The sequence below is a fragment of the Lissotriton helveticus genome, chromosome 6 (assembly GCF_964261635.1).
Source record: "Lissotriton helveticus chromosome 6, aLisHel1.1, whole genome shotgun sequence".
NCBI classification, from domain to species: domain Eukaryota; kingdom Metazoa; phylum Chordata; class Amphibia; order Caudata; family Salamandridae; genus Lissotriton; species Lissotriton helveticus.
Window position 1 is genome coordinate 849,710,110 of NC_136067.1, and position 144,179 is coordinate 849,854,288.

At 43.0% G+C, this 144,179-nt stretch overlaps 1 protein-coding gene across 1 annotated transcript; it reads right to left on the reverse strand.

Annotated features, from left to right (window-relative positions):
- Nucleotides 1–522: 522 nt before the first annotated feature.
- On the reverse strand, nucleotides 523–86,916 carry PKIB (cAMP-dependent protein kinase inhibitor beta). The gene is made up of 3 exons (XM_078647753.1): nucleotides 86,870–86,916; nucleotides 71,855–72,015; nucleotides 523–1,244 (listed from the first exon to the last, which is right to left on the reverse strand). Exons 1-3 carry the CDS (start codon nucleotides 86,914–86,916, stop codon nucleotides 1,174–1,176), a joined length of 279 nt encoding a protein of 92 aa, XP_078503879.1. The 3' UTR covers nucleotides 523–1,173.
- Between the last annotated feature and the right edge of the window lie 57,263 nt (nucleotides 86,917–144,179).

Consider the following 144,179-nt stretch of genomic DNA (forward strand, 5'->3'; position numbering starts at 1 on the left):
CCGCTCCATTGGGTGCATCGGAAAAGTTAGGACATTTTGCTGTGCTGTTCTTTGCAGTTACTCACAGCCCTAAGAACTTGCCACATTGTACATCTGGCCCATTAGCGGATGCTATAAGAGCACTTCTTATAGTATGGGCAACTTATCAACTGGATAATGTGTGTGCTGGGAGATTCTGTGCTGCTGAACACTGTGTTGCAGTTGTATTTCCTGGCCCTATGAATATTTCAGGACATCACCAATAACCCTCTACATCTTAGCCAAAACTACATAATTGATGAAGCCTTCCACTTAGTATGATTCTTACACATTTACTATTTATTCCTTCTCTTTTTTTCTCCTGTTTTTAAGAAATACACTGTTTTTTTCCGCAACAAATAAATAGTGCAGCGCGTATATCGCTTTTGAAAAAGGAAAAAACTCTTAAGCGTACATAAAGAAATTAAAATGCACTCTTAATGCAGTCTCTGAATGGCAAGAGAAGCAGCAACATAAGGAAAAGTAGACACCAGAGGTCTGTTCTTTTTAATGTTCACGTTTATATCAAACAACCGAAATCACTTACAAATGTGGCTTCCTGTTTCCAGATACAACACACACAGACAAATGGAACAGCGGCTTCTGTGCAAAGAACAGAATAGGTGTTTTGATCCAGAAGACGAGCAAAAATCTTTTTTTAAACTGTAGCCCACTAAATTCGAGCAACTGTGGGAACAATCTCTTCACGATCATCCATCACCCTTAGCTATCACCAAATTTAAATTTAAAAAATATTCCCCCCATCCCTTATAAAGAATTTCCTTTTTCCACTATCCTGCTCACTGGGCTTTCTATTTAATTTCTTAAAATATGAATTAGAGCTTGTGTGATAGTAACATTTTGCCTCACAAAAAAATTACTTTTGTAAGAAATATGACGTACATTCATCTTGAGCTCTTTCGTGTATGAGCATGAGAGATCGTTTGTGGCCTATCCGTCGGTAAGGTAGAAAATTGGTCTTAAAGCGAAATTAAGAACAGTAGTTCGGTGAGTCATTTTAGCCAGATAGGAATGCGTTGCATAGTCCGGCATAGAGCACTACAGTGACTACTAGGTCTCAGGATTTGGAGCAAACGCAGCACAATTTCATGTCCATCCACGTAAATCCAGTCGCCCACGAGAGCTTAGGTCTTGTCACTTTTCCTCCTCTTGATTTTCCACGGGGGCTTCCGTTGACGACGCTTCCCCACCTTCGGCTCCTCCATCTAGGAAAAAACAAAGATTTACATGGTTAGGCAAACATCCAACCGGGATCATATTCAAATAACCACCGTCAGCCCTCCAACTGGCATACTATTTGGTATTCAAAGTCCGAACTACAGGTGCAACCAGCACGCGGGAGATGGTTCAGCCACCATTTCCCCACATGCAAATCCCGAACTTGAAAACTGGCCAAGGTGGAATGTACCAGGCTGTCCATGATGACACAGGAAAAATGACCTCATCCAGCAAGGACAGGTGACATTTACCAAGCCCTATTTGTGTATGGCTGTTGTTCCTGCGCATCTATATTTATTTATTTTTAAAGCATGGCCAAAATTGTGCTCTCGGGTGTCAGAAAATTTGACTAAGGGATTTGACCAAGGGATCATTTGTATATGGTTTAAAAGAAACATCACATTCTTCAAAAGTGGTGTTATCTTGGGGCATAGAGGAGAGAGCACTAGAGAGCACCCCACTTTAAAGTTCATAGCAGGTTCACAGAAAGATGGAGTCCATGAGGTAAACACAGTTGTAAGTTCATGACACATTACAAATGATTTACGAGATACACCTTAATTACAGGAAGTTGATGGGTTAGGAAGGACAAGACATGGCAGAGGACAGAGGGAGCTAGCACATTTACATAAAGAACAGGCTCTGGACCAGCCTCAAGTCGCAGGGTGATATATAAGTGGACGAACGCAATAATGTCACACTGGTGGTGGGTCTCAAATAGGAAGTGTAGGTTTCTGAGAATGGGTTGTCAAAGGTCCATCTTGAATAGAGAGATTGAGAAGACCCTTCGAATGTGAACAGAAGAAAGATTCCAAATCTTAAGTGAGTTACCCGAGAAGTAGCATAATGGACGTCTCTTTGGAACCACATATGCATATGTTGTGCATGGATGAAACCTATTCAATTTGCAGTTTAATGGTGTTTGGGGAACTTGGTTGCACTGGATCACAGATCATCACACTGCAAACTGTTGATGATTTCATAAATCTGCTTAATTTCTCAGGCAGCCATCTGGCTGCCTTTGGAGACCCATTAATGCAACAACACTGAATCATGAGTCGGTGGAGTACAACTATAGACAGATCATCAGGTGCACCCAAGTAGATGTCTTTATCATTCGTGTTTGTAATTTTCTTGGTGTTGTTTTATGTCAAATAAAACTACAGATAAATCGAGGGTCCCAGGGAAATGTTTAGAGACCTACGCAGACACAATCCCCGAATCAATATACTACAACCAACACTATCCGCTGGTCTGAACAAGCTGCATTAATACTAGGCAATAATGTGTCGATCTTTAGGGAAAAAGGAGAGTCCTATTTAAGAGGACGTAATCCCATCACCGACCGACGTGGCATGCTTCATCATTTGGGATCTCCTCTTGGTTGCCAGGCCTAGTGCAACCAAGGGCTGCAACTCCCTTTGCTAAAAGAGAGAAGCTCATGGATATTTTAAGTATGGTCAGTTGGATTGATCTCCTAAGATCTGAAGAGCATGAGTTTAGTTCTCAAAGGTGGTTGAGATGCAGTGCAAAAGAAAACATAGTATAAGTGGTGAGACTAAAATTGGCTACCAAACTACAAATGAAACTTTAATAATTAGAGTTTGGTGTCAAAGGTTAAAAACAGTGCAACCACGCCCTGAAAATATGGTCAAGTGTGTTGGTCTATATGGAGGCTTACGAGAAGGTACGCATTGTGAAAATTTTAAGAAAAAGTTTTTCTCTTCCGTGGAAAAACCTATTTATTGGATTTTAGATTCATACAAGTCACACAATAATCATACTTAAGTACTGCTATATTGCAATTGATGTCGACATTGCGCTGTATAGAGCAGCATGTCCAGCAGTGGGGGTGCCGTATCTCTACTGTCTCCAGCACATATGTTGAGAGATACCGTCGATGATGTTGTTGGGTCGGTTGTTGTGTTACCTTCACCCGTATGACAGTCAATAGTCCATTGTGCCCTGTTAGTGGTAATACTCAATGTCAATCCAGGTACCGAACTAAACGGGGGATGTATAACTCGGAAAGTGTGGGATCGGGGAGGGGCTTTTGGGGTGCATCAGGCGGGGGTAAGGGAATTGTGACTCTATGTCGACACACTAACTGCGAGCATTGCGGTCAGCTATTGGCAACCTTGTAATCCTTTGAGGGTGACCTGGAGGGACGAGCTGGAGCAAGGGAGCGTAGGGTGTGGGTGGGCTAATGTATGTTGGATCCCGATTCCATGTGGGTGTCATGTGGGGTTTCTACGCCTGCCGAGTGTATGCGTTTAAACTCATGAAGGAGCATTGCCCATTCTAGCGAGATAGGTTGTCGTCGCATGCCACGAGCTTCTTCCTGCCGGAGGAGATCTTCTTCGGATGCGGCCCATTTCAGTACCGCCCCCCATCATGCTGCTATTGGGGGACCCTCCCGTGCGCGCCAGTGCATTGCTATACTACGCTTGGCAAGAAGTATGGCCAAGAGAAAAAGTTTTTCTCTTACCCAGAGTTTCATATTGAAGACACGTTAAATAGCAAAATGTATATGCCATTCTAGCCCCACATACTTTTTTATCACATGGGCTGATTATTATTTTGAACCAATACCAAACTGTGGTACCATAGACACTTTTTAAAGGCATTAGCTACAACAAAGGCTGACCCATTAAGGGTGTGCACCCCAGAATCCATATAAGTATATTTCACTGCAACTGACTGAGTGGTTGATATGATTTTCCGTCAGTCTGGGTGGCTAGATTGGTGTCACTTTAGACTTTAGACCTATGCCGGTCATTTTATGTAAGAATGTTTTGAGCTTTTAGAACAAGCATGATATTCAAACTGTATTGATGGTTCATTGATACATATCCATGACTGCAGCTTCTTTATTCTAACCAGAGCGGTGCCTCACGCCCTGAGCTGTTGCCATGAGTGCTGAGGATTCTACCGATGAAAGTCTGGGTAAGAGAACAACTTTTTCTTAAATTTTCACAATGCGTACCTACTTGTAAGCTGGGAGAATTTACTCTGATCAAGCTCTTTTTTCACTATAACATTCAGTGTAATTTATCTTGCAATGTTGTTTATTCTTTAGGAGAAAGTCACTCTGTTTCTTCTTTCACAGGTGGTAAATTTGTTCCTGTAGAAATTGTCATATAGAAGACCCCAGGTGACCGTAGGCTGTATCAGTTCCACCTATTTAGCGGTAATTTCTTCTTTTTTCACATTGAATTGCAGTGGCATTATCATCTAGGTCCTGAGGAAGGCCAAGATCGGAGCTCGATCGCAGTGGCCGAAACATGTAGACCCTCCATTTAGACCAACACTCTCGACCATATTGTCAGGGCGTGGTTGCACTGTATTTAACCTTTGACACCAAACTCTAATTATTAAAGTTTCATTTGTAGTTTGGAAGCCAATTGTAGTCTCACCACTTATACTATGTTTTCTTTTGCACTGAATCTCACCCACCCTTGAGAACTAAACTCATGCTCTTCAGATCTTAGGAGATCAATCCAACTGACCCTATTTAAAACATCTTTGAACTCCTCTCTTTTAGCAAAGGGAGTTGCAGCCCTTGGTTGCACTAGGCCTGGCAACCAAGAGGAGATCCCAAATGATGAAGCATGCCACTTCAGTGGGTGACGGGATTACATCCGCCTAAATAGCACTCTTCTTTTTCCCTAAAGATCGACACATTATTGCCTAGTATTAATACAGCTTGTTCAGACCAGCGGATAGTGTTGTTTTTAGTTGTTTTATGTCACTCAAATCCCTTCAGTGTCCAACCATGATGTTCAGCACTATGATTTCCACATGGCTTGATTCCTAAAACTTATGGAAAGATCTTCATACCTTATTTCCCTTCTCCTTCCTCCTTCCTTTTCTGATTGCCTTGGGAGCTAGAATTTCAATCTGCAACACCTTGCTCTAGGGCCCTGCCTCTAGTTTCTCTTAAGTGGTGTACACCGTGTTAAAGTACTTTGAAATCATTTTGGAAGGAACCTCTGCAGCATCATTTCTGATAGCCATGTTACAGGAGCAGGGCATTCAGTTTTTCTTCCCTCAATACTGAGCCTTAGCTAAAGGCGAAGTACAAGGTTGAAGCTACTATCCTACTGTGGACGATGAGCTACTGGACTAGCAGATCTGGTGATGACCTGCCCAATCAAAGATGGCAGAGCCAAAACCCACCTGACTGAGGCCAGCAAGGTGGACCAACACCAACAGAAAGTCTGCCAAGACACCAAAACGATGTATAGCACAGCTGACCTAGTCTGAACCTAAGAGGCAAGTTCATCTGCATCACAAGAAGATCAAGCACGTGCTAGAGACATTGAATGGCTAAGCCTCCCTCTCCAGATCCTTTCAAGAGATGTGCCGTAAAGAAATAGCGATATGCCCCTTTAAATATACGTAGGACTTCTATTTATCATATTCAATCTGTAAAGCACCAGTATAAGCTTGACCTTTCGCAAAGGATCCGTCATAAGTGCTTTATTGTGAGGGCTGGTGGCACTTAACTGGAACCATCCTTTGGTGACTTGCAGTTTAAGAGATAAAATGGTTACAATATTTGCAGTCATCTTACCTGTGGTGGTGCCGGTAGATGTCACCATGTCCAGCTGATGCTCTAAGTCCCTGAACACTGTAAATCCTGACTATGCATAGCTATTTTCGAGAGAAACGTCCATAAATTCTTGGTCTGTCCTTGTGTGCCTAAAAGAAGCTCTTCTCTCATTACCAGGTCCCTCTTGGCACCTTGGACTAACTTAGAACCAGCTGTGTCCATAGCTGGTTTATCAAGTGTGTCTTGTAAGCTCCTGGTCCCGGTTACCATTTCCGGTACACTCCTGGTCCCCAATGCAATCCCCAGATAGCCCTTTGACTATATAGGCTAAATAAAGTAGATGTCCCATAATGGGCTCTATTTAAAACTAAAAAAGCAGAGCACTTAGAAGGTTTGCCATGTCACTCCACTCTATTTGCAGTCATCCATTTTTTGACATTTTCCTTTTGCTGAAAGAGTAAGTCAATAAAAATCAGTCAACGACCAGAACAACAGTGATGAGCTACGGTGGGAGGCCGAGACAGACTTCTTTGCCACGTAAGGCTTAATTGCTCTTGTGCATTTCTAAACCAGGTTGTGGAACCTAATTCTTCTACTGTAGATCCCATAGGCAACCCTTGTGTAACTAACACCATCTTTCTTCAATCACAAGATACTTGCTGTACCAAGCTGCTGTACCTCAGACCACTGGTTCTTAACCTGTGGTCGGGGGGACCCCTGGGGGTCCACAAAGCCTTCTCAGGGGGTCTGCGAATGCTTTGAGGGAGCAGTGTAAGGGCGTTAAACAGATTGTAGCATGGACAATGAATGACCTCAACTGAATTTAAAAAAGCTTCAACCTTCTCATTAAAATGTAAATTAAGATTTTTTTATTATATTTGTGAATTAAATAAAATATTTCAGCATTTGTGTATTTGTTTAACACATTTTTGTTTCTGTTTTGTTTGTGTATTGTTTTGCGTTTCTAATCATCAAAAATGCTTCTAGTAATGACTCAGAGGGGGGTCCCCGGGTTCCAGTGATGATTTAGTGGGTTTCCACAGAAGTCAAAATGTTAAGAACCACTGCCTTAGATCATTACTGGGCGTCATATGAGTCATTAGTTGTAATGAACACACCCACTCAATACTCAATCTCAGCATGATTGATCATTTATGATTTATTAATTTACAATGTATGAGAGGATCTCTTTTAAATAATTTAGTGGTCAGGTTTTGCAGGATGGGTTAATGATGATCCGTTACTGTTTTATTAATTAACTTGAACACCTTGTGTCACTATTTATTTGATTTCCTTTTCTCTCTAATCACACCCCTTTTGGCACTCTTTTGCTATGTTGCACGCTCCTTTGGGGCAACCACTATGGACTGTAATGCTTTGCAGTTATGAATTTTTGTTAACCTGTGTGACTGTGGAGCAATGAATTAAAAATATTGCCCGTTCATTGATACTGTTGTTTATTTTATGCCCAGACTATTATATTGTTTTATAAACATATGCATTTCTGGTTAGAGCTGATCAATGTATACATGCTCCTAATTTTGTTGAATTAATGATCACTTACTGATGAATTCAGTTTATAAATTATAGAGGTTTTGGACCATTGTATTCTAATAATGTGTTATACCCAGGTCCTGTACCTTTTTGGGTTACCCCATTATCCTAATGGGTATGAAGTGATAGTCATTATTACAGGTTAGACTGTATGGCCTGTGTAGAATGAAAGCATCAGGTGAAGACACCCCAATGAGTATGGGCATACCAACCATTCCCTGGTATTTAGAATGAATCGTTATTCTGTATATCAGACAGCTATGTTTCTAGAAGGTTTTTGTTCAATAAGGGCCCTTTCTTTTGAAGCTGAAAGCAGAAGCCAGCGAAAGCTGGCCTGCGATGTACATCAGGGATCGCCCCTGTCCCCCCAACATTTTAACTTTAACTTACCCTTTGGTACATTCTCTGAGGAAAATGAACGCGCACATTTTCAACTTTGCTGATGATATGCAACTTATTTTCACAATCAAGAAGAACCCGGACTCAGTCTTGATCTTCCTAAATACAATGCTACTCATCCGTGATTGGATGAATAGCAATCAACTTCAGCTTGTGTTTTCCAACTTTCCAACTTTCTACCTCGTGTGCTTCTCCCACATTCACTTTGCTGCTGTCTATCTTGTTTTGTGAGCAGTCTCTCGGGTGCTTCTTCCTCCCCACCAAACTTCCCACCTCCCCTGCGTTTCATGTTCCTTTCTCACTCCTGTGCTTCCCCACCACCACCGTGTGTTGCTCTCCCTGGAGTGATGCTTTTGCCCTCTACCACCCATTCCTGATCAGCCTTGCCGAATGCCACGCATCATGGGTTAGAGCAACACCATTTGTTAGTCTTTCTCGCGTTCCATACTGGCACCACATTGTGACACAATTCTGAGAGATCTTCCCAGCTCTATTATGTGATTAATAAACCAGTACAGAAAACCCAAGCAACGATATTTTAAAATGAAACCATATGTCGCGTAACTCAGCGCAACAGGCAAAAAAACAGACTTCATGGAGCAGGTAAATTGTCATATACAATTTCTAAAAGCCATAGATAACCTTTCTACACATCGATATCACGAAGTCAACAATTTAGTTCTGGCCAGTAGGTGGCAGCAGAGGTCCAGCTCATCGCCTGCTCCACGGTGATGAGTGCGACCAAAGGCTCAAGTTGGATGCGCGGGTGTGCACAGGTTGCATACAGGGGTAACGTATGAATGATATAGAATGTAGCTATTTGGGGAGAATCAATGGTAGTCATCTCGTGGTGCCTCTCACTTTGCATGTCCCCAGTGTGCAGTGTGCTCCATTCAGCAATCAAAGGCTGCTCTTGCATCGATAAGTCTGCTGAATGTCGATCGGATAAGAACAGCAACACAAGGGCATGAACCTCCACCACCCTATCGTACTTGTCTCTTTCTCGCTACCTACCCCCAGACTTCAGGGCATATTTACAAGCCCCTATCGCCACCAAATGTCGCATTTTCTGAAAACCTGGTTTTCTAGGGGAAAACCTGGTCTTAAACAGGCGCTGTTTCTATGTGTGCTGTGTTGTGCAGCACACATAGAAACAGCAAAAGGCCATTGATTGTTTATGTGCAGGAAGGTAACCCTTCCCTTCCTGCACATAAACAATTAATAAAAAAATAAAAAAAGTTTTGCAACTTCTATGTGTGCTGCATAGAAGTTTCAAAATGTCATTTCAGATTGTATATGTGCAGGAAGGGGCACCCTTGCGCCATAGTGCAATAGTATCTGCGTTTGAGCTAGGCAGCCAAAATTAGAGCCAGTGCAGGGGGAAATGCAGGGCTGCACCGTATCCTTATAAATAAGGGGCAGCACTGCGTTTTGAAAGTGGCAGAGCTCGGCGTTAAGCCAAGGTGGCTAATGCCGCCCTCTGCCACTTCCTCGTAAATATTCCCCTCCGTTTGCTACATATACGCACTGCCCAATTCATATCCCTATACTTATTTTCAAAATTGTCCTGATTGATTAGGTTTCTTTTTTTTCTTCTTTTTTTTTTACAGTTTTATAAAGCGCAAACTTGACCCGAAGGTATCAGAGCGCCTCACATGAGCACCAGTTGCTTCACAGATTGATACACATGCACAGGGAGATTAAGTGATTTGCCCAGAATCACAGGATGCTCGAGCCTCCTGCTGAGACTCAAACCTGGTTCCCCAGCTTCAAAGTCGGCCACTTTTGCAGCATTTGACCTTCTGCATCATCAAGGCAGTTCTGTAGTGCAAGGCAGACTGCAGATTGTATTTTTATTTATTTTATTTATTTAAACACTTATTAAGCGCAACGAAGGCCCGTGGGCATCTCGGCGCTAGAAGCACAGTTTAACCCACCTTGTGCCAGTTTGCCTTGTCCACTTATGCCGTTGCACAGCCTTGCCTGGCCCACAATACAATCGTGTTTTAAACAAGATGTGCTGATGTCCATCCATAAGCACCCAAGGGGTGGTGCAGTGCAAATTCCAGCACTTCTCTTTGAGCAAAAGATTGTGCGTTTTGATATTTCTTTTTTTCATTGATTTCACTGCTTGATTTTGCTAGCCATAAAGTGTCACTCAAAGAGTCACACTTAATTCAATCAAATGTCAAACCTAAGCAGACTAAGACCAATGAAATGCATATAGGCTCGGCAAACTTGGCAGCTTTGCTCATTGCTCCTCTCACCCATCTCTCCTCTGTTGCTTCACTTATTTTTTAAGAAAGGACCGGGCAGCAAATTGCTGCTGGCCCGTCTGCCTTAAAAAAGCCTTTTTGTGCTACTTCTGTTTTATTTTTTCTGATTTACCATCCAATTTCGGATGATGAATAACAAAATGGCACCCGTGTCATTTTGTAGGCGTGCACACATCACCATGTATGCGCCCACATACAAAATGACACAGTCACATTACTGCACCTTTTTTTGTGCTTTTGGCCATGCTGCACAGAATTGCTAAAGGCATTCGCAAAACCAATAGGTTCCTGCGGGGAGACTACTGACTTTTCCAGTGCTTCTTTAGATTGTTGCAGCAGTCCAGTGATTAGGTGCCATTTACTGGATGATTAGCGGTATACAAGGTCTCTCATTCATTGCTCGATTGCTATGAATTATAACACCTCACTATTCCTTTAAGCTATTATTCAAATAGTTGATAATCGGTAGAATCTGGCAAATCTATAACTCTTCTCTTTATTCAATACTAGCAGCCCGTCCCGACATTGTCCGGGTATGAAATAGAATGTGTGTAATGTGTGCATTTGGCAAGGGCAATTTATTTTAAAATCTCGCAGTAGACAACATTTTTTGTTTCATTAGAATCAGTACAGAGAAGGCCCAGCTGCAGCCCTGGTTGATGTTAGCAGGCGCGTGTAATTGATGTAGTGATCCGCCACCTGAGCCCGGCTACAGCCCTGGTTGATGTTAGCAGGCGCGTGTAATGTCGTTGAATGAGAGAGTTATCAGCCGCGGGTAAATCCGTTTAATGAGATAGTTGAGTGACAGCGAGTAGGAGAGGCTGCAGTAATTGTCCCCGCAGACACGCTCATTTGCGTGTTCCCCTGCTTGAGGCCCAGATGCAGGCCTGTTTGATGTTAGCAGGCGCGCGTTCCCCCGCTTGAGGCCCAGCGGCAGTCCTGATTGATGTTATCAGGCGCGTGTAATTAGTGTACTGATCCGCCGCCTGAGCCCGGCTAGAGCCCTTGTTGATGGTAGCAGGCATGTGTCATTTCGTTGAATGAGAGAGTTCAGTAACAGCGTGCAGGAGAGGCTGCAGTAACGTTAATTACCACGCCTCCAGCTGAACGCGTTTGTCACGCCCCCAGCACACGGCCACAGCAGACGATCTTCTGAGTAATGTACGACCCACATGGCATGTGGGGTGGAACGTAGCAAACGCCCCCAGCGTTTCTCACGCCCCCAGCGTGCCCCTTGATGCGGCGCAATTGCGTTCACATGGCATGAAGGCCGGACACACGCCCACAGCGTTTCTCACGCCCCAAGCGTTTCTCACGCCCCCAGCGTGCCCCTTGATGCTGCGCAGCAACGTAGTTGGCGCTTTTATGTACGACTCACATGGCATGAAGGGCGGACACACACCCCAGCATTTGTCACGCCCCCAGCATTTGTCACGCCCCCAGCATTTGTCACGCCCCCAGCACACGCGCACAGCCCACGATATGATCGCCGTTACACACGCCCCCAGTGTTAGTCACGCCCACAGCACAACGTACACAGTTCATACAAACAATATGTATAATACAATCAAAACTTCTTGAAAAAAAGTACTCTGAGAAATGTTATTTAATACACATCCTCATTTGCAGATCAGTTGCCAATACATTTAGCAGACAAAGTGAAAAACGTATTCTTATTGCCCAAGAAGGGGGGGGGGCGTGGGAAAAAGGACAGGTGGGTGGAGGGAGTGTGATCAGGTTAGTGCAGAAATCAGATCAGTTTCAAAATAAATTACACGTGGTCTCATATACATTTAAAGTTAGGTACCACATTGACATACATACATTGCCATTTAAGTATTTCATGAAATTCAAATATTCCTATGACATTACAAGCTAACACAGCCAAAAATGATCTGTTGATGATGGGTAGGAACGGACGAGGGCGTGTCGACGTTTCGACCCCAGAAGTGTAGGCTGATTTATGCCCTACTGTGGGGTCTTCATCAGAACTTCATATGGCGAGATCAATCCGTTTGTTATTAAATGGCCGCAAACGTGTCGGTGATATTTCCTGCCGCTTCCGAGCTTCAATCCGGGAGGACGCGGCTGTTTACTCTCGTGGGCATCTCAACACGAGATTCAAAAATATTACGGAACGGATTGATCTCGCCATATGAAGTTCAACCTTAGTCTGTGAACTTTGGGTTCACGCTCTCTTTGACTTTTGGAGCTTGCTGGCCCAACACATATCCTAGACGGTGTCACGCGATTCGGCGTGCTTTCTTAGGTGCCCTCCTTCACCACCCCGACATCCTACCCCCACCTGTCCTGATGAAGACCCCACAGTAGGGCATAAATCAGCCTATTCTTCTGGGGTCGAAACGTCGACACGCCCTCGTCCGTTCCTACCCATCATCAACAGATCATTTTTGGCTGTGTTAGCTTGTAATGGGATAGGAATATTTGAATTTCATGAAATACTTAAATGGCAATGTATGTATGTCAATGTGGTACCTAACTTTAAATGTATATGAGACCACGTGTAATTTATTTTGAAACTGATCTGATTTCTGCACTAACCTGATCACACTCCCTCCCCCCACCTGCCCTTTTTCCCACGCCCCCCCCTTCTTGGGCAATAAGAATACGTGTTTCACTTTGTCTGCTAAATGTATTGGCAACTGATTTGCAAATGAGGATGTGTATTAAATAACATTTCTCAGAGTACTTTTTTTCAAGAAGTTCTTGATTGTATTATATATATTGTTTGTATGAACTGTGTTTTTGTGTTCTTCAAATTGTTCCAACTGGGACCCCGTTATATGTACCATTGATTACCCAGGTCCCAGAACTGTTGGGTCAACCCTTATTCTATAACACAGCACAACGTAGACACGCCCACAACAGACTACTTTGCTGGCACGGTTCTTTTACCTTTTAAATGTATATGGTGGCCGTCTGCATAGCCTATGTCCTTCTGCTGCAACTGCCCTTTCTAACGCTGTATTTATTGGGTGTTGTGATTGGTGCTGTGGTTACTGAGATTACCCACCTCAAAGGTTTGGGCTCTCTCTTTATAATATTAGTATGGATATAGGCCCTTGTTAAGGGTGATATGTGTGGTAACTGCTGTTAATGCACATATGGCAATTATGAGATCTTTTAAATTCATATCTACAGTTTGGCGGGGAAAAATGCCCAGTATGTTATTCTTCAAAAAAAATTAATTAGAAGGAATTTATCAAACTCTTTAAATTCTTACTCGGAGGAGTCACATTTTATCAGGTGCAATAACGATCACACCAATCACCGGGCCACTCGAAATGAGTGTCTGAGAGCTTTACCTTCAAATTAAATTTGCCTTCCATCTGATCATTTAACTATTTGTGTATTACGATATTTGTCCTTCCTAAAACATTAATAATTAAATGTTTTAATCAGTGAATTTATTGTCATTTTTATTAAAATTCTAAGGGGTAAATGTAACCATATCAAGTTCTACATTTAGCCTTAACCTAACTTTGATAAAAGTGTGTTAATGAATTTTGAGTTGGACATAATTATAAAAGCCAGGTAATTTGCCTTAAATTATTAAGAAATAGAGAAGGACGCATTGTCAGACACTTTCTACTTTGTCATTCGACATGAAAAAAATTCAGTTATGTACACATAAATATATTTATAGCAAGATTACAGTTCCTCATTAATTTTGCAAAACATCATTTAGGGAATCTTGGGATGATCCCTGTCTTTGGGTGCAGAGCAGTTTTCTTATCACAGAGTTTATTTACAATTTCAAAAATGCTTCTAAGTCCTTGTTGCAAAAGGCTTAGGAAGTGGGGAAGATGTTTCCCACTCACCTAGTTACCGACACTGTTGCACTGGTAACTCTTGGGATAAAGAAAATCTAGCCCAGTGCAAGTTAGACCCTGAAAGTCCACTGAGGTATTAGGAATTACTTGGGCAATAAGTAATTACCAGGTCTGATTCCCCCGAAAAAATCCTCATTTTTGGAAATATTTTTACCTGGAATTTTTGGTTGCTTTTGAAATAAGGTTTTTCCCAAAGCATCTGGAACACATCAGTAGGGCAACGCGATGCATGGGAAGTCTGAATTGTGCACAGGCAATACAATGCCTCCAGGTTCCCGTCTCATCAAATGCAGTAACTAGAAATACCTTTCTTATCCATATTTCTTTGGTAGCTCTGTGCTTGTTCTGATCACCTTCTGTCATTCTTGCTCCTTCTGGATCTCACAGTCAGGGCCTTAGAAAGTGCCCTGGTCATGCAGGGCTCTGCTGAGCTCTCTGCCCGCTGAGACCAGGGGACGAGCAGTACATTGGGCAGACCATGGCCCTGGCACGTCCAAAAGGCAACAGCACGCCCACTGACTGCAGGGCTGCAGGCCACTACCTCACTCCCTTTCTGACTGGCATGTCACAACTACTTCGGTAGAGCATCCAATAAAGCCCATGGCATCGCAGTGAAAATGCTGAGTCATCAATTTACAAATAGCACAGGGAATCTGATCTAATCCCCGGATTTAACTTTGAACCATAAATAGTCTCCGTGTTTCCTCTTTGGACACCAGCAATACCTAGTGCAGGTAAAACCATTGCCAAAACATTGCTGCAATACTTGGAGCACTGGGCCACCAGACATTAGATAATTACTTAACCCAACTTTAATTTGCAACTTATGGTTCTTACCAAAATGGAGCACTCACCCATATGGCCTCAGGATTCACCTTAAGTAAGCATCAGTATGTGTATGTTCACTTTGTTCACTTCATCTTTGCCTTTGACGGCGACCACAGAGCCGGTTCTGACATAAATTTAAAAAATGTAAACATTGATCCTGCAACGTTGGGGCACTTGGCAGAGCTGTATTCAAACCCATGCACTCTTATTCAGCTTAAAGACAGAGGGGAATTTCATGCAATATCCAAATTGTTGATAGCCTGAAGCATGGCTGCTTACTGGCCTCTTTTTTATTGTTAATTGTTTCTAGCCAACTATCCTGCTTTTTTGTTGGTTGGACACATCACCCCTAAAAATCTTGGGATTCCCTCAACCAGTTTTTGAATATGCGGACAATCTTCTCTTATTTTCTCGAATACCTAACGGGCTACAAATGTTCATTGCCACCACGGCTATTTTTGTCGTAATCAGCAGTCTTACTTTTAACCTAAAACACACACAGGATGTGGTTAGCAAACGTAACAATTTTAGGCATTCTTCTTGTCGTGGAGGGGATGGGGTGCTGCACATAAAAATACACTGCACTTGCAACACATCATACCTAATACTGAAATAATTTCAAAATTAAGACTAAAGCTCGCTGGTCCTCAAAATGAGAATCTTTCAGGAGATGTAATTTCCAGAAGAAGCTCTATATGGTGCAGAGGTTTGGAAGGCACCTGCCAATTCACAGAGTGTTTATATGTTCCACGCAGTTTTGACACTCACCACACGGCAGTCCAGTGCAGAGACATTACCACAATGAACAGAAAAGGTTTCCATCTGATGTGTTCAGGGCCAGTGCTGATGGAATCCATTTTGGGTTGTTAAATCTCCAAAACGCAAGGGAGGTAGCTCTAGCGGACTTCGTCATTGCTGTGGGGCAGGGTAGATGTGGCTGTTCAGGCAGTAAGGGGATCCAAATCCTTATCCCCTTTCCATAGCCTGCCCCCTTCAATGCACTAAGCGTCTCCTTTGCTGTGTGACAAAACCGTGGGAATTTTTGTAAGGTATGTAGGCTTGGAAGACTGTTGGGATGCTGGGACAGATATCAACCTACTGGGAGGCCTTTAGTCCTGTTTTGCCCAAAAGTCCTGCAAATCAGTCCATCTGCAACTGTCACTCCATGTACATCATGTACACTGTAGAGTTACAGATATTTAGAAGCAACTATCCTTCCTTTCTGCATTTTGGGTCGTGCCACTCAGTCCGTTTGAAGAATCCAAAAGTGATGACTGGAATGCTTGAACTGATCTTAGCCACTTGTAATTACTCGGGGCTCCATCCTAGTCCATCGTTTGTTCACCCACCATGCATCCTCAAATTAAACCTAACCATATGCAAATCAACCTCCTGCTCTAATAGAGACAGTCTGGCCTGACCTGCCAAGCCAGGTCCTCTCTGAACCAGAACACAAGCAAACCAAAACAAGTTTTAGCCTATTGGGCCTCTTCAGTCTGGTACAGCTTGGTTCCAGTGTCACAATTCACCACTAATACCTTTTGGGTTCCTGGAAAAGCATGCTACTCGCCGAAAAGCATTTCAACTCCTCATCAGGGGTAGTAAGTGCTATAGAAATGCAATCCCTTTCCTCGTCTATCTCTCCCCTATCCATTTTTATCCAAAAGCAGACAAACATGTCCACCACTCAAATTAATTTCATATTTCCTTATACTAATTCACCACAAATCCTTTTTGGATTCTGGAGTAGCTGAAAAGTGCTTCAACGCCTCATCAGGGGTAGGAAGTGCTATATAAATGCAAACCTTTCCCTCATCTATCCCTCCACTATTCTTTTTAATCCAAATAACAGACGACCATGTCCACCGCTCAATTTAATTTCATATTTAACTATACTAATTCACCACTAATCCTTTGGGTTCCGGAGTAGCGTGCTATTCGCCGAAAAAGTGCTTCAACGCCTCTTCAGGGGCAGTAAGTGCTAAATAAATAAAATTTAGATTACAATCATCACCTTCTTTTGAGTTCACGTGTAAAGGAAGAGGTTTCTGCTCAAATCTACTGACCTTCCATTCATAGTGAACATGAGGTTGGCGCTTTGGCAGCACAACTCCTACCAGAATGCCCCGTGATGGTGTCCTGAGGCGGAAATTGTTCTTGTCTAGATTCATTAACGATAGCTCAATGGGTTGTTGCAGTCACCCTGGTAAAGGAGGCAAACAGTGAACATTCACATCCGAGCTGTTTATTCCTGAGATGAAATCATAGATTTTTTAAACCATGACTGGGTGTGCTTTTGAGCACAAAGACTCTTGGCAGGGGCTGAGCCACCATCTGCAGCCGCAGAAACAGAACAAAAGGAAGCTCGGAGAGAGGGGCTGCCCACTTTGTGTGGCATGTTCTTTCCTCAGCACCATGTTGTTCCAAAGTGAATGTTGTTCTCTGGTAACAAACCCCATCACAAATTGGGTAGTTATATGCACAGCATCGAAAACCAATATCCTATAAATTTGATTTACATTTACATCAGTTTAGAAATTTGTAATATTAATAGTAAAGTGGTGTTTATAGAGCTACCTGCAACAGGAACTGCTATGTTAGAAAGTGCAAAGATTGGCAATGGGTTCAAGAGCTTGTGATTAGACACTGAAGTTAATCGAGTGGGGAAAAAATGGTGAAAAGTGACAGCCGGGTGATAACATCACCAGAGGTCATTTAAGCAATCTTTGCAAATTCTCTGGTGATTTGTGGGGATTAACTCATAAAAACATTGCCTCTTCTGGTCTTTGCCACATAACTGCCATGGCGCCATAAGCTTGATGGTGAAAGATTCACCAGCCTCCATTCCAGTATTTTTTGGCAACCCGGTTGCCACACATTTTGCCCTTGCAGAGCATTACCAGGCATGTTTAACATGCCCAGCTGAATTTCCAGCTTCCCCCTTTAAAGGTAGGAGCTCATTGACACTCACGCCGAACAGGATGTTGCAGTATTGACTCAGATGCTGAAAGAAGGGTTGGAACTATCAATCCATAGAACACACTGTGCAGGCGTATGTAAAGTGTTCAATTTCCGCAGCCGGAAGAGAACGAAAGGAGGATAGGCATCTAAAAATGCTTCTGTACAAAAAGTTTGACATATATTCTTTAAACACTAACAATTTTTAAAACTTTTTATTTTTTTAAACCCATGGTTCTGATTGACTATTTTCTTGTTGGATAAAGCATGATAATGTTGCATGAGATAAGCAAAGCATGAATCCATTTTTTGTTTATTTTACAAAATTGCTTTGTATAAATTAATTATTTGCCCAGTCTGGCTCTGGAATGGAAGCCATGCTGGTTTCTCCATGGCACCTCAGCTTCATGTATGCAGAAGAATGAACAATTATTGAAGAAATCAGCAGATTCCAGACCATCTAAAACGAAGCAGCCAAATTGGTACTCAAACTTCCACGATGGTCTCCAATCACGCCTCATCTAAGGAAATTACACTGGATCCGTAAACATCAGCGTGCACAATTCAAGCTCCTCACCCATGCATACAAAGCACTACACAACATAGTCTCAGTCTACCAGGATAGCTGTGTGCAGTTCCACCAACCCTCCAGGCACCTGCGATCAGCCAGACTTTCAGTAGCTCACATACCACACAGAGGCAAAAGTAGGCCCTTCGAGGCAAGTCCCACAACCTTCAATGTGCCATGATACCCTCATGGGTGATAAGGCACTATAAAAAGAAACCAAATAGATTAGCATTAATTCTCCCTGATGTCATGAGACTTGCACAGGGTGCAGCCAACAACAAAGTAGTGCTACTGATAATTGTAAAGACTTCCACAAGGCCTGGAACCACTAAGGCCCTAACCTTAGCTGTTAGTCAAACACTATCTCCAGCCCAGAGCCCAACCCTAGTCATGAAACTAACCCCAGCCCTAACTAACTAATACTTATTTGGCGATAAATGTATAGATGATATTTGGACTCATGATCTTTGTCCATGGGAATTTTAGTCCCATGATATTTTTGTGGAAATACATTTTTCAGTTAAGAATGTGATGGTACACCCACACAGAACAGAAGTAAATATTAATCCACTTTGTTCTTCTTTGTAACTGGTTTCTGGGAATTTCTGAGGTGTGGAATTTATTTTGTTCCCTTTTGTCATCCTATCCTATCGACGACAAGCCTATCAGTCTTGTTACGATTATCATTGAAGATGCGTTTAGCTTGTAGGGTCCTCTTGATGGTTGACTGAGTAAGCTTATGGATTTGTTCTTACTCTTCCCTTTTAGTTTGCTTTTACGCTCTTGCATGGCTGTCACTTGAAAGCCTTCTTTAAAATGATGGTTTTCAGAGGTTAATCTTTGACAGGCTGCACAAAAGTGTTTTGTACGCTTAGAAATTAGTCAATAAGAAAGGCCCAATCAAAATTGGATAGTTCCTTGATGTAGTCATATCATACATGCGTCTTAACTTGGCCAAGTTCCTCTGTGATACATCCCGAAATATAGCTCAACAGCCACCTTAAAACATTTAATCATGGCACTGACATACTTTGTCCAATATTCCCTCCCTGACATTGACTCATTTACACTGGTTAACCTATGTAGTCTCAGACTAATTTCTTTTCATATGCGGAAAAGATTAAATGAGTTCTGCCTGGCATTGAGTCGGAAACAACGAGACATAGCAACTGCCCTTTAATTGATGCTCTAATATCTTCAAGTTCTCTGGGTCTAACCTCAGCTGTTTTCAAGTTTCTCCTTTTGGACCTATCAATCCCCTCAATCGATTATTTGAGATCCCAGTCCATTATCTTAGATCTTTTGGTACGTTTCCAATTCTTGAACCTTTGTATATAGCTTAGCAGGCCACGGACATAGGGTGTCATGGATGATTCCAGTTTCTTTAGTCATACGTCAGTTGTGAGGATATTATAGCGATATCTGTGATGAGGCTAGTAGTGATCACTTTTCGTGACTACATGAAGGAACCACTCTAGCTCTCTTTTTGTTGTAAGCTCCTGGTCATCTTCACTTTTCTCTTGTGACCAACATTTGGCGTATAAGTGGAGAGTGATTAGGAGGGGATATTCTGATGTATAGGGTCTCTATACATAAATCGCAAGAACTCAATGGCAGAGATAATTAAACTAGAGGTTCCCACACTGTATTCACCTAGTGAACATCCACTTATAGGGGGCATGCTGTGGACTTTTTTTCTTTTTACAATGCCCTCATTTCATGCTCCATTTCTATTCACAAAACTCAAACATAGTGTTGTTCCATCACTTATTAGTTTCTTTTCACTTATACTAACAATACCCACTCTTAAACCATTATTATAGCCTAACTCCTTCCAAAATGTATAGCTCACAGAATTCTATTAAGCTTAAGCTTTTTTGGCAAACCTTTCAGCAACACTATTCACTGGCTGAGCAATCACCCTACTTGAAGTCTGAAACTAGGGATGGCTCCTTGCATCACTTTGCAGAATTGTGTCCTAGAGACATCAATATTTGTCTTAGTTCTTATGTGCTTAAAAGCACACAACAGATCAGAAAATTAAGATCTTGCTGTGGTTAACAATGAAACTTTGTACGCGGATGCTTGATTGCCCTCCCATAACAACCCGGATGATTAGGCAGGTGTGGCTAATCCATTTCTCACAGATACAGATCGGTTGGGTAATTTGTTCACAACAGAGTGGTGTCTGTTATTTGAGAACACATTTCAAAATGTCATTGAGTGGTTTCATTAATTTGATCTCTGATGACGAGGCGTCCATATGATCTGCCATGGTGCCACTGCTGTGGCCTTCTACAAGGGCGTGCCCAGATGATGCCGCAACATTATATTTTTCAGAATAGGATCAGACCAGATTTGTTGAATATCCACAAATGAATTAGCTGTGTTTTTTGTCAAATATGTTAAATGTTGGTGGTGAACTCCTAATTTGTGGGTTTCCCCAAAATAATGAAAGTATGATTGTACATATTTATTCATGTATTAATTATCATTAGTGGTACTTGTGTGGGGCAGAACAGGTCTCAAGTGCTGTACAGTGCTCTCAAGTTAACAGTAGAGTAATATTACAGGGAAGCAGCCGTAAATCACCCACAGAGATAATGTGACCCTGGCGAGGGGCAAAAGTAGGAATGCACAGGTGGAACAGCATTACACAAATTGTAGAATGTATACAGGTGTTTGTCTTCATTGGGGTTTGAACAGGTGAGATTTTAGATCTTTTTTTTTCTTCAAAGTTTTATATAGCGCGAACTTGACCCGGTACCGGGTATCAGAGCGCTTTACAAAGCACCAGTTGCGTTATATGAGGTCACATTCATTTTTGTTAGGCAGAAGTTGACTAGCTTGGGGTAGAGTCTTATATTTTCAGGTATTTTATTTGTAGGACGTGAACCGCGACAGCAGAATCCTTGCTTCAGAGTTTAGTTTTTTTTTGTCTTGCTTTCGGAATGACCAAAAGCAGGCCATTTCCCCCCTTGCTTTGGGTGGCTTTATGAAAGATGCAGGCCATTTTATATGTATATGGGATTTATTATAAAGTAATTAGCCACTTGGATGAAGTTTTTCACTTGTGTTATAATCACTATTTATAAAAACTAATGTATGAATAAATAACTTTATATCTGAGTAACTCCATTTGCATCCACTGTTTGATTGATAGGTGGCTGTAATTGTATCAAAGGTTGAATGTGTTGATATCATACAGTGAGTCTGTGTTGATTCATCAGCAGCAAACGCTGTTTTACCTAACACAAGAAAAGTGAAGAACAATTTAATTATTCAGTCATTGTTGATAATTAGGAAAATATTTTCTTCGTGTATGTATATTACTCAGGTTCCACAGGCGGCACAGGGTGAGCCCTCTAGGTAAATATGCTCATTGGATGTTTCCTTACCTTGTAGGTCTTTCTCGACTCCAGCTTAGCTATGTTCTAAAGGCATTGTGACCACGTTAACTTTAAGTTAAAAGCTAAAAGTAAAAGCCAACGTACTTGAATGGCTTAGTTTCACTACAAGCCTCTGCATAAGGTCCTCCTGCAGATTCCATTTTTCTTTTTTTCACGCTGGATTTGTCCTGCACTTATTTTAAGGATGAGCTTCCCTCTGCATATTTTTAAACATATTACACATTGCTGCAGTATGAACCGCCCCAGGCATATTATAATGCCCTGACACCTTGTCATACGAAGGCCATTACGAAGAGTCCTAAACTTAACGTGGTCACCATGCCTTTAGAACATAGGTAAGCTGGAGTTGAGAAAGACCCACAAGGTAAAACACAGGGGCATATTACCAAGGGCATTAGCGCCACTTTAGCAGGAATTTTTCTCGCTAAAGCGGCGATAATTTTATCGCCCTATTATCTAGCTGTCGCTAACACCAGTTAGCGACAGCTAATAGGCGATAGCGGGCATTTAGGGGCCCACTCTGCATGTCAGCGATGATTATCGCTAATGACATGCAAAGTGGGCGTGCCAAGATGTTAGCGACTGGAAACAGTCGCTAACATCGCTATTCGCTATTACCAACTTTTGGAAATAATCGCGCTAAGCGCGATTATCTCCTAAAGCCATCGCCTGCCCAGAGCAGTTCTTAGCCATGTTATCCAATGGAAGGTGGATAACATGGCTAAGAGCATTGTCACGATAATGCATGAATATAGCTGATTTTACAGCGATATTCATGCATTTCCCACGATTTTTACCGCTTTTGAGATAAACCTTGATAATATCAAGGTATCTCAGCGGTAAAAATCGTCGGGGTGCGGCGATATTTTAATTCCCGCTAACCAAGCTTAGCGATAATTTTTCGCTATAGCTTGGTAATATGCCCCACAATTTTCCATTTATTAGGACATTTCTGTAGAAATAGCTTGACTAAATCTAGCCTATGTGAAATCAAAAAAAGTCCAATGTCTAAGAAGAGTATTTTTCAATGTGCTACCTAACCAGGGCTTATTAAGCGCAGTAACCAACAACAGAGAGGAGCATAGCCCACCCTCTGTGATGGGCGGATGTGGAAGCCGCCCCTCATTTGATTGGGATCTGTAAACTAAACTTCCGGAGATGCAGCACGTGCAGGGGACATGACTCTGAAGCTTTTCCTCCTTTCCTCGTTTTATCCACAAGCAGCTGGCACTGCGGCAACACCAAACTGCTAACTTACAGCGTTTGTTAGTTTTTCATGACATTGCGCCTTTATCCAGACACCAGCCCTTAGCAGAGACCACTTACCAAGGAGCGGTTCTGTGATGTTGTCACGCCAGCAGATCCTGCGTCAAATCGCACAAAGCTCTCTGCCTAACAAAGGGATTCTTTAGAAACAGGGGCAGATTTACAAGGAACTGACGCATCTGCATAAATGCGTCAGTTTCCTTACGTCACCTCCAAATGTCCTTGCGCCACCATGGATGCGCTGTATTTACAATACAGTGCACCATGGCGTATGGAATTACAGGTGCTTCAGAAATTCTGACGCATCTGTTGGAGGAAAAGTGACGCATTGTTGGAGTTTGTCACAAAAGTGACGCACCTCCAGCAATGCGCCAGAAAACTTAGATAGGTCCCATGTAAAATGCCCTGCCTCAATCATTACGCCTGGTCTGAGCAGGCATCAGGATTTTGACACAGTGAAGGCGTAGAGTGACGCAGTGAAATCTGGCAAATTTCACTGCGCCAGTTCTACGTGGCTTTTTGCATGGGAACGCCTACCCTGCAAACATTATACCTAGCGCAGGGGTAATGTGACGCAGGGCTTTACAACGTGACGCATCTCCCTAGATGCGTCACGTTGTAAATGGGCCACAACTTTTACGCCGGCGCTGTGTCACAAAAGTGACGCAACGGCGGCGCAAAAGTGACACAAGGGGCTTGTAAATCTGCCCCAGGAGCATTTTAGCGAGGTAAACTTGCGTACTCAAAACAAGAATACACACTGAGCAAGGACTCCAAATGTTTTTACCGAATGAGGGACTAAAGGCAGCAGTGGTGTACATGTAGGAAGAGCACAAAGCCGGAGCCTTGTACATACATATTACTGGGTCTAACACTTGTTGCAGGCAAGATTATGGAAGCCTACACACAGAAACATTCATTCAGTCAATATACTTTGTTTCGGCCACTAGGGCCATAAAAGTACGCATAAAAACAAATGCAATGCAAACATTATAAAACAGACAAGGATACAAATACGGTATCATTTGTAATAAAACTTTTCCATAATAGTAAACAGTTAAAAAATGTATGGACCATAGACATAAAAATACATTTAAAAGCCATATTAACACTTGTAAGTGCCAGCTACAAGGGGGCATGTTAATTTAGATTAGAGGTTAAGGGCCAGATGTAGGTGAGGGACATTTACCGACTCATAAATAACGAATTTTACCGATTCGGTATTTATGAATCGGTAAATATGAAGGAGGGAGATGTAGGGAAATTTTAAATTTGAATTACCGAATCGGTAACATTCGGTATTTACCGATTCGGTAAAAACCGAATCGGTATTTCCTATTGATTCCTATGGGCTGTGAAGCCCATAGGAATCAATGGGAAATACCGATTCGGTATTTACCGAATCTGTAAATACCGAATGTTGCAAGGGTGCAGGGGGTGTCACTTTGACACCCTCTAGCACCCGAAGTAAAGGCATGTGTGACATGTGGCACACATACATGCCCTAAGGGCATGTCTGTGTGTCACATTGCACAGTGTGCATGCACAGATGTGCATGCACACCTGGATTCGGTATTTTACTACACAATAGGTTTGTGTGGTAAAATACCGACTCTTAAGGGCCTGTGACACTCTCAGGAGTGTCACCTACATTTGGATTTACCGAATCGGTAAAATTACCGATTCGGTATTTTACAGAATCGGTAAATTTACCGATTCGGTAAATTTACCGATTCTGTAAAATATTGGCCCCTACATCTAAAAACCCAAATACCGGTCGGTAACGGCCGAATTCGGCCGTTACCGACCGGTATTTGCTCTCCTACATCTGGCCCTAAGTGCCTTAGCAAACTAACCTGATAAGTGATTTGAGAAAATAGGCTGAAAAGTTGATGTACGTAATATGGTGTGTGTGGGTTATGTATCAGATTTGCTTGTGTTATCCAAAAATGCGGTTTGATTAAAATAGGTAAAATTTAACATGGCAGATCTCCAGAGTTCGATCAGACTTGTGAACACATTTTCCCCTCTACACATTTGTCAAGGACTTTCTTGGAGTAACAATTAACAATGTAGGCACATATCAACAACGAGGGGCGATAATTATCGCCCAGCACACCTAGCACTGATTTCCCTAACGCTGGCTATCGCTGAATTAAATCGCTGAGTTAGCACGTTAACATCAACGCATAACTCAACAAGATATATAATCCAGCGATAGTGGGGAAATCGCCGTTTTGCAGGGAACATCACTGGTTTTCCAGCTATGTTCCCTGCAAAACGGCAATGTGCTTGATGATACGACCCTGTGGTCATAACACATCAATCCACCTCCCATTGTCAACATACATTAGTCAGGATTTTAGCAGACATAAGTTTTCAAAAACTAACCTCTGCTCAAATCCTGAGGGCCACCATGTAAATATCGCGAAGTGCATTTAGTGATGATTTACAAGGTAGTCCATCAGGGGTATGCCCGGTGACGCCCACTTTGTATCTCATTAGAGATGCAAAGCGAGGCTTCGGCAAAACGACTACTATCATGCGCTAATGCATGTTAGCATCGGCTTGCTAATAGGGCGAAAAGATGATCTCCGCTTTTTTGGCTTTAAAAGCCTAAAAAGCAGAGATAAGACCCTTGATAATATGCCCCGTAATGTTCTTCCCCGATCCTGCTAGCTCTCCTCCTGAGTGCTATATCCAGGCATGACCACTTATGTCAGCTTCTGCTGTGCTCCAGTACAGGCCTGCCAGCTGAAAATCTGCTCCATTCTTTCCCATGATGAGAACTTCAGAGCCTTGTGAAACTATTTGTGTTTAATACGTTTGGCTACTTGCAGGTTTACGTGATTGTAATTTTGGGTATGAATGGCAACTGTATTCATTTCCTTTTATGATAAAAATGAGTGACATATTCCATTTAGCCATTGTTAGTTTGGCTAATCGTCATTGTAATCAACAATACAGAAAATTCAGCGGTGGCACCTCTGCAGAGGAGCACGGTCCCACTGCATTTTGAGCAGTGGAAAAAAGGAAAACAAAAATGATAACACTATGTTATTATCATTTTATTTTTTTGTTGTCAGGCAGGTTTATGGGGTGAGGCTTCGCCTGTTATCACAGCCAGCAGGTGAGGAGTGGTTGGGGAACTTAAGTTTGCATGATGGTGTGGCCAGCCATCGTGGGTCGGCCAAATAGTCATGCGCACTTTGCATGTTCCCCACCAGGCTGTAATACACAGTCTGGTGAGGAAAAGGCATAGGCTCATAGTTCTCGTCTAAGCACCGATCCACGGCGCTCAAACCAATCACAAAGCTACATTGCAGCGTTGTGTTTGGCTTAGGGGGTCGTATGTGTGCTTCCTGCTTCAAGCAGGAACAGAAGAGGACGGCGGCGAAGCCTTCCCTGCCCCCGCCCTACCCTTGCTACTCGGTTGCACCCCCACTGCAGAAATTCTTCCTCTGTGGAAACACGTAGAACCTGTTTCGGAGACATCATTCTAAAAGTTGAAAATATATTGCCCGTTTTCCTGTATAATATGGAGTAGGTGTCTGGATTTATTTCCGGTATTTGTAAAGCGCAACACTCATCCCATAGGATATCACGGCGCTATGAAAACGAGGAAGACTGCTGATGGCTATGCCGGGGGATTAATTTTTGGGGAAAAGGTGAGTTTTTAATTTTTGGCGGAACTGCAGGTAGTCTATGGTGTGTCTGAGATCTACAGGTAGCTCATTCCACCTCTTGGCTGCCAGATATGAAAAGGCGCGTCCGCCCGTTCTAGTTTTATGAATACGTTTGGGTTTGGCCAGAGCTAGGTGATTTGATCTTAGGCTCCTGTTGGGGACATAGAAGTCAATTTTCCCTTGAAGGATTGTAGGACCAGTCTTATGGAGAGCTCTGTGCGCATGACAGAGTATCTTAAAAGTGGCCCTCTGGCGCATTGGTAGCCAGTGGAGTTTCCTGAGGCAGGCGGATGCTGAGTCTCGCCTGCCTTTATTGCAGACCAATTTGGCCGCCTGATTTTGTAGAACCTGTAGACGGGAGAAGAGTTGTTCATTCATCCCTTCGAAAAGTGCATTGCCATAATCGAGGCGGCTGACCAAAAGGGCTTGAGTGACTGTGCGTCGGCAGTCCAATGGTATCCAGGGAAAGATTTTTGCCAGGAGTTTAAGTATTGCAAAGCCTTTGCCCCAGAGTAGTCGTATGTGGTCCTTCATGGACAATTCGTCGTCCATGATGATGCCCAGATTTCTGGTATGCTGTTTTGGGGTAGGGGCTGGTCCTAATGGGGGTGGCCACCATGTGGCATTCCATGTAAGTTTAGCTCTTCCGAACAGTAGTATTTCCGTCTTGCCGGCATTGAGTTTTAAGCAGTGATTATGCATCCATAGGGCCATTTCGGTGAGACAACTATGTAGCTTTTTCTTCGTTATCTCTGGTCCTTCCTCCATTGTCACCATCAGTTGTGTGTCGTCGGCGTAAGAACATATGCCGATGCCCCACCTTCTTCCAATGTTAGCCAGTGATGAAACGTAAATATTGAAGAGAGTGGGGCTTAGCGAGGCCCCTTGTGGGACCCCACAGCCGATGGGACAGGGTTTAGAGTGAAACGGGCCCATGTGCACTGCCTGGGTACGATTGCTAAGAAAAGATCTGATCCGGTTTAGTGCTGTGGATTGCACTCCTTTACTTAAAAGAGTGTTTAGTAGGCAATCGTGTGAAACGGTGTCAAACGCTGCTGACAGGTCAAGCAGTATCAGTGCCACTGATCCACCTTGGTCTGTGGTGCATCTGATACTGTCCGACACTGCCAGCAACGTTGCTTCAGTGCTATTATTGGCTCTGAAGCCGGTCTGGGAGGGGTCCAGAAGTGAGTTGCTCTCCAGATATCGGGATAGTTGTGTGTTGACCAGTTTTTCCAAGGCTTTGGAGAGGTACGGGAGCTGGGAGATTGGCCTATAGTTCTCTGGATTGGAGATGTCAGATCCAGCCTTCTTCAGGAGGGGGGTTACGGATGCGTGTTTCCAGGATTCCAGAAAAGACGCGGTTGTGAGTGATTTATTGAAGAGTTTAGTGATAAAAGGACAGAGTGTTGATGAAATTTTGGAGAACACGAAGTGAGGGCAGGGATCCGCAGGGGAGCCGGATTTAACTGTTTTTAATACCGCTGATACCTCCTCTTCAGAAAATGGTTGGAAGCTAGTTAGGCGCGGTGTATTACCTGGGTCTGATTGGTCGTTGCATTTGTTTGTTGTGGGAGTATGCTTGTCAGTATTCTCAGGCAAGATAAGAGTGTTTTGAGGGGTGAAAGTAGAGTAGATTTTATTGATTTTATCCACAAAGTAGGTGCTGATACGTTCACAAGCCTCAGTTGAGGGGGTGAGGGATTGTGAGGTACTGGATGGGTCGCTAAACTCTTTCACTATTTTAAACAATTCTTTAACGGAATTGTGGTTCTCGTGAATTCGTTGAGTGAAGTACGCTTTTTTTGCGTCTCTGATGGCTAGGATATATTGTTTTCGTTTGGTGACATAGCTAGCTCTGGTTTCCAAGTTTTTTGTTTGTCTCCACCGGTGTTCGTCTTTTTGACATTCCTTTTTTAGACTTTTAAGAAGGGGCGTGTACCATTTCTCCGTAGAGGCAGTTTTTTTCCTTGATTCCCGCATAGGGGCTATTTTGTCTAGCGCTTGGCGGATTCCGGTATCTAGAAAAGTGACATTGTTACAGATACATAAGTCTTCCATTAGTGTGACCTCTGTCTCAAGAAAGTGATTTTGAAAATTAGAGTCGTTGATTAGCCTCCAAGCTCTATTGGTGGTAAGAGGGGTAGATCTAGACTTTAAGGGTTTACCAGGAAGTTTAAATGAGAAAGATAACAGGGAATGGTCGGACCAAGACAAGGGGAGGATTTCGTTTATGGTAGTTGATTCTATATTGGTGAAGAGAAGATCCAAGGTGTGTCCAGCTGAGTGCGTGGGGCCCTCGATCCACTGTTTGAATTGTAGGATTTCCATGTCATATTTCAACTGGGAAGATCCGGGAGCATCTGCCTTTTCATAATGGACATTGAAGTCTCCGATGACCATGTAATTTTTATATTTTAGACAAAAAGGTAGCAGTTGAGTCAGTAGTTTAGCACCTACATTGACTTGTTGCCCTGGAGGGTTGTAAACAACTGCACCAGCTAAAATGATGAGGCCCTCGAGGAGAATTTTAAATGGTAATATCTCATGTTCGGGGTACATGGTTGTGGTTTCCGCGAGGCATGTTAGGTGATTTCTGAAGATCACGGCGACTCCGCCTCCTTTTTTCTTGCCTTGTCTGTTCTGAGTAATTCTTTTGTATTCTGGGGGAAGGGCATTGGCAAGATCTGGAGTACTAGTGTCCGATAGCCATGTTTCGGTAATAAAAACCAGGTCCGGGGTCCTGTAAGTCAGCATGTCCCATACATCCAGGGCATGTTTAGGTAGGGATCTAGCATTCAGGTATAGGCATTTCAATACCAGCTGGTTTCTGGTAGAGTTTGTATAATGGTCGGTTGGTGATTGGGCTATACTCGACCAGCGACAAGTGAGACAGGAGATTGGTCCATAAGATAGGCCGGGGCCGGTTTGAATACATAGGTGAGTTCCAACATCCGTAGTAGCTTTGTTAAGGGCAAGTAGGTCGCTACGTGCATAACAGATGGATGTAGGCATGGATGGTTTGGATCCTATAGGGGGTATAGCCCCTAGTCCCGGTCGGTCGCGGACGGGCGCAGACGGGCTTGCCTTAGGCGCGCCTTCGGCGCGCAAACGTCGCGCCCGCTGTGCTCGCCCGCTGCGCGACCGGGAATTGCACATATTTTATGTTGCTCTAGGATTGTTGGATGAGGGGGCGTGGCCTGAAAGGGGCGTGGCCTCCGCTCGTGGCAGGAGGGCGCGAGGGGGAGTGTGCGTGTCACGTCAGCGCTGGCTCCGCTGCGTGCACGGCTGTTTTCCGGTAAGCAAGGTTAAAATACACAATGAAATCTGTGACAATCAATCTTTAAAACACAAGTAATCTGTGACTTTAAATTTCTAAAATACTGCTGCATTACTCCCGGCTTTCCGCCTCAGGAGTCAATTCTCGGATTTGCAAAGTTCTTAGACAGGGCGCCTTTTATGCGCGACAAGTGTTTGGGGGCGTGGCCTGAAAGGGGCGTGGCCTCCGCTCGTGGCAGGAGGGCGCGAGGGGGAGTGTGTGTGTCACGTCAGCGCTGGCTCCTCTGCGTGCACGCCTGTTTTCCGGTAAGCAAGGTTAAAATACACAATGAAATCTGTGACAATCAATCTTTAAAACACAAGTAATCTGTGACTTTAAATTTCTAAAATACTGCTGCCTTACTCCCGGCTTTCCGCCTCAGGAGTCAATTCTCGGATTTGCAAAGTTCTTAGACAGGGCGCCTTTTATGCGCGACGAGTGTTTGGGGGCGTGGCCTGAAAGGGGCGTGGCCTCCGCTCGTGGCAGGAGGGCGCGAGGGGGAGTGTCGTGTCACGTCAGCGCTGGCTCCGCTGGGTGCACGGCTGTTTTCTGGTAAGCAAGGTTAAAATACACAATGAAATCTGTGACAATCAATCTTTAAAACACAAGTAATCTGTGACTTTAAATTTCTAAAATACTGCTGCCTTACTCCCGGCTTTCCGCCTCAGGAGTCAATTCTCGGATTTGCAAAGTTCTTAGACAGGGCGCCTTTTATGCGCGATGAGTGTTTGGGGGCGTGGCCTGAAAGGGGCGTGGCCTCCGCTCGTGGCAGGAGGGCGCGAGGGGGAGTGTGCGTGTCACGTCAGCGCTGGCTCCGCTGCGTGCACGGCTGTTTTCTGGTAAGCAAGGTTAAAATACACAATGAAATCTGTGACAATCAATCTTTAAAACACAAGTAATCTGTGACTTTAAATTTCTAAAATACTGCTGCCTTACTCCCGGCTTTCCGCCTCAGGAGTCAATTCTCGGATTTTTTTTGCATGGATTGCATGGTGTTCATGGAAATCCCGTGGAACAGTCTTACAAATCTGATTCACAGACAGCTTTTTAAAAGTTGGCACCTTGCTATCTCAGGTTTTTTAAAATAATTTGAAGTAGGTTCCTAATTTTCATGCAGTTCATGGTACTCCCACGAGTACTCTTGCAAATATTCTAATGTCATTGATGTTCACGAACACTCAACTGAATCACAATTACTCGTGCAGATTTTCCACTGGGTTTATAATCCACAATAATAAGTTCGGCAAAAATGGACAGGTATTATTTTTTCGTTCGCTCTCTAAAGGCAAACTATTTTCCTAGAAAAATAAACCCCTTCAACTAGCTCCCCACTAAACGCGGAGATGTTGTCTTACTCTACCTACCTGTGGTCATGCAGTTTGCAAGAGGATTTTTATGCGTGCTCCCATGATGAGAAATGCTGTGGGAAATCTTTTGTGACAATCCTCAAAGTTCCAAGTTTGTAAGTGTCCACAGTAGTTTAAACGTTCACATTGTCCTCTGCCTCATGACAAACGATTCCTCCTCTCACATGCATGAGTGTTTGAATTTCAGTAATGCAAATCCAACTTTTTAAATAGGTGACAGTGGCTTTTCATCATATTGTAGTGGTATCTGTATTTAGAAGAGAAGCAACCACTTGGATGCTTATAGAATAACATTTGTTTAGGTTATCGTGTAGCTTCCTTATTGAACGAATACACTCGGTCATTGTCCAAGCTTATTTAGGGAATCTGCGACCCCTTGTGCCACTATAGGATCACTGGCAGAATCACCAATGTAAAGCTCTGATCCAGTCCTGCTCTTCGTGAGATACAAAACTTCGTCATTGTAAGAAATGTCCTGCACTTGGGACCCATCAACTTAGATTTCTGGTGCTTTTTCCTTCTGGTGTTGTCAGGCACTACTTTACAGAGGGCATCCTGTCTCCAGCCCACTCAGGACAGACAATGTGGCTTCTGAAGGGGCCGTGCTTCCAATAAATAATTGAGGACCAACTCCTATATTCAACCGTTAAAATTTTTAAAAAATAGCGGTCATCATAATAGGTTTTCCTAACAGGTCTTAGGATATCATTAGCTCTTGGAATTATCTGGAGGTTTGCACTGGGGTCCCCTAAATCTATGTTTGGGTCTAATGGAATTTAAGTTTCGCTCTTCTTCAAAGCAGCATTGCAGGTGCAGTTGTTGAGACAGCGCATAAGTTATGATTGCTCCATGATCTCACAAAGGTGGGTGGTTTTAGTCAACAGATTAATGTAGTAAGAGCATTAAATAAGATGTAACAACATCTCTATATATATCAAAACTGGATCCAAAGACTGCGTGGCTGTTACCCTGGGGTGTCCTCGCGCTAGGTACATCGACTGTGACAAAAGAAATGCGGAAGATTTATTGGGCAAAGAGGCAGGTTTTGAGGCCCTTCCTAAAGGCTAGAAGGTTCGTGGTGCATCTTAGTTGGAGAGGCAGGTTATTCCAGGCTTTAGCTGCACTGTAGGTAAAGCTTCTGCCATCGAACTTTTTTTATGCATCATACCGAGACAAGCCTAGCCCCTGATGAACGAAGTTGCCTTTCCGGTGTGTACCAATGAAAGTGCTGATTTAAGTAATCCGGTCCTGAGCCGTGCAGTGCTTTGAAAACTAAACAAAGGGCTTTGAAGCGAACTCGGTTAATTACTGGTAGCCAATGTAGTTTCTTAATTTCCTTGGTAATAGTTGCAAATCGAGATCAGTCTGGCTGCTGCATTCTGTAGTATTTGGAGTTTATTCACTGTCCATTGAATTCATTCATTCAATTGTACATTGTTGCAACTGAAGAAACGTTTTTCTTTTTTTAACAGAGCTAGAGTTGCTTTAAGGCTTGCTTCTAGCTCCTTTAACCCGTTGGCTGCTTCCACGATTTCGCGGCAGTGCGGCCGTTTTAAAAAACGGGCGGGGCCGCGTCGGCCATTGGCCGACGGCAGCACCAGCGAGGAAGCTGATCCAGCGGCCTATAGAAAATATATCATAAACAACACTACCCAACTTCATAACCTATAAACAAAATTCTATACTAAAATTTGGACCCATTTATAAACCTGACATATTTTGGGCCTACTGAATCAGGTGGTCAGATTAAATCTATATACACATTATCTACAAACTATATACATTTTTATACATCTGCGAAAAGAATATTGTCATTAGAATAAAACTTTTTCATTTAAACGACCACCATTGGCGACGTGATCTAGCTAATAGTAACCTACACTTCTGAATAACCAAGACCAGCTTGTTTGTCAAAAGTAAGATTTTATTTACTAAATTATGGTATATAAGTTGATAATTTTATAAATGAATTTTATTAGCAATAAAGCAAGCATGATTGTAAAGAAACGTAAGTAAAATACAATTTAAGCAAGTGAATCAAAATTAAAGTAAATATATAAAGTTTAGCATTTCTAAAACCTAATTCCCTAACTGAGCTAAATAGATAGAAATTAAAGTAAAGTTCTTTGAGGATTCTTACGTGCTCCACGCAAAGTTCGACAGCACTTCACCCTCATCGGAAAGTCAGAAAGCAGCAGCCAGCCCATCCCTAGGGGCATGACTTTTTATACCTTTCTACGCTAACTAAACTACGCAAAGGAAAGTTTTCAGAAATCTTCGACGTCCCATTGGCTGAGAGTGACAAGTGACATGTCACCCACATTACAAAATTTCCATCAAGTCAATTTTCTTAAGGACCATTGTCTCTTCCGAATGCAACCAGGAGTTTCCTGGGTTTGCAACATTTGTATATAAATATTCTCTCTCTGCGTCCATAGACTTCCGCGGATGCCAAGTTAAGACCGACAAAATGTTCACTTTCGACCTTGGCCACGTCCGACAGAATGATGACAACACGTCAGCTTTTGCTTTGTGAATGCAGCTTTGATAAACGCTTTAATTCAGAATGGGCGTCTCGTGACTTTTGCAGAATTACATGTCAGCTCTTTTCTGCGACTCAAGTGACTAGGCCCAAAAGCAGGCAACTTAAGCTTTCTAGTATAAAACAAACACAAGAAAAGTATTAATGTAAGAAATAATGTAGATTCTGTATCCACCCCAAGATTTACTAATTAATTAACCCACCCGATTAATCAAAATGTTATCTAGCCATTGCAAACAAATAAAGCAGCGTTTATATCTACCAGTCTCCGTTATTCCATGAGACTTATATGCACCTAGAATAGTAGAAATGACATCACACAGACAAGGAAAAGCAAAACAAGCACATGCTTCTTTTAAGTTTGCAGCAGTTAGTAATGACAAAAACGAAAACAATAAATTATTTTATTATTTTGCACGAACAAAAAGATGCAACAATTATGCACGTTTATGAGCACACATGTTAGTCCCCCCCATGTGTAAAGTTTAATCTAAGTTGTATTAGCACGACATATCACAAATCATTAATATTATTATTCATGTTATGGAAATGTGACTTCACGAGTTTAAACAAAACTTTGTTTTCTATCTCGCTCCATCAACTCCCTCATCTGGTGATTAACAAATCACCACACCAGCACTCAAAATTTTGATAATTTAAATTTCTAAGAAATCGATTCAAATTCATTTGTATCAGTAAACCTAAAAGTCTGTTTCTGCATAATCTTTGGAATTAGCATAACGCTCTCTATGTAACTCCTGTAATTCGATCTCTCTTTCTTCTTCTTTTCTGAGTTTATAGATTCTTTTCTTTTCTTTCAACTGTTTCTTTCTTTTATGTAACAAACAACCTATTTTGGTCAAAATAAAAATGAATACTATTATAATCAAAGGTGCCAGAATCTTGCCAAGAATTGAACTTCCAATATCATGAAACCAGTTTTTAATTGCTTGAAACCTTTTTGAAAGTTTCCCTGTAAAATCATCTTCTTCTAAAGGAATTATCTCTGAATGCATTTGTGTAATATTCTTAATATACATTTCAATATTCTTACTTTCGTCAGGTATATATGTACAACAATGTTGTACATGTAAAATGCCACAGACTCCTCCCTCTTTTGCTAGGAGTATGTCTAAAGCAAGGCGGTCTTGAATTACCATAGATCTAATTGCAATAACTTCAACATTCACTAATTGAAATCCATCAGCTGTGTCAGTTGATAATCTATCAACTATAGTGGACAATTTTCTGATTCTCCCTGCATTTAGGGTTATACCAACAAAAGGTATTACAGCTTGAAAAATATCTCCCAGAACTTCAGTAAAAGTTTCTCTTTTAACTCTATTTACATAATTATGAATTTTAAACAATCCTTCTGAATCTCTGTCAACATGAAACACTTTAGGAAAAACAATTCCCACATAACAAGTTCCATACCAGTGGTCTGGAAGGTTGTAGTAGGCTTTGTCACCACAAACAAAATAAATCCCAGGAAAGATAGGATCTTTTCCACCTTTAAATCCCCAACCTCCCAAAATCTGATAAGTATCTTCACAGTTACTTGCACCTACAAAGTAATTATCAAAAAGTGTATTATCTCTTCTAATGCAAAGTTTTCCACTAACTGGTTTGTCTATGTGAATTGCAATATTTTCAAGCATTTTGCCATTTAACTTCTCATCCTCTTTCTGCCAGAAACTTGACTTAGTCTGCTTGACTAATTCATTCCTCTTATAAATTGCTCTTCTCTCTTCAACCATGTTCAAAAATTTCTTTCCTTCAGCACTTAATTTGCATGTTAGATTATTCTTGTAAGCATACTCGTAAGTGAGTTCGTTAGTAACAAGGAAAAATTCTCTCATTTGTTTTGCTTTCTTATGCTTATTTAAAGCATTATCAATCTTAATATTTGCAAAAATTTCATCATAATTTGAATAGTAATATTCTAAACGTCCAGTTTGATAAAATAAACTAGTTAATACACTACATGTTACAGCATAAGTGAGAGGAAGCATATTATATGTTACTCCCTCAGAAACAGAAGCAGGTAACTTAACGCAGACGTAGCAGTCTTTTGCATCCATTACCTTAACATATTCACTCAATAGCTTTGTGAATGTATTACTTGAGAAATCACCAATTGATTTATCTTGATGAATGTTAGGCTGATGATCAATAACTTTTACAGACGCACTATGTTTAGTTTGGCTAACCAGAGCTTTGCTTGTTATGTTAACTTTGTGTAATTCTCTATTCATCTCCAAAGGGATAATCACAGCTAGAACCAACCAGAGCAGAATTAAAATGAGCAGACACACCAGAGTCATCTTACAGCATCTCTTAAAAACAGAACACTTTGAAGTGCTCTCCTTAACATAAGGCATTCTTGGTTAATTTTAGCCTCAAAAAAAAAAAAAAAAAAAAATTTTAAAATTCTAAATTTATATTTACACCCCCCTTTTAAAATATTTTTTTTTTTTTTTTTTTTTTTTTTTTTTAAACCCTAGACAAGATTTCTTCGACCTTATGTCATACATAAGTTTTCTTCAACTAAACAGTTTTTCTTCGACCTTGTGTCAACTAACAAATTTTCTTCAGCCTTTTGCCAATTTAATATTTCTATATTTCAATCATTGTCACTAATTTCTTGGATTTCGTTTTCTTCTTCACTACTATCATATATGTCAATAACAGGTGGAATTACTAAGTAAGTCCACTCAGGAGACTTGTATTTTTGGTTTGGTCTTATTATTCTCTTCCCTTTTCTCGATATCACTTCAATTTTTCTTCCAACTCCAACTTCTTTTCCAGGACTCTTTTGACTACTGATTTCTTCAACTTGTTCTTTTGGCTTCTTGATCAATCTGACTCTCAATCTTCCACCAGGCCAGTAGTCTGCTTTTCTCACGTACTTCCTCTTTGGTTCAGAATTATTTGATTCTGACTTCCAAGTCCTTTTCTTTCTGTTTTCACTTTCACTTTCCACGTCACTTTCTTCAGTTTCGTAGTCTGAAATTTCAATTGACTCAGGAACTTCTCTATTCGGCAATTTCACTCCTTCAGGAACTTTACTTTGTCTTCCATCACTGGTACTCGGTAATTCGTCTTCCTCCTCTTCCTCAATTACCCCCAACTTCCCAGATTTCGGATTTCTGTTCCTTACTTCAGAGTTTGTTCTCTGCCTTTCGATACTCTCCTGGTCTGAAACTTCTTTTTGTTTTGCTTCTTTGTCTTCAATGGAGACAACCGAATCCTCAGTTATCTTTCCTTTTAACAGATTCTCTTCACCTTCAGAATCTATTTCAATTATTTCCAAGTCTTTTCTTGTCAAATTTCCATTCACTGGCACAGTTTCCAGATGTCGACTTTCTTGTCGATCTTCAGAATCTGGAATTATTTCACCTTCTGTTTCGCCTTCTGCTTCAGAATCAGAATCGTCTGTGGTATCACTTTCAACATCAGAACTCTCAGGAGTTGGTACTGGAATAGTATGACTAGGATGAATCCAACGTTTCAATCCTCTGCACTTTACAGCATTAGTAGTGATCAAAATTATCTGCCTAGGTTTCTGCCATCTAGGAGCTAGACAATTCCTTCTCCGATGTACTTTCGTTCTGACCCAATCGCCAGGTCTCAGATCATGTGTCAAAACCTTTTCATCTGATTGAGCTTCAGTTCCCACCTGATTAGACACAGAAGTTACCATATCAGATAACCTTTTACAGTAATCTAAAATAGCACTGTCATTTATGCTCAACAGTTTACCTACAGGTACAAAAGCTTGCCTCATAACTCTTCCCATTAAAATTTCATGAGGACTCAAACCTGTCTTTTTATCTGGTGTACTTCTTAATGACATCAAAACAAGTGGAAGAGCATCAGTCCACTTTACACCTGTTTCAAGACACATTTTTCCAATTCTGTTTTTAATTGTTCCATTTATTTGTTCAACTACTCCTGATGCCTCTGGTCTGTATGCACAGTGTATTTTCTGCTCAATGCTCAAAGCTTCGCAAATTAACTTCATCAGTTTGTTATCAAAATGGCTTCCTCCATCACTCTCAATAGTGACTGGAAAACCGTACCTTGGGATGATTTCTCTGAGCATTAGTTTTGCCACTGTAATTGAATCACAATGTCGTGTAGGGAAAGCCTCTACCCATCTTGAAAATAAGCACACAATTACAAGCACATATTTCAAACAATTGTGTAAGGGCATTTCAATGAAATCCATTTGTAATCTGGTAAAGGGACCACCCTCTCGACCAATTATTCCTGTCCCCACCACTGATTTTCTGTTTGGATTCATTTGTTGGCATGACAAACACCTTTGACAAAAAGATTCTGCAATAGTTCTAAACTTGGTATTGAACCATGTTTCTCTGAAAAGTCTAACCATAGAATCTCTTCCCAGATGTGCTGGACCATGATATAATCTGGCCATGTCAGCAATCAAGCAATTTGGTAAAACTACTCTACCATCTTTGTAAACCCACACTCCATCTTCTTCACGTGGTCTACAATCTGATCTTAACCACAAGTCTTTTTCTTCATCTTCTGCTTCATTTTGTAAATCTCTAATCTCATGCCATGTTTCTACAACAGTTGTTAGCATTAATGAATTTGAATCAGTTTCTTTACTCCTCTCCCGATTGTATGAATAATTTTTCCTTGCGCAGTATTTAGCGGTTTCATCTGCGAAGGCATTTCCCTTGGAAATATAATCAGTTCCTCTAGTGTGCGCTGCACACTTAACAATGGCGATTTCTTTTGGCAATTGTATTGCTTCAATTAATCTCCTAATGAAAACTGCATTTTTAATTGGTGATCCTGCTGATGTCATATATCCTCTCTGTGACCAGAGTTGTCCATAATCATGCACAACTCCATACCCATACTGACTATCAGTAATGATGGTAACTCTTATATCCTTTGATATTTCACATGCACGAATTAAAGCAATTAATTCAGCCACCTGTGCTGAACGAACTCCTTCAAGACATGATGCTTCTTCAACATCTACAACTGTACAAACTGAATATGAAGCTTTTAAGACACCTCCTTCGGATCTTAAGCATGACCCATCTACAAAGTAGACAAAATCCGATTCCGACAAAGGTCTGTCTTTGATGTCTTTTCTTGGTTTTGTGCAGAATTCCATGACATCTAAACATTCATGTTCTGTTTCAATGTCATCAACAATTTCAGAATCAGGCAGTAATGTAGAAGGATTCAGATTTAAACATCTTGAAATTGAAACATTATCTGCTCCTAGTATGATTTTCTCATACTTTGTCAATCTGCTACTTGTTAAATGTTGAGTCTTACCTCTTGTCAGCAATATTTCAACTGAATGAGGCACAAAAACTTTCACAGGAAATCCCATAATGATCCCCTCACTTTGTTCGAGGCTGATACTTGTAGCTGCAACTGCTTTCAAACAACCTGGTAATGCTTTAGCAATTGGATCAAGAACTGCAGAGAAGTATGCAATAGGTTTCTTTAAATTTCCATGTCTCTGAATTAACACAGATAATGCACATCCTTCTCTCTCACTGCAATACAGTTCGAAATCTTTCTCATAATTTGGCATACCTAAAGCAGGAGCTTGACATAAGCTCTTTTTCAGGTTCTCAAAAGAGTCCATCTCAGCATCATTGAGAATAATTGGATCTTTTACATCTGACTTTGTCAGTCTTTGTAGTGGTTTTGCAATTACTGAAAATCCACTTATCCATTGTCGACAGTAACCAACCATCCCCAAGAACATTCTGACCTGTCTTTGTGTTCTTGGTGGTAACATTGCTTGAATCATTTTTATTCTCTCTATTGTTACTTGTCTTTTTCCCTTTGCAATTCTGTGACCAAGATATTTTACTTCTTGTTTGCAAAACTGTAGTTTTGCTGGGGACACTTTATGTCCTTCTTCTGCAAGGCGATTTAACAGAATGATTGTGTCTGTTACACAATTTTCTCTTGTCTTTGCAGCTATTAATAAATCATCAATATACTGCACTAGCGTAGACCTACCAGGTAAGTCTAGGTCTTCTAATGATCTTTTTAACAGTTCGTTAAAGATTGAAGGACTTTCTGTATAGCCCTGAGGGATTCTTGACCATCCGAGGGTCTTACCTTGGAATCTGAAAGCAAAGATTTCATAACTGTCTGGATGTAAGGGAACAGTAAAGAATGCATTGCAAAGGTCAATGACTGTATACCATTCAGCATCATGTGGAATCTGAAATAGAATTACTGCTGGATTTGGAACCACAGGACAACATGGAACGACAATTTGATTAACTTTTCTCAAATCTTGTACGATTCTAAATGTTCCGTTAGACTTTTTAACTCCCATAATTGGTGAATTACAAGAACTACTCTCCATTTCTTTTAATACACCTTGCTTGATTAATTTTTCAATTATAGGTGTAATACCTTCAATTGTTTCTGTTTTCATTTTATATTGTGGAGTGTTTGGAAATTCTATTCCCTGTTTCAATGTAATTTTTACTGGATCTACGTTTTTCATCAGACCCATCTCATTTCCAGTAAAATCCCATATTTCAGATTTCACTGTTTCTTTGAGTTCTTCAGGTAAATCCTTTTCTTCAAATGCAGGAAACAATTTTGTTTCTTCTGCTTCCATCATCATCATTGTCATTCTGTATAAACCATCTTCTTCCATTGTTTGTAACTCAACTCCATCAGGAGAACAATATATTCTACAATTCATTTTACATAGGATGTCTCTGCCCAATAGATTCACTGGACTACTATTACAAACCACAAATCTGTGTTTATCTCTGTAGTTTCCAATTTCAACTGGTACTGGATCAGTTAAGTCAGTTTTAATTTGTTGATTACTTACTCCGACAACTTGGATGGTATCCCCAGAGAGAGGTAGGTTTTCAATTTCCACTGATCTAACAGTAGAACGGGTAGCACCAGTGTCCACTAGAAAAGTGATGTCTACATCATTAACTTTCCCGTTTACAAAAGGACCAGACTGGTCAACCTCAAGAGTGGCTCCAACAACACACTCTTCCTCCTCTCTCGGGCACCGTCAGCAATAATCATCAGAATCGCTGTCTTGACTTTCTGTTAATAAAAACTGTTGTGAAGCATTTTGCATTTGAACTCTTTGCTGCTTTTGCTGTTTTTGTGGTTTTATTACCTGTTCACTTCCCTGAAATCCCACGTTTGGATTATATTTTTGAACTCCCCCACAATTCGGAAAAGGTGGTTGTGGCAATTGGTCTTGGCGATTATTCACCTGTTGTTGTTGCTGTTGCTGTAACTGTCGTTGAATATTTAATTCGTTTAACCCCTGTTGTATCTGTAGCTGTCGCTGCAGATCAACACCATTCTGCATCTGTGGATTCAATAAGGGATTCTTTAAGTTTTTAGGAGGATGAGGACACTCGTCTCTCCAATGTCCAATTTCGCCACAATTAAAACAAGGTAATCTTTGTTTCAACTCCTCAATCTTTGGGCTAAATTTCTTTGGGAAATTATTATTTTTAAACTTTCCTTGTATCTGGTTTGTATTTCCAGTTTGAACAAAATTAGTGTTCTTATTACCCATGCTGGCAATCTGTTGCTCAGCCACCTTTACCTGAGCCCACATGGCTTTCTCCTTGAGTTTCTTTTGTTTTACTTCTATTTCATCACTGCAATACTTAGCTTTTCTTAGAATATCATCTACAGATAGTGATTGCCATCCGACAATACTATTTCTGATCATTTCTCCAATTTCAGGTTTTAGTCCATAAACAAATCTATAGACAAAATGGCTCATGTCTTTTTCATCTAATTTTTCATAACCACTGTATTGTTTAAAGATTAACAGTAGTCTTTCATAAAAAGAATGAACTGATTCTTTTGTTTCCTGTTCTGTTCTTTCTATTTTAACCCAATCGACTTCTTTGGGTGGAATTTTATTTTTCATCCAAACAATTACTTTTTCATAAAAATCCATTACAAGTGGATTTGGAGCACCTGTTTCTTTGATTCGCTCAGGTTCTGTTTTTGGCCAACTAATCGATATTTTACATTCTGTCCAAAGATCAGATGGAACTACAATATCAAAAAATCCATCTAAATCAATCCACAGAACTTTTGACACTTTGATAAATCTATCAACTTGCCTGTACCACTCAACTGGTTTTTCCCTTAATTTCGGAAAGTCATTTGTAAATAATAGAATGTCCTGTCTCGACCAAGGGACATGAACATATCCTCCACCTGCAATTTCTCTCATTGGAAATTGTTTTGACAATTTTTCCAATCTTTCATCTTCCTTCTTTTTCGTCCATTTTACTCTCCATTTATTCAGTTCTCCTAGCTTTTTGATATATACAATCAAATCTTTTATATGTACTATTCTTCCCATTGAGTTCAAACTCTCAATGTCACTTTCTGAAAAGTCTAATCTATAATGTTTCGCAAAATTCTTTTGTTTACTCACATCGATTTCAAGTTCTGCTGCTAGATCCTCTAGTTGATCATATTTATTTTTTGTTTTCCACTGAATGCTTTTACAAATGAACAGTAGTTCATCATCTCGATAGTAATTTAAACTATCAGGACCAATTGTTCCAATTATTAATTCTTCGATATTCGCTTTTAATTTGGCCACATCAAGTTTTGGTGTAGTTACCCTGACTTCAGGACTCCCTATATCTGATATAGCACCCATTGGTGTTTTTGGAGATAAATCCTCATTAAAGGTTAAATCAGGCATTCTCGATTTAGAAGAGTTTATTTCAGATAAGTCTGAATAAAATTTTTCAGCAGCCTTTTGAATTTCTGTATTTAAAGGAATAGTTAATCCAGTTTTGTTTGTTTCCTTTTGGTCAAATACGGGCTGAACAGGACCAATTGTTACTGGAACTGTCACAGCTTCCATGCCTTTTGTCATTCTTTTTATTAATTCTTCTTTAGATCTTAAATATTCATTATAATCAATATCTTCAACATTTCTTGCCTCTCTTGTATAATCTTTTGGAGGTTCTCTTGCTCTTGGAGCCATTGTAAAATGTCTACCTTCATTTCGAGCATTCTCGAATTCTGGTCTTCTAGGAGTTTCAATGATTTCACAATTATTTGGATAAAGTTTAGGAGCTTCATTAATTGGAGGTGCACTCGGTGAAGTTTCAGTAGAAACCACCGGAGTAGACCATGATCTAGGAGGTCTTAAAGGCTGATTCTTTCTAGCAGTTGTATATATTTCTTCCATAACTGCATCCTCAGATTCACTTTCCATAGATTTCCCTGTAGGAGTACCCATTACCATTTCATGAATTAAATATAATCCTTCACTCATGTTTCCCTGTCTCCACATTCGCAATCTATCTTCATGAGTTTCTCTTCTCCAAGGTGGATTTTTAGAAGGTCTTTTAATTCCACTAGCTTCTCTTTGTAATTGATACATCTCGTCTTCCCACTCAACTAAAGCTTCAAATTGAGTTGGTCTCGGTTTCGGAACAAGAGCATTCATTTTCTCTCGTAAATTTCTCAAGACTTTTACATTAAATGAACCATCATCGGGCCAAGTTAAAACACCGTCGTTCTTAGTATAGCGTTTCCAACTATCGAACCATAAGACAGTATGATATCCATATTCACCTTCCATATACGCTGCAGGTGTTTTATACTTATGAAGTAGTTTACCACCTCGCGTTTCGATTTTCTTGTCAGGTGAAAATAAATTCTTAAACTTCTGAAATAATGTTGGCTTTTTCTCAACATGTTTAAAATGATAACTCATTTTTAAGAGTTAAATCTAATTCACAAATTTGTTCGTAAAATACTTCCGGGATGTTCCGTAAAACAACCAATCCGTGCGCGAAACACACCAACAAGCCAATGACAGTTTGAGCTACGTCACTTTTCTGCTCAACCAATAAATTTGGAGTTTTTCCGAAGGACCAATCAGCTCACAGGTCGTCAGAGACTCAAGAGCCAATCAGAATATAGCTTGTGACGTAGGTCACCCAATCCCAGCGCGGCTCTGTGACGTACACAGCAGCTGCGGTTTCTCGTTTCTCACTACTGGCGCTTACCCCTCCTTCACAAAATCTTTTCACAGCGCCATTTTAAGGACACTTTTCAGTGTAAATTAATTCTTAACAATGACTATAAGGACAACATCTGTTCGTTTCACTATTTAGGATAGTTTACATACATTCAAGTATCCACACTTCGGAATAGACGGCGCTATTCACACTAAGGATAATATTCAATTGTTAGTAGAGTAACCTTACCCCACCCTTCTAACACGTATAATTATGAACTCGCTTTACTCTGAACCCACCGCGAAGTGAAAGTTCTAAGAGTTCCACTTGAACATAAAATACAATTCAAACTCGCACTTTCGCACTGAAATTTCCCTAATTTCAAACACACATGAAATCCGTACAGGACTCTCACCTGTTTATAGAGATCATGCACCGTTAGCAAAATAACGACGTTATCCGTACAGGGCTCTCACCTGTTTATAGATATGAAACATGTACCCGTACAGGACTCTAACCTGTTTATAGATAATCATGCACCGACGCTAATTTACCCTTCACTCAAGCTCGGATATAACTAATACTCTCATCACAGTGAGTTTTATGGAAGGCGCTTTGTCCCTATTCTCATGCTGCTTTAATTTCTTAGAAAACCCTCACTTTACAAGATTCAGACCTAGCCCTAAAACTGTGCTGCTCGGCGACAACACTATGGTACACGGCGATACCTCTTGTGATACTCGGCGATATCACTACAAACAGAACAGATGGCTTGCGTGACTAATTTCTCGCCACACAATCTATACCGGTATAGCTTACAGATAGCACGAAAAACGAACTCAACATGTGTTAAAACATCGATCCTATTTCCATACCATAATACTTTAGTAACCCTTAGCAACCACCATATTACCTTGGTTACTCTTAGCAACCATCAATTTCTGCTACCAGAGAATTTGATCCAGCGGCCTATAGAAAATATATCATAAACAACACTACCCAACTTCATAACCTATAAACAAAATTCTATACTAAAATTTGGACCCATTTATAAACCTGACATATTTTGGGCCTACTGAATCAGGTGGTCAGATTAAATCTATATACACATTATCTACAAACTATATACATTTTTATACATCTGCGAAAAGAATATTGTCATTAGAATAAAACTTTATCATTTAAACGACCACCATTGGCGACGTGATCTAGCTAATAGTAACCTACACTTCTGAATAACCAAGACCAGCTTGTTTGTCAAAAGTAAGATTTTATTTACTAAATTATGGTATATAAGTTGATAATTTTATAAATGAATTTTATTAGCAATAAAGCAAGCATGATTGTAAAGAAACGTAAGTAAAATACAATTTAAGCAAGTGAATCAAAATTAAAGTAAATATATAAAGTTTAGCATTTCTAAAACCTAATTCCCTAACTGAGCTAAATAGATAGAAATTAAAGTAAAGTTCTTTGAGGATTCTTACGTGCTCCACGCAAAGTTCGACAGCACTTCACCCTCATCGGAAAGTCAGAAAGCAGCAGCCAGCCCATCCCTAGGGGCATGACTTTTTATACCTTTCTACGCTAACTAAACTACGCAAAGGAAAGTTTTCAGAAATCTTCGACGTCCCATTGGCTGAGAGTGACAAGTGACATGTCACCCACATTACAAAATTTCCATCAAGTCAATTTTGTTAAGGACCATTGTCTCTTCCGAATGCAACCAGGAGTTTCCTGGGTTTGCAACATTTGTATATAAATATTCTCTCTCTGCGTCCATAGACTTCCGCGGATGCCAAGTTAAGACCGACAAAATGTTCACTTTCGACCATGGCCACGTCCGACAGAATGATGACAACACGTCAGCTTTTGCTTTGTGAATGCAGCTTTGATAAACGCTTTAATTCAGAATGGGCGTCTCGTGACTTTTGCAGAATTACATGTCAGCTCTTTTCTGCGACTCAAGTGACTAGGCCCAAAAGCAGGCAACTTAAGCTTTCTAGTATAAAACAAACACAAGAAAAGTATTAATGTAAGAAATAATGTAGATTCTGTATCCACCCCAAGATTTACTAATTAATTAACCCACCCGATTAATCAAAATGTTATCTAGCCATTGCAAACAAATAAAGCAGCGTTTATATCTACCAGTCTCCGTTATTCCATGAGACTTATATGCACCTAGAATAGTAGAAATGACATCACACAGACAAGGAAAAGCAAAACAAGCACATGCTTCTTTTAAGTTTGCAGCAGTTAGTAATGACAAAAACGAAAACAATAAATTATTTTATTATTTTGCACGAACAAAAAGATGCAACAATTATGCACGTTTATGAGCACACATGTTAGTCCCCCCCATGTGTAAAGTTTAATCTAAGTTGTATTAGCACGACATATCACAAATCATTAATATTATTATTCATGTTATGGAAATGTGACTTCACGAGTTTAAACAAAACTTTGTTTTCTATCTCGCTCCATCAAAGCCCGGCTGTCGGCCAATGGCCGACGGCAGCATGGAAGGGGTTAACACAGCCAGTGTCTGGCTGAAAAGAAGACCAAGCAGTATCTGCTTAACAAGGCTGTGCCAGCTAGATGCCCCCACACTTAACTGCTTTCCAAGACAACCTGCCTCATTAATGACATAATAAATTACAACACTGTTGACATCACGTATCATCTCACCAATGAGATCATATTTGAAACAAGTATGGATACACAAACTTTCGTTTCTTTTAGTGTGTGCTTTGATATACTGATATTGTGTCATTTCATGCTGTTATTTATTGATAAGAAATATCACCGCATCTTCAGCCAAGCACTTGACCTTCCCATCATGTGGACATAATCGAGCAGGAACGTCACAATGCCCAGGCCCAGCACCTAGCCCCATTGTGGACATAAACTCCTGTGGATTAAAAAGAGGGTGTGGCCTTTAACCCCGAAGGCGTGGCTTTTAACCCAGCCCTGCGCCGAGCCTCCTTGGGGACATGACGCACGGCACATCGGCCATGGCTGAACACAGCAATGGCTGAGTAAGAACAAGCCTTCTGCTGAGTCCCTAGGGGCACATAACCCACATCACAAATGTGAAGTGGTGTTAAACACAAGCCCTGATCTTCAGATAAGCCCCGCAAACAACTCCAAGATGGCCATGAGCACCATGGGTAGAATGCAAAGCCTGGCCTTAGGCTAGGCCTTCCATAAAAACCCCAAATGGGCACATGCCCCTTTCCTGCAGACAAAAATAGGCTCCTACATATGAATCCCACTCCTTGTCCTGCAACAAGATGAAAGGCTTACTGTACATTCTTAGTTTATTCAATCCAGACATAATGATTTCTAGTTTCATAAACATGTCATTCTCACTGTAGACTTTGGACGCTAAGATGTCGTGTTTGTATCACAAGTGAAATGTTGTCGATATGGAGTTCCACTGGCTGGGCCATGCATAATGATGTTGTTGATGGAGTCAATTGTGAGGGGCTATGAAATCACCAGTGACATCATTATTGCTTCAATGTTTTTTCTAATGTTTTCTGTGATATCATGTATGGGTTATGAGCAATGCATTGGACGGAGTTATGAGTGTGTAGCTACCCAAAGGTGATTCCTTTAACTGTTTTTGGTTGTATTTCTTAACCACAGTGCCACTTTAACTGTGTTTTTTTCTGGGAAGTTTTGAGGAACATACAGTATTGTATTACGAGGAAAAGAAACCATAACATAAACCATAACATATTGTTAACAGAAGTTTTGAGATTTAATTCTTTTGATGATATACTTGATGCAACTCTCAGGTAGCAAATTCTCACTTTACATAGCCTGCAGCTTTATGCATTGGTTGTTGGACCAACCAACTCAACCTCCTTCAACACACACACACAAATATATATATATATATATATATATATATATATATATATATATATATATATATATATATATATATATATATATATATATATTTTGTCGCTCCAAGGTTGTCCACCTTTGAGTAGCACACGAGCAGCAGCTTGATTTATGTGTAGGTGAGGACGGGGATCCGCTTGTAGATGCCGCTCCGTAATGGATCTACCTTGGAGCGAAAATATATATATATATATATATTCTTTGTCTTTAGACTGAGGAGTTGGAGCAGTAATATATATATATATATATATATATATATATATATATATATATATATATATATATAACACTAATTTGGTAGCCCACATTGCCTCTAAAGAGCCTGAGCTGACCTCCTTAACCAATGACAGCAAGGTGCTACCTTAAAGTACAGTACCTCAGCGCATCGGTGTCCGCCGTATAACTTTATCTCCATTCCTTGAGTCTCAAATGTCATAGCCTTACTAATTGCTTAAAGTTCACTGTAGCCTTAGGGAATAAACAGAAGCCCCAAAACTCAACTTCAGTATTTGGCTAGGAGGCTTTTACTAATGCCAGCACTGAAAAAACTCTCTATAAGTGGCATTAAAGCAGGCTATTTTATTTACACAGGATTTTGATGAACTACAGTTTGTTTCCTTACATGGCACCCAGGTATTGGGATGTTATATTTACATGACTTATGCCAATAAGTGATCTAAAGTTGCTGTATGTTGAGAATAAACTCATAGCCTCAATCAACCAATTGAAAAGGACTCAACGTAACTATTTTACTCCAAAGTATCTGCCTACTGAGCCTGTCAAAATAAAGAAGTTGACAAACATAAGTTGCTTTTTGGATGACCACCGCTGTATTGCCTGTGAAACAATGATGGACCACCATAGCATTCTACACTAGTAACATCACAAAGAGAAATCATGTCTGCAATATTGGCATAGACTTTGCTCACAGAGCCAACACATTTTCATGAATGTTCTTTTTGAAGATCTCGGAATAGACAGAACATCCAGACATCTCTATGGGGTGTTTTACAACGTTTGTTAGGGACAGTAACCACACAGGAACCTTCCAAATTGGGGGAATTATTTCAGCCTGGAATTTGCCAGTAAGCCACCACCTGAGATGAATTCTCAATGACTCATCGGATGACAAATCTGGTCCTATGGTCCTTGATTTTATACATGCATTGATAATTCTCACAAGCTCTCATACTGGAATAAATGAAGGGGAGAACAGACATTATCGTACTGTCAAACAGAACTATTTTGATTGGTAATACTATAGAAAGTGATTAAATTTTCTTCCCATGATTCTTCCCTTCACCCATCTCTCTATCCACTGGCTGATCTCCACCTCCCTTCCCTACCAGCCTCCAAAGATTGCAGTAATTCATGGATCATATTCCATTTCAAATCAGTTAAAAGGCTTGTATTTCACAAGAATTATTATAGGCTTGTTTGTTGAAGTGAATTGTGCTGATTTTCGCAAGTAGCGTCACATCGTCTGAATATTGTACTTGCGTCATGGTCTTTTTACTTTTCAAATAGTAATTAGCATAAATTGTTGATTTCTTCTTTTGATGTATATATCTCCTGTATAATAAATACTCCTCCTGGAGTCAAGCAAGCCCGGCTGAAGACGGCTGTCATGCCAGAAACCGGTCCTGGGAAGCTTGATTCCGGTCCAGGGAAGACATGGCTTGGCAGTTCGGCTGGACTGTTCCCATGAGGCACAGGGTCAGACTGATTTGCATATGGCCATGTCTGAACTGGGGTGGCGGAGTGAGCTAAAGAACGGTGATGGATTAAACCCAGATCAGTTGACTGGGGGTGAGTGTTTGTACTGTCAACGCTCCGTCCATCATCACCTTTGGTTTTTCTTTGTTCGCCCTAAGTTGGCAGGGTATGCTCAGACGTGAGTCCCTTGCTCACTTTGCCACTGGAGTCAAGCAAGCCCGGCTGAAGACGGCTGTAATGCCAGAAACCGGTCCTGGGAAGCTTGATTCCGGTCCAGGGAAGACATGGCTTGGCAGTTCGGGCTGGACTGTTCCCATGAGGCACAGGGTCAGACTGATTTGCATATGGCCATGTCTGAACTGGGGTGGCGGAGTGAGCTAAAGAACGGTGATGGATTAAACCCAGATCAATTGACTGGGGGTGAGTGTTTGTATTGTCAACGTTCCGTCCATCATCACCTTTGGTTTTTCTTTGTTCGCCCTAAGTTGGCAGGGTATGCTCAGACGTGAGTCCCTTGCTCACTTTGCCACTGGAGTCAAGCAAGCACGGCTGAAGACGGCTGTAATGCCAGAAACCGGTCCTGGGAAGTTTGATTCCGGTCCAGGGAAGACATGGCTTGGCAGTTCGGGCTGGACTGTTCCCATGAGGCACAGGGTCAGACTGATTTGCATTTGGCCATGTCTGAACTGGGGTGGCGGAGTGAGCTAAAGAACGGTGATGGATTAAACCCAGATCAGTTGACGGGGGTGAGTGTTTGTATTGTCAACGCTCCGTCCATCATCACCTTTGGTTTAATAATTACTCCTCTTCAATATCTTAATTATTACCAAGATGAGGTCGTCCTACTCCTCTATAATTTGTTGAGCACGCTCGTTCATTCTTTCTGCCACTTCACTGACTCATCCACTCATGTTTTTCAGCTTATTATGGGATGTGTTATATTTCCTGGTCAAGCTGTCAATTTTCACCAATGCCTCTTCTACGCCACAGTGTGATTCCCCAAGTGGTCAGAGCCTTAGCTCACTGTATTTGTATGACTTTAGGCTGATTGGAGAACTAGGAAATAAATGTTCATGAATATCTTCTTGTTTCTCGCTTTAGGCCATAAGGTGGGGTCTTACTGGCTTGGCAGTGTTTCAGTCGAATAAGGTGAACTGATGTTAATGGACGCATAGCTAGTATTTTTGTCTTCCTGGCATACAACCCGGGGCTCCTAAGCAGACTGGCCATCATGGCACTGGACTAAACAATATAAGGTAAATGTCTGTGAGAAGCTGTCGCGAGATACTAATACCGACTGAATAGTTGGTGTGCCTACCCAGGGACATAGAGGGTGCATTGGGTAGCACATGAGAGCTGTAAGATCTGACATGTGACTGTACTGGGGTAGACTGAGCTGTAACACAACCACATGGGGCAGCACCTTCACAAGCTGACTATTTGCTGTAGACAAAGATAGCAGCACTTCTGTGCTTATATCAACAGCAGGGTGCATCGAGTAGCCCCATTGACACTGACTGACAGCATCTTCGCCACTTTCAGAAGAAAAATGGCATATTACAACAACACTCATGCACAATGATTGGCAGCTATGACATTTCAACAGGCTGCTGGCCCAGTGAGCAGCCCTTGGCACACTGGCCAGACCTATTTATTAAGTATGTGCACTAAATGTACCCTTATTAGGATTATCTATGTTAAGGCTGGGTTTTTTTGTTATGTCATCAGGGTAAATGTCTTTGTTTACGGGATTCAGGTCATATGTCCTTTTTCGCATGGAATCCTTTTCCCATTCAAGGCCTGCTACATGTATACTCATTTTTGAGTCATTAACTAATGATTGCTGCCTGAAGCATTGACCTCATTAGTACTGATTCTGCCCAGTATACATCTCAGGAGACTTAAAGGAAATACTGACCAAGAAGAAGCAGAAAGAAAAAAAAGGGTAAGAAAATTGGAATGGGTTACCACCAGCCCGTCGTTAAGAGTGGAGGGGCCCTACCCTTCCCTTTTGCAGGGAGACAGAATGTCTGGCTGAGCAAAGGTCAGCCTGACAAACATTCTTCATGGTCTGGTCAGGCACTAGACGCTGTCCATGCGCTACATGCACAGGTGCCTGGCTCACTGAGCCTAAATTTGCCAGGCTGAAGAGTTCACAGCCCAGTGGGCGTGACCTTCTCAACCTGGCAAAGTCTTCTGAGAGCCACCCCTTCATGATGAAGGGGGAGTCACTGATAGACTCGGACCGGGGTGCTTCAGTTTTAGCCCTGAAATGCCCATGGCCGAGTGTCCATTAGTGAAGCTCGTCAAAGCATGCGGTAGGGTTAATAACTATCACTGACCCCATCCCATTCTTTGATGAGTTAAGAAAGGTCCACCACTCATTGGGTGACCTTTGCAAAGGTCAGGCAATGAGAAGATGTGGCGTGATCTTCCTTCAGAAACAACAGAGGCTCCAGGAAACTACAGAGGCTTTCTTTTCACCACCTGAGATCACCACTACGGGCCGTAAGCTTTTTTTAATGTTGAGTGCGTGCATACTTGTAAGTATAGATGAATGTTTGTGTATTTGTGTAAGCATGCATGGTGTGAATGGATGTGAAAGGGAGTGTACGTGCTGGATATGAGTCAGACTGGACTATGGGAATGCCCTTTTCATGGGAATGGCGGAGTGACTCTTTACCCACTTCAGGTGATTCAGAATATGGTGGCTAAGCTTATATGCAATAAAGACACATTTAGCTCAGCCCCTGCCTCTGCCTGTTTAAAAGCTCTTCACTGGCTTCCCATTAAAAAAAGGCCACATTTAAACTCATGTGCCCTGCTCAAAGGGCTTTAAATAATACTGGCCCTAAGAGTCTTCATGCTAAAACTGGATTTCTACACTCCTTCTTGAAATCTGAGATCCTTCAATGTAACTTTGGCAAAGACCACTCAGATCAGAAAAGTCAGAACCGGGGGCTGCTCTTTCACACACTTAGTGGCGGCCCACTGGGATTTGCTACCCTTCGACCTTCGCATCACAGACGATTATCTCAGTTTCAAAAAGAAGCTCAAAACTTGGCCTTTTCACAAATATTTTTTTTCTCTCTGCTCACTTTTTCGGTAAAATGGTAATTGAATGTGTAGCTTCCGATAGCGCTGTGATATCCCTTAGGGAGGACTGTGCGCGCTTTATACATTCTGTTAAATAAATGACGTGCATAAAATTCGAGGCTTGCAGTTAATTGCCTGGCCAAGAAGCAATCATTTCTTATCTTTAGCACATTCATGTGGGTGCTTTGTGTCTGTACTGCTGTAAACACGGGCTGGCTATGAAAATGTTCAATAGGAACATAATGCAAATTGTTATTTTTGCTAAGAATTGGGGAAAAAGAAAACATTAAAACACCAAACCAAAAAGATGTCAAATATTAAAGGGCAAGTGTACTTATTTCATTTCAATCCATGTGCATAAAAGTCAAGTGGATCAAGGCCTGTGTGACACCCACAGACAGTTCCAGCTTTTAACAACAGAATTCCGCATTCTGGTGTCTTCAGATTTCCTTTTGACATTCTAAAAATAGGCTTAGAATTCCAAGCATTCCAAAAGCTGCAGGCCAAAAACTCAGATCTGGCTGTAGATGCCACTCATGACACGGGTCCTCTTACAGTTACATATGTTGGCATGGGTGCCTGTATGTGAGGGATATATGACGGTACAACGCGTACCGTCACAACGCATACCTTTACAACGCGGCCGTGACAACGCAAGTCGTTACCACGACTTGCGTTAGGGGGGCGCGGATTTCGAATAGTTTAATTTACTATTCTAACACCAGTCCCCGTGGACCCTAGGGAAGGTGTTAGGATAGTAAATTAACTATTTTTAGACCTTGAGCGCCCTCCAGCGCAAGTCGTGGTAACGACTTGCGTTGTCACAGCCGCGGTGTAAAGGTACCGCGTTGTGAAAACATCGTTGTAAACGATGTTTACCGTATGGGATTTAAGCATGTCTGCATGAGTGGCCATTTGTGTTGTCTGTGTTCCCAAAACCACTATGCTAGAGCTGGTGTACACCAACATGGAGCTTACTGAAAATGTAAACAAACCTCAAATTCATTAGAAAGAGAGGGCGTATATATCTTTCCTTGTCTTCCAAAGTTTTAAGCATGAGCAACTGATCCAGTATAGATATTTTTTTTAATTCTGGTACTTGCAGTTCTGCATTTATGATGAAAAAATACTGACAGTATCCAAATACAAAGTAACACTGTGGTTACTGCCTGATGGTACCCTAGGAACACAAGCTTCACAACAACATTTCTCCCTGTGGGTACGTCCCTGGGAAAAAATGGAAGTTAACTCCAGCATAAAGTATAACAAGCATTGGCAAAACCAATAGGTCTTGGCAATCCTAGAGCTATTAGTGTTGTCTATGTAAATGTCTTTGTGCCTTTCCAAATATGTCAAATATATATTACACAGCACATGTCGCAACCCTTAATCATTCTAGGTGTAAGAGAATAGAAGTTATTGTTACCATGGAATTAAGGCGTTCTACTCCAGCAAGTAGTGCGAAAATAATCATGAAAATGTTGATGCACATGATTCTGTTTGCATCTTTTGATATGTAACAAATCTGAGAATACATTACAAGTTTAAACAAACACACAACACTATTTAGGCCTGCCTGAAACGATCAAGTCAGTAGAATACTTCCAATATACCAATAAAAGATTGCATTATGTATCCTTCGACTTTTACAAATAACTATGAATTATAATTCTACAAAAACAACGTTGACACCACAGCTCTTGCATACACAGTAATCTTAGCCCCCAGACTGGAATACAGGAAATGTATTGCTTTGGTACTGGGCACGAAGCAGAATACTAATGCTCAATTCTTTACACCAGCTCTGTTGAAACAAAATTCACACTTTTAAGGTATGTAACATTACTAGACAATTAAAAGTCTGGAAAATAGGGGTAACACTTCCTTCATAACACACCCCTCTGCAGTATTAGGTTTCCAATGTAAATCATACTGAAATCCCTGTGTTAGGAAGCGTAGTCTCCTTAAGAAGACATATTACATATTATGTCCACTTGCCAGCACGTTAGTTACAATACTTCAGTGCAGGATTCCTGCTGATAAATGTCCAGGGCAGTGTTTCCTGTTAGGAATTAGGAAAATTAGTAAATCTTTTGGTACTCATAATAGAGCATCGCTTCCAGTATTTTAGATTATAAGTTTATTGCAACGTCTGTGTATTACGGTACTGTATATGTCATATGGCTATATTTCCAGTGGAGGCATTTCCTGCAGTCCAACCTTTAGGGAATGTTCTATGAGCATTCATTTTTTTAAAAACCTTTTTATTAGCCTTTTGCATCATGATAACAAACATCAAGCATGTCAATGTCGAGCCACACACCCATCCCCCGCCCCCTTATCCACTTTTCCCTTCTTTAGATCAAAAACATAGTCCACAGAGTCCAATGGTTCAGTTAAGTCTTCAGCCCAAACCCATCCACAGATCACCCTCATTCCCCTCATCCAGTTCTGCCCCTTAGGGGCGTAGGAGCTCACACCCCCTCGTAAGTCATAATCCTCCATCTAGCCCAGGGTAGCACCTCCATTTCCCCCATACTTTGCCAAATTTCTTGGGGCACCCCCTCGCCTTATACATAACTCTCTCGGCAGCCACGTAGAGGTCCATCCCCCTCCTCCACTCTTCTATTTGTGGTGTGTCTGGTGCCCCCACTTTCGGGCCACATCTCTCTTGGCCACCACTAAGGCCAGCACCAGGAAGATCAGGAGAGGTCTAGCCACATCCACATCGTTCGTCATTCCCAGTAGAGTCAGTTTGGGATCTAAGGGTACGGTGGTCTCTAGCACCTCGCCCATATGAGCATTCATTATTGATGTGACTGCCTTTTGCGGCGTTTTTCTTATCCACACAATCGTGGGAGCACGTCAGCAAATTATGTGTATATTTACAGAGGAGACCCGTGGGTGTGATCACTGGGTGAACAGAGACAGGAAGTTGTGAGCCAGAGAAAGATGGCTTTACCAGTATCAATGCAGTATTTGCAGAGACACTAGGAACATCCCTAGTTATGCGACACTGTGACGACCCGCGCACAAGCATCAACAATGCTGAGGTGTTTGGCCGGCAGCAAAATCGCTACAACTCCCAGGAGAGTCAATTGTTTTTTTTTTAACAGAAACAGCTTGGTTTAACTGGAAGCCTCCAAACTATGTATCTAGTTCAATGCATTCTGATTCCAATGTCAATATTAAATGCCCATTGCTATCATTGCAACTGTAACAGATCAAGAGGCATCGGAAACGAGGGGCAACGGAAAATCTGTATACCAGCGAACCTGAATGTAGATACAGTAGACCCAGAAGGGGCAGGGCGGCGTTACACGAAAGTCCGGTGAGTATGTTTGTATATTCAGCAGCATGCGGCAGGGAGGTGCTGGTTCGCCTGAATGACTCTGCTGGGATTAGTGACAGACAGAGTCCTTTGCACGGATTTGAACACCCTGAGTGTCAGCAGTGAGCACTGTGGAGCACAAACATAAGTGAAGCAGGGCTTCCCTTTGCTTCAACACGGAGAGCCTGTGGGAATGCCTGCAGCTAAAATGTATGGAATCAGAAAGGTTCACTTGATCAGCTGCCAGTGATCAGGGAGAAGCAGAGGCCTGTGCTTGTGGCTGGTGAGCCTGTGACGCGAGATTCCCTTCTCCATGGCTCACTTTAAAGTCAAAGAAAAGTATACAGGTGCTCAGCGTCTGACACTTGATCTTTGAATGCTCAGCAATATGATGAGATAACATGATTTACAGCTATTTTTACTAAAATGGCGCTCGGAGCCTAGGAACCAGTGAAAACACAAGCGCTTGTGAGAACGGCTCTTTCAGAGAGGAAAAAAAGGTCCTGGAATGGTCATTAGATGGGAGGTGTGGATGTATACTAGTACTTGCTGCCTGCTCTCTGGGATGGCTTAACCCAGGAAGGCGCATGGCAAGTGCATGCCATGGACAAATGGGGAGAAAGAATATTAACACGATGCTGGAGCCAGCAAATGTAAGCCCACAGAGTGAATACAGCATGTCTCGAAGAGACAGTGCAAGTCCTGCCTAGACAAGACCTAAAAACGAAGGTTTGGATTTAATGAAGCAATTTCCCTACCTATGTATATTAGTCCCAGGAGAATTTTTAGTACACTGGTGTAATCTCATGTAAATCCTGAAATTAGGATACTGTGCTACTTCATGTAATTAGGTGCCATTTGGGTGAAAAGTTAGCGCGAGTGATGGGAGCAACTCCAGTCACCAAAATCCGAGTGGCTGCTGTCTGAGATGCTTGTGTTTTTGCGCTATTGTGTTACCATCAAATGCATCCTTGCATCCAAAATTCACATGAGGAAATATTTTACACTAATATACAGGTCTAAATGTTAAGTTTGTATTTCACATAATTATGCATAATTTCAATTTTTTAATGAAATTTCACATAATTACGCAAAAGCAAATAAGAATCATTGACATGGTCACAGATGTTTTTATAATCTCTCTTTCCTTTGACAGGATTCTTTGCTAGAAATCAGGAATATATTTATGTGTCTATTTTCTTGGTAGGAGTCTCTCCCAGCAATCTGGAATATATTAAAGTCTATTTTATGTGTAGAACCGCTGCCAGCAATCTGGAATATGTTACAGTCTATGTTCTTGGTAGCATCATTGTCAACAATCATGAAAGTGTTAAAGTCTCTATTTTCTTGGTAGGATTCTCTCTCAGCAATAAGGGATATTTATAGTGTCTGTTATTTCTCGGGTATCATTGGAGTATACTTCCCTTTCTCCTTTTAAACAGGGCTGGACTGAGAACCAAAACCGGCGCTGGCAAACTGCTCGGCTGGGCCCCAGAAGAGGGGGGGGGGGGGCGAGCTGTTTGCTACTGCTGGTTTCGGCTAATTTTGTTGTAGGGGGCCGATATCGCCAGACCCGGTAACAAAAACAGCCCCCAGAAACAAAAAGCTGCCCCGGGGGCCCAAAACCATCCCCCAACCAGGTGGCCCACCGGGGAAATGCCTGGTGCCCACTACGGCCAGTCTGGCCCGTCTTGTAAAGACAGAAAAGGGTTTTCCCGGCTCCGCATCATCTTGAGAACTGACAGTATTTTGCTCTTTTTATACCCTTTTGGTACTAAAATAGTCTCTCTTTTTTCCCCTTGGGATACTGTACGTATAACTCTATTTCTGCCTCCTTCCTATAACTGGACCTTTCTCTTGGTTCAACGCCCTCTTGAGAGGTCCCAACACATTTTAGAGGTTCTTCCTGCTACTCTCTGTGAGGTGTGCACTGCCCAAAGAATGGCAAAGTCAGTATTTGGTCTGTACTCCCTGGGACCCGACATGAGCTTACTAACAGGTAAGACTGTCTTCTCTTTCGACAAGAAGACTGACTCACAAAGGCTCCAGAAATCAATCACTGCACCTACGGGAGTCGATCTACTGTAGGGTATTTATATGAGGAAACAGATGTCTTTAGTTCTTTCATCCGTGTCATCTTCAGATGACTAACCAACCTCCCTGAGTCAGTGTTCAATGCTTTCAGCTTCTCAAACTCACAGTCCTCTATTGAACATCACCATGCGTTCTCATTGTACATTACCCTGTGCATCATTTGGAGCTTCCTTATGCACAACATCTAGTGGTCAGCAATGCACAATATTCATATTCTCCTTACATCACCCCTATAGAGTTCCTGTGAGACACATAACTCAGTGCTTCCCTGAGGTGTATCACAGAGTGCTCTCCTGAGGTGCATTACGCTGTGCTACCTGTAGTGTCTTGCGAATTAACAGTGACAGAACCCATTTTGCCTTCTGATGAACTCCGTAGAGCTATGACATAATGAATAGAGTGTATTGCAGGGAAGCTGCTTTAGAATGTTGAGTTCGAAGTTACACGCAGACGAATAAAGACGGGTATTCCTAAGTTCCGTTCGTGGCAGTTATTGGTGGGTACCACAGCTGAGAAGATGCTAACTACCCTGGTGCACATCACTCTATGCTCCCATTGAACATACCACTCCCTGCTTCCCTCCTGCACAACACCTTGTGCTCTCAGAAACGTACATCACATGGTGCCTCCTGCTGCACAGAACTGATGTTCTCTGTGCATCAGTGGATTTTATGACAGTTGTATGCATAAAATGCACAGAACAGTAGTTCTCCATGTACGTTCAGTGCCTACGGATACATGCACTAGTCAAAATGTCAAAACATTATGCTTGTCTCTGACCTTTTATATTGCTCAGGCGCCTTTTGATAGGGTCATACTATAGAAATACCATATACATACATACTGTATACATTCAAGTATGTATTGGCATTGTAAATGCTTATTTGTTATTTTGTTTCATTAATTTGTTTTCTTTGCGTAATGTTGCAAGAAAGGCCGAATGTGTTGAATTCAACAGTGGAATAAACATTATAAACTCTGCTAGCTCAACTACTGCTTCTTCTTAAGTAATGAATATAAAGACCTGGCAACAAATACTTCTTTATGATAGTTTAGAACTACTGTTCAAGTCAGTTTATCAATATAATTTGCAATACCATAGATAATACATTTGATTATATTAATATTTACTTGGGTTTTTTATGTAGCACATAATGCTAAAGTTGACATGTTGCTCTTGCGGCAGGGACAGGGGCAATGGCGGCAGGAGTAATGTCAATTACCAGAAGCATGATGTGGTGGAGGGGCTAGGTGGGGGGATTTAGATAAACAATGACAATGGAAAATTAAATAAATAAATAAATAATTTTCCCTTGTAGTAATCTGTCAAAATCCTCCCACACCCGGCCCACCGCCTCACCGCTCTTACCTGCATGGGCCATGACTGGCCATTAATGGCATTTCAGAAGCAGAGGAATTAGTGACATTAACAGTGTTAGCATTGGTCATTTCTGCATTCTCGTTCTGGCACCATAAGCTGCTGGAGTCATTGAAAAAGCTAAAGGCAAAAGAGTGTTATTAGTAACACTCTATCTAATTGTTTTAATTCCTTGAGAGTGAAAAATGTCTAGTAATTCAGCTAACAGACATTTTCCAGCTCTGTTTGACGTATTACCCATAGGATTTGAAGGGCCCCTGAATTCCACTCACATTACTAAACCTATAAAAAGACCAAAAGTACAAGGGTTCTTTAAAGACAGAAATGAATGAAGGGCCATATTCAGTGAAAAACACATTTGCCATATTCGCTTAAGACCGGGGCAGTTTTGATAATTGACATCTCACTGTTTAAAATCTATAAAGTGTAGTTTTATTTGTGTTCTAGAAAGAAGAAGTTTGTTTTTATGCCCAACTGCAGCTAATTCTTAGTTAGGTAGGTAGGTTCTGTAGTTTCTTACTAATCTGCAGCCACTTGGAGCTTTTAAGAAAATGAAAACTTGGTGCCTGTGTTGCCCTTTTCGAGAATGGAAACCCGTTGGTGTTACAGTTACATGGGCAAATCAAAATCAGGCATGCTTAACTCGTTACGTCTGACGTCACAGTGGGCGAGTGCGGAGGACAGCCGTGGGCCATCCGAAACCCGCCCACTCATAATTCCCCAGCACCGTTGCAGAATTTGCGCCACGGTCAAGGGGTTAAATATACTACATATTTGATTTACCTCAATACAACTAAGGCTGACAAGGAGGGTCTCGTCTATGGGAGAGTGAAGTTCCGGTAACAAATGTTTACAAGCTTTAGTTTTGTAACAACTTTACTCTCTGCCTGGTCATGTACTTCTGCAGTAACCATCTTGAAAGATGTAGTATTTCAGTGGTTCTCAAATTTAGACTCCTGGAGACCCCGATTGAGTCACTGTTGGAAGCTGGGGACCCCCAAGCAATTTGTACAATTTGTACACACCAAACAAATACTCAAACGACTAAAGATTATAGTATTTTATATTGTAAACATTTGCGAGAATTTTAAACTTTGGGAAGGTTGATGCTGCATCTCGGCGACTAACTTTTCAATGGTTGGTTTTATTTCACAGTACAAGACTCTTGCTCCAGCCAGGACCGGACTGGAAACCCAAAGCAGCCCTGGCAAATTTTGTCAGGCCAGTCCCCGTATGATACACACCAAGTGCAGTGAGTGAACCTGACTACTACAAAGGAGGCTTGTGGGGGGGGGGGGCTCTTTCCCCAATAAGATTTGGGGAATAAATGGTGCAACACATTTGTTGCTATATATTGAATTGTATTAGCTATTAAAGCATAGTAAATAATGGCCTTACTGTGCACCAAGATATCACCATCTTTGTTGGGGCTCTTCAATGATTCCCTCACTATCACCCTCCAACAGTGCCTCTCATCTCTCCATTGCCCCTCTGTCACATGTATTTCATTTGTTTTATAGCACCTCGCATACTAGCGTAGGGTGTCAGAGCACTTTACATTACACACATACAGAGAAAATTAATCAAACATGCGTACAGAAAATGTTACATAAGGCAAAGGGGACTACAAGTTGTAGGGTTCACATGTCATCCATACTGGAAGGCATTTTGTAAGAGTGCTTGGTCTGGAGAAGCACAAACTCAGGATTCAGAACATAACACAGTGGTTAGCATTGACTTAAATAATAAGAATTTATTTCCACCCAAATAAACCATTTTTTAGCAGCATTGGGATAATGAAAGACTTGGAAAAAACCATAACTCACTAACTTGTACGATGAAGTTTGCATGCAGCTCTTTGATGGCTGTTCACAGCTCACTGTGCTAGATTATGATTGTAACTTATGAGATGCACAGTAACAAAAAAATCTCTGTGACAAAAGTAGTAGCCCACTAAGCTATGCACATAAAGTATGTTTTTTTTTAATGCATGGTACACATTTAACCATCTGCGCTCACTTAGATGAGACAAAGCTGACACTGGACAAAACTCCCCTCTTCCTCCAGCAGGCACATTAATCACCAGAGTTATCTTGACACTTTTATTGTTGCCCAAAAACTGCTGATTATAAAAGGAGCTTTGCAATGCTTTTCAAACTGATGGCTGCAGACCCTCTGGGAATGTGTCATGGGCCCCTAGGGGTCTGCAAACCACAGTTTGGCAACCACAGTAGTATCTGGTAGAAAATTACAAATATCAGGATTAACTATCATAGATTTAGGTTCCTAATCTCTAGTATAGATGAACAGTACATAATAGGAAATGCATTTTCTGGCTACCTGGTATCCAGCATCCAGTGTCCAACCCTATTTAAGAGGTTAAGGGGCAAGAAGGGGCTACTGATCTTCACACTGCTGTGTGGGGTTATTTGCCTATAGTGTAGGGGACCATCCTGCTACGACCCTACAAACTGGAAGTAGTACACTTTATCCACACTTGGCTCTCAGAGTAGCAAAGGAGAGCAGTCAAACTCTATTCAGGAAGGTAGAGTGAGGTAGAGATTCAGAGCTCAAACAGTCCAGCAACAGACACAATAACATACTGTCCATCCCAGCACTTCTTTTAATAACAGAGAAGTACTGTAATATCACCACAAAACAGGATACTACACATAGCAATTGGGATTGAAGTACTGTGTTCTAAGTGACTGCAGGGATCTAGTCAATATCTAACATTCCCATACCAACGACAGCGTTCTAACCCAGATGCAATATTTCCCTGCCCAACTACAGTGTCTTCTCACACAGTTGCTACAATTCTCACACCACCACCAGTGTATAGCAGCAGTGTAGCCACCAGGGGCAGGAATCCGATACAGGTGTGAGTTCAGTATCAGGCTTGTGCAAACAAATACCAGGTAACTCATATGTCACTTCAATTCATATCTTGAACAAGAGTTCACTCTGGTAATCATTAATGCACAAACATGCAGGTTTATCTTTGTGTTCAGAGCACCGTCTCTCAGTTTTTCATTTCAGGCCTTGTGTTACTTGCCCGTCATCATCCACCATGGGAAAAAATGGTGTACCCTGAGTGGTCACACAGTCACCACCTCAGCTAAAGGGCGGGGGATTGAAGGCTGCGGCCCCACCTCATGGATCTCACCACTGAGGAAGAACATCACATCACGCCTCGAAAGAGACCACTCTTCTTTGCCAGTTGTAGCCTCCAGCCCGGTATGGAGGTCCTACGCTACAGCCCTGTTGCAAGATTCGCAGCTAATTGGGCTTTGGCATCGCAGGTCTCTCTAACACAATGTCACTATGGTGCCAGAGGATGTATGACATTACAACGCATGCATTTACATTGCATGCCTTTACAACGTAAGTATTACAACGCAGTCCAATACAACGCATAGTGCTTTGGGGTGCTGGATAGTGAATAGTTTAATTTACTATTCCAACTCCAGTCCCCGTGGACACTAGGGAAGGTTATTGGATAGTAAATTAACCTATTCCCTATCCTAACGCGCCCCCCAGAGCAATGCGTTGTAATAGTTTGCGTTGTAATGGTTGCGTTGTAAAGGCTCTGCGATGTAAATGTTGCGTTGTAAGTGTTGTTCACCGGTGCCAGATAGCATGCTGAGTCTTGGGTGGTTGTCAATTCTTCATGCAGTTTGCCACATGAACCATGCAGGGACCTCTTACAGCTCAGGTCAGTGCCGGTCAGACTCACGGTCACAAGCCTGCTCCTCTGGGTGCTCCAAAATCCAGGACGTGCTTCTCCTCCTGGGCAGTGTCTTCTCCTACATTGCCAGGCACACTCCTCAATCTGAGCAGGTATGCTTCTAGGCACCCCACAGCTTTCCAGCAAGTTGTGCAGACATCAGATGATGTCCCCTCACTTCTGGGAGACTGGCTGTCAGGCAGACAGCAACCCTAGATGACAACAGCTCTTTGAGTGCACTGCAGAGCACTAGCTTTCTTGGTCAACAAGAACTTGGAATTGGGATAAAGAGGACATTTTAAGTCACTCAGTTATACTGATGTCTAGGCAGGTGACTCTGATCCACTGCCAAAAGTCCAGGAAGGGTTTGGGGTCGTACCTTTTGAAAGTTCATTTTCTGCCTGTAGTGTACATACAGTCTTTGTGCAAGACAACAGTTCTCATAGCAGGTAGTGTTGATGCTGGCTCCAGGCAGAAGGTTTCCAAAACATGAGCACAATGAAGTGTGAAGATACTCTGCACCTGGCTGTCACCAGCCCTTCTGGAGTATCACTCATAGAAAGACAAAAGGGAAGGCCCTGCCTACAAATTTTCTTATTCCTAAAATCAGAAACCAGCTGGCTCATCCCCATCTCCTACTATCATCAACCAAATGGCTTAGCAAGATTCAGCAATCCCTTGCTTCTTCCTTCAGATCCAGGAATGCTGCAATACACTGCCACTGTCTGGGGGAGCTGACGCCAATCCACTATTTTTATGTCATGCTTAACCAGGGGCAACTTGAAATGCATACCGTTGATATCAGCAATGGTACATTCGGAAGCATCCCTATTATTGCTGGCGGAACTGAACAATGTGAGTCTGCTTCCCCTTATTTCACGTTGGTGTGCTCCTTATCCATGATTAGATATTATAATAGTCTATTCCCTGATTACAGGTCCGGATATCATCCCATTGTCAACTAACATACTGGATCCTACATGGATACGTGTCTGTGCTGTACCGGTAAGCCACAGCACGCACCTTAATAAGCCCTTATCTTGTTAGTATGTAATTTTACCAATCATGGTTATACCCCTTTCCCCTGCTTAGTCCCCAGAAACACAGTCCTGAAGAGACCTCTAGAGAGGGTCGAAATGCCGTCGACAACATACAAAAGAGAGAGCTTCGATTAAATTATTGTATATTGTTTAAAGCTTGTCCTTTTTGAAACTCACCAATAACCTTCTCAGTTTTCTCACCATGTCACACAATACTCAAAATACTCACTAAAATAGGTTATGGTCACTTCACTGGGGTTCACGATACCTCTTCAAATGTGCAAAGATACACAATTATCTCTAATGATTCATGTTTAAGAAACACGTCTGTGGTACAGACCACAACTGCAAAATAAAATTACCTACTTCGGCTGAAGTTAGGTACACCTTCAATGAAACGTTTTTGTGGGCTTTTTAAGGATTGCGAATGCATATGATTAATACTGTGACTCAATAGAGGGTCATTATTGAATCAAGACAACCTTGACTATGATTGAATCAAAGCAACGACTTTAGTTGCAGACTGTATATTGTTCAATATAAATGAGTTCTTTGTGAACATTGTTTTGTACTTCTGTACTTACCCAGCTCACAAGGACGCATGGGTTGCTCTTGTTATTCAAAATATGCTTCCTGTGAGGAGTAGAGAGAGGAGACGCGGGACCGGAGGCGAAAGGTAAGTTTAATTTTATTTTTAATTACCCCCCCCCCTCTCCCCATGCGTCCCCCCGCCCCACTACCCGCGAGTCGTGTCAGCTGCGACTGGTCACTGGGTGAATCCAAGAATGAGTCTGTTGCTGTGATAAGGATGCATGAGTGCAAAGATGAGTGCTAGAGTGCATCTCTGGTGACTTATTGAGTGCCTAAAACTATCAACGACACCTCTCTCTTTCATTCTCAAACCAGATCCATTGGCATTGCCAATGCTTGTTTCACACCAGCACCTAGCAGTCACTTGAATGATGCCAACTGTGCTCTTCAAATAAGAAACGACTGATATACATTATTGCAAGAATGATTCAACTGGGGTGAAAAGGTGCACGCATTTCAGGTCCTTGCAGATAAAAGGCTGCACCAGCATTATGCGTGCTCCAGGGCTGAACGGCCGTGAGAGCTCTGGCACCTTCTCTGTTGTTCCTGGAAACTATCAGGGCCTCTGAGAAGATAAAAATATCTAGGCGTGCTAATGGACTCCAGGATCAGCCTCGCACCTCTAATAAGTGCACTGAGAAAGAGCCGGGTTTCAAGCTGTGCAGGCTCAAGCGAATCTTGACCCTGCCCTCCCCAGACAGCAGGAAGCGCAGAGCTCTCCCAGAGCTTCCCTCAGCTCACATTAAACGAGTGCAAGATGTTGCTGTAAAGACGATTGGTGGTTAAAAAAACATAAATGGAAACGTCTTAAAACTGATTAAAAAACAATGTAATGAGCTGTGATACGGCTACAAATCAGGCAATAACCAGGCTAGTGGTAATACTGAACGCGGATAATGTGGAATTATTTAAAGTAGACTTTACTTCAAATTAAGGCCTTCATTAGGAGCCGCCTGTTTATGAGACTGGTAGTTCCAGCCTCTGCAGTCAACGTTCTCAGCCAGTACAGTCATTTCAAGACTCATCAAAACAGCACTATCATGGTTAGTCCTCATGCTTGCCAGTGCTTAATTTGAGCAGGTGGTTTATGGTGCTCAGCATCGGCACTTTTCATGAGCACCAGTTAAGGACACATTCATTTACGGGGAGATTAAGTGATTTGCCCAGAATCACAGGATGTTGAGCCGACGCCGAGACTCGAACCTGGTTCCCCATCTCCGAAGTCGGCAGCTCTGGCCATTACACCACACCCTCGCCCCACTTTCATGGTTAGTAGTTGGTTCTGTTTTAGGCGGCACTAACAAGAGAAATGGACTGATGCAAGCTGCCTCCTGACAAGAGCCCCAGCACTTATTTCTTTACAAATTAACCACTGATGCTTGGCCACATTTTGACCGAAGCTACTTTGAGCAGCCACAATACGCTTAGGGAAAATGTGTATGCCTGCATGTTTGCTGCATTACGCGGAATTCCAATGGGTCTTATAACTCCTGTTACATGATTTACAAGCAACTCAGCACTAAAACCAGATGTGCAAGTTAGCATCACCTTCAAGGAAGTGGTAACTTCATTGAGTACACCTGCATCAGGTGCAAACTGCTCCCGGTTGTGCATCAGTGGTACACACGCTGGACTGTGGCGTGGACGCTGTTGCAGCATAAGCTGTTCAGTGGGATTCATTAACAGTTTGACATCCACAGAATGTACCTATACGTGCTAGTATCATCTGTTTAGATATTTACTATGAATTATATGCACTATATGAAGACCAATACTACAATTCCCAGAATGCAGTGTACTGTTGGCTAAAAACAAATACACAATGCTCTTGGAAGATAATACACATTGTGATGTGGGCTGGTGCTTCCCTTTGCAGCTTTTCTCAGCCCAGTCTTGCCATGACTTAATGCCAGGGCACAAGAAAGAGCCAGTTTAAATGCTTACGATGCAGTTCAAGAGGTGACTTATGTATGTCATGTCTAGTGGTGAGATAATCCTACGATCTCAACACCAAAAAATAATTTCACAGCAGGCGTGTAATACACTGGTGGTTGCTTGACTACAAGGTTTTCAATTTTTTTTTTAAGTACATATCTGAAATTCCTTCTGTCTGAGGATGAGAACATTGTTAATTAGGGATCTTTGTTGTCATTGTATATGTTTTGGGGCAGTTTCTTGCATGACTGAAAGCTTCAGCCATGTCCTGGCTTTTTCGCATTGGTTGCTTTGCATTCTGGGACTTGAAGTTGCACATTTCTCAATGGCAGATTAGCAGTTAACCTTAACAAACGAGTGCACATTGGTTAAACTTTGAAGCCGGTAACCCGCAAGTTAAGGATGTTATTATTGCATTACTTATTATCATACATTTCTAAAGCTTTATTATGCATTAAGCCTCCAAAGCTAAAGCTCCTATCTGCCAGTCTCCCAATTAAACAAGTGCTGACCACTTACATGTACTTATGCACAGCTCATGCTCACAGGGCGTGTGCAGAATGGTGTAAGAGACATTCTGCTGGCTGCGGTTACTCGAACTACCTCCGCCTTGGACTGGCGAGCCCCATTAAAAAACAAGCATTAGCAATGCAATAGGTCTCGCATTTACGAGAGTTTGAGATATTGGCATTGTAAATGACAACGCCTTTTATTTACGTGTTGTTTTAAAACAGCTAAATAAAAGGCTTAAACTCACGCAAATTTGAGACGTATTGCATTGCAAATGCCAGCGCCCGTGCTATAAAAATAATTAAAAAAGCATTAGGAGAGAGCATATCCTGCCTGCAACAGGAGGCAGGACAAAGCTATTTGAGAAAATAGTGCTCGGAGGCTGAAATTAAACCCTACTAAGTAACAACACACGTAACAGGGGGTGTTGCCATAGGAGGTTACAAAATGAGACAAGGCAGTACTAAAGAGGGACTACTAAGCCTATTGACCAATGAACAGCCACAGTTTACAGTGGACAATGACACAAGCCAATGAAAAATATGGACGGAGAGTGAGTGGAGCTTCAAGTCCCTACCTGAATACAACATGCCTCGCAGAGCAGCGCATGCTCTTCCAAGGCTCAATCTAAAAAAGTATGGGCTTGAAAGTCTAAGAGTCAGGGCAGGACAGGCCTTATATTCCACAATGCTTTTCCCCAGTGGGCTGGCGACCCTGGAGCACTGTTCTAAAAGCCTAGGGCCGTTCCTAATGCCAATTGCAGCAGACACAGGGAAGAGTCGAGAGAGACACAGAAAGAAAGAGCGGGAGAAGGAAGGTAGAGAGCAAGCGAATAGAGAGGGAGAGTAGCGAGAGGAGAGAATGGATGGCTGGAAAGAGAGAGACTCTGCAAGCAGACAAAGGGAGGGGCTGGTTTGAGCCGTTTGCCAGGGTGCTTTTGGTTTCCCAGGCCAGGGCTAACCTAAATTGAGCACTGGCTTGAGACTTCACTTAGTCACACATGACATGGATCAGCTTGTTACACATGAAGTACAAATTACAAATGGTGGCCATTACCTAGCTCTCACTCCCATTCCTCACTTACCAGTCCTGTCGGTTCTTAGCCCAAATGGGTTATTATGAGATTGTTGACTTTGGATAACCAGAGTTTGAGTGCTGTGACTTTGATAGGATGTCTACGCAGGAGGGGGCCGGCAGTGTTGCAGCTGTTTTACCAAGATTTTTTTTGCCTTATGTTGCACAAAAAAGGGGTAATTTCTGAAATGTGTCTTATTCCATGAACTTAAATGCTTGGATCTACTTACAATAAAGTGCATCTCCAAGTATCACATGTATGAACATTAAAAGTCACAGATAAGCACACTGAAAACACTGGAATGTTAAGTATAAGCACCTGACAAGGTGCCAGCTATGCATTGAGCAGCTACTCAAGAATCACTCGAGGCTGCATGGTCCGGGTTCCTGACCCTCAGTCCAGCAGCTGCAGACTCCAGCTCCGCTGCAATGTTGGTTCTGCGATACCTTTAGTCTGGTCACTCATACGCTGTTTTGAACAGCGGTCGAGTAAGGGCAAGTTAAACATTGCCCACATCTTTAAGAACGACTATTTAGGTCTCATGCTCTCACGGCACATGATCCGATCGCTTCCAGTGTGGTAGGCTCAGCCTCCCATCCTTCCTTGGATCACTGGATGGCAATGGCCATGGTGTTGTGTTTTAAATGCACTATCTTAGTAACACAAGTCCCTATGCCTCAGCATTCTGGTCTGCTGGTGTTCCTTTTTGCTGTTACCTGGGCTTTGGTTTCTCCTTGAAAGGTTTGGGGATTTGATGGCTGGTTTATTTTACGCCGCTCTCCTTTGCAGTGTTCTAAACAGTCTCCATTTTTTTAGTACCAAACCCTTTTGGGTTTTGGGTTACTGTGTCCATGTTTCCTACCGGAGTCATGTTCTTTTGAGCCCTCTAGGTGCCCTCAGGATGGTTTCATACGTGTTACTTTGTGGTAGTGGGTTGCATCATAAGTCATAAGCACTATCTTATGCGTAGAGAGCCAGTAATGGGGGTCTATAGGCCGTCTTGCTCTGGTCATCAATGGCACAGTGCCTTCAGCACTAATGATAGGCGTGCCCGTTACTCTAGCCAGCGCACAAACATCTATTTTGTCCTAGTGCCTATTGGTCCTATCCACTGCCTGATGGGATATGTCACTGAAGCACATTTTTCTTTTTTTTTTTTATTTAGTTTTTATTTAAGGTAAAAACAATAGTCATAATTAAGCCTGGGCAGAGTTTGCAGAGTTTTACTCTACAGAACTCTGCGAAGTGACAGAAAAACTCTGCCATGCTCCGTGAAGTTCAGCAAGCGGCAGAGTATGTTAGGTCGCACTGCTCGCACGGATTCTAAGCAACAGGAGTTTGTCCTGCGCTGTAAAATCAGTGCGAATAGCACTCCGGGTCGCACCAGAGGGTGCTGCTTTCAGCCGCTCAAGTACACAATTCCACTTGAGCGGCAGCTTCCTCGACGTGGGCAGCAGATTTCTCAACGTGAGCGGTCGCCCGCAGTGAAAAATCTTGCCACGAGGAGCTGCAGTGCGATTTTTGTCTCGCGAACGCTCACCAACTTACCGCTGGCGAGCTGCGCAAGAGAAAAATCTCAACACAAATTGGGCAAAACTGCAGACTCTGCCGTCGGAGAGCAATTCTTTGCTCTCCGCTAGTTATAATGCATCTGCAGTGACTCGTACAACTGATATTTGCTACAAATCTGAACATCGGCCTAAGCAGTGTTTCTTAACCTGTGGTCTGTGGACCACTGGCGGTCCATGAAGCTTTCCCAGGTGGTCTGCAACTGCTTACAAGATGAAATAATAGATGTTTAATGCAGTACATATGTATAAAGAAGTCACATTGAATATATTAAAAACCTAATTGGGAAGCATTTTGAAATTGGAGGCTAAAAGATAGTCTGTATTCTTCGCATGATTTGTGGGAGCAGTGCAAGTGCAGTAAACAGAATCTAGGGCCATATGTAGGAAGTCAAATGCTGAAATTCGCAGAATTTCAGCTTTTGCCATCGCAATTTGGGCAGTGTGCTATGTAGCGGACAAAACCCCACTTGCAAAATAAGGAATCACAAAATTTGTGATTCCCTATTTTGCGAATGCATTTAAGGAATCCCAAATTGCGATTCCTTAAATGCAATGTAGGAAGCACCCAAGTTGTGCGATTTTGGCTTAAGGAATCGCACATTACCACCAACTTCAGGTTGGTGGTAATTTGCGATTTCCTTGAAAAATGCACTTTTTTGCATTTTTCAAAGTGCCATGTGACGCACATACATGCCCTAAGCGCATGTATGTGTGCCACATGTGCACACATGCTTATTTCAGGGATGCAACAGGGTGTCCTATTGACACCCTTGCAACCTTGAAATTGCATTCTCAATTTGTGATTCTCTAATTAGGAATCGCAAATTGAGAATGTCTTCCCATTCATTCCTATGGGCCTTCTAGCCCATAGGAATGAATGGGAAGGTATTCTTTATTTGTGAATCTCAATTTGCAATTCGCAAATAAGGAATATGTAGGATTCACAAAATATTTTGCAAATCCTACATTGCGTTTTGCGGTTCTCTAATTGCGATTCCCTAAAAATCGCAATTTGAGAATCGCAAAAAAATGTTTTACCTACATGGCCCCTAGCATGAATGATTGGCTGGCTCAATTGAAGCACTGGTATATGTGGACAAAAACACAGCATGCATTAAGTGCAACAAATAAGTGATATCCTAGAGCCTAGCATATCGCTTCATCTTTTTGAAATATTACATTTTGTAAAGCTTTAACTTTCCCATTGAAATTTTGATTTTGATATATTTTTTGTTTGTGAATTCAATGAAATATGTCATAATCAATGTATTTGTTTATTCTATACTTGTTTCTGTATTTTTGTGTATTGTTTTGATGTTTAAATAGTAGAAATTGCTTATACTGTGGTCCCCAGCTTTCACTAGTTAATCAGTAGGGCTCCCCAGTAGCCAACAGGTTAAGCACCACTTGTCTTATACAAATAATCACTGATGTTTTTGACCCAAATTGACTCTTTCTTTTAACCTCCCCACAACTCTGGGAGATCCCACATATGGAATGGTGGTTAGTAACTTTGATATTGTCCTGCCCTTAAGAGAATAAGTACCTGCATGTACGCATGCATGCACCCATTGTCAGAGTGCCAACTACATCCCATGCTTAAGAGCAGTGACAATCATGCATACACCATCATCAAACCTCACACACCACACTCAACATTTCAAACTATTGACACCCTTGCAACCATGCTCCTTGGAGGGCGGCCAGAAACCCAATGCAAATTGGAGGGTTTGAAGACCTTTAAAGTGCTATGAAGCACTATATACATAATACTGTCGGACCACCCAAAAAGCGCTTTGGACCGCAAAAGGGGTAGGGGGGGTAAGCATTAATAAATACTAACAGAGTAAAGGACAATTTGTGACCACTGCCCTTTTGTTTATATTTAGATCTCGCCACCAGTATGTACCATCACATGTACCCACACATGTGTGAAAGAACCAATCGTGTTAGTAGTAATAGAAAATATGAAGGGCACTGATTAAGATAATGGTGCACAAGGCACAGCAGGACTTACCTTCCGACACCGAGAGTTCTGCTAGTTTTTGAGGCAGGTCTGAGGTTTCTGAACCCGCTGGTGAGCCCAGTATATCTGGTAAGGCATTTCGGCGGCCTGCCCTCCCCGATGCTGCAAAATCTGTGACCACTGGCTCCACATCAGTCATTTCTGACTTCTGTCTTCATAGCAACATCTGTAGGGAGGAGACATGAAAATAGGAAGGGCTGTGTGAAAGCCGCAAGGTATCCTACTACGCACACAATGAGATTAGTAAATTTAGTTAACTGATGCAGTGGGTAACTGGGATGCTTCTATAGACTTTTGTATCAGTTTGTCCACATGATTTCCTAGTTCATCTATGAACCTATGTGAATGTGTTTACATTTTGCAAATTCAGTAGCATGTTGTTTAAGGGGTGATTATTGAAACACTCATGATTGTAAAGTCAAGATAATGGCTGGCTTAAAGCACCCATTAAATACTTTAATGCAGAATTAAAAATGTTCTTTCACACAAAAAATGGAGCCAGAATGTATTTATTTTTTAAAAAGGTTTTATTAGCATTTTAAAAAAAAATAAAAATGAGTGAACTAATATGTTTTCTAATGAACTTGTAAACGTGCTAACGGGTAAGTGTTATCTCACAAATGCTGCTCTCCCATTATTTGCATGAACTACCTTTTATGATTAAGGAAAAAAAAACATGACTAACACACAAATGTTTTTTTTCTACCTTTTGGAAGGAACTATTTTTCCTTCATAGGAAACTTGAGGAATGTTTCTCACTTATCCATATTTGTCTTTTGCTTAAGTGTTGATGAAACTGAGAAATAACAGTGAAGGAAACCAAATCATGGAAACCAATTTTTAGGAAAGTAATTTTTAAGGAAATACAAATAAATTGAACATTAAAGGAAGCATTTTGAATAAAAGATAATTTTAAGGAAATATCCAAATTCACATTAAATTTAGATGGAGTTTAGGTGTAGTGAGAGATTTTTAGCTTCAGAGATGGGTGATGTTAAGTGATGATGAGGCTTTTTATGGGTCAGGGATGAGTGGAGTTTAGATGTAGAATGGGTAAAATGGGTGTTAGGGTGAGGAATGGGTAAAGTTTAGGGGTGGCAAGGGCGTTGTCAGAGACTAGGAATGAGTGGAGTTGAGAAGTGGAGAGGGGAGTTTAGGGTTCACGGGTGAGTGAAACTTAGCAGTGCTAGGGTTTTTTTGGGTTAAGAGATATGTGGAGTATAGGATGTTCAGGGCTATTTAGGGTTCATGGATGGGTGGAGTTTGTGGCTGATGAGATTTTTTTATGGTTCAGTGACGAGTAAAGGTTACGGGTGTTGAAGGGTGCCTAGGGTTCAGGAATAGGTGAAGTTTAGGGGTGGTCAGGGGTTTTAGGGGTCAATGTTGAAGGAGCGACAGAGTTTTAAGTTACCAGAATTTGTGGTGTTTAGGGTTATGAGGGTTATTACGAGTTCAGGGAATGCAGGAGGTTAGGGCTGGCAAGGGCTTTTTAGGGGTTAGGCATGGGTGGGGTTTAGGGTAAAAAGAGATTTGTATGGTTCAGGAATTGGTAAGGTTTATGGGTAGCAAGGGATTTTAGGGTTCAGGGATGGGTGAAGTTGAGGTATGATGAGAGTTTTTAGAGTCCAGGGATGGGTGGAGTTCAGGGATAGAATGGGATTTTAGGGTTTAAGGGAGGGTGGAGTTTATGGGTCACAGATAGATGCAGTTTAGGCATGGTGATGATTTTTTAGGGGTCAGGGATGGGTGGCGGTGAGGGCTCAAAGAATTAAAATAATTTAATCCAAAGTATATGTTTGACAGTGTAAAAGATAAATCCCAAAAATATCCCTTGAAGGAAAGCACTGAAATAATTTTCATTCTCAAACATGTTTCTGAAAGTACGGCGTGAAAGCATTGCATTACCATCTTAAAATAAACACACGAAAGCCAATTTACAAAAAACAGACATTCTATGAAATGGTGAATGCCATTCATTCTGCAAATTTCCATTACACAGTTTAGGTGGAATGGTTTCCCGGTAATGATATTCCAAGAAATCGTTTATATATGAAATCACATTCAACTCAGTATCTGTCAGTTAGGTATTTCATTATGACTAATGCACAGTCACTCAATGTCTATTTCCAATTAAGATCTGTCTCTAGTACACACCACACACACAATCGTGACCTCGGTTCCTACTGGATGAGCAAAATATTGCCCTTCTGAACATTAACAGCTGAAGTCAAATGTTTCCATTCAGGTAAACTCTGGTCAAACCTGCAGTTTAATAAGTGAATTCCAAGCAAAGGATAGATTTCTGTGCATACTCCTATTGCTCTATGCTCACTCCCAAGGATTGGCTGCAGGCATACAAGCCACATGACTAAAGGGTCCATTAGGATGGCAGACGGATCGCCACCGCCATGCAGGCGGTAGCGATCCGTCCACCATCCTTGCCCGTCTGCAACCTTTCTTCCCCCGCCATATTACAATGGCGGGGGGACCGTGGCGGAGGGGAAGGCCGCCCGCGGACAAGGCCTGATATGGTGGCAGTGTCTATCAGACACCGCCAGCCATATTAGGATGGCCTGGGAGGAATGCCTTTCCGTGGCCGCAGAAAAGGCATACGGTTCCTGCTTTGGGGGCCGGTTGCGGGCCTCCAGGGTGAAGGGGGGTGGGGGGTGCACATGGGGGGTACCTATGGTACCCCCCTGCGTTTCACAGCACAACATGGCAGACACCGCACGGTGCCTGTCATGTTGTGCTGTGAAACGCACAACAAGCATTTTTCACATTGCGGCGGCCAGTGCTTTAAGCACCGTCCACCGCAATGTGAAAAATGCAGGATGCACCCGCCACTGTGGCGTGTGCATCCTAATTGGGGGCACGGTTCTTCCGCCCTTGTGGCGGAATGTACCTGCCCCCGAAAGGATGCCATCCTAATGGACCCCTAAGTTTGGAAGAAATGTACATTCGCACATATAACCTTTTTTTAGGTCTCAGGTACAGACAGATTTAGCTCTGACTGTAGGCTGACCTATTGTTTCCATTGCATAACATACACTTAGAATGAACTTTGGGTCTGCACCTTGCTCATGATTGGATGGCATTGTTGTCTATCTCTAATCGTGTGCTCCTATTTTAGTGGCTTTCCTCCCTGTTCTTGTATTTGTCCTGCAAACGAGCATTTCAGTCTCACAGGGTTCCGACTTGGCTGTTGTCCTGTCATTTTTATTGAAAGAAGAATAAAGAAATTTGAAAAGATCGTACTGGCAAAAGTGTGACTTCATCCCTAGTGCTGCCTCCGTTTTTTCTTCAATCTGTGTCTCTGGATTTCCAGTGAGACCTAACAGCAGCGGGTCTTGGAGGCAAATTGCACAGGACTTTATTATTATTATTTTTTTTTTGAAAACCTTTATTGACATCAAAAGGAAAGACAAGTAGAGGCCTACAACCAAGCCGGCTGGCCGCAATGTGCGAGATAATCAGGAGTCACCAGGCAAATATTACATAATCAATCAATACAAAGCAGAGGCCGTACAATCGCAGAAGGGGAGAAGAGATACAGAAACCAAAGGGCTAAAACACAGGAGTAAATAAGGCTTAATTTTATAATATGGGGAGAAGACATATGACAGGCTCACTTTCAATATGGAGGCATCCGATATCCCAAACCAACCTCAACATTAATAAGGGGGCATGGGGGCAAAATATCGGGGGGACAATACAATGCATTCAAGAAAATCAGGATACGTGAAACACAATCAGCCCCTGAGCATTATCCTCATAACATGCCCGCCACCCAAGACACTACCAAGCCAGAACAGAGGGATCGGAAAAACAATGCATCAAAACCAGCCCGTCATAGTAACCTCTGGGACACAGGAAGGAAAAAAAAGGGGGGGGGACGAAGTGGGGAAGGGGAAGAGGAAGGGAAAGGAAAATGGAGGGAAGACAAAATAAAACAATCAAAAGAAAATAAGAAAATATGAAGAACGAAAGGAAGAGGACACGCCGACACAGGCCCCCCGTGGCGGGAACACAGGAGACAAGAGGAGTAGCGGCCCAAGTGGGGGTATGGCGATCGGGGAGAAAGACAGCCGAAACATAGCAGGAGGATTAACGACGCCACCCCCCCCCACCCGAAACACACCATAGGAGGTCGGGACAGACGCGGCCTCACGAAAAAGAGATACAAAAGGGCCATAGAACCAGAAGACAAACAAAAAGTAGAGCCCAACCCACCCGTCCCACCCTGCACCCCTGTAGAAGGCTATGGCCCACCCTTCAAACAGCGTGCCTGTCGCCCTAAACCAGAACCCAAAATATAGCGAGAAGTAAGAAAGAAGAAAGAGACAAAAAGGCAACAAAAGCGGAGAAAAGAAGACAGGAGGGAGGAGCAGAATAAACATAATCCGAACGGGCGGCCGCAGCCCTCCGCCCAACCAGACAAGCACAGTCAAAAACAGACCAGGACGACACCCCATCACGCGCCACAAAACATTAGGAGAAGGGGACCTCCCATCTTTCTACGATTAAAAACAATTATGCTACTAAATCGTATACCGGGAATCAAACGGAAGTCGTACATTTCACCCCCAACCCTTTCGAGCGACAAACCCCACCCACCACATGGCAATGTAAAACCACATACTAAATACTAAATCAGCATATAATCGAGTGGAATGGTGACTAGCATAGTTACGTGGGGGGTAGATAGATCCACAAGGGAGCAATAGTCCAAACAGAAAGTATCGATGCATCAAATATCGCAGCACGAGCAATGAAAAACAGGAGTTCAGTTGCGCCACTGGAGCGGGCGAGGTGGCCCCAATTATAGACACAGGCAAAGTCATCGAAGCAGGCACAGGAGGCAGTCCACCAATAGTTTCAGGCAACAATGTCGAACAGGGTCGCAGTACAGCATCCAAGTCCCCGGGTTCCGAACCTTGAAAAGCAGGGCGCCCCAAAGTCACCGACACACTACACGATCTTCGATCAGTGGCGGAGACACTCAAGTCAATCGAGGGGGGCGAGGCAATGAAGTCTTCGAAACAAGAGGGCGATAAGAAGAAATGGCCACCCAAAATGGCGGCAGATCGTGGCGTACCCACCGAGACGCCCAGGGCCAGGGAAGCGTGTAGGGATCTCAGGGCTTCCAGGATATCTCTGACCGTCGGCTCACGTCCACCAGATCCGCTCCCCACACCAATAGGCAACACGGGCCCGCCGCCACAGGGTGATTCTCGTTTCAGAGGGTCGGCCGCCATTTCGTGAATCAGCCCAATCGCCGCTCACCAAGACCCCCGGAAAGAACAGTTCTCAAATGTAGGACTTTACAAGCTCCGGGGGTCCCAGCAAGGGCGGCCTCGATGCCAAAAGGATGTCCGCCCAAGACGGGTCTCCGCCAGCACCAGCACCGGTGCCCCAATCAAGCGGAGTCCGGGCCCCGAGGACCAGGGCCGCCGGACAAAGCAGCGGCGGGTAGAGACCCCTTCACAGACTCAGGTCCCCGGGCCTCTCACCCACGTCGGCTGCGCGGCCACCAGGGCAGGCCCGGGTCAGGATCGCCGGGATCTTCGCACATCGGCTCCCAACACTGGTTCTCGCTCTCGGCCGGGGCCGAGAGCCGTCGGATCCCACCGGCCAGGTCCCGGTCCAAGTCTCGCAGAGGCCCCGATCTCTCAGAGGCCACAACTCCGGAGCCACTGCACACCGAGACCCTGGGGTCGGATGGTAAGTACAAACAAGCCGTTATGTTTCCAATGCCCCAAAAATGTGTCGTCCCCGGACAGGATAGAAGACAGGATAGGCAATCAGGACGGAGGGCTGCGGGAGCCGAGCTAAAGGGCGACCATTACGGCCGCGAGCTAGGCTCCTCCCCAGGACTTTATTATTACTCTGTGGACAATATGATTGAAGTGCTTAAGGTATAGTCAGCTGCAGTTTCAGTAGCATTCAGTCTTAATGTAGGGAGAGATTTGGGGCATTAGAACAACCCACCCCCAACATATAGTCCACTAGGAGCCTCCAGTTGGCTTCAAATTTAGCGCTCAAATCGTTCAATTATCAGGCCAATGTTTCCATTGCCAACATGGACCACAATTTGGTGGCCCAATCCTTCATCAATTGGCATGTTCGCTGTTTATCACGGAAAGCCAACACCTGTTTAGCTGCAAGAATCAAAGCTATTCCCCAGCCAGTTAATGGCATGTCTTTAATCTCGGGGTTGAATCCCAAGTATAGTTACGATCGGATCGGTCCTGATTGGGAAGGCCAATAGCCATTTATGTGGCTCAACCTCTCTTTGCAGAACCCAGTCAGTTGCAGGCATGCCCTCCAGATATGTACCTCAATTCCTCCTTCCATTCCACAATTTTCCCAACATAAACCAAGGAAATTGGGATACACCTGTTTCATTTTTGAGGGCCTGCATGTAGTTTTTAAAAAAAGTAATGGTTTGGTGTTAATGCTCAGGTCAGAGTGAAGAACAGCTATGCATCACCGTCATGCTTTTTTTTGAGTTTTATATAGCGCAAACTAGACCCGAAGATATCAGGTATCAGAGTGCTTTACATGAGCACCAGTTTCATTACAGATGGACACATTAATTTTTGTTAGGCTCGGGGAGAATAAGTGATTTGCCCAGAATCACAGGATGTTGAGCGTCAATGCCTAGACATACATGCTTCTCAAAAGTTGTCTTTAGACATTCTAATCAGCCCACCTAACACCTTTATACAGGGCCGGATTGGGAACCCAAAACAGCCCAGGCAACGTTCCTTCCTGCACAAAATCAATCAGTTCTGCAACGCAGTCGCCCGAGCAAGGATCCCTGCGTTGGCGCATGGCAGCCCATTGTGCGCCAGCGCTGGGGAAAAGGACAGGAATGTGTGGTATCTCATAGATACCGTGCATTACTGACCTTTTGTTTTGACAAGTAATCTTGTGGTGCTGCCCTGTGCCAAAACCTCATTTGCCTTGAATCACAGGATGCTTGATCCTCCCGTCAGACTTGACCCCGGTTCCCCAGGGTCAAAGTCATTAAGCCACATCTGACCGCACATCAATAGGACTACACTTCCATTCCCTAGGTGCTTTGTCTGTATTTACTTTCATTAGTCCTTTTAATTATAGGAGATGGATGAGGTGTATGAATTGAAATTGAGATACATATCTGATCTAAAAGGAGTACTAAGATGTAGTTCAGTAGGAGTACCTTATGCAATTATACCATACATTCTAAAGGGAAAAGGCTATAAGTGATAGCCCAGCCACATTTTGCAACTAGGACACTAAGTCTCTGGTCAGGTGGAACAAATAAAGGGGCTGTAATGTATTTTTTAAATATTTTGGGGTACATTTTATAAGGACCAATGAATACAAATATTGTTATATAAAAAAATAGCAGACATTGACCAGTTAGGTCAGAGCCTCTGAGACCGAGGGCACAGCCCTGACCATTCCCCACTCCATGTAGGGTGTGAACAAATTTCAGGGGGGATGCAAGACTCTCCCCAGAGCAGGAGTAAAGCTTCCTCTTCACTTGCCTGGCTTTAGTGCACCTTTAAACGCTCCGTGAGGACTGCAGACCAAGGATAAGCTGTAAACAAGATCCTTGATGAGTGAAAGGAAACACATTCTTAGGCCACCACAAGGGCTTTTCAGATGGAGGTTCCCCTGGCCCTGTCCTTTTCAGGACCCATGCAGCTAAAGGAAAATGTATTTCTATATCTCAGAAAGAAGTAACGCTGGGCATAGGACTACGCTACGCTCGCGTAGTTTGCGCACCTACGCGCTACGCGAATTGCACGTAGCACAGTGCAAAAATGCATAGAGTAGCGTAGCTGGCATTTTTTGCTTGCTCGCGGTCCTCAACGTTAAGTTGGCGACAGTGAGCGAGCAAAATGACATCCCGGCAAGACTCTTTCCTCGTTCGTGATCAGCAACATCTAGTTGCCGATCGCGAGCGTGGAAAATAAACCTCCCGGTGAGATTCTCACCGCGGGGAGGTCAGGTTTCTCATTGCGAGTGGCCACGTATGCTCGCGACCGCTCGCAATGAGAAACTACCAGTCCGCATTGAGAAAACTGCAGCTCGAGTACAATTCTACTCGAGCGGCAGAAAATGACTGCTTGCACTGTGCAAGATGCCGTTTGCAATGATTGCACAGTGCGGGAAGCGTCCGGCACTGTGCAATCAGTGCCAACAGCATTTTCCCTAACGCACTACGCAGTTCGCATAGCTAAGCGTAGCTTGCGTACTGCAATGTGCACTTCACATAGCTACGCGTAGTGCGACTATGCAAACTATGCCCAGGGTTAGAAAGAAGGCTTTCCCTGCTTTTGTGATATGTTCACCTTCACTCAAGTCATGGAAGCCACCACTAGGTGGCACCATGTGCTGGACCTTCCTCTAAACATTCCTCAGTACATTCTTTCTATTTCGAAAGACATGCCAGAAGATTAGAGAGGGGCCTCTCATGCAGTTTGTGACCCAGGCTCCACGAGGGCATCTGACTGACCTGGTGAGCCTCAGCTTGTCTGTATATTGTAAGAACAGTAGATGATTGTGTGTCAAGTTGTTTCCTGGCTGCAATAGGAGTCAGAAGTCAGAAGAGGATATAGCTGGGCACTCTCACCCTTTTCTCCACATGTAGCTTTGGTCTAGAGTCAGGGCTCTAAGTGGGCCGTGTTTCACCGGTGCTGAGCACCAGCAGTTTTTTAAAGGGGGCCTCGAAACGGTTCTCTATCGGGCTCTGTTTTGTGCCCTGGCACAGGCGTTTTTTTTGTCTGGCCTGCAGTGACAGCAGGCACATCATGTGCGCGGGCTCACACTGCTCACTTCTCACTAGTGGAGAAGTTACGGCATGACGTCATGCCATATGGGCGTTGTAGGGGAAGGGAAATCCTTGCAAGAGATTCATTTTCTCTCTCGATTTCCCTTCTCTTTTTGAAACTCGGGAGCAGCAACACTGTCGTGGTGTGACCAGGGCTTTAACTGGAAGCTTTTTCAATATTATATACAAGCCACAGTTGTTGCTTATTTATCTTATGCAACTAACAACCTTTGACAAAGCAAATAGTCCTGACTTGTTGTAGGTATGATGTTATTTGTCTTGTTGTAGGTATGATGTTACTTGTATCATATAGCTGGTTGCAATGACAGAAAACAGCAAAATACAAGTCGGGCGGCACACTGTGCCTAGAACAGATTTTTACCTTAGGTGTTTATAAGCCACGCCCTTAATTACATTGGCTACGCCCCTTAGAGAGACCCCCCAGTTTTTTCATCCCACTTAAAGCCCTGGGTAGAGTAAAAAACATCTGTTTGTGTCACGTCACAGTTTATTCTTACAATAATAACGCAAAGAAGACACTGTTTGTCAGTAAGTTGCAACGTTGCTTTTGAGCCATATGAAATGCTCAGTTCAGCCAGTCGATGTTTTGATTGGGTGCTCATTTTTTGGGGTACATTCTGTGCTCCTAAAAAAACTCTTCTGTACACAGTAACAGTTACAGAGCACATGCTGGAAGAATATTGCACGAGTTCCTATTCAGAACTGTCTTTAAAACATGAATATTTAGCCTGTATATTCAGAAGATAGTGCCACTTAAACTATTAGGTCCCTGTTATTAACACATTTTTGGAGACGAGGCCCTCCAAATAACTGCCCTCCCTCCCATGAGCCTTTGGCTCGCTCCCTATTAATGCATATCTGAAAATGGACCCCACTGTGCACATTGTCCACGTTTGGCAGCTCTGTCAAAACATTTCTCCAATGGACTTGGGCACTTAAAAGGGATAACTAAATATCGCTGTAGTGCTGGAAATGTAAAGCATCTAGCTTAGATGACAATATCTTTTTTTATCAGAATTTTATTTAAAGCATGACCCCCTCCCCCCCATTCCCACTCCTTTTAAAGTGCATTCATTGAGTCACCATCTCTTGCAATACATTTTTACTTTCGCGTGCAGGATTTATTGTAATAAGACAAAAGACCCAGAACATAGTGTTCGGACTTTTCCTATCCATATTTTTTTAATGATTATTCGATAAACACTTCCGCATATCAGCTTTGTCTCCATTTCTTGGAGAATATGCCTTTACATACCAGTAAGAAGTTTTCGCCGGGTTTCAATATTAACTAATGCACATAACAATTCAGAGAAAACATACTTGCACTCCCCTCTTCCCCACCCACCTCCTACCAAATCAATTTCCCTGGGGCTGGACGTAAATTGGTTTGAAGACTACTGAGCTTGGACAATGATATAGTGCACAAGTGAAGAGGGTCTTTCCTAGCAAAGAGCATCGGCTTGTTGTACTGACGTAAACATCCATATCCAGGAAAAGACTCGGGTTGCAATGTTCTTCCTACACAGACTGATCAATACCATCTTGATTACACATCCAGCAGTTTGACAGGATTGGGCAGAAAGCACCCGAAGTGCGCGGCCACGTAGAAAAATAGGTTTCTTCTTTACAGAACAACAAAAAAGACAACAAAAATAGATGAATTTCACCTTCAGATAAATACCCGTATGTTCTTTATCCCGATTCTGCATAAAAGTACAGGGGCGCTGACTCAGACTGCGGTATGCGCCTGTTTTTCTGTGATTGCACAGTCTAAACCCATGTATCTAGGTCAGAATCTGACCGAATCAGTGCATGAGCTGCAGACAGCACGGCTCAGGGATGTATGACGTTACAACGTATACTTTTACATCGCATGCCTTTACAAGGCAGTATTTACAACGAATACCATTACAACGCATAGTGCTTTTAGGCGCTGGATAGTGATTTATTTAATTTACTATTTCAACTCCAGTCCCCGTGGATAGTAGGGAAGGTGTTGGATAGTAAATTAAATATATTCCCTATCCTAGAGCGCCCCCCCAGCGCGATGCGTTGTAATGGTTTGCGTTGTAAAAGTTGCGTCGTAAAGGCACTGCGTGATAAAAGTTGCGTTGTAAAGGTTGTACACCACGGCTCAGACACAGGGAGCAGTGGCTGCCTCTCCTTGTATCCGAGTTGTGCTGTCTGCAACTCTTGCACTAACTCAGACAAAGTCCGAATTAATACATGCGTTTATGATACAGCCTATGACAGGGATCTTCAAACTGGGGTCTGGGCAGTGGCGGCTCCTCCGCTAAGACAGAGGAGCGTCACCCCACTGCTTTTTGCAGTGTAAAATTAGTACAAATAACATTATAATAAACCTGAGGTTATTATATTTTTAGGTGTCCCTGTTGCTGCATCTTTGTGGGGCGGGGCTGCATTCAGACCAGGGGGAGGAGTGGTTTACACTCCCTATTTGAGCATGAGTGCTTGGCCGGCCCTCTTGGGCCGCCCCAAAACAGACACGCACACATACCGCCTTCTCCATGCAAGCTGCATTACAGCCTGCGTGGAAAACATGCCCACTCCTCCAGCCCCTGGCTGAGCGCCGTGTCACGGCGCTCAAAGCAGCGTTGTGATTGGCTGCAGGGAGCCTGGGAGCTCTGGTGCTTCCTACTTCCTGTCTCCCTCCCCAAGAAGCCAGGAAAAGGATGTAGGAGGCGTGGCGACCAGTGGTTTCTTTTTAACCTATTCCCCCCTCCCCTTACTCCCCACCCCGCCCCACTGCTGCTAACATGTAGCAGCGCCGCTGGGGGTGGGCCCCCCCTGGGGGGAGTGCTCAAGTGACCGGGGAGTGGGTTCCTAGCTCAGGCCAAAAGAGGCCATTATGCTGATAACAGGGCTTTGTTTTAACCCCTTCGCCGCTGGTGGGATTCCCCCGCTGTGCTGGGGGGGGGCACGTACAGCGCCCCCATGCTCATGACGAGGTCAGCTCGTCATGAGCCACGGCGCTCCGGTGCTCATGACGAGCTGAGCTCGTCATGACCGCGCCCGTTCCAATGGAACGTTCAGCACAGCAGGGAAATCAGCCCAGCATGCGAGCGTTCCAAGTAACGGGCGCGGTCACAACGAGCTCAGCTCGTCATGAGCACCGAAGCGCCGTGGCTCATTACGAGCTGACCTCGTCATGAGCGCTCAAGAGGTTAAGTGTAAAATATGAGCAGCAGTAAGCCGCTCTGTAATGAGCCGCCACTAACATCTTTTATCATTTATACTCTGGCCGGGAGGAGGTGTCAAAAGAGAACGTACTCCAAATTCTCTTCAAAACCCCCACCCTCATTTCTAATAATCACACTGGGCCCGATTCACAGAATGAATTTAAGACTAAATCCTAAACTTACTACTATTTGGTATTCACAGAATGCACTTACTACTTTGGGAATTCACAGAGTGAACTTACTACTTTCGGAATTCACAGAATGAACTTACTACTTTCGGTATTCACAGAATAGATTCAAGACTACTAACTTTACGTCCGCACTCGGGCCGGAAATTCCGGCCCGGAGGCGGAGGTTCTGGCTTGGGGGCGGAGCTTGCGGCTTGGAGGTGGAGCTTCTGGCAGGAGGCGGAGCTTGCAGCTTGCAGGCGGAGCTTCCAGCTCGGAGGTGGGGGATGTAGCCATGGCTGAAATCTTCACCTCTGGGCTGCAAGCTCCGCCTCCAGGGCACAAGCCCTGCCCCCTAGCTGGAAGCTCCGCCTCTGGGCCGGATACTCCGCCTCCGAGTGCGGACGTAAAGTTAGTAGTCTTAAATCTATTCTGAGAATACCGAAAGTAGTAAGTTCATTCTGTGAATCCCGAAAGTAGTAAGTTCACTCTGTGAATCCCCAAAGTAGTAAGTGCATTCTGTGAATACCAAATAGTAGTAAGTTTAGGATTTAGTCTTAAGTTCATTCTATGAATCGGGCCCACTGTGGGGTTTAAATAAGTCTAGACATATGTAAACATTTCCAATTTAATAGAATAATTGTGAATAATTATGGGGGGGGACGATTATTTTTTTTTTTCACGGGGGGGCAAAGTGTTAAAAAAGTTTGAAGACCACTGGCCTAAGGCATTATGAACTGTTCATAAGGCGGGACAGTGGATAGGGCAGAGGTTTGGAACAGGGCCAATTGCTGATCTGAGTTCACGTGCCATATCACTGTCCGATTTTCTGCCTCGAAATGGTGCAGAAGAGATCTGTGCATTTTTATGGGCATCTTGACTTCATACATTAATTTGAAAAATCTCTGCATTAGAACATGTTTTGCAGACGGCAGAGCTCGGGAACACAGAGAGGCAATTACTGCCTTGTGTCTCTGAGCTTTGTTGTCAGCAAAACATTCACTGAGTCAAAGGTGTTTCAAGTTCATGTATGCGAAAAAGACACCAAAAAGAAATGCACAGATTCCTTCTGTGCTAGTTGAGCACAGAAAACGAGATCGTGGTAGGGTCTTGGTCCTCTTGTACGTGAAAACGATCACAATCTGTCACGGGTGGATGTTGTGTAGGAAAGGAATTCCACGCGAGGTAGAGTCAACATCACTAAAATTGTCATCAATTTTTAGCAGAAAGGACCAATGATTTGGTTGTTCTTCCATGGTTAGTCAGATCATTCTAAAATTGTCATACAGATACCCAAACATTGGTATAATATTTAGGACAATCGACTTTTAAGCAAATAGAAGAAAAAAAACCTTTTAAACCAAAATATAAAATACATGTTTTCCTTATAGAACAGTGACCAAAAGTTTTTTACATATAGCCAAAAAGTACAAAGATCAATATTAGAGTTAATCGGTGATAACAAAACTGGAATAGCCCAAATTGTATTAATCCTCAATCTCAGGTGTAACACCTCATTCCATAGTTTGTGATCTGGCAGCTTTGGCCGACATGGATAAAGACATTTGGCACCCCGACCACTCTCTAGTAAATGGAAGATCTATGCCTCAAATAGGATGAGGAAAGAGAGCGAGTCGAAGAATGGGACAATTTTGCTAGTCGCTAGTATGTGACCGTCAATGGAAGGCCCTAGAAGAAATATACCTCACAGTGCAGTCCATGTGTCCTAAAACTGCGAAGGACATTCACTACCATCTTCATAAATAACAGAATTTAGATTCTTCATATTTTTTGAAAATGTGTTCTGTGGCCGTACATTTTTGGCATGTCGGCAGTCTAGGGCAACTATAACTTGTGGACACCTTACAGTCATGTATAAGTCCTCTGATTAACTGTGCTTTGATTCTGAATGCTAGAGGCACCATCCTCTCTGCTAATTCTAGCCATCTCCTGCCCCACCTGGTCCACACGCTTCCACTGCTACTGTATGCTGGAATGAGTCACACCCACAAAAATACATGCTTTGTTAGATATATCAAAGAGAATATAGTTGTTCTGTCTGTATGACTGCCTCTCGTTACTCCCTCAATTCAGTTATTATATTCCAGATGACTCCACCAACAGCCAGCAAACAGCGACCACCCCTGTCTCCGGCATGCTAACCATGTTCTGTGTATTCTTGTGTTATTGGTGTATTAGGATTCCTGGGACTTAACTTCTTCCTACCATTTCCTTTCCCTCCTTTTAATGACCACAGGGCCCGTGGTTGGGTAGTTTCAAAACCAACCCCATATCACAAACAGGAAATGGTAAGATCTTTACTCTAACAAGTGAAGGTGTAAATTTTATTCCAGGGAGGCAAGGGGTACAGAAGAGTTTCTCTACAGGAAAGATTTTTGTTTCCAGGGAAAATACACTTTTTTTAAGAGAAGACAGAATTCTCAAAATGCTTCTAGGAGAATGCCTCGATACCTGTGAATATCACAGGTTTCCAGGTTTAACCTGGAATGGGTATGTGTTTCAGAATTTATTAAATCTACTCTCCTAGGCAGTTTACCTATTTTTCGCTTAATGAAGCCATTTGAGTGAAGGGTGATTCACATCTTGCTAAGGGGTGATTCTCCATCGCAGTCGGAGTTACTCTCCTCACAGTCTTCAGTGTCTTCCTAGATTTTTGATTCTATCACCATCGCTCGGGTTTTAAATGACAGATTTATTTTCACTCTGTCATTATGAACTTCTAGCACGCTGCATAGAGGTTCTCCTTTCTTGTCAGTGTTTCCGCTTCTCTTACATGTTGGCCAATTGCTGGGCTTGGGTAGAGACTCTGGACAGCCCCATCTTTTCTCTGTGCTTCTATCCTTTTGCTGACAGTGGGCTCCCTGTTCACCTGTTGACCCATCAGTTGGTGCTGAAGGCTCTCCTAGAGTACAACAAAAATGTAAGCTAAGATGGTGGATGGGACAGAAGAGTCACACTAGACCCCATCAGCGCCCCCAGTATACTTCAGCTCAAAATCTTGCCATACACCCACCATCCATTAACCTTACCAGCACTGAGTGATTGATCCAGGCATCCTTGGACAGCAGAGTTGACATGCCATTGGGTCGGGGGTTGTGGAGCTGCTCTACCAGTGGCACCAGTTTTTAGAGGCGAGGATCCTTTTCACCACCTGTAGCTCAATGGTAGCGGGAGCCAACCTGCCTCCAGCATTTCTTCCTAGTGCCCAACTCAACATCCTATTGGGAGCAACACCCAGCACCAGAGAACTACAATGGGGTGAATGAGGGGTACGGTTACCTCATTAGTCGGAGTGGGACTTGCAGCTGGGAACTCACTCACTGTATGATGCACAATGTCCCATACCCACTTCCTCGGCTGCCACATCGCTTGGTAGGCGAGGGACTGGCAGCTGGGAGCCCACCCACCCTAAGAAGCACGATGGCCCATACCCCCTCTGCTGCCCCCCTTTGGCTCACGATTTGACCAGCATTTTGATCATCCATGAAAACTAGACTCCTCTGGGCTTTAGCTTTGAGCTCTTCATTGTTAAACACAACGTGGGCTCACACACGATGAAGCCATCTCGTTGACCTCAACAAGAAGACTAACTGATTACCCTTCTTCTACTCATGTTCACAACAGGCAGTCCGATTGGCAGGACTGCTGCTACCAGGCCACAGAGGTTGGGCACCAAGGGGGCCAGCTCTGGAGCTGGCCATCTTGCTGGCCTACAACCATTAAGGCTAGAATATTCGCCTTGTTTGAACCCTTGATCAGAACAGATGTACACACAGCAGAACTATTGCATCCAGACCAAAGAGGTTATGGCCTTCTATTGCCCTCCTGCTGCCCATTCTTTTACTCACTCTAAAGATGTTCCTTCAATATCAAATAATCATAATAAATGCATAAATAAACATCTACCTTACTAGGACTTCAAACAAAACGGTTTCACCTGGTCTTTCACACCCTTTTAATGCCTCAGCTTTGGGCACATGGTTATAGAGAACCCAAAAAATGATCTCTTCGGCTTGGCTCCTGCTGCCCATTGGTCCCAGTGACCTGGACACTGCAGCTTCTATGTCTCACAACTGATTCACAATTCTCTCTTTTTCATGGATTACACCTGAAGGCTGTCACTGCTGAACCTTAGCATTTACAATGGACAGCTTCAAATTGGACGTTGAATCTCAAAACACAGCCTCCTCACCTACACAATAAGCTATCCTAAACTTCTTAAAACGAAAATATATATTTTTCACTATTAGAGTTGTAAAAATTGAGTTTAATTTGCTGACGTATGACCCTCTCTGGCAGGTGAGGTAGGTACGAAATGCTTTTAAATGTATGTTGTGTGCGTGCTTGCGGGTTACAGTGTATTTATGTGAGAAAGTGTGTGTGTAAGTGTGAATGTGTGTGTGTATAGGAAAGCATGTTTGTACGAGAGAAAGTGAAGGTCAGAGGGGTTGTGACGTCACTTCCGCTACCCCTGGCATTTTGGTGAGCTGACGTGCATGGGAAACAGGGGTCACTATGGAGATACCGATCCCCGCATTCACTGTTAAAAGACCTTCGTCTTATCAGGAGAGCATCACAGTGGTTTTTCATCCTACAAACACAGAGTCAAATGTCACCTTGGCAGATGTATTAATACGCCGAACGTGACGTGCCTGTCGCTAAGCAACAGAGTTCAAAAACTAGTGGAAGATGGGCGGCAATGTCAAATCTAAATCCCACCAGAATGGTGTCAGGGTTACCTTAAGACAGCGAGAAATATCCGCGTTTATCTCTTGAATAGCCCGCGTGACCCAATGAAAGCTGAGGCAAATATGTGCAGCCACGCAGGTCAATGCGCGCGTTAGACCAAAGCTGTGACGTCATCGTGGGTACCAATGATATTGCAAAGGTAAGCGATGGTCGTCAGACATCAACTGCATCTGCATCCCAACCAGTCAGTCGTGGATGGTAATCATCCACGCTGGGGATAGCAGACTATCATTTGTTCCCATATATTTTATTGAGAAAGGAGCAATGTACATAGCGCTGCACATATTTTCATTACCCATTTCAACAGTTAATTGAGAACACGTCCCTAACGCACCTTGCTGCTGTGAATCCAGAGAAAAAGAGCATGTGGGAAACACATTTATTAGATGGCTGTGCTCACTGCAAAAGTATTAGCATCAGGACCGGTTGTGTGGGAAGGCCAAAGAAGAGAGCAATGCATGGTGCCACTGGCAGGGAGCTGCAAAACGTACCTTAAACAACAAAATTGAGGTGGTCGAAGTGCGTTAAAAAAGTATGGGAACTATTATGTCACTGCTCACATTCATTGAAGTACTTTTTTCTTTTTCTTTCAGTACTCCATGAAAGTGCACATATTTGCGAGCTCTCTCCAATCTCCTTCGTTGATTACCCCAACCATCCCTCTTTTTCTTTTTAATTATATATGTATCTCCCTGGGCCCAAGCTGGAGCACCTCCATTACGCCCTTCCCATAGTTTAACACCCACCTGTGTCTCCACCCGCTCCCTCAAGTGCTCCTCTGTTGCGCCCTGATCCCCTGGTGACTTATTTTTGAAGGGCATGGCAGCTGCCATTTCATTCAGCAGTGCAAAAAGCATTTACATGGAACTAAAAGTATTGGATAGATCTACCATTGCTAAGTGCCGTAAATAACATTTGTGTAACCTGATTATGTAGTACCAGCTTTTTTTTAAACACACGTTATTGATGTTATCCTTTTTTTTCTCCCCTATACAGAAAATATATTTGCATTCAATGTTACAGTACATTTGGAATAATATCGCACATTGTGTAACTTCTTGCAGTTAATCTGTAGCTGTTATGAGCTATTACATAACTTGCACAGTTTGATGTATTTGTACAGTCTCTCTTTGATACCTAGGAGAAAAAGGCTATATATACAAGCTTGTGTCATTTTAGAACATCTAAACTACACCTCCCCCAACCCTTTCTTTGGCCACCCCATGTATAATTCTCAGTTATATAGACCATCCAGGTTATGTAGTAGCCAATTTACAAACCTCGGAAAGATGCAAGAATAACTGGCGATGGGAATGTCGGAAATATCTTACAAGGGGGTGGGCTCCACAGCTCCGAACATGGCAACCAATTAACCATGCACCAGAATGTAATTTGTTTTAAGTGTTCTTGTTGAATTACAGAATGATACTGCTGACTTCTATTCTTTTAATTTTGCATTCAAGGACTCTCTATTAGTATTGGGCTTTAAATATTCTGATATGCTGCTAAACATTTCCAGTTCAAAGTTAAAGACAGGATTAAAAGATATTGTGTGTCGTAGTTGCTTTGAGATTGATCTGACCAATTTACACTTCGCCATTTTGGACAAAACGGTTTTTAAATCCTTCTTAATGTTTAGAATGGAACGTCGGCATCACTTTTTAATGTATGTTTTTTTAAATATATTTGTTAATTCGTTTTTTAATGCTTTGATGGAAGTCTGAGTAAGCCCTGCTGGGTTTTTAATTGTGGCTTGCAGATCACAGCAAATTTCAGCAGCATATGTTTAACCATCTGAGCCTTACTGCCAGCAGTACATGAAATACATCTCCACCAAAAGTCTGGAAACAAACGCTATAGATTACAGGACAGATTTATAAGAAAGTCACGCAGCACAGCGAGTCACCTTCCTGTGCTGCATGGTATGCTCAGACGTGCGTCCCATGCTCTCCACACCACTGGAGTCAAGCTATCCTGGTTGATGACGGCTGATATCCAGAAACCGGTCCTAGGATGCTTGTTTCCGGTTCAGGGAAGACATGGCTTGGCAGTTCGGGCTGGACTGTTCCCATGAGGCAAAACACATGGTTTTTCTCTGTTCCCATGAGGCACAGGGTCAAGGCTGATTTGCATATGTCTGAACTGAGGTGGTGTGGAGTGCAAAAAAAATGATGGATTTAGGCCCAGATCTCTGTACTGGGGTGAATGTATGACATTGTTCCGCATTCTGTCCATCAACTGTTGTTTTTGCATGCCAGTGAAGGGCAGGAATGTGCGGTATGTAAAAGAGTACGGGGCATTCCCGGTGCCTGCGCTGGTGCTGTTTTGACTGCCTAGACCCAACGCAGGCACCGTTGCACCATGGTTCTAGGGGTGCCTGTGTTTCAAGGAGGACTGATTTTGTGTCACCTTCGTGCACATAAACAATCCTCAAAGGCATATTCCTCTTTCTCTGAGTGCTGCAGAATGCGCAATAACGAGGAGAGATGAAGGTATTTCTCCTCATTATGCCTCTCTTGAGAAGGCATATGTTTTTGTCGCATTCCCAGGTCTACCAGTTGTGGTAAATCTGTGACTGCGTCAAATTCCATGAGAGTTACATCAGAAAACCCATGCAAAGCTCATTGAATGCCTTTCCAGGGCAGAATAACGCAACGGCCAAATAGGGCCCTAACTGAACACCTGAAACATTGATCACTAGAGGAGCCCAAATGCCAAATATGCCAGGAATGCATTTGGAAAAGTAGATTAACCCATTTTGCCACTATTTGGAAAGTGAGAACAGTTGACACTAGGAATCTAAAACAGTTCAAAACGTAAGGAGGTTTTATGGTTGATATTTTGGAAGACTTTATACTTGAGTCCATGTTTGGCATCTTTGACATATCATCTTTGGGTCTAACTTGGGGCCAGATGTCCTAAACTCCTGGATGTAAACAGTGGTGACAAATTGCACACCAATCTTTTGTGAGGGGTATTTTATATGGTGAACCAACCTATGTATTAGTAGGTCAGTTTAAACTCTGATTAGCGCTCATACCTGGTGTTAGCTGTTGGGACTTGGTTGCTGGACGCCTGCCTGCCTCCTGTGGAAGCTCGCCGCACCCGCTCCGCGGGTGCCGCTTCGTCGTCCCTTGCTGGGGGCTTGTCTCTGTTGCTGTTCCTGGCGGTAGCAAGGACCCGGGCTGGGTGAGAGGCACAGCGGGGCTGCGAGCGTGGACAGGGACTCCATTGCCCAGGAGTCCCTGCGTGACCCCTGCAGACCTTCCGGTCCGCTCTCCCCGTTGGCCCGCCCACTGCCCCTTGGAGGGTATTTTATCTCCTCTTTCCGTCTTTGCTGTGGGACACTTTAAACTCTGCTTAGTGCTCATACCTGGCGTTAGCTGTTGGGACTTGGTTGCTGGACGCCTGCCTGCCTCCTGTGGAAGCTCGCCGCACCCGCTCCGCGGGTGCCGCTTCGTCGTCCCTTGCTGGGGGCTTGTCTCTGTTGCTGTTCCTGGCGGTAGCAAGGACCCGGGCTGGGTGAGAGGCACAGCGGGGCTGCGAGCGTGGACAGGGACTCCATTGCCCAGGAGTCCCTGCGTGACCCCTGCAGACCTTCCGGTCCGCTCTCCCCGTTGGCCCGCCCACTGCCCCTTGGAGGGTATTTTATCTCCTCTTTCCGTCTTTGCTGTGGGTCACTTTAAACTCTGCTTAGCGCTCATACCTGGCATTAGCTGTTGGGACTTGGTTGCTGGACGCCTGCCTGCCTCCTGTGGAAGCTCGCGGCACCCGCTCCGCGGGTGCCGCTTCGTCGTCCCTTGCTGGGGGCTTGTCTCTGTTGCTGTTCCTGGCGGTAGCAAGGACCTGGGCTGGGTGAGAGGCACAGCGGGGCTGCGAGCGTGGACAGGGACTCCATTGCCCAGGAGTCCCTGCGTGACCCCTGCAGACCTTCTGGTCCGCTCTCCCCGTTGGCCCGCCCACTGCCCCTTGGAGGGTATTTTATCTCCTCTTTCCGTCTTTGCTGTGGGACACTTTAAACTCTGCTTAGCGCTCATACCTGGCGTTAGCTGTTGGGACTTGGTTGCTGGACGCCTGCCTGCCTCCTGTGGAAGCTCGCCGCACCCGCTCCGCGGGTGCCGCTTCGTCGTCCCTTGCTGGGGGCTTGTCTCTGTTGCTGTTCCTGGCGGTAGCAAGGACCCGGGCTGGGTGAGAGGCACAGCGGGGCTGCGAGCGTGGACAGGGACTCCATTGCCCAGGAGTCCCTGCGTGACCCCTGCAGACCTTCCGGTCCGCTCGCCCCGTTGGCCCGCCCACTGCCCTTTACGGTCTCTATATCTAGGAACATCACTCCCGCAGCGCGGGACGCAGCCCGGGGCAAAGACCGGGCTAAGAGCGGGCCGTTTGAGGCCGTTCGAGGTCTGAGAGGTCTGAACTGGGCCATCCCCCTTGGGTTTTAATCAGCTTTGTTTTTACTTGTGCCAAATATTTTCTGTGCCCTTGTTCCCTGTTGTTTTCATAATGTGTTCACGGGGCAGTCGTAGCAAAACTGCCATGGGTCTTAAAAAACCTAGTGGGACCCTGGATGACTTCCTCACGAAGACCAATTTGGCCATTGATGCGGAAATAAATAAAATGCAGCATAGGGTTTCTCTTGAACTAGATGCTGCGCGTAAATTGTCTCTAGACATCGCTTTTTCCAAGAAATCATCCATAGGAAAGCTGGCCCTAGCGATAACCCCCAAGCGCACATCTGGTCCTCGCCCCTTGCTTACAGTGGCTGATATACACCACCTACCACCTATATCTCCTCTCAAGCAAGTTAAGGACTCTATCCCATCCCCTTTGGAGGAGCCTGCACCGCCCACTTATGTGGCTGAGAAAAGATCACCAGTAAAAATTGTCATGCCCAAGATCGCTGCTAATGCTAGAAAGGTTGCCCTACAGCGGAAAAAAAGTCTGGCAAGGTCTATCTTTGCTCGTAAAAAGGCAAGGATTGCCCGTTCCCAGTTTTTTAATAGTCGACGACCATTGGGTACATCTGGGTTTGGGGAAGCTAAAGATAAAACTACCTCAGCTTTACCAGGCAGTGACATCAGCCTTGTTCCAAGTGGTGTTGAGTTTCATCCCTTAGTGGAAATTTCCCAGGATAAGAATAAAGAAGGGCCAAATGTGGGTAGACTGAGCGGGGTTGAGGGGGATAGGAGGAGGGACGAGGAATTCTTACAAACTGTTTGGGATACACTTAAAAAGTTACTCGCCCCCCTGGAACTTAGACTTTCCCGTATGGAAAACCATTTGCTAGAAATGGATAGGACTATAGTTACACTGGCTAGCTTTAGTCTTAAGCAAATGGAAGCTAGGCTTTCACAGGATGAGGGTTTAATTTCCCAGCCACTAGAGTCAGATCCCACGGCCCCCCCACCCCCAAGATCTAAACCTGTACCAAAACCTCGCACAATAGTTGGGGATAGCGCTATTACTCCTCCCAATCCTAGTGTTTGTCCCCTGCCCCAGGATTCAATACCACCCAAACCCAGACAACAAGCTTGCCCAGCCAAAAATATAACACCATCTAATGCGAGGGCTCAAACTAGCTCACAACAGAACGTAACATGTCTTAAATCCAGGCCACAATCTGTTGTACAACAGCCTAATCAATTGACTAATAAGAACCTGCCATCCTTAGAATCTAGCCGACCGAATTTTCGTGGTGGTTACATCGATCTACCTCCAGAGGCCAGTCCATATGTCATCGTATTAGCTGGTGTACCTACTCTTGACCCTCAAACAAAAGAGAACCTCTGGTCTCTTAAAAATAAGGTCATTCATTGGCTTAATAAGAATAGACAGCTACCTAGTCACCCAAGAAGTCAGGTCTTAATGGTACGAAGAGTACCTTGGGTTGGACGCACTCACAAATCCATTACTGGTGACTGTATAGTGGTGTCATTTGCTGACCCCCATACAGCACAGCACCTTTGTTCATGGGCCCCTTGTGAAGATGACCATTCAGTCGTTGTTAGACCCCTCACATTTTTCTATCCTCCTCAACGGCAGTTTGGCCTGGGAGGGTCTTGGACGACAATCCAAAAGCCCAGGCACAGAGGATTTGGAAATGGTGGGCCCACCCAGAGCACCAGGTGGCAAGGTGTGCCTACATCTAATATGTTTGGCTGCTTGGATGAGGTCGATTGACATGGGGGGGTGGTTGCTTTAAAACATCCAGTAGATTTCATCTCGCCCTCCCAGGCACCACCCAGTACGGCATGTTCCATGTTGCCTTCGGGCCCACGATTAACACTGGACACTGTTTGTGATCGAATCTCGGCTGAGTTAGGAGTTCTGGGTCACATTGAGACTCCTAGCCATAGTAACCCAGTTAACGAAATTAAAATGGCCTCTTGGAACATAGCAGGTTTAAGGGGTCGCCTGGATAACGATGATTGGGTTGATTACATCACTACTCACGATATCATCGCTTTCCAGGAAACCTGGTCAGTTGATCCCCTGTATAGAGTAGGTTTTCTAAATTTTTATAAACCTACATTGCAGGGCCCAAGGGGTAGGGCATCGGGTGGTTTAACCATATGGATAAAAAACTCACTTGGTTTCAGCGTGAGGGAAATCGTGGTGAAGAACCCCGATCTCCTTTGTTTATTCTTAAGCAAGGAGAATTGTAAGGATATTGTTCTAATTAATATCTATGCCCGAGGTTGCCAGGGTGGTAAAAAACAACCCATCCTCAATGACTTGGAAGACCTCCTAAATGAGCAGAAAAGCGACCAGCTCGTTTTAGTGGCCGGTGACCTGAACTGCTCATTTGAACCCATCTTGAACTTTGTCGAGGATGTAGGGATGGAAGATGATATTGTCTGGAACATTCCCCCACTAGCAATATCTAAGGGAGTCAGGGGTACGGAGGCTGCTCTCCATTGGCTTGGACTCTGCCTGGAATGGGGGTTCCGGGCGGTGAACGGGCGTAGCCTATCTGACAAGGTGGGCAAACCAACTTTTAACAATGGGTCTAGTGCGAGTCGCATTGACTACATATTGGTCAATATTGACTCCTGGGATGTCGTAGTGGATATGTCAATTGTAACAAGGCCAGAGAGCGACCACAACCCACTCTCATTTGTATTTAAGGTCCTGGGTCTAGGGCTCCCCCTGGTAGAAACTGCTTGTATCACATCAGACCTAGTTGTGAGCGATAACAGAAGACGGGTTAAATGGTCGAGGGTCATAGCTGATCAGGAGCTTGTCCGTCAAATAGAAGAACTGGTCCTTGAAACCAGAGATAAGATGAGTGCATTATCACCTAACGACAGGGCAAAGCCCATTATTGTTGATCTTCATGAGGCATGTTTTGTGGCCATTAGAGAATTGCTCACTAGGCCATGTAGAAAACAGGAAGTGAAGCAACCTAAAGGTTGGTACAATAAAAATTGTAGAGAAGCCCACAGCATCTTAATTGCTGCTGTTAAATCTAGAAACACTCCAGACATTAGGACAGCGAGACAGGCCTATAAACATATCATTTGGGAAGCCAAAAGGGAATGGGATGACTCATATTGGCTTGAACTCCTTAAAGCCTGTGAATCGTCCAATCAAATTAAGTTTTGGGAGTTAGTCAGGTGGGGTAGGGGTTCTGATTCACTTACACCGGAAAATTATGTTTCCTCCATGGACTGGGTGGAATTTTTTTCCTCTCAATTTAAAGACCCTAATATTGTTCAACTGGCAGATGAGCCCGGTGCGGGGATCACACCAGTAATTTATGGGGATAGGCTTAATTTTTGTACTTCGGACACTGAACATGCCTTAGGCCTTATCCAGTCTGGGAAAGCCCCTGGTATAGATGCTGTTCCAGCAGACCTTTTTAAATTAAATTTAGAATTGTGGGTCCCTTACATAACAACTTTAGCAAATTCTATTGCAGCAGGGGCAAGGGTACCACAATCCTGGAAAGGGGCTGAAATACTTCCGGTCTATAAGAAAGGGGATCGATCTTTACCGAAAAACTATCGCCCCATTAGCTTGATTGATACCATTCAGAAAGTGGTATCAAGAATGGCCTTAGCTAGAATACAGGGGTGGATTGAGCAGAACAATATACTCTCCCCCATGCAAGCAGGGTTCAGATCAGGCACCAGCACCCTAGATCAGGTGTTTCGCCTAACCATGTTGTATTGGAAGGTGGTTCTTTTGGGCGGAGGAGTCATCTACGCCGCCTTTGTCGATCTCAGGTCGGCTTTCGACTTGGTTCCCAGGGCTAAGCTTTGGGATGCCCTTAGACTCATGGGCCTTCCACCTGAACTACTAGAGCTGGTTAGGCGCTTACACGAAGATAACTTTGCACGTGTAAGATGGGGGAAACAGGGTCAGGTGACCGCTAACTTCCCTGTCGAATGTGGGGTCCGGCAGGGTTGCGTGTTGGCACCCACCCTGTTTCTCCTGTTTATTAATCGGGTGGTTGCTTTCTTTAGTGAAACACAAACTGACGCTCCCACCCTGGGGGGGTCTAAGTACCCCATGCTAACATTTGCCGATGATACCCTGCTCCTTTCTAAGACCCGGAGTGGCCTACAAGCAGCTTTAAACAGATTTGCAGAATTTTGCACAGAAAATGACCTTCAGATTAATGCTGAAAAAACTAAATTTATGGTTTTTAATAAAAATAAACAAATCAAAAGTTCATTTTTATTAGGAGGTGTCCCAATTGAGCAGGTCAAAGTCATGACCTATTTGGGCGTGACTCTTGACCATCAACTTACTTGGAATCCCCAGTTGGAGGTTTTAATTCTGAAATTTGTTTGCCTCACAGGATGCTTGCTAAAAGAACAAAAAAAAAACCCTGACCAAACGCATTACACCAGCGTTAAAAATCTATGAGGCCAAGGTCAATGCAGCTACCCTGTATGGTGCGGACATATGGGGCTACAAAGGCTTGTCAGCACTAACCATAGCGCAGAACAGGTTCTTTCGGAACTTAGTTGGGCTCCCGCAATCGACACCCATTAAACCATTGCTTTTGGATTTAGGCTGTAGACCCTTGGATGAGATGGCACAGTATCGTCTTGTTGCTCTTTGGCGACGCCTTTGGACGACCCAAGAGCTTAGTCTTTTTGCTCACGAATTGTGTGAGATCAGATCACTGCGGGGTGCCCAGAAAATCCCTTGGTTGCGGGAGGTCAAACAAATTTTGCACTCTATGGGCCTCTCCGAATTATGGCTACATCCCGAATGTTCTAGGTTCCCTTCCAAAGTGGAATTTAAAGAGTTATTTTGGGCTACAAAGAAATCTGCACTGGTCTCACCTTCATCAGAAAATAGCTTAACGGGAGTGTTTTTAACACACAAGTTAACACCATCCCTTGAGCCCTATTGGGATTTGATATGCAAAACCCTCGACCGTAAGCTGTATCATCAGTTTCGGGTGGGTACTCTGCCGATCAATTCCTTTACTGCAAAATGGGCTAAGATTCCAACCACCAAATGCCCCTATTGCCCTGACCAGGTCGAAAGTATTGGCCATCTGTTTTTTGCTTGCCCAGCATATCGATTGCCCCGACTAAAATGGTTGAAACCAATTTGTAAAACCTTAAATTGTGTGGGGAATCGTACAGCCCTGTTGAAATTACGTGACATGCGTACCGAAAAATCTGTGATCTGTGTTGCTAAATTTTTGGGGTGGATGTGGCTGATACGCGCAAAGAACTTGTAACCCTGCTTTGATTAACTTGTTCTTAATGTTTGTATGTTGCTCAAGGGCAAACTCTTTTTTTAAATCTGTGATTCCATTGTAAAATGTAATAATGTTGATATTTCGCAAATGTTTTTACTCTGTGGTCTTTTATGAATTTTATTCGAAATAAAGACTAAATGAACTGAGTAGGTCAGTTCTCAAAATAAGGAATAATAGGGAGTCAAAGAACAACCGGCATAAGTAATTTTCATTTAGCATGTCGCAATTTTTAAACCCCTGTGTTTGGCTACAATCACAGGGATGGTGGCCTGCAAGAAATCACCATTCCTCCAATTGTATTCCAAAACAGAAAACTCTTATTTTTTCCAACCAGATTGAGTTTCTTAAAGTAAATGGTTAAGCTTTCAAAAAAGATGATTTGAAAGACTTCAGAGAGAGCAGAAAGCGCCACTGCCAGCTCCCCGAGGTGGTTGTATGATGGAACAGTGCATGCGATTACATCGCATGCCTTAACGACACGGTCTTTTCCACGACCCACTCTTTATTACTCATGCCTTTACAACGAATTTTCATTGTAATGGGATGATTGGTAAAGGAATATGCATGGTAAAGGTTACACCCAAGCCCGTCGCCCAAGCCCTAAAACACAGCCCCCTGTCCTGAGCCCTAAAACCAGCCCCCAGCTATAACAATTACCACACAACCACCTCTAAAAACACCCCTTTGACCTGTCCTGAGCCCCAAAACCTGCCCCCAGCCCTAAAAACAACCCAGGCCCTTGTCCTGAAACCTAAACCTGGCCCCAGCCCTGCAAACTATCCCGACCCCAGCCCTAAAAGCAGAAACTACTCACCAAGTCGCATCCCGTTCCTCCTTATCTCATCCGGGCAGGAAGTCCCTCTTCAACACCTCCCACCGGCTCATTCCTCTTTCGTTTGGAACGTTAACTGCCTTTACCACACATATGTCTTTACCGCCTTTACAATGGAAATTGTTGTAAAGGCATGCATGGTAGAGGCATATGCGTTGTAAAGACTAGCGTGGTAACGCCTGCGCTGTAATGGCATGCATGGTTCAGGCTGCATTGTTAATGCCATTCCCCCCTCCAGGCTGTCACTCTAATTCACAAACAGGAAGGGTCTAAAGGGAATGTATTCCACTCCACAAAACAGTTACCACTCCAACGTGACAGTCCGTGACTGTTCAATGGTTAGCAAAAAGGAATTACGGTTGCAAATTATTGAAACATACCACACTGGCTCTATATTGGGAATGTCCCCAAAATGCCTCTGTCTAATTGTAACCACAACTGTAAAATGCTTACAAATCGAATTATGGGGTTAGTACATTAGAAAAAGCGATTGCACATTCTGTGATTTTGCAAATTGCAGGGTTTGCAATCGTAAAATCCCTAAAACCTTTAGTACCCCTGGTCCTTTGTCCTCCATACCATCACCCTCCCCTCTGTGTCCAATCAGTACTGATTTGAAAGTCTGGTTGCTCCATTAATATAGCACCAAAAAGGTCTTGTCAAGGATCTCTCAGTAATTCTTTGGAATGCTTTGCCTAAGACCTACAGTGCCCCTGCCCAGATCTGTGTGAAACTGTGCTAGGCCTTCCAAAAGGACATTGAAAAGATCAGCCTTCATCAGACCAGTCTCCTCAGTGTAGCATGTTGCTCACGGTTTTGCCCAGGGTTATTATTGAAGGTACTGTGTCCATTTTAGTTGAATTAGCAGACATGGATAGAAAATATTCCTGAAGGACGTTCTATTTGCCCATTTTCGTCTTGATCACATGAAAACGGTGCGCGTTGTGGGAAATTGTGCTGTGTGACAGTGGGGGTACTCAGTAACACTTTTCTCATTTTGTGAGTTGTGCTGCTATATTGTCACTCCACTTCTACTTAAACTACAGTCCTGCAGAACTGTTCTAGATTTAATGTAAGTACCTCTGGTGACCAGTAGCCTGTCTTCCTTGTGAGCTCAGGAAGATTTCCTGGTGACATCTGAGGTACCTCCTTTAGCTATTCAACCCTTTTTTCTGCATATCCATCAAGAAGCTTAGTTCACATGCGATTACAGCTGTTGTGTCTCTCGTAGCCCCATCCTTTGGGTAATCATCACGGTCTGCTTCTATTCGACAGTGGCCACCATTTGGTTGGGGAGACAGCCATTACAACGCGGGCTTTACACCGCACTACCATTACGACGCAGCCATCACGACGGAAGTCGTTACAATGACTTGCGCTGGATGGCGCTATATACTAAGGAATAGTATGATTTACTATTCCAACAACTTCCTTACTGTTACGTAGGCTGGAGTTGGAATAGTAAATCATACTATTCCTAAATCTAGCGCCTACAGCGCAAGTCGTTGTAACGACTTGCGTTGTGATGGATGCGTTGTAATGGTAGCGCGGTGTAAAGCCCGCGTTGTCATGACATACATCCTTTGGTTGTGCATCCAGAACGCCTCAGAGTTACTGCTGTATTATGCACACAAAGTCTCTGCCTCCTTACTTCAAGGACTCAGATTAGGAACCTCCCGTTTGGGGCACCACTTCTGCAGTGTTGATTCTAAGGACCTACCACATAGGAATCCTGTCCATGCCCACACATTTTGATCTTTCTAGGTGGAGACTTGAATTGTTAAATTACGACTGATAATATGTTTTACAAATAACAAATCAAAATGTATGAAATCTGCAGTGGAAGGGTGACATACCTTTAAATGTGGATTCTCCACAATTGTAAATCTGTCCCTTTCCTCAGGATGATTTCAATTTTGTGATATTGTACTTTGGAGGAATTAGTAGGAAACTATGAACACAAGAAGCTTCCTCTTGTCACGTTTCAGTGATTGGCTGCTTGTCTTTGCTAAAATGGTATTTATGTACTGGAGCTAAGCATGAATTCATTAGGGCGATGTTCTGCCTTCCTGCAATCATGTTTTCTACATTAGATGTATGTTTCATACTCAGGGACACCTTATTCTATTTGGCACAGTTTGAGGAACGGACATATTTTTTACTCTTGTTCTCTTTCTCAATCTCAATTGCTCATCTTTTATTTTGGTGCTTTTAGTTTGCAAAATTGCTGTGGTATTATACATACATGAACTGTATTTACAATATTTATATGAGTGTACCTTGTAAAAACAAATGAAGGAAAAAAGACCATAGGGCAAGCTTTGATGCTTTTATGTTATACATGAAATTTTGAGTGCCTAGTTCGCAGAGATGATTCATTTTTTCTTTTCATTCACAACTATAGCCTTTACGTATGTCCTTGTCAACATCAATATGTTTATGAATTACAGAGTGGCAGTAGCCACGCTGTAGTTATGGTTAAGGTTACCAGAAATATGGATTTTTCAGATTTTTGTCCCTTCATAAATTTGAACGCATTTGATGAATGTGCGTTAAACTTTGCAGACCTGCTGCCCCCGTTTCGTTTTGGGCATACTGAAAGTTTTGTGCCATTTGGCCAAGGGGTGCAAAGTAAAAAGGAGGGTCCCAAAACATTCTTCAAATCCAATGCATTTTCCTTAGACTTTTGTATTTCACATAGCACAAAAACCATCAGCTGTATTTTAATGACATTTGCACAAAAACCATCAGCTGTATTTTAATGACATTTGGCAGTATTAAATATGAGTGGGTGTAGATGATTTTGTAGGGTCCTGCAGGTATGTAGAGTGAGTAAATGTTAAGTTATCAGGTTTTTCAACTTAGTGATGTATCATAGCACAATACTACTAAAAGGAGCAAGGAAGCCTAAAATGTAAACTAGACAGTATATGTAAAGTTTCTGAATTACTACGTGAACAACCGAAAGACCCATTTATGGTCACATGCTAATGGAAACCTATAAACAAACAAATAACTAATAGAATACATCTTAATCTACATACATTTTCTTTGCATGCTCTCTGGCTCACAAAATAAAACTGGCCCAACAAGCCAAACAAAGAATATCTTTCTTATGCACCCCAGTGGAAAAAAATCAAAAATTGACCTAGCAGTGAGCCACACAAACTACTATTTGGAGGACCTGATAATTGGCCACTAGAAAAAAAATCTAAATTTTTATAGCAATAACATTGATTACCTTTCATTCACTGTAGCTTTTATATGTAGCAGAATTCTACTAAAAGTAGCAAGGAAGCCGAAAGAATAAACTAGACTGCATATGTAAAGTTTCAGATTTACTACATGACCAACTGAAAGACCCATGTGTGGTCACATGCTAATATAAACCTATAAACAAATACATAACAAATAGAATACATCTTAATCTACATACATTTTCTTTGCATGCTCTCTGGCTCACAAAATGAAACTGTTCCCAACAAGACAAACAAAAACCATCTTCCTTATGTACTTCTTAGCAAGCGAAAAGTGAACTACCAGTGAGCTATACAAACTACTATATAGAGGACCAGGTAATTTGCCATTAGGAAAAAAAAAGAAATCTTAATTTTTATAACAACAATGATTGGTTTTTGTTCACTTTGGGCTTCATATGTAGCACAATCTTACTAAAAGTAGCGAGGAAGCCCAATAAATAAACTAGACCGCATATGTAAAGTTTCAGAATCACTACTTGAACAACTAAAAGACACATTTAAAGTCACACGATTATGTAAGCCAATAAACAAATACATAACAAATATAATGGACAAAAAGAAAGAAATCACATTAAATTGGATTGCCTCTCTGTAGTTATAGTTAATATTCCCAAAGATAGAAATTCCTCGGATATTACCTCCCTTCACATCTGTTTGAAGAATCACCACAAAACTTTCCAGACCTATAGCATTTTCTGCTTTTTGAGATTATGACAATTTTTCTGGTGAATTGTTAAAGGGGTAGGAAGATAAAAGAGTCCTCAAAACGCATTTAACCACCAATTAATTTTCCATAGACTATTATATTTGATGTAGCGCAAAAATGACTGAATGGATTTATAGGAAATTTGGCAGGATTATACATTATTGCGCAGAGATTATGCTTTTTGGGTACTGCAGTAAAGTGGGGTAAGTACTTTTTAAGTTATAAGGCATTTAATCTTAGTAATATCTGTAACTCTGGTATTTTCACAGAATTTCACAAAATTTTGTGAAACTACCATGGTATATTGCCGTAAACTTATTTAAAAATATATTTTAAAAAAATCCCTACCTATTGCCACTTAAATAAAATGATAATTGGTTGGAACCTACTACATACCTATATCTAAGGACCTAACCCTGAACGCAGCCATAGTGTAGTAAAACAATATGGCTACCTTTTCATTTTCAAAACACAGTCATTATCCAATTGTATGCCGGTTTTGGTATCGCCATGTACCATGGTATCCAGAAAAGTTATCATGGCATTCCATGGTACAATATATAACTAAGGCCTAGCTGTATTATTGGATTGAGGTATCCTTGTGACACTCATGGTGTCGCAAGACAAATGATTTACAAAGGAACACTAGGTCACCATGCGTGGCTCTGCGTTGATTGGTAAATCTGGAGAAACACAAGGAAGCACAATTCGCTGTTTTGTGCTACTCTGCACACCGACAAAATTTGGCATTACATCCTTATGCCACAACACTGTAACCACTCCATTATACGCCACTTCACTCTACACATCTCCACTGTACGAGACTACACTCTACGCCACTCCACTTTATGCTATTACACTGTATGCAACATCACTGTAGGCCACTCCAATCTACGACACTTGACTGTATGCCATTCTACTGGACGCTACTCCACTATACACTATTTCACTTTACTCTGTTCCACTGTATGCCACTCCATTCTAAAATGCTCCACTGTACACTATTCAACTTTCTGCCACTCCACTGTACGACACTGCACACAATGCCACTCCAGTGTATAGCAGTCCCCTCTACGCCACTTCATTCTGTGCTTTTCGATTGGACCCCACTCCAAAGTATGGCACTCCATTGTACACCACTCCATTATATTCCAGTCTACTGTATGCTAGGCCACAATACACTATTACACTCTACGCCACTCCACTGTACAAAACTCTGCTCTGCCCAAATCCACTCTACGTTATTACACTGTACACAACTCCACACTAAGCCAGTCCATTCTTGGCTATTACACTGTATGCAAATCCAATCCATGCTACTTCTTCACTGTACGCCACTCCGCTATATGCTATCCAGTATATGCTATTCCACTCTACGCCATTCCACTAAATGCCACTCCACTCTCTTCTATTCAACTGTATGCCACTCAACTGAATGCTACTCAACTCTTCACCACTGCAGTTTATGCCACTTCACTCTACCCCACTCCATTCTACACTACTCCATCGGATGCCACATTACTGTACGCCACTCAACTATATGCAATTAAACTCTCTCTCATTCCAGCATACGCCACTCCATTATATGCCACTCTACTGTACACAAGTCCACTATACACTATTACACTCTACGCCACGCCTCTATACGCTATTACACTGTACAAAACTTCACTGTACACCAGTCTAGGTAGAGTGATGAGATATTGTTTTTTGTTGGTTAGAGAGCAGAAAAGAGTGTGTAACAAGGTCCGCTACTTATAATAATTTGAACGTGGTGGGTAAATTGTAAATGACAGTTGTAACTATAACATCTGCACTTTTAATGTTTGGGTGGTTAAACTTGGTTTGTAGAGGTAAAATAAGTTTTCCTAACTATATCTAAGCTTTAACCTTTGTTTTTTTCATTGAATATGAAAAATGATAAGTCCTGCTGGGTAGAATCTTGGCAATTTTGTTTTTTAAAGTGGAACAATCCTATTCATAGCCTTATATCAGGACCACAGTAATATAATGGCTGAAGAGGCTGCAAACTCTGCGTTTTCTTTGCTTGTGTAATCAGGCCATTTTCCCAAAGGTACATATTGTCGTTGCATTTTTACTTTCCCAGACAGTTTAGCAGATAGAACAAGGTACTTAGAGCCACAATAAAAGAGCCTAAAGTTTAAAATCATATGTTCAAGCGCTACAATGTGGCACAATTACAACATAGGTATTACACTAGCCACTTTGTTCAAGTAGCAATGGATTGCAAAAACAACATTCTTAATATGAATGTGGTAGATCTTTGAGTCAAAAGTCGACCAAATGTGTGCCTTTTCTAACTGGCATGGTAGGCCAGCGACTGAGCCGTACAATGTACACCTTTGGTATCAGACTCAAAAGTAAGTCTCAGTCTTGTTATCACTGAGGCACAGTCACACTTGCGGTGTCCATCTCAGGATCTCTTGAAGCAACCTTGGATGCATCCCAGTGCTCTCAAGCAGACTCCCCAGAATATGGCACTGCAGAGCATGGCCTATGGGAGCACGAAGAGAAGGAAGGTTTCTCCATATCTCACATTCAATCTCAACCTTCTCTGAGAAAATAACTCTCAATCTTACCTGCAGCTCATCTAACAAAATGCAGTCTATCCCTTCTGCGACCCAGAATGACTGTTAATAAGTTCAGCAAAATACCCTTGCCCCCCGTGTGTGATTCAACGAACATGTCCAAGAGGACAGCAACGGCATCATGTTGGTTGTTCCTTAATGACTAGAGTTGCTCTGTCATGTCTAATAGCGTTGTCTCATCCCTGTCAAGAGTCTCAAAGTGCGACTGACACTCTACCTACCCCAAATGCCCCATACCTGATAACTGACTTCTAACTACAATATCTTTGCACCACACAGAAAAATCAACATAAACTGATAGCTTTTTAGGACATCCACACCAGCTCCCACATTTTTACCAATAGCATTGCTATTGTCTGAGTTATCTAGGAAACTCACCTTATACTTATGATCGACTAGCCAACTTTAACAACAGGACAAGCAGGGAGATGATACAAGTCCTTATTAAACTAACCACATAAATCAAGAAGGAACCACGAGACCCTAAAAGAGATTACAAATCATAAGCAGTCACTTTTAAGAGATAGTAAGAAAAATGTTAATTTGTGTTGGCGAGCCTTGGGCACTTCCTTTTCTAAGGGAACAGTCAGGGAATTTGCATTGTACTGTTCTAATGGCCCAGAAGGTGCTGAAAAGAACTTTTTTGATTATTTATTTTGCTGCCGGAGGTTAATGGTGGCACTACAGGTACCCCGCAGGCTTTGACTGACATTCCCGGTCAATCCCCTTGCCGAATCACTCCAGGGAAGCATACGAAGCAAATCGCTAGTGTATGCTTGGTGAGGGAATCCCCCTCGCACACTTAGAGCACCTTAGTGAGTGTGACACATAATCTGCAAAACACTTAATTTGTTTTTTTAACTTGCACCCACACTATTTATTGTCCTGAGGAAAGCCAGCATTACTAAAGACACTGGCTGAAACATGTCGACCAACACTGGATGTAGGTGGTCTTAACTCTACCACTACAACACCCACTTGCCTTGCTTTTAACCGATCACGGCGGGCCAGTTATTAAAATGTAATTTACCCTCGGGTACTGGGACCACCGTGAAGCCGTTTTTAACCTTCTCTTTATCACTCACCACACTGCACTCTTAGTAAAATACCTGCACCGCTGTAATCAGGCGTTGATGCACTCCCGGGAAACATTAGGTTTCACTGGGTGGGCCCGATGATGAAGCATGCCACCAACTAGGTTGGTGGGTGAGGGCTTCATGAAAACACCTACTAGATGCCTGCTGATAATACAGTTCAGAGTCCTACTACGGTCACACACTGCTAGTCCCTGTTGATAACACATATAAACCCCTGGGGATTCGGACTAACTTTCTAGTCCTCTCTCTCTCCCTTGATACGCTCACCAGTATTTTTTTATATACATTTAGAGTCTGAATTGTCTCACCTGTATGAGTGTGATGGTTAGTTGTGATGGTACTGTCACTGGCAGCACTAGTGGGGGCAATAGGTGGTGTCAAGCTGCAGTGGCCTTCTAACAAGGGCCCTGGCACCTATTGTTTTTTTACAAATGAAGTACTGTCTATGCCCTGTCGACCAGTGCATTTGCAATATTTCTTTTCTGCTTAAACCAGCCTACTAATGAGAGGTTCTTGCTCTTGCAGCTATTCCTACTTTAGTATTGACTTGATCCTGTTTCTAACCATTTTGTTTATCTTATGTAAATAAGCTTGCATGAACAGTTGATACTGTAAGCTATGTTTTAGTGATACAGTTAGTGTCTGTTCAGGACCCATTTGACTAAGCAAAACCCAAACATTATGGTGTTTAACATACAATCATATCCAGTACAATTCCCCCATTTGACGTGACCCACTATCGACAGAAGGCCATAAGAGGATTTACAAAAAGTGGCTTTTAATGGTATATTGCTGAGAATTCTAACTATGTGATCTTTGATATTCAAAGTGAATGTCAGCATACAATAACGTCTAAGAATGTATTTTTCTAAATGCTTGATATGGGGGTTGTCAGTGCTAACACATGAGCATGTTGTTCTCAGGGTTTGGCTATACATGGCAGAAATTTGGGGGTAGACCCCACGCCATCATCATAGAGCAAAGACCGATGGCTTCCCTAAAATAGTTTTGTTTTTGTTTCCAGTTGAGTCAAAGAAATTGAGCACTGGGTACTGTCGGAAGTCTGCCTTTTCTGTGAAGTCATCCAGTTATTTTTGCCTTTTGTTGGACCCTATATTTGTGCTGGTGTTAGACCTGTGCATTTTAACCCTGCTAACCAGTGGTAAAATCCCTGTGCTCAACATAAAATACATATAGGTCCCTGGTATAAGGTACAACATGTACCCAGGGCCTGTAAGTAAAATGTGCTTAGTAGACTGCAGCATCTATTAAGCCTTCCACTATAGTGACAGTGTAAAACATGCCTTTTGGTCTAACTTAGTAGCTAGCCGTGGCCTTTTAAACACTAGAATTCAACCTGTCAAAAAAAATCCTTTTCACAGGTCAAAACCTCCATTTCAAATAACAAAAAGTCACCCCAATGTAGGCCTTGTCACCTAAGTGAGAGGGTGTGTGGTATTTAAAAGTAGGACACATTGAAATGTCATGGTAACATGCTCCTACAGTGACGTTCACACAAAAGATATTTTCCCCTGTAGCCGACCTAACTGTCCTATGTAGAAATACAGAGTACAGATTAGAAATCCCAATACTGTATCACAGGAATGGGACTAGCTAGAAAAATAATTCAACAACTATTTTAACCGCTATTAAAAGCGGGTAAAAAGTCAGATTTTAATAAATATTAAGTAAAAGTAACTTTCAGAAAGTTGCCTTTTCACTGCCTGAACTTCCTGAAGATACTTTGCATTTGCTCTTAAACTTCTCCTAGCCACTGATTAGTATTTGAATAGTTGTGAACAGGATGGCCAGAATGGGCAGAGACGACTCTTCTGAACCTCTCAGAATATGCAGGGTGTGTGGTGTGAGCATCCCTTTGTGACATTACAATGTCAAATCCTGCTGGAGTGCTAAAGCCTACTTGACATGTCTGCTGGTTTTACATATCTCAGTTTGGGGCACACTCGCAAGGCAGAGAATAGGAGGCCAACACAACTCTTGTGTATCCACTGTTTGGTTGCTAAAGGACCCTCCTTTGCCCTACCAGACTTGTCCCACTGGATTTTATATATATAACACTTTGAGGTGCACTTAAAAGGCATAGAACAGGATGCCAAGATCATTCTTGTGTATCCACTGTTTGGTTGCTTGACACCCCTACTTTGTTCTACCAGGTTTCTGTCTCTGAGTTTATTGAGGCTGCCCTGAACTGGATTTTAGTATTGTGGGAGGACACTAGGGTTACCATCGTACACTCCCAACACACACCTCAGTCCTCAGAGCCGACCTTTGGTGTGACCAAAGACTTCCACCATCTTGAAGATGTCCAAAGTGGATATGGCTGGACCAGGGAACTTTTACCCCTCTGGTAGGGTGTGCCCAAGAGTAATTTCTAGTCTTTAGCTCAGGCTAGGCTTAAATGTCACATCTTTAGGCACCTACTCTAGACCACTGCTGGACCGGAGATAAAACAGAAGAGAACTGAATCTGTTGTTTGCACTCTGAGAGAAGCCCTGAAGGTCTAGACCTGCCCCTCTTGTACCCAGGTCAAAGAATTGGACTTCAATGGTCAAAGGCCTCTCCTCCTGTCAAGATACGTGTATACTATAAGCTACAAGAGGCCTTTCCTGTAACTGCTCCGCTGACCAGTGGCAACTGGACCTGGACTGGGCCTTACGTTGGCTTCACATCCTGTGAGTCTGGATGTGCCTCAGTTGAGGTCCTGGGGGCTTAAGAAGTGCACTCCTGTGGTATATTGAATTGGGACTTTGAAGAAAAAACTCAGAAGGTAAAATCCTTGACTAAAACAAACCTGGTAGGTGTAATTGACCCACGCTCAATAGCAGTCAAAGTCAAATTGTGCTTAGGTCCCTGTCTACCTCAATGGTTGATTATCATTGGCACTTTCAGCTTCAAGGAGATATTCAGACATAACACTTAAAAAATTCATATCTCCGGTTCTCCTTATTCATTTTTTGCCATTCTGGTGTCATTTTGTTTATTGAATTTTACTCTATTTTCTGAATTTCGTTTGGGATTTTTTTTGTTTTGCATATCAACATTATTAGTGTTTTAGTACTTAATAAATACTTTACACATTGCCTCTAGGTTAAGCCTGTCCGCTCTGTGCCATAGCTGCTGGGGGCTGATCTCAGGTTTATTTAGAAGCTTTAGTGGTTCACTCCGACAAGGACTGTGATTATTACTTGAGGTGGGTAATTACCTCCCGCAGCTAATCACAATATTCCTTACAGGTACCATATGGCCTATTTGTCATGCTTGCTTACAACTGAAATCCACCAAACACCAATTATATCAAGTTTACAATAATTGCCTTCTTCACGAAAAAAAACAACTGATGCAACTGAAAACATCTAGTCTCCAATATTGATATGTAATTTCCTATGAGTCTTAATCTTCTAACAGATGTGCTGAAGAATGGCTGAGCACTGTTTGAGATAATCCATACACACATTCAGTGGTACCCCTATGATCCTTCATCAAACAGCAAAAGCATAATCCCTTGCCTCCTTCTGAGATCAAAAATAACAAAACTACATGACTTTCCTTCTCATTTCTTTCTCATTACCTCTTTGTAAACCACCTCACCTATCAATATCTCCCAGAACGTATTGGCTACCACTCCTTTTCCTCATCAATACTCATTCAGATGTAATTTTCAAATTCAAACTTGTCTGTTTGGTTCTTTGAATCCTAACATTTGTTCTTTTCTGTTTGTGCAAAAAGGGTGGTCATGACAGACTTCTTTCACATCATTTTAACAAAGTGATGCATTTCTCAGTTCTACAAAGCTTTTTGTGGATCCTTGTTGAACACGTTAGTACTTACCTTGCTATACATGCTGATAGGTAAACGTAAGTGAGGAGTTCCTGACTAAAAGTAAACAAGTTGAATTAAGTCCTCCAACACTAATACACCTGATGGGTAATGCCATACTCTTCAGCCATTCACAGGTGCCAGGAGGGATATTCGAAATATAGAAAGAGGCATGAGATATCCACTTCCTCATACCTCGTAAGACGTCCTATGATTTTGAGGACTCTGCAGATTTTACACACCGGTAGCAAACCTTTCTCTGGATTAGGTGGCCTCATAATCTAATCAGACCCAAAGTTTTAACCTCCAGGGCTGAATGACAGGAATGTTTAACTAAGTAAAGTAGCAAAATAAATTATGTTAAAGGCCTTTTTAAATCAAATTGAAACAGAGGGCCAAGATCATACATAGTGCATTACATGTATACAACTACATTGCAAGATGGCGTTCACTCTGATGGGTTGTGCCCCGTGTGGATGCCGTAGGCTGTATAATACTGGGTAATAGTTTATAGTTCAGTGATTAACTATAATCACTGGAACATGGGGCACACAATTTGTATTATCAAAATCCAGGGGGTCTGTAGGCTCTTTACAATGGTGTTCCAATTACAAGTGGAGTGGATGGGCCTCTTAAATAAGTACAACTACAAGGTGCTACCTCTCGAGCTTATTTACATAAAGATTCCACTGAACTAAACAACACAAGCAGGGCTTTAAGTGGGCCGGGTCTCACCGGGTCTGAGCACCGGCAGTTTTTTAAGGGGGCCTCGAAACCGGTCTCTATCAGGCTCTGTTTTGCGCCCTGGTACAGGCGGTCCGTTTTTTCCTCGGACTGCAGTGACAGTCGGCACCTTGATGTGCGCTGCTCACACTGCTCACTTCTCACTAGTGGAGAAGTTACGGCAAGACGTCATACCAGGTGAGCATCCTAGAAGAAGGGAAATCCTTTAACCCCTACCGCGCTACTGCGTTTTCCCGCTGTGCGCTGAAATTTTAAAAATGGCTTGTTTATGACAAAGCCAGCTCGTCATCCGCGTAGCGCAGGTAACGCCCATGACGAGCTGGCTTTATCATTAGCACTGAAGGGGTTAAAGACTCTTTTTCTCTCTTGATTTCCCTTCTCGTTTTGAAACCCAGGCGCAGCAACATTGTTGTGGTGTCACCAGGGCTTTAAGTGGAATTTTTTTCAATATTATATACAAGCCATAGTTGCTGCTTATTTATCTTATGAAAGTAACAACCATTGACAAAGCCAATAGTCCTGACTTGTAGGTATGATGTGACTTGTATCATATATCTGGACGCAATGACAGGAACAGCAAAATACAAGTGGGGCGGCACACTGTGCTAAACACAGATTTTTAGCTTAAGTGTTTTAAGCCACACCTCTAATTACATAGACCACGCCCCTTTGAGAGAACCCTCAGTTTTTTCATGCCACTTAAAGCCCTGGCCTGAACACAAGGTATAAGGTTGGAGTTGTTTGGTATTTAAAAAATCGACACTGGGTGCAGTATTAAATTCATTGTACGCTGGGTCGAGATATACATTCTAAGATGGCGCTAACACTGCCTGATTCAGACAGGTAATTTTGTCCTTGATTCTCAAGTGTCCCAGCTTCGGTACGCCTGCCTGGATCTTTAAATAGACAGGCGTGGGCGAAGGGAGCTGGGAGCCCAGACCCAGGAGACGCTGAGCACGATGGTGAGTGAGGAGGTTCAGAGAGGCTGAATGGATGTCCCCTAAATATGAAGGGTGTGAGTTATGATCTGTAAAAACAGTGCAGATCTGCATACCTGAACTTTTAAACTGACAGGTGTAGCCGGACAATGACGGGTGTCCTTACTGTATTGGATTGTAATTGCATTTATATAGCGCTTACTACCCCTGACGAGGCGTCAAAGTGCTCTTTTGGCGGGTAGCACGCTACTCCGGGACCGATGGAGGATTAGTGTTGAATTAGTATAGTGAAACATGCAAGTACATTTTAAGTGGTGGATAGGTTAGTCAGTTATTTGGATTTGGAATGATAGCAGAAGGATAGAGGAGGAAAAAAGGTTTGTATATATATAGCGCTTGTTACCCCTGATGGGGTGTTGAAACATGCCATAAAGGATTAGTGGTGAATAATATGGTGAAATATGAAAGAAATTTCAGTGGTGGATATGCGAAATACATGAACACGGCAGCGAATGTTGTGGTTCAGTGGATCTAATACGATGTCCTCTGACTAAGTGGGGTGTGAGTGGTGGTTTCTAAAAATAATGCACCGGAAAGTGGTACTTGGGTTTCTCTTCTTCCCCCGCCAGCCATTCCAGCAACAATCAGTAGGCTATGTCAGGCAGCTTGAGTATGTGTATCGTCATAGATGAACAGATAGGTTTTTTCCAAAAAGATGGTCCATTACAACAACCAATTTGTATGAGAGCTGTGATTATAATTTGATGGATGTGAATAGTGGTTGGCATTTACAAAACCAGTGAAGTATGGCTGCATACACTTGGCTGAGATATTCAGCGTGTTCTATGGCCCGATACTAAATATAGGACGGAGGGGCACACTATGCCAAGAAATGTATTTATATGCACACAAAATACCTTTGTTTCTCAGCTATCACATTTTGACTTAATCTCGTAATGCTGAACATGGACCACTAAGATTTGAACATGTCCTTTACATTAATTTTTATAGGCGATTGAGTGGAAACCTCTTCATAGTCTTCTGCATGTGGTCTGCTGGTAGAAGTGTGGAGTGAGCCAGATAGTAACTACACCATATGCTAAATGGATCTATTTTCTGGGAGATATGATACCATATCTGCTAATACAAACTCATTGGTGGCTTTATGCGTTGCATTCTCTATGCTATATGCTGCCCCCTTTATTTCTTCTTTTTTAATCTACACGTCCATTGCATCTCACAGGTTGTAAGGGGTCCCTGGGCCCTGATGAATTTTCCAAAAGTGAAGTGCCAATGAGACATGCCAGCCGTTCAGTTTAAAATGGTCTAAACATGGTATGGTGTTTTTATTATAAGTACGGGCACTACAAATTAAAGGCGAGAACAGTGTGCTTTTCTGTAACTCATTTTAAATATGTTGATGAGAAAGACTTCTTTTCAGACAGGGTTCTATAAGGAACATGTATGTTTAGATGTGCAATTATTTTTTTAGGGTACACACACATTCCTTTTTCACTTATGGGCATTGGTTTTTGTTCCTTTATAGGGAAGTGACGATGATGAGAGAGTGAGCAGGTTGGTGAGAACCTGGCAATCACTCCTTGGGGGTTGCTTATGTGAGGCACTTACTAATCACATATTTTTTTACTTATCTTTCAACAAATGTGAGACACACCTCTTGAGCATTGGACCTGCATTTGTTTTTACATACACAGAAGGGCAGGGTTTATAAGTAGACATTAGACTCTTCCCCATAGATTAGAAGCAGGGAGGTCCATGAAATATTGACATGTGTGTAATGCGTAACAAGAGTTTTTTTTTAAAGTAGTTTTAAAGGCCAAATCAAAGTGGCAGTAAATTGCACACACGAGCACTGCAATGGCAGGCGTGAGACAGGTCAGTAAGGTTACTTATGTGGGTGTCAGGATCAGTGCTACAGGCCCACTTGTAGCATTTAATGTTTCAGCCTTGGGTATATATCGTATACCACTGTCAAAGCAACTTACAAGTAAACTAAATAAGCCAAATAGGTGTAAACCTATTATACCATGTTTAGAGGAGGGAGAGCACATGCACGTTAACCCTGGTTAGCAATGGTAAAGTGCCCAGAGTCCTAAAGTCAATGAAAAGGAGGTCAGGAAAAGAGGAGGAGGTCAAAAAGTTTGGGGTAAGCCTGCAACAAGGGCCATTATCAATATTTTGCATCTTTACTAATCTGCTAATAAACCGTAATGTTTTGCAAATCTACTAATCTGTCATCCTTGTGGGGCCTAATGTCCTTTACCGTTATTGATGGATTGTTGATTTGTTGATGTTAAACCTCAGCCGAGGACTAAAAGTCCATCTGCTCAAGTGCAGCTTGTACTTGAGTTTGCACCAACGATCTGCACGGTGCAAATCCCAACTCCAGTATAACACTGTTGACCTTTTTTTTTTTTTAAACAAACTGATCAATGAATCCGGCCATTTATTCATCAGGTTTGTTTTTTGTTAAAATAACTTTCAATGTACTGCTTGCATCTGAGTTTCCTAATTTATCCACCCCTCTCGATTTCAGAATCATGTCATTCGTTTCAGGTTCAGAATTATGCACTGTCTTCCGGTTTCAGAGTAATGGAGTGACACTCGGTTCATAATTGTGGTGTAGGCTGACTCTGTGTTTCTGGCTCATGGCCTCTTCATCAGTTCCATGTTCATGGCATATGTTCCAAGAAGGGCCAGGCACCAAAACTAGGATCTTATGCAGACAACCAAAACACAGCTAAACGAACAGGAAGAACCACCTTCCATACATCTTCCTGTATAATGAGGTCCTAGATCCCATATATCTCCACTTCTTTACCACCGCTACAGGCTCTTACATCAGGGCTGTGGGAGGAGTCACGCTGTTACTACGCTGAGGTGTAACACATCTGTCCAGAATCACTGCCTTCATAAACACATACCTCTCAAGCACTAGACCCAAACAGGTGCATAACAAAACCAGAGGGGTGCCACTGTGAAGTACTTGGAGAGCCCTGCCTTGCACCTGAGCAGACTTTTGGGGTGAAGATTACTGGTGGTGGAGGGGCCACCCTAATACCAAGAGCCTTGAGGTCCTGTGCCACAGGTGGTACAGGCCTTGTGTTATGCCCTTGCTCCCAAATGATTCCTGTATATGTAACTACCCACCTCATTAACCCCGACAAACACTTCTAGCCCTCTTCGTCTCTGTACACATGCATTTCTACTTCACTGCTCACTAAACACATTATGGTCTCCATACGTCCATACATACTGTTGATACATACACATGTTATTTCTCTCGTCGTCTTGTTTCAAAAAACCTCTCCCTCACTGTTAAGGTGTGGAATGTTAAGGTGTGTTACGTTATAACTATTTGTAGAGTGCATGCCTCACCCATGAGAATATCTATGTGCTAGGGGGAATGCACTGGCCGAGTCGGAAGTCTAGCTAAACAACCATGTCTGCAGTTTCTTTTGGAACTCAAGGACTAAGGAGGTGGCTCTGATGTGCAGGGGGGAGGTAATTCCAGGCCATGGGCATGAAATATGAGAAAGCGCGACTGCCCGGCTCTGTGTATGTGTACAAGCAGGAGGCTGGTTGAGGGGACGTTTCTGTGCTGGGTGTGGATATTGATGCAACTGTTGAGGTTAGAGGGACCTAGATTTTGCAAGGCTTTCTACATGTGAGTGAGGAGTTTGAAGAGTGTGTGTTTGTGGATGGGGAGCCAGTGGAGCTCTTTAGGGTGTGAGGCAAAGTATGTGTTGGGTGGTGGCTTGAGTGTGAGTCTATCCATTGCATGTTGTATGATCAGAAGTCTTCGGGTCAGTTGGGCGGCAATGCGAACATAGAGTGCGTTGCCGTAGTCCAGGCTGCTGGTGATAAGGGCCACGTTAACGGTTCTGCATGTGTTGTTTGGGAGCCATTTGAAGGTTTTTTTGAGGATCTTTAGGGTGTAGAAACAGGAGGAGACGACCGCCTTCAATTGGCTGGTTATCGAGAGTTGACTGTCCAACACTATACCCAGGTTCCTGGCTGACTGATTGGGCAGGGAATTGGTGCGAAATATGTTTCCCACCAGGTGCTGTATTACAGTAAGTGACCCGAGGCGCAACAGGGGTTTGCGCCCGCTTTGTGCACCCCTGGGGCACCTTGGTATTACAGATGCTTGTGCAGCCCCTTCCGTAATACCGAGAGCGCCGGCGCAAATAACACGCCAGCGTGATTGTCAGGGGGCGTACCATCATTTGAATGGGGTTGTGCCTCATGCAAATGATGGAATCCCTTTGCCTCTGCATGCATCCGTACTGTATTTCAGACGTGGGTGCAGAAGCAAAGAAGCTCTCAGCTGGCACACTCACAGTGCACCACCTGGAAGGTGGCACACTGTGAGTGCCAGGGTTTGATTGGGATTAAAAATTGGACCATGCACGCTAACAAAAAGTGGCCCACATTTGCTTATTACCTTTCCGCAAAACACTGCTTCGGCGAAATTTTATATTAAAATAAAGGGTTGAGAACGTTAAAAAAAATGCACGGATTTGTTTACACTGGTAAACTCACCTGAAAACAAGTGAGGCCACTTTCACTCAATATGCATATATTAATGGGCCAGCCCAGCTAAAGAAAGGGAGTGACACCCCTGCCATTGATAAAAGGGAGGTAATGGACGACCATCTACCTCCAGAAAGGCCACTCAGGCACACACTGGGCCGCTGGCGGCATTGAACAACGCAGAAACTGCCCAAATTGGCCCCCCAGGCTGCTCAAAAAAGCAGCCCACAGCTGGAATTCGGATACAGGCCCTTGGGCATTGCCCGAGTTACCGTGTTACCAATCCAGTGCTGGTGAGTGCACACCCTGACAGCAGCCCTCTGGCAGGGGGAAAGGGAGTCCCGTGGACTCCCCAGACATCCCCTTGCAGGCGGGTGCAGTCACTGACTGCACCCGCCTGCAAGGGGATCTGAAATCCCCTTTAAAAGTGGAGGTGGGTTGCCGCCTGCACTGTGAAAACACGGAGCGGCTGTAAAGCAGGCGCTCTTTTTCACAGAATGCTCCTGGGGTGTATTGCATTCTTCATAATAGGATGCATTTTCATGGTTTGTCCTGGACGCACCTTTTGAAAGGTGAGCCCAGCGCAAACAATGAAAATGCGCCTTGTCTGTAATGCGGCCCCACCCAGGTAGAGTTCCATAAGGAAGCTTTGTTGCCAAAGCGACCCAAAAGTCGCTCACCCTCATTCCTCTCTGTCGTGGTCTCCAGGGGCGATAGGGAAGAGATAGGGTGTAGGAGAGAAAAGGGTAGCAGCACGAGGCACGAGGCATGAAAGACGAGAGATAAAGAGCAGGAGACAGGAGAAGACAGGGTGAACAGGGTAATGGAGAGGATGAGGGGCACAATAGGCGAAGCATATGGTAACCAGAGTAGGAATGTCGAGAACAGTGTTATTGAGATGAATGGGGAGGGGGGGTCTGAGGGGTAAAAGATAGACATAAGAGTGTTACTAAGAATAAGGGATGATCAAGACGTTAAATGGTGGAAATCTTTGCACTGGGCAGAAAATAGGAAGAGGCGGATGTCAGGTTGGTTTAAGAAGGTTAAGAATGTAAAAGTGAACAGCGTCCAGCATTTATCGCAAGAACACTTGAGCAGATAGCCTGTTTCCCACTCCCAGAAGGTGGTCTGATACCTGGGTTGCCATGGCCAGTGCCTGTGAATGTCAGCACTGGGCAGATCAGCTGCCCGGACACATGTCCACCTGGCACGCTCCCGCCCCACCGTACATCCGTTTTGGCAAGAAATCCTATTTTCGTTATTAGTTTTCATATCACGGCTAAATTGCCACGTTGGAATCCTTTCACATTACAGTCTGTGTGACGAGAACGAATGTTAAACCAGGAACACAGAAACACATGTCACACGATGTCATGTTCCACAGAAACACTGTAAACGTATGTAATATACATCAGTGTGACGGAGAGGTTTTGGGAACGTTTGCCTTTGCGAATGCTCCCCACTGGAATCAAAGACTCCCAGGCAATCGTTGCAAAGTGGGGCGCGAGGCGCCCTGCAGAGCTCGTTAATCAAAACGCAGAACAGCACAGAACACGTGCGTGCATTTGAGAGATAAGTAAACAGGTGACGGGCGGCGCGCGCTGAAAAGAAGCCCCGGCTGGGCTGTTTTTAGCTTCTGACCTAAGGCTGACTTTACCGTGTGGGCGGACCGGTGGAAGAGTAGCAAGACGGAAATACATGCGAACACTGACAGCCATATGTCAACTAAGTACTTAATTCGACTTGGATGCATGTGGTAGCTGGATGCAGAAGGAACGAACTGAAGGGTCAACCTGGGCATAAGGAGACGCGTACGTCGGAAACGTATCTTCCCCGTCTCCTTCGTTCAAGTTATGGGCATCGTTTCTTGGTGGAATACCGCTGCCCAGGTCAGGCACGTGCATAAAGCGAGGCAACGAAGCTGCTTTACGATAGCACCAGTAGGGGGCAGTGAAGGTAGGGGGCAGTGAAGGGCGCCAAATTGCAGCTGAGAGACCAAAACATTTCTCTTTTGTGGAATGCTGCATTTTTGTTGTCTTTTGTGCCAATAATTTTTTCTTCGCGTCCCACCACAAAGTCCTCCTGTCAGGAAAGTTTATTGGTGCGGGTTGAGTACATATTCATTCTTCTCCCCTTAGCTCACTCCAACCCTGAAAGAAATATTTGGTGGAATAAAAGGTTGGCATTGGGTGCAGTGATGCAAAGCTGAGCATTGCGGCAGTGTGATATAGGCGGCAATCAGGGCAGAGGACACGAGACGTAAATGGTATTTTTATTTCCCCTCGTCAGACGCGGGAGTACGTTCCCTCTCTACGTCCTTTCCCACCTCTCCCTCCAGTCATAAAGGTCGATATATATACATATTTTCTGATTGATTGGTAGTAAACGTGTGATATCATTCATCAGGTACAAACATTCTGCCATATCCTATGGGACACATGATTGTGTCCATTCTGGTATGTATTGTGCGCGTGACCATGCCACCAAACCTTTGATCGTAATTCTCTATTGGAGAGGAAGTTTACTTAGCAAGGTCGAAGGCAACGTGCATTATTAGCTATCCAGCGATCGTTTCCATTCCTGAAGGATTTATTATAAAAGCTATTCCTCCCAGAACAGTTTTCTGGAGGAGAACTGTTTCTCTGAAACAAACAATCTTCCACTGAAGGCAGTGTGACAGATGGGCGCAAGACATAGCTCATTGGCACATACATGTGTTTGCTGCCGATGACTAATGTTTCTAGGAAATCATAAAGGGCGAATTTGTCTCGTTTGGAAATTAGAAATTAGCATTGTGAAGATTTCTGTCTGCATTCTGCTGGGTTTCATTTCTAGCCAGCACAAACATTTTCATAGAGTTGGACTTTGTGTATGTCGAAGTAATACTGCAGATTGATAGGGACGCTGGAATGTTAATCTCCTTGCTGACAAACTGGGGTCCACTGTTGTCACTTCCGCCTGAACCTTGCAACCAGTAACGTCAAAAGTGTATATTAGCCTTCGGTTACTGCCCTAACTTTAAAAACCTGGTACAATCTCGCCAAATTCATTTCCAACTCTACCTGTGGTCCCCAATCTGACTTTCGGTTGAGTTATTTACATGCTACTGATATTTGGATTTAAAGCAGTGAACAGAAGAACTCCTAAATTCCCCTCTCCGATAAGTTATCTCTAAAGACACCAACCCAGAACCTAAGATTGCCTAATGTCAATCCTTAGCATTGCAGATACCAGTGTGTGCGCGTGTATGTGTGTGTTTATGTGTATGTATATATATCACATTTGTGTAACCAAGAGCACTTCTAGAACACATGCATGTTTGTATTTGTCTATAATACTCATGGAATTTGGAGTACCATTCTCAAACTTTCTCTTAGGAGCAATGCTAACAACCCTACCATTAATTGCATCTGCCTCTACTATCTAACCCTAACTCTACTACTAGTCTATGTGAAGTATACTAATATGGTAATACATTATTTATGATCGAAATGTTATAGATGCTCTTCCTAAATAAATGTACTAGTCAAACAGGAGTAGGGTGACCAACTGGCATGGGTGCAAATTTAGGACAGTGAGTGTAAAAATTCAGGACAAAAGGTCAAAATTCAGGACAAAAATTCAGGACAGGGGGTCAAAATTCAGGACAAAAGTTAAGTTTTACAGACCCATCAGAGGAGGTTGCGCAGTAGTATATAAGTAAGTAAATAGACAACCACTAATGTACAAGTGAAAATAAGTTTATATGAGGTTGAGACAATTGTGCACTTTATGGTTTGTCAGTATGCGCGCAGCTTTAAGCAAATGTGCAGGTCTTTTTGTGGTAACATAACTACCCCCACCTTTCCAGCTCCCAGAGAAAACGCCTGATGCCCGGTCTGACCAGTCTGGCCTTGCTACTACCCTCCAATGGCACCCCTCATCTTCACATAGACCCTCTCTCATGTGTATTTAATTTCTTCCATAGTGCTACTCATCCCATGTATGTGGGGCAGAGTGTTGGAGTGCGTTACAACACACACATATTATACAGGGACAATCACTCATATAAATGTTCAAGTCAATATATAGGAAATGTTGCTTAAGATAATGGGGCTTACAATGTGTAATCATACTTTCATCCATCATTCAGTTTTTCACCATTCATTCTGTTCTTCCATCTGTGTGCCCATACATGTCCATATTCAGCCATTTACAAACCTATCCATCACATATCCTTCCATCCATAATTTCACTCACCCATCCCTCAATCCACCCTTTTACTCATCCATTATCCATCCATCCACCCTTTCACCCTATCCATCCGTACACTCATCCATCCAGCCATTTACCTATCCAGCCATCCTTCCACTTATTCATCCATCCAGTCACTCATCCTTCCACCCATTCAGTCATCCATTTACACATCCCCCTTTCTCTTTCAATTCCCCTTTCACTTAGCCATCCACCCTTCCATTCACCCACCCATCCATCTACTCATCCATTCATGATTCAATCCATTGAACCTATCATTCAATTCAATTCAATTCATGAATCTTTATTCGGTGCATAAATATGACCATAAAAGCACAAGACAAAATATAACAATCCATTAAAAACACACAAACATTTCATGATTCATGAGTTAGTTCTACAATTAATATTAACAATCAAAATCCATTAAAAACACATACTTTTCCTGGAGTTGATGCATTGGTTTAAAAACGTTGCAGTATAAAAACATATGTCTGACGATTGCAAGTTAAAAATTAAGGTCATAGCATGATTAACTGATCGTACACCATATTTGACAAACATAGGTTTCAGAAAGGTAATACGAAAATTTGTGTACAGTGTACAAAACAGCAAAAAGTGCAAAGTGCTCTGAGTGGATACGCCATCACACATACATGGCCCAATTGGATGTTTCTTGATATTTGGGTGGGCCACTAAATAATGTGCCATACCAAATCTAAGTCTGGTTAGCACAAATATATGTGAAAGCCTAGTTACCATGGTTAAATACGAAGGAAAACCTTCCACTGAACTATATCTGTTGTAAAACATGACAGTGGACAAAGATCCTATGGCAAAAGCCCGCTTCCTCCCCGCATATGCCAAGAATATACTTTTCATTTTGGCTTTAGGTATCCTTGATGCTGCACTGGGATCAATTAAAATGTTTAAATTGAAAATGTCTGAAAAACAGGCAACAACATATTTAACCCAAGGTATCGCTCGATATTTATCCAATTGTAAACAGTCCTCAATAATAGATCTGTTGGAGGAGGAGCTACGCTAGCAACCAAGATGGCCGCATAAGCTCCCGGCTCCGCCGACCTCCGCCGGAGGCTCATGAATCCTGACTCCCATCCTGATTTCCCACCGGACTCCCGTGCAGCTGAAGTGCGCCTGACTCTACAGGTGCAATCCCGGAATCTCTAGCTGCTCGGATTGTGAAGTTACGTCGTGTGCCATTCTTGGCCTAACTCAGAGTTGAAGCCGGGGCCTCGAGTTCTAACCCGGCCGGGTTGGAGTTGAACAACATCGGCCGCAGGACGTGGGTGGTTCCGGTCTCCTGAAGTGACATCTTTCCTTTTCGTTTCGGATGGTGACCTGGTGGCAGCTTTCTTTTGTAACTACGGCGGCTTTCCATGGCGGCTGCTTGGACCGGGGATCCGCCGCCCGGAAGCCCCGTTGAGCTCCCGGGGTTGATGGGCTTGGTTCCTCGTTGGCGGCGACGGTGCTGCGATCGTGCTTGGTAGCACCCAGAGTTGTCATCTGCATTGCTTCTGCCTTGTGCCCCGGAGAAGTCGACCTCCGGGGCTCTGATACCCGCCCGGTCGCTCACGGAGGGGCGATGGAGCGGGCCGCAATTACACCGTCGCTGCACAATGTAATGGCCGCCATTGGGGAGCTCCGCAAACGAGTCACCGCCACCTTCCAGAGGATGATCGTAACGGTCGATCACATCTGCCGGAGACCGGACTCTGATCCTTTGTTGGTTATGAGCTGGGATGCCTTACCCGCGGCGCAAGCTTCGATTGCCACCGAGGACCCTGGGCGGCTGTCGGACTTGGAAATTTCTCGCGACCCTAAGATGGCGGCGAACGAGCCCGAAAGTACTGGCTGTGTGTTTGGCCCTCTATCGATGCCGCCAGGGATGGATGTGACTATTTCTATACTTCAGTTTGTCTTCTCCACAGACTATCGGATTTATACCTTGCCTCTTTCAGAGAATGCTCAAAAACGCTGTGCTGACTTATCGTTGTTGGGCAGTGGACCTGGTTTGATTTTTTAACTTTGTCAGCGTTTATCCTGGTATCACTCCTTCTGTGGTGTCTTTGATCCGTTTCTGTCTTTGGATGCTCTTGTTGTGATGGCGGTTCGAATGGTCAGGGCTCGCATGAAGACTTGCAGCGGCCTGATAGTATTTGATGGGGTCTGCGTAATTGATCGTCGGGGCCAGGGCTGACTTTCCTATGTTTTCTTTTGGCTCTGACGGGTGGTGTCTGTGGGAGCGAGGGCTAGACGGGATTCTGATTGTCTGAGTATTGTGTAACTGCTATGTTCGAAACGGGATTTGCTACCTCTGTGATGCCGGGGGCCGGGCGGGATGGTCCATTTTCTGTTTGTGGCTCCCCTATTGAATTTTATTGCTATAACTTGCTCAATGCTGCGATAGGGGATGTCCGCCTCTGGTGGGGAGATGGGAATCTGGGAGCCCGTATCGTTTTGTACCTTTCTCCTCCTCCAGCTTTTCCCTTCCTTGGGGTGTAGTTTAGTGGGCGACAGACACGCTGCTAGTGGGGTTAGGTCGTAGCCATCGTCAGGGGTGTAGGGTGGGGGGTTGTGTTTTATTTTTTTTTTTCCTTTATTTTTTTCTATGACCTTCCTATTCCCTTTTCCTCTCTTCACAAGACCTGTGGCATATTCTCCTGATCTTTTGTCCATCATATCTGAGTGTCATATGTTCAAGTCGTATATCCTGTATTTCTGGTGGGCGGGTGCTGTTGCGATGTACTTGTGGTCCTTTGCTTCTTAATGTTCTGCTTCAGCTTTAAGCTGGTATTGATCCTTTTTTCGGTGCCTATGATCGTAGTGTATTTCTTCGACTTATTTGCCCGTCCCCAGCTGGAATGTATTTCCCCTAATGACACCTGATGTGTATATTTCTTTCTTGTGTTATACTCAATAAAAATAAATATAAAAAATAAATAAATAATAGATCTGTTAAATGCCTTCTCATCCTTCAGCCATATTGACCGCCAAATCATCAATGGCCTAAGGGATAACAGATCAGTTAAATAATTGGTGGCTAATTCTCGGTGACTCAATTCAGTTGGAGCTGAAGCGGGCAAAAATAAGACCTTTTTTAGAAATAGATTTTCCTCCAGCTCTAAATTATGGACGCAGCTGTGGCCCCATACTCCTGCCCCATACAGCGCTATAGTAACACATATAGCCTGGTAAATCGTGAGCATATCCCTTGTGCGACGATCCCCACCCTTCGCAGCAAATCTATAGATACCATAGGCATTCTTTGCCATTTTGTTCCGAATGTTATTAAATTCATTAGTCCATTTCCTGTCTTTAGAGAAAGTGATACCTAGGTAACAAAATTTGTCAACCTGCTGCACCTTTTCACTGTCTATAAAAAAGCCATGTGACTGTTTACTTTTGGCCCCACAGATCATAGTGTGTGTTTTCCCTTTATTAATTACTAATTTTCTGTCTTTAATAAAGGAAGAAAAGCTATCCATTAATCGCTGTAATCCCACAGGGGTTCTAGAGAGTAAAACGGCGTCATCGGCATATAATAACACCGGCACCGGGACCCCTTTAATCTGTGGGGTGTCTGCATTAACCTTTTTTAAAATAGCATCAATTCCATTATTAAATAAAACAAAAAGGAGGGGGGCCAATACACAGCCCTGCCTAATTCCTCTATTGACACTAAATTTTGGGGAGCATTCTCCTTTAGTTCCAAAGCGCACACTAGTTTTCAGTTTCTCGTAAAGCCTAGCGAGAAAGAAAATTATACCTTCAGGTGCCCCTGACTTCAACAGGGTTGGCCATAAAATAGAATGGTCAACCAAGTCGAACCTATCATTCATCCATCCTTTCACTCATCCATCCATCCTTTCACTCATCCATCCACCCTTTCACTCCTTCACTCATCTATCCATCCTTTTGTCATCTACCCGCCCTTTCATTCACTCATCCAGACTTTCATCCACCCTTTCACTCATCCGTCCAACAATTCACCCTTTCACTTATCAATTCATCAATACATCCTTTCACTTATCAATTCATCAATCCATCCATCATTTCACCTATCCATCCACCCATTAACTCTCCCATCATCCACCCTTTCACTCATCCATCCATCTATCCAGCATTTCACTCATCTATCCAGCTATCCATCCCTTCACTTACTTAGTCACTCACATTTTCACATTAATTATGAGCCCTATCAAGAACTCCACCCTCGCTGTAGTTCCTAAAGCAAGGGGTGGGGTGGGGTGGGGCAGGGTTCACTACAACCCTGCACATAGGCAATCTGAAAAAGTGGAAGGCAAGAGTCATGGATGATGCACAGTGCCTGGACGTGAGGCGACTGTGACATGGTGTTGTTTCCAGAGCTTTAATTGTGATGAAAAAACTAGGGGGGTCTCTCCAAAAAGGTGCTCAGTGTAATTAAGGGCATGGCTTAAAACACATACGCTAAAAGTCTGTGCTTAGTATAATGTGCTGCCCGACTTGTATTTTTTTTCCTTCTGTCATTGCATCCAGATATATAATCAAAAAGTAACGTTACACCTAGAACAAGTAACGTTACACCTACAACTAGCCAGACCTATTGGCTTTGTCAATGGTTGTTAGTTGCGTAAAATAAAAAAAAGCAGCAACTATGGCTTCCTTGAATATAATATTGAAAAGGCGTCAGTTCTAAAATGATGAGACTCTGAAAGAACTAGAATCCTTTCCTTTGAACTTCTTTCACTGCCTTCCTTCGAATAAAAGGATTCTCACCTAGCAGCAGCATGGGCGTTTTTGCACTTCCAGGTGACAGAAAGCCCTGCCCTAGACAGAGGCTGGAGGAGGCCACCACATGCTGTGCCAGCCCAGACTGACCCATTGCCATTCTGTACGTGGCAATCAGCCCCACGAATGACAATGGGCGGGGTGGGGCTGCTCTTGTGCCTCAGAAGAATGTGAAGCGGCCCCATCAGGGAGCTGAATTTTGCAGGAGAACAGCTCTATTCCCTGAAAGGTCAAAAATCAGGGACAACGGACGTGATGTCCAATTTACGGACTGTCCGTGAAATTTACGGACGGTTGGTCACCCTACCGGGTGTGATGGTAAGAATTTCCGGGTGCCGGGTTCTTGAATCACCCGGAAAAAGCAAACACAATCAGATATCCTCTTGTGTTCATGTTATTAGAATTGTTGTGTTTCTGTTATATTCAGATGTTTCTGTGACCATAAGACAGATGTGAAACAAGATAATGATGATAATTGGCGGCCACCTATGCGCTCGCACGCACCTTCGTTCTTCTCTCTCTTTCAAAGGATGGATAGAAAGGAAGTCTGAGCAAATGTCACCACATGCATTTGTGACCCATTGCAACAACTTGCTTAAGCAAATGCCAGGCCACATCATTCAGCTTATAAAGATGTGTCCAATTCTGTAACATACAAAAGTGTTGATGCTCCAATCCAATTAACATTATGGAGGGTCAAATTGTGGGACATGGAGAATTTACCAAAACTGTCTCTAATTATAATTAGTTACTTTGCCAGGAACATTAAATATAAATGTGCAGGACTAGGCTTCTCCAGTTCCGAATTTGTTAGATTTATTCAAATATCAAAGTTAGCATTACAGAAAGCAAATGTTAATTAGAATCAGCAAATTCATAAAATGTGCAAAATGGCAAACGCTATTAAGAAAATAATTAGCCACTGTACATTAGCAAATAATAAATGAATAACAAGAACTCCTAAATGCAAAAGGACAACATGTACTGGCAAGAGACAAATCAAACAAAAAGGCTATCCCAAAACACAATCAAAACGAGCAATGCCTCTACAATAACAAGCAGTACTTTAAAATATGCAATCCAAAAATGTCTAAAACAAAAATGTCTAGAAACTTATTCTTTCTGAATAGCAATAACAACAACTATCATGTTTACTCCCTAAATAGCAAATCTTTTTTAATGTTTTGGACAACGAAAGCACACAAACGCATGCCATGACATAAAAAGGTGGTACTAAGATCTTACCTGCACAGCAAAACAAATCAAACTTAATTTTCAAAATACCTACTTTCAAATGATTTTCATTGGACAGAAACATGAAAAATGCAAATGAATGCAATGGACTCTTCTGCAAATCCATACCAATGAACATACCGATTGCATTTTAAAACATTCATCTTCAAACTGTTATAATGGGCATGGTATATGGGGCGCCAGTTCCTCGCTTCCCTCCGAAGCTCTCCAGATTGATGTTTATGGTCTAGAGGTCGGCGCTGCACTGGATTGGGTTGAACAGAAAGATTCCCCTAGTGACTCCCCTATGAGGACGCTGATGGCTTCTGGCAGGTTGCCCGATTAGAGGAATTTGGTAAATGGATTTTAATGGGCATTTCCAAGTTAGGGGACGTGTGACAGGGGTCTCATATGAGGTCAATTTTAGGAGCTGCACTCAGAAGTCAATCTAAAGCATTCTCAGATCTATAAGATCCTACAACTCTGCCATGCTCTTATGTCCTATGTAGACTCCCTCAAGGGGACACCTGAGTACAAACCTTTTGGAGGGCAAATGATTCACGGGAGCACTGGGGAAGGGAGGCATTTCTCGCATTTACAAATCGTTAGTCATTAATTCATAGGGCCTACTTACCCTTTTGAAAGTCAGATGGGAATCATGGGTAGGCCCTCTGGAGGACTGTGAGTGTAAGGAGGCTCTGATGGCGCAGCAGGAGTTAGCAATATCCTTAAGACTCCGGCTTATCCAACTGAAATTCTTGCATAGTACCTATTTGACACCACTAGAGCTGTGGAGGGCACAACGGCGCTCTTACCCTGCTTACTCCAGATGTGCCTAGGAGAGCACAAACGCTATCCATGTACTTTGGAAATGTCCAGTGATTGAGAAGTATTGTTCTGCTATCTTTCGTTGCCTCTTGCATATTCTGGAGAGGTCTATTGACTCTTCACTGTGCATTGTCATTTTAGGACCCCTGGAGGATTTGGGTGTGTGTGAGTTGGGAGCGATCCTTCATGGGGCTGAGCACTATAATTGGCAAAAGGGACATTGACGTGCCCGGAACTCTGCTAACCAACCCTCGCTGATGGTTCGGCGTAGGGTGATGGACTATTGTACGAAACGTGAGGAACCGAATTATGTGGCACATGGATGCCCCCACAAACAGAAGAAGATCCCAGGCAAACGGTGGGACTATTACAGGTTGGAATCATTAGTGTGATTTCATGCAATGTATGCTTATTAATGGCACTGCACCTGACTGCTTGCACTGCAATGTTTGCTGTTTTAACTCAAGAAATCTATAAAAATTGGTTTATGAAAAAAACCTTTAAACCTTTATTACAGTTCTGTGTAGTGTGGTCCCCCATCTTTTATTTCCACAGGAAGTGACATCACTGCATTTGCCAGCATCCATCACCATACGAAGTAACATCACTAGTGACATGTCAAGATCACATTTCAAAGTAGAAGCCAGGCATGGGTACATAATTCCCAATCGTCAATTGCGACAAGAAATGCCATCACTACATATCCCAGCATCCATCTGCACAGGAAATTACATCACTTCCTGCCATCTCTATACTTCAAGTAACTATTTGGGCGTCCTAGAGCCCGGTTGTCTCCAGCAAAGGGCAGACATAAACAAGGGCATTGCCAGCTTGGGCCTGTTAAGAGCAGCCACTAACAAGGGCATTCCTTGTTTGCACCTGTTAAGGTCAGGTAGAGCCCTAGGCCAGAACCCCTGCTCCATTGAAACCTACAAGGTATGACATAATTATGTGCCTCATCTAGCAACCCATATTGCCTGTCCCCACAATCACACTGAGACTTAAACCACACAAACACTCCCAAAGCATCCTCATAAACATATAGACCCAATCCCATACACAACCCACTACCTACCAAAAGATATCAAACTATAGAAGAAATATTTCAAATCATTCTCATTAATGCTCGCTTTGCAGTACTCCATGCTTCAGACATTGCAGATCTCTTGGTCAATAACAGTCCTCTTCATCACAGCAGTATGGCTCACCACACATCCTTGTACATCCTAGACATCCTTCTTCCCATAGGCTATAGCATTTATTGGGGTGATAGTGCACATAACAAAGGAGGAGGCCTTGCGTCATCCATAAGTCCTTCTGGTCCTGCAATTGAGGCAAGCTAGTGGCATTCATGTCCATGAAGCTCGCAAAATGCCACTCCCCACTCCCTTCAACTCAGATCACCACCTACCATCTCATCTACAGGCCTCTTGATACATTATTTGCTCTCCTAACCACCTCATCCATCCGACATACTCAAAATCATGCTCTTGGGTGACTTCAACTTCCTAAACAGCACCAGCAAAAAAAAATTGTTACACCCTCCTCAACCTCATCTTCACACAGTGTGATACATCAAATCACTCAAAAACCACACTCCAAAGGCCACATCCAGTACATTGTCTTCTCAACATCACCAACAATCAAATGTAAACCATCCATACACCTGGACTGGACTGACCACCTCACCATCTCTGTCTCCTAGCTCCATATCCGGCCAATAAACTCAGGTCAAACCGAAAGAGAAGACCAAACCTTCAGATCCTTCAAATACTTCTCCATCAACAACCAAATACTTCAACTCATCTCTCACTCTGCCAACTCCATGTCTGCTGCCAACACTTCTCAACACTTTTTTTGGGAAAATTACACGAGCAGCCATGCTCCATCTGAAAATGTACGTGCAAGCCAAATCTTCAGTACCCTGGTACAATGATGATCTCACTGACCACAAACGTTTGATCTTCCAACAGGAAAGAACATGAAAGAAAAACATATCTCCTGATTACCTCATGATACTCAGGTCTTCTGTGAAACAATTAGACAGCTCATCACTTCAGCCAAAGCAAAGAACTAACCAAACACCATCAAGCGCTATGCCATCAAGCTCTAATTTTGTGAGAAATACAGAAGATCTGACAACACATCAACAATGGCCCTCACACACCCCAAATGGTGTCAGGCTTCATCATCAGGCAGCTCCTCCTTGGGGCGGCGCTGCAGTGCCCAACGGACCCCAAAGGGAGGTTCTTTGTCAGAGTTCTTTTCTTTTGCCGACTTGAAGAGTGAGGTGTGGTGGGAAAGTGTGGCTAGATGTGAGTAGATTGTAAACATGGGTATATATATATGGATTACAAGGACACTGTCACTGTGCCTAAGGTTTCTGAGTTTTAGGACCCATGACCCAACCTTGGTCCTTTATGTACAAATAAATTCTAGGTGGTAGATGCAAGACACGAGGAAAGACAGAAGTCTTAGCTGCACATGCTTTATAACTGCTCACATCTGAATAGCTAATACTACTCAAGTGTTCCCACTAGGTTAAATCCCTCCGTTACTGGTCATTACACAATGACTGGTATTGGAATACCTGAAAAAATAGATCAATATATTGCACATAAAGTTAATCTATGATAACAAATCTGCTCTCACATGAAATATATCACTGGTCATACAAATGACTGAAAGGCTGTGCATATGCTGGTAACATAACACTATTGGTTGTAATTGCTCCCAAAAATATCCCTGAGTGCCAGGAGTACAGAAATAGCATGGCAGGCAGCTCACACGTTGTTTACAAATTACACATTTTACGAATTAGCGATACAGAAAGAAAAATATTTGGAAGATCTGAAGCAAATTGATAAACTCTATTGTGTTTCATTCATAAGGGAGCTGCCTTATGCTTTGCTGCTATCATGTGTAGATCATGTATGGTAGATAGGTCTAGGGTCTGATAAAGAAAATCTCTGAAGAAATATCCAGGACAAACCCAAAGAAGTTATATTAGTGCAGTAGCATAGGCTATGTAGTGCTACAGTCAGAGAAACGGGAATTCTGGATACATCTGCCAGTCCAGTCTATATCGGCCATCATTCTCAAGGAATGTGCACACACTTAAGCACAGGGGGTCCAAAATACCCTAATATAGAGTTACTGTATTGTGTACATTACCTGCAATAAATGATTGAAAGAAACTGAATCTGCACCTTTTAGCAAATGAGAATCCCTGTAGGTAAAATTCCATTCCATCATTTTATTGATGAGCAGTAAAAGAGGGAAACCAATGAAATGCAAATTAGATGTGATCGAAATTAGATGGGTCCAGTATGCAGAGGGGTAGTTGAGCCAAAATTGTTACAGCATTTGCAATCTTTATGAGAATACAAGCAACCCCAAAATTAGCTCAAACTTTCAGTAATGAAAGACCAACTGCACTGCAAATGCTTGTTTAATGTTACAGTGCTATTGTAAAGCGCTCTGACGCTTTTGGTGTATCCGTATAAATCCGTTCACTGTTTGTTGCCAGTGGGCGAGCCATGCGAGCCATGCATCCGAAAAGAAATGCAGGGCTGCCAATCTATACTAATATAATAAAGAGAGAGCCCAAACCTTTGAGGCGAGTAAGCTCAAGAACTACAGCACCAATCGGAACACCCAATACAGCATTGCAAACTACAGTATCAGCAGATGGTCATAGGCTATACAGCAGCCCAACATATACATTAGAAGGGGAAAAGAACGTTTTGTGAAAAGTAGTCCGTTGTGGGCATGTGCATTGTGGGATTCGGCAAAAGAGAAGCGTTCTGTGTGGGACTAGTGTTCCAATACGAGTGGGCGTGTCCTTTAGCATTGTTGTGGGCGTTGGACGTTGACCCGATGTTGTGCATCTAAGTAGAGTAGGCTGGAGCGGCCAAACACGTTCGGGGATGGAGCGAACACACACGTTCGCATATTGCAGGGGCGTAGGCTGGAGGGGCCAAACACGCTGGAGTGGCCAAACACGTTCGGGGATGGAGCGAACACACACGTTCGCATATTGCAGTGGCGTAGGCTGGAGCGGCCAAACACGTTCGGGGATGGAGTGAACACCGGAAAAACACGTTCGAGGCTGGAGCGTGTTAAGGTACAGTGGCGTCGGCTACAGCATGCCCGGACAACGTCGGGTAGGGCTGCTAGTTTTTAATATAAAGCATGCTGTGCTGTTAAAAAAAGATCAAATTGCGGTTAAAAAAGAAACCATAAAGTTAATGGCGCGGCCGCCATTGTTAAAGCAAAAAAGATAAGGTAAAACGTGGGTGCAGTGCTGCTTAAAAAGCAAGTAGTTGCAGGACAGCATGTCGCGCCTGCTATAGGAGAAAGTAATTTTAGAAAGTAGTGCTCACAAACTGTAAATAAAACGTATTGAGTAACTACACATGTAACGGGGGTGTCCTCATGGGAAGTTACAAGAAGAGAAAAGTGGTACTAAGGAGGGACTACTAAGCCTATTGATTAATGAAAAGCCGCCATTTACAAAGGACAGTGACAGGAGCCAATTATAAAGATGAGCGTAAAGTGGACGGAGCTTCATGCCCATATCCTGAATACAAAAAAACAAAGTGGAAATGCCAGTACTGATGCAAAAGAATAATTAACAAATGTTTAAACACAGAACCTGAAGGAGTAATTCAAGACTGGGAGCTGATTAGTAGCTTTTATTATTTTTGTTCAAAAGAACAGCTATATTTTAGAAAAACTTGTTCAAAAAGGTAGACAATATTACATGCTAAGTACAAAAATAAGAGATAAGGGAATCTTTCATCATATCAAACATGTCACAAGCATACGACATTCAACCATTCAGGAACAACAGGAAATATATAACGTGTGCAATATATTACAGTGACCAATATTTACAGTGGACGAACAGGCACAAGAATGCTGGAGAAGGCCACGGTCTGCAAAGTATTTTGGAGGGTATTACTAGAAAATTATATATACGAAAAGTACATTCCTTAAACAAATTCAGATATTCTCAGTTTTTTTGTTAAAGAAAAAATGAACAAAGTAATGTACAAAGAGTAGTGATAAGCAACAGGGCGATTCAGATGAGCTTATCACCCATGCAGACTCGAGAGTGGCAATGGGCCTACGCGTTTCGAATCCTACTGGTCTATGAGGATTCTCTTCAGGGCCTTTGGTTATATCTAAAAGAAGAAAAGAAAGATTGAGGGGGAAAGTTATACAAGATGTGCATTCAGTGAATCAGCATCAGATTCCTCACTCAGGTATCACCCCCTCCTCCACAGCTTACCCAAATGGTGAAATTACATCCAGATAATCAAATTCACAGCATCATGGCTGGGGGGAAAAAAACCTGTACCTGAAAATGATCAAGGCAGACTAGAGTTACCTACGTGACCTAATCAGGGTGGCTGAAGAATGAAAGAATTGGAAAACTTATAGTCTTACCTGCCTTGATAGTAGGCGGGAATGCTATGCTAGAGGCAGGATTGTGGTACCTATAAATCAGTGGACACGTATATAATCAGGGCAGGTTTCTCGCTGGTAAAGAGCTAGAAGTTCTAAAATAGCTGCAACAGTCCTTACCTATTATTATAGAGTCTTTATTTTAGAGTGCAACCGCCGTCGAAATGAGAGTAAAACAAAGCACGATGTCTATAAAAAAGTAATGGAGCAAAAGCTTCAGTTAACTGCAACCGCCTCAGGATACTAACGTATCAATGTGTAACTGCTGACATTTCTTACCAGAAAGACTGAACATTCAATGTTGAAATTACTGTAGCCGACACTTTATTTAGAGTAGTTTGGGGAACCTGGGGGAGAACCAACATTGCGCCCGTCAGTACATTTGGAATGCTGCCCACCAGTGATTCAATAAAGCTCGAAGGAAGCAACGCGGCTTACCGTAGTTAATTGCAAAGGGCGTGGTCCGCCAAACGCGGCTCGCTGATTACAAACGAATCACAGGCCCTGCAAAATATAACATGGCAACTGTCAGGGGACCGTTGGAACGGGTATGACTAAATTTAAAAAGGTTGTAGGCGTGTTACCGTAAACGCGGCGCTGCACGCTGAGGGCATTTTGAAGATGATTACTGCGGTAGAAACAACGGGGTAAGAGTTAGTTACGAGGCGGTAAAGTGTAAATGGCTAACACTGCGAGACATGCGTCTAGTAATACTCACAAATGAATCACTAGTCCAAAACCTCAGGCGACGGCGTAGCGGGGAGGCAGCACTCTGGCACAAGCGCCTTAGCTAACTGGGCTGCCGTGCGACCGCCCATATATACAGGTCAATAATTGGTATACGCCCACTATGTTTCCCGGTAGCCAGTTTGGAAACAGAAAACCAGGGCCGGATTAGCAGGTCCGCAAAGGTTTCCAGTGGTCTACTAGAAAAAACGGAATTTGCATGCATAGGAGGAGTGAATGATAGTGAAACAAACCTGCTTATAATTTAAATATTTCACTTAGTTCATTCAGCCCAGACACAGCAGTGTCAAATTTGACTATTAAAAAAGCTTCCCGTTTCGACAATGCAAGATTTTGATCGCCACCACGGGGATTTTTTTCCACTTTGGAAATCACAGTCCATTTAAGGTCACTGACAGCATGTTGCATCCGCGTCCAGTGGAGCACCAGAGGGGCGTTTTCGACCTTCCTTTTGATTCTCGATTTATGTTGCGAGATCCGGTGACGGATCTCCTGGTTGGTTTTACCTATGTACAGTAGGTGACAAGGGCATGTAATGCCATAAACGACAAACTTGCTCTTACAGTTACTGAAGGATTCGTGTTTCCAGAAGATACCGTTATGCTGGAACAATGAACCCTCAATAGAAGATTTACAACACAGGCACGTGCCACATCTGTGGTGTCCGAGAATGGGGGGCATCCCCATCATTTGGCGCAGTGTCGCAGGTTTAGATGCTGGCATGGCAGCCCGAACAATGTGGTTGGCAATGTTATTTTCCTTTTTAAAAGCAAATAAAGGCATATCTACAAGACTGTCATCCAGATCTTTCACTAGATGCCAATTCTGCTTTATGACTTTTTTCAGATGATTGGCATTAGGGCAGTATGTCGTGACACAAACCTGTCGTTTCAGTTCAGGTTTAGTTTTGCGTTCTAGGGTGGTCTCACGTGGTGTCCATTGTGCTCTCCTCATACAGCTCTTCACGAGTTTCTTAGGGTAACCCCTATCACACAATTTAGATGTTAATTTTGCTGAGTGATGTTGAAAATCTTCCTTGAATGTGCAGTTCCTGCGAACTCGCAGGAACTGCCCATATGGGAGACCTTCTTTGAGGTTCCTAGGATGATTACTTGAAAACATCAGGGACTTATTTCTGTCAGTGGGCTTGCTGTATAGGGTAGTAGCCAATTTCCCTTCACAAGGGAAGACTTCCACGTCTAAGAATGCAATCCTTCTAGTCGAACTGGAAATACTGAATTTTATATCAGCAGTTCTATCATTCAACCATTGGTGGAACTGGTCAAGAGTGTCACTGTCACCCGTCCAAGTCATAAAAACATCATCAATAAACCGGAGCCACGCTCCGATGTATTGAATGAAAGGGTTATTCTGATAGATGTATGCCTCTTCATACATTGCCATAAATAATACCGCCAATTCTGGTGCGAAGGGGCAGCCCATGGCTACTCCTTTGACTTGGTAGTAGTATTCGCCATTAAAGCAGAAGTAGTTCTTCTTTAAGGCGAAAGCTGCCAAGTCCACAATGAATTTGGTGGGCACCTGCGTCGGTCTAGGTCTGGAATCAAGATAATGTGTAAGTACTGCTATCGCCTCATCTTGAGGGATCTGGGTATATAGAGCAGTTACGTCCAAAGTAACTAGTCTGTCTCTGTTTTCACAGAACTCAATACTTTCTAATTTGTTGATAAAATCAGTTGTATCCTGAAGGTAGGATTTTACACTGATCATGAATTCTTTTAAAAAACAGTCTACATATTTGGCTGCTGGCTCTAGCACAGAACCACACCCTGCAACGATGGGTCTGCCAGGGGGATGGTCAGGATCTTTATGTATCTTAGGCAATACGTAAAACATCGGCACTTTCGGATGTACAATTTTAAGATATTCGAGTTCTTTTGGTCCAACGAAGCCTAGGTCAGAACCTTCTTGTATGATGGCAAAAAGTTCGTTTTGAAGGTCTATAGTTGGGTCTTTATTTATTTTACGATAACAGCTACTGTCTGCCAGCTGTCTCATGACTTCGGTAGTATAGTCGTTGATATCCCACACTACAATCGCTCCGCCTTTGTCGGCCTGCTTTATTATGACCGTACTGTCAGTTTTAAGATTATTTAGAGCTGTCATCTGGGCCTTGGTGGTATTATATTTTACATATTTCCTCTCTTTTTCCATAGCCGATATAGCCGACAAAACACTTTTTTCGAAGGTCAAAAGGTTTTTTGGAACTTTACTTGCTGGGGGACAGAAGGTGGATTTATTCCTAAGGCCAGTACGAAGTCTGTTCTTTTAGAGGGGACAAATGACAGGCCTGTCATTTGTCCCCTCTAAAAGAACAGACTTCGTTAAAAGGAAGTCAGAATTCATTGAATTCTGTAGGAAATTAAGATTAACCCTGTTCTTTAAGGAAGCCCCCAGCAATCAGCCAATGGAGGTTACTGGCCTTAGGAATAAATCCACCTTCTGTCCCCCAGCAAGTAAAGTTCCAAAAAACCTTTTGACCTTCGAAAAAAGTGTTTTGTCGGCTATATCGGCTATGGAAAAAGAGAGGAAATATGTAAAATATAATACCACCAAGGCCCAGATGACAGCTCTAAATAATCTTAAAACTGACAGTACGGTCATAATAAAGCAGGCCGACAAAGGCGGAGCGATTGTAGTGTGGGATATCAACGACTATACTACCGAAGTCATGAGACAGCTGGCAGACAGTAGCTGTTATCGTAAAATAAATAAAGACCCAACTATAGACCTTCAAAACGAACTTTTTGCCATCATACAAGAAGGTTCTGACCTAGGCTTCGTTGGACCAAAAGAACTCGAATATCTTAAAATTGTACATCCGAAAGTGCCGATGTTTTACGTATTGCCTAAGATACATAAAGATCCTGACCATCCCCCTGGCAGACCCATCGTTGCAGGGTGTGGTTCTGTGCTAGAGCCAGCAGCCAAATATGTAGACTGTTTTTTAAAAGAATTCATGATCAGTGTAAAATCCTACCTTCAGGATACAACTGATTTTATCAACAAATTAGAAAGTATTGAGTTCTGTGAAAACAGAGACAGACTAGTTACTTTGGACGTAACTGCTCTATATACCCAGATCCCTCAAGATGAGGCGATAGCAGTACTTACACATTATCTTGATTCCAGACCTAGACCGACGCAGGTGCCCACCAAATTCATTGTGGACTTGGCAGCTTTCGCCTTAAAGAAGAACTACTTCTGCTTTAATGGCGAATACTACTACCAAGTCAAAGGAGTAGCCATGGGCTGCCCCTTCGCACCAGAATTGGCGGTATTATTTATGGCAATGTATGAAGAGGCATACATCTATCAGAATAACCCTTTCATTCAATACATCGGAGCGTGGCTCCGGTTTATTGATGATGTTTTTATGACTTGGACGGGTGACAGTGACACTCTTGACCAGTTCCACCAATGGTTGAATGATAGAACTGCTGATATAAAATTCAGTATTTCCAGTTCGACTAGAAGGATTGCATTCTTAGACGTGGAAGTCTTCCCTTGTGAAGGGAAATTGGCTACTACCCTATACAGCAAGCCCACTGACAGAAATAAGTCCCTGATGTTTTCAAGTAATCATCCTAGGAACCTCAAAGAAGGTCTCCCATATGGGCAGTTCCTGCGAGTTCGCAGGAACTGCACATTCAAGGAAGATTTTCAACATCACTCAGCAAAATTAACATCTAAATTGTGTGATAGGGGTTACCCTAAGAAACTCGTGAAGAGCTGTATGAGGAGAGCACAATGGACACCACGTGAGACCACCCTAGAACGCAAAACTAAACCTGAACTGAAACGACAGGTTTGTGTCACGACATACTGCCCTAATGCCAATCATCTGAAAAAAGTCATAAAGCAGAATTGGCATCTAGTGAAAGATCTGGATGACAGTCTTGTAGATATGCCTCTATTTGCTTTTAAAAAGGAAAATAACATTGCCAACCACATTGTTCGGGCTGCCATGCCAGCATCTAAACCTGCGACACTGCGCCAAATGATGGGGATGCCCCCCATTCTCGGACACCACAGATGTGGCACGTGCCTGTGTTGTGAATCTTCTATTGAGGGTTCATTGTTCCAGCATAACGGTATCTTCTGGAAACACGAATCCTTCAGTAACTGTAAGAGCAAGTTTGTCGTTTATGGCATTACATGCCCTTGTCACCTACTGTACATAGGTAAAACCAACCAGGAGATCCGTCACCGGATCTCGCAACATAAATCGAGAATCAAAAGGAAGGTCGAAAACGCCCCTCTGGTGCTCCACTGGACGCGGATGCAACATGCTGTCAGTGACCTTAAATGGACTGTGATTTCCAAAGTGGAAAAAAATCCCCGTGGTGGCGATCAAAATCTTGCATTGTCGAAACGGGAAGCTTTTTTAATAGTCAAATTTGACACTGCTGTGTCTGGGCTGAATGAACTAAGTGAAATATTTAAATTATAAGCAGGTTTGTTTCACTATCATTCACTCCTCCTATGCATGCAAATTCCGTTTTTTCTAGTAGACCACTGGAAACCTTTGCGGACCTGCTAATCCGGCCCTGGTTTTCTGTTTCCAAACTGGCTACCGGGAAACATAGTGGGCGTATACCAATTATTGACCTGTATATATGGGCGGTCGCACGGCAGCCCAGTTAGCTAAGGCGCTTGTGCCAGAGTGCTGCCTCCCCGCTACGCCGTCGCCTGAGGTTTTGGACTAGTGATTCATTTGTGAGTATTACTAGACGCATGTCTCGCAGTGTTAGCCATTTACACTTTACCGCCTCGTAACTAACTCTTACCCCGTTGTTTCTACCGCAGTAATCATCTTCAAAATGCCCTCAGCGTGCAGCGCCGCGTTTACGGTAACACGCCTACAACCTTTTTAAATTTAGTCATACCCGTTCCAACGGTCCCCTGACAGTTGCCATGTTATATTTTGCAGGGCCTGTGATTCGTTTGTAATCAGCGAGCCGCGTTTGGCGGACCACGCCCTTTGCAATTAACTACGGTAAGCCGCGTTGCTTCCTTCGAGCTTTATTGAATCACTGGTGGGCAGCATTCCAAATGTACTGACGGGCGCAATGTTGGTTCTCCCCCAGGTTCCCCAAACTACTCTAAATAAAGTGTCGGCTACAGTAATTTCAACATTGAATGTTCAGTCTTTCTGGTAAGAAATGTCAGCAGTTACACATTGATACGTTAGTATCCTGAGGCGGTTGCAGTTAACTGAAGCTTTTGCTCCATTACTTTTTTATAGACATCGTGCTTTGTTTTACTCTCATTTCGACGGCGGTTGCACTCTAAAATAAAGGCTCTATAATAATAGGTAAGGACTGTTGCAGCTATTTTAGAACTTCTAGCTCTTTACCAGCGAGAAACCTGCCCTGATTATATACGTGTCCACTGATTTATAGGTACCACAATCCTGCCTCTAGCATAGCATTCCCGCCTACTATCAAGGCAGGTAAGACTATAAGTTTTCCAATTCTTTCATTCTTCAGCCACCCTGATTAGGTCACGTAGGTAACTCTAGTCTGCCTTGATCATTTTCAGGTACAGGTTTTTTTCCCCCCAGCCATGATGCTGTGAATTTGATTATCTGGATGTAATTTCACCATTTGGGTAAGCTGTGGAGGAGGGGGTGATACCTGAGTGAGGAATCTGATGCTGATTCACTGAATGCACATCTTGTATAACTTTCCCCCTTAATCTTTCTTTTCTTCTTTTAGATATAACCAAAGGCCCTGAAGAGAATCCTCATAGACCAGTAGGATTCGAAACACGTAGGCCCATTGCCACTCTCGAGTCTGCATGGGTGATAAGCTCATCTGAATCGCCCTGTTGCTTATCACTACTCTTTGTACATTACTTTGTTCATTTTTTCTTTAACAAAAAAACTGAGAATATCTGAATTTGTTTAAGGAATGTACTTTTCGTATATATAATTTCCTAGTAATACCCTCCAAAATACTTTGCAGACCGTGGCCTTCTCCAGCATTCTTGTGCCTGTTCGTCCACTGTAAATATTGGTCACTGTAATATATTGCACACGTTATATATTTCCTGTTGTTCCTGAATGGTTGAATGTCGTATGCTTGTGACATGTTTGATATGATGAAAGATTCCCTTATCTCTTATTTTTGTACTTAGCATGTAATATTGTCTACCTTTTTGAACAAGTTTTTCTAAAATATAGCTGTTCTTTTGAACAAAAATAATAAAAGCTACTAATCAGCTCCCAGTCTTGAATTACTCCTTCAGGTTCTGTGTTTAAACATTTGTTAATTATTCTTTTGCATCAGTACTGGCATTTCCACTTTGTTTTTTTGGATATTGGCTCAGCCTTACTGATTAGAGCCCCCCCTTTGTAGTTTTTTGGTTGCATATCCTGAATACAGCATGTCTCGAAGAGACAGCCCAAGCGATGCCTAGGCGAGACCTAAAAAAACAGCACACACACTGATCTGGCAGACGAGCCCTGCAGGCACTGCCTGATCACCCTAAAGGCCAATCCAACATTGAACATGGAGTAATATTACATGGGAGTAAAAGTATTTATGATTGAAAGGCGACCTTTTTCAAATTTTTTGCCGTCGTAAATCCAACAATTTGAGTTTGTAAATCTTATTTATGACCCCAATGGCTTTGTCAATGGGGCTCGAAGCGAGTAGTTAAGCATCAAGGTGTGGCACGACATCAGTCATGGTGAACAGGAAGTGGGCGCCCCTCCCTGAATGTTCTTTCCCATGACCCAAAGTCTTCAGTGTACACTACTGTAGACACGCATACATGTGTACTTGGAAAATGCTTGTACTCTTTATTCAGGCAGGCACTCAAAAAAGAAATAATGCATATGCTTAGATGTGTCACCCCACCTTCGAAGACACAAGTAGGAATGACAAAATGCAGAGCTGCGCAACTGTTCTACACCAGTGCTAATGTGCACCGTCATTCAACAACCATGGACCAATCATAGTATTTTATCTCTCTAGCAGCTGTGCTTGTGACCTTCAGAACCTTCCATACTGGTTGTGCAGGTTGAAAAGGTATTCATTTAGAGTTGCTATATCAATATAATGAAACTCACTTCAGTGAGTGAAATTTGATCTCCATGTCCCAGCGCAAGGATTTCTTTTACTGATTTCTTTCTTGTTCCTCTTTTTAGATGAAACAAGCATTTTCAATGCAATAGGTCTCACATTATTAAAGTTTGAGCTATTGGCATTGCTAATAATAATCCAACACCAATAGCTCAAACATTCAGTAATGCGAGACCTATTGCACTGCAAATGCTTGTTCTAAAACTGCTAGTGAATTTGTCAGTATGTCTGAACCAATCTTTTCTAAAGTGTTCTGAGAAGACTAAGTCCTTCGTCGCGTTCCATGAAAGCCAATAAATTAAACCTGTTCTATTAAATCAAAGCATAGCGTTGTGGAAGCAAAAGCCAAAGGGGGCGTCATCGAGGTAAACAAGCACTGCATATGCATTTACACTGATCTTTCTCCACCACATATTACATTTTGTCAGCAACAGAACTAAATATTAAGAGGACATGAAACTAGACCATGCTGAATTTTTATTGTATGATTGTAATCTTGTATAGATACCATCTCCTGGGCTACTTGTAACTCACATAATTTCCTGTTTTCATCACACTTATGCTACTGCATACCTTCTGCTCATGATTGTTGGTTCTAGCAAAAAAGTTTCATGGACTTTCATGCGTCGGCTGACCAAAAAAGAAACAAGTAATGGTGCTGTAAATGACAATGTCTTTTTATTATTTGTACTCTTTTTGGTGCCTCACAACATTCCGAACTACAAGCTCCAGAATGCAAAGTTAAAACACAGAGCTGGTCAGATACTCAGCCCTGGCCTAGGAACTTAAGCTGCCTGGTAAACTTGTTACAAAGATCTAAAACTCCTCCTGATCAGTTGTGAGCAGATACTCAAGAGATGCAGTTTTCCTTTGCATTATGGGACATGTGGTCCTTGAAGAGATGTAAAGCAGTGTTAACGCAGCGCTTGTTGTCTCTACTCACACCTAACCTGTGATGTCCAATGTTAGACAGTCTCTTTCACAAACACATTCGCTATCCACAGTGCTGTGAGGCTATTCAGTTCACATGGGTGCTGTTTAACAATTCATACTGAGGACAAAGCGAAGACACATAATGTTTGTTGTGTGCTTTGTGCTGCTTCACATTTCGTTTAAGGCGCACGTAGAGAATTCACCCCCTGCCCTGTGTGTGTGAACCATCATGGGCCTATCGATATGAACAGGCCCCAGTCCCTCTGCTCACGTGGTTCCTTGCATCCAATGACAATTTACACAGCCTATAGACACCTTCTGCATAAGGGGAGGTTTGTTCAATCCCGCTATGCAGCATCTATGCAGCAGTTTGGCCATCCCTCTGGCATGCAGACACTGTTAATGAAACGACCTTGCGCAGGAACGCTGTACTCACATATCAGTGAGGCACGATATACTCTTTGCACAAGTGTGCGTGAAGTCGTTCACCTGGAACCAAATGGTTGCCGTAAGGCTTATATAGCCACAAGCTCTTCATTTGTTCAGCCATTGAGTGCTGTGGCATGAAGCCTCCAGAAAACTTGTAGGCGCCGCTATTGGAATTGTGTGGCAGGAATGAACCAAATTAAGCAGCATGTTTTTTATTTATTTATTTATTTATTTATTTATTTATTTATTTATTTATTAAATGCGTTTTTATTTACCCGAAGGTGTCAGAGCGCTTCGCAATATATAATTATGCAGCATAATAGGCAACATTATGGGCTGTTAGACTCTGGAAAAAGAGAAAGGAAAGGACAGTTATATAAAAAAAAAAGGAGTGTTAAATGTGACGAAGTGGCAGCAGGAAAGAAAAAAGCATATGCGCCCATATTGATATTATAAGTAAGTGTGGCAGGAGATGAGGGAGGAACAGGTACCTGAGATAGGGGAGTACTAGAGAGTAGAGCAGGACTTGAGTAGAAGGAGGAGCATCATGTGGCTTAAGAGGATGCCGAAGTTACAAACAGTAAGGCGAAAAAGGGGCAGTCTGCAGTGAATTTACTGCTGTGTGGACAAAAGTGACTTAACTGCTGTGTGGACAAAAATGTGATATGGAGTGGAGGGGCAGAGTGCGAGTTGGCAAGAGGGCCCGAATATTTGGGAAAGCCAGACAGATGGTAATGCGAAGTAAAATACGTTCCGCAGGGGGCAAAAATGGACAGGGATGCTGGGCGGTGGAGCATCGTTTCTTTGGGTGCAGACTGTTTGCTGGGTAGTGGAGTGAACTATCTAAGGGATGGAAGGAGAGATTTTAAATGGAGGACCGTGTCTAAGAGACACAGTGATTGGGCTGCTAGCAGTTTCTGGAGGAGGGACAGTAAAGTTTGGAGAGGCACAGGAGACGAGTTGTTCAGGGTTCTAAGGAGGTAGGACAGGCCAGGCTGAGGGAAAAACAGATTTCACTGGTTGGGAGCACATAATAAGGTGGAAGACTGACCGCCCCAGTTACAGGGGCCCAGAGTGGGAGCAGTGAGTGTGGATGAGGTGGAATTAAATCGGTATCAGGTGGATGGGCATTAGTGACCTGAAGGCTCGCAGGGTAGGGGGCAGTGTCTAGAGTGCAGGGCACACTGCTTTGGGAGAGACAAGCCTGAGTAAGGTGGGTCAAGGAGAGCAGAGGCCGGGGTGTAGGGAC

What these genes read in the sequence shown, in the direction of transcription:
- PKIB (XM_078647753.1), bottom strand. Translation starts at nt 86,916, where the DNA reads ATGGGGCTGTCCAGAGTCTCTACCCAAGCCCAGCAATTGGCCAACAT. An exon ending in GCCCAGCAATTGGCCAACAT is followed by an intron (nt 72,016 to 86,869) that starts GTAAGAGAAGCG and finishes GTTGCTATGAAG; the next exon opens with ACAGAAGTCAGAAATGACTG. An exon ending in AGAACTCTCGGTGTCGGAAG is followed by an intron (nt 1,245 to 71,854) that starts GTAAGTCCTGCT and finishes GTTTTTTCCTAG; the next exon opens with ATGGAGGAGCCGAAGGTGGG.